Source organism: Lucilia sericata, unplaced genomic scaffold (assembly GCF_015586225.1).
Source record: "Lucilia sericata isolate MDLA Ls3-8-SP2 unplaced genomic scaffold, ASM1558622v1 Contig000159F_arrow, whole genome shotgun sequence".
In the NCBI taxonomy this organism is placed as follows: Eukaryota; Metazoa; Arthropoda; class Insecta; order Diptera; family Calliphoridae; genus Lucilia; species Lucilia sericata.
The window spans coordinates 302,501-418,512 of record NW_023994189.1 but is presented as its reverse complement, the minus strand read 5'-3'; the positions used below and the strand labels follow the sequence as shown (position 1 = coordinate 418,512).

At 30.5% G+C, this 116,012-nt stretch overlaps 11 protein-coding genes across 18 annotated transcripts in view; 6 read left to right on the top strand and 5 right to left on the bottom strand.

The window, feature by feature from the left end:
- The first annotated feature begins 15,598 nt into the window (after positions 1-15,598).
- On the top strand, positions 15,599-51,607 carry LOC119601340 (serine protease filzig). 2 transcript variants are annotated; one of them, XM_037952192.1, is made up of 8 exons: positions 15,599-15,732; positions 16,736-17,557; positions 45,618-49,454; positions 49,879-50,065; positions 50,126-50,310; positions 50,375-50,490; positions 51,130-51,249; positions 51,330-51,607. In XM_037952192.1, exons 2-8 carry the CDS (start codon positions 17,389-17,391, stop codon positions 51,492-51,494), a joined length of 4,779 nt encoding a protein of 1,592 aa, XP_037808120.1. In that variant the 5' UTR covers positions 15,599-15,732; positions 16,736-17,388; the 3' UTR covers positions 51,495-51,607. The 2 variants fall into 2 exon arrangements, with proteins under 2 accessions (XP_037808120.1, XP_037808121.1); XM_037952193.1 differs by lacking the exons at positions 50,126-50,310; positions 50,375-50,490; positions 51,130-51,249; positions 51,330-51,607 and having other exon boundaries at positions 15,599-17,557; positions 49,680-50,004.
- A 3,359-nt stretch (positions 51,608-54,966) lies between these two features.
- Positions 54,967-71,507, bottom strand: LOC119601341 (TGF-beta receptor type-1). Of its 4 annotated transcripts, none has more exons than XM_037952196.1 (9): positions 71,177-71,507; positions 70,327-71,059; positions 70,031-70,261; positions 69,000-69,117; positions 67,815-68,020; positions 58,184-58,411; positions 57,871-58,104; positions 57,284-57,807; positions 54,967-56,016 (listed from the first exon to the last, which is right to left on the bottom strand). In XM_037952196.1, exons 2-9 carry the CDS (start codon positions 70,472-70,474, stop codon positions 55,834-55,836), a joined length of 1,872 nt encoding a protein of 623 aa, XP_037808124.1. In that variant the 5' UTR covers positions 70,475-71,059; positions 71,177-71,507; the 3' UTR covers positions 54,967-55,833. The 4 variants fall into 4 exon arrangements, with proteins under 4 accessions (XP_037808124.1, XP_037808122.1, XP_037808125.1 ...); XM_037952194.1 differs by having other exon boundaries at positions 70,327-70,502; positions 71,426-71,464; XM_037952197.1 differs by lacking the exon at positions 67,815-68,020 and adding an exon at positions 67,076-67,218 and having other exon boundaries at positions 70,327-70,502; positions 71,426-71,464.
- Positions 71,508-72,149: 642 nt separating this feature from the next.
- LOC119601357 (alsin homolog) lies at positions 72,150-77,427 on the top strand. The gene is made up of 8 exons (XM_037952269.1): positions 72,150-73,063; positions 73,122-75,253; positions 75,382-75,512; positions 75,574-76,134; positions 76,192-76,683; positions 76,742-76,893; positions 76,963-77,138; positions 77,203-77,427. Exons 1-8 carry the CDS (start codon positions 72,403-72,405, stop codon positions 77,248-77,250), a joined length of 4,353 nt encoding a protein of 1,450 aa, XP_037808197.1. The 5' UTR covers positions 72,150-72,402; the 3' UTR covers positions 77,251-77,427.
- A 1,738-nt stretch (positions 77,428-79,165) lies between these two features.
- Positions 79,166-79,826, top strand: LOC119601374 (protein JTB). Its single transcript, XM_037952294.1, has one exon. The coding sequence runs from the start codon at positions 79,292-79,294 to the stop codon at positions 79,754-79,756; it is 465 nt and encodes a 154-aa protein (XP_037808222.1). The 5' UTR covers positions 79,166-79,291; the 3' UTR covers positions 79,757-79,826.
- Positions 79,827-79,999: 173 nt separating this feature from the next.
- On the bottom strand, positions 80,000-83,776 carry LOC119601373 (patj homolog). The gene is made up of 2 exons (XM_037952293.1): positions 81,828-83,776; positions 80,000-81,756 (listed from the first exon to the last, which is right to left on the bottom strand). The coding sequence occupies exons 1-2, from the start codon at positions 83,403-83,405 to the stop codon at positions 80,695-80,697; spliced, it is 2,640 nt and encodes an 879-aa protein (XP_037808221.1). The 5' UTR covers positions 83,406-83,776; the 3' UTR covers positions 80,000-80,694.
- A 1,253-nt stretch (positions 83,777-85,029) lies between these two features.
- Positions 85,030-86,518, top strand: LOC119601372 (dnaJ homolog subfamily B member 13). Its single transcript, XM_037952291.1, has 3 exons — positions 85,030-85,417; positions 85,478-86,233; positions 86,287-86,518. The coding sequence occupies exons 1-3, from the start codon at positions 85,186-85,188 to the stop codon at positions 86,397-86,399; spliced, it is 1,101 nt and encodes a 366-aa protein (XP_037808219.1). The 5' UTR covers positions 85,030-85,185; the 3' UTR covers positions 86,400-86,518.
- LOC119601371 (vacuolar protein sorting-associated protein 35) lies at positions 86,505-91,136 on the bottom strand. Of its 2 annotated transcripts, none has more exons than XM_037952289.1 (8): positions 90,690-91,136; positions 89,521-89,710; positions 88,725-89,458; positions 88,578-88,664; positions 88,368-88,516; positions 87,405-88,301; positions 87,150-87,333; positions 86,505-87,060 (listed from the first exon to the last, which is right to left on the bottom strand). In XM_037952289.1, exons 1-8 carry the CDS (start codon positions 90,744-90,746, stop codon positions 86,899-86,901), a joined length of 2,460 nt encoding a protein of 819 aa, XP_037808217.1. In that variant the 5' UTR covers positions 90,747-91,136; the 3' UTR covers positions 86,505-86,898. The 2 variants fall into 2 exon arrangements, with proteins under 2 accessions (XP_037808217.1, XP_037808218.1); XM_037952290.1 differs by having other exon boundaries at positions 90,978-91,136.
- A 593-nt stretch (positions 91,137-91,729) lies between these two features.
- On the top strand, positions 91,730-92,739 carry LOC119601368. Of its 2 annotated transcripts, none has more exons than XM_037952285.1 (2): positions 91,730-91,952; positions 92,021-92,739. In XM_037952285.1, exons 1-2 carry the CDS (start codon positions 91,829-91,831, stop codon positions 92,686-92,688), a joined length of 792 nt encoding a protein of 263 aa, XP_037808213.1. In that variant the 5' UTR covers positions 91,730-91,828; the 3' UTR covers positions 92,689-92,739. The 2 variants fall into 2 exon arrangements, with proteins under 2 accessions (XP_037808213.1, XP_037808212.1); XM_037952284.1 differs by having other exon boundaries at positions 92,018-92,739.
- Positions 92,740-92,809: 70 nt separating this feature from the next.
- On the top strand, positions 92,810-93,698 carry LOC119601369. The gene is made up of 2 exons (XM_037952286.1): positions 92,810-93,041; positions 93,103-93,698. The coding sequence occupies exons 1-2, from the start codon at positions 93,019-93,021 to the stop codon at positions 93,626-93,628; spliced, it is 549 nt and encodes a 182-aa protein (XP_037808214.1). The 5' UTR covers positions 92,810-93,018; the 3' UTR covers positions 93,629-93,698.
- A 1,260-nt stretch (positions 93,699-94,958) lies between these two features.
- Positions 94,959-110,233, bottom strand: LOC119601354. 2 transcript variants are annotated; one of them, XM_037952265.1, is made up of 12 exons: positions 109,840-110,233; positions 107,129-107,403; positions 106,953-107,054; positions 106,725-106,874; positions 106,506-106,628; positions 106,315-106,409; positions 104,111-104,155; positions 100,046-100,137; positions 98,863-99,055; positions 98,651-98,786; positions 98,419-98,580; positions 94,959-98,350 (listed from the first exon to the last, which is right to left on the bottom strand). In XM_037952265.1, exons 1-12 carry the CDS (start codon positions 109,891-109,893, stop codon positions 98,233-98,235), a joined length of 1,545 nt encoding a protein of 514 aa, XP_037808193.1. In that variant the 5' UTR covers positions 109,894-110,233; the 3' UTR covers positions 94,959-98,232. The 2 variants fall into 2 exon arrangements, with proteins under 2 accessions (XP_037808193.1, XP_037808194.1); XM_037952266.1 differs by lacking the exon at positions 104,111-104,155 and having other exon boundaries at positions 109,840-110,230.
- Positions 110,234-110,696: 463 nt separating this feature from the next.
- Positions 110,697-116,012, bottom strand: part of LOC119601363 (mucin-5AC-like) — a 9,033-nt gene continuing 3,717 nt past the window's right edge. The window contains exons 6-7 of the mRNA XM_037952277.1: positions 114,669-116,003; positions 110,697-110,729 (exon numbers count right to left, since the gene is read on the bottom strand). Coding sequence (XP_037808205.1) covers positions 110,697-110,729; positions 114,669-116,003 — 1,368 coding nt within the window. The remainder of the gene's footprint in view (positions 110,730-114,668; positions 116,004-116,012) is intronic.

Genomic DNA, 116,012 nt, shown 5'->3' with positions numbered 1-116,012 from the left:
ATCACAATTACAAATTAAATTTGAACACTTAATGATAGATCTCCCCGATCACAGTTTGAGAGATCGTCAGTGTAAACATGTAGAACTTGACACAATGATCGTGGTTACAGTTTGAGCTTGATCTATTACTAATCTTGATCACACATAGAATTTGATCGTAATCACAAATCGATTAGAAAATGTGTTTGTAAAGAAATAATCATGACACACTGACCAGAATCACCAATCCAGAATCCAAATTTCAGATTAAATAAGATTAATTTTAAAATTGTGCTCGATCAATTACTGAATACGTCCACACGAGATCAGATCGTGATAAAAATTTGAGCTTGATCACTGACTTATAGTGATCACCTAAACTGAATTTGATCTACAGCAATTTCAGCATCAAATAAAAATGGTGATCGGACGTAAATTTTATAAGTTGATGATCGTTATTCGAGATTGATCAACTGGCAATCGTAGTTAGAAAATTATCTTTTATAAATACTGATCACTGTCTCATAGTGATCACTTAAACTGAACCAGATCTACAGAAGTTTTCATTTCAAATCAAATATAGATGGCGATCGTAGATTGAGATTTATTAAGGACTGATCCTAAATTGAACAAGATCTACAGCAATTTCAACTTCAAATCAAATAAAGATGGCGATTGTACGTAAGCTTGATAAATTGATGATCATTATTCGAGATTGAACAGTTAGTGATATGTTTTGATCCAGTGGCGATCGTAGTTAGAAAGTAATCATTAATAATTACTGATCACTGTCTTATAGTGATCACTTATGCCGAAATACGTCTACAGTAATTTTAACTTCAAATCAAATAAATATGGTGATCGTAAATTAAGCTTGATTAACGACTCAAAAATTAAACTTGATAAATTGGTGATCGTTGTTCGAAATTGATCTTGAACAATTAGGGATCGTAGCCATATTTTAGGCTTGATGAAGTGACGAACATAGTTTCAAAATGATATTGAGTAATTACTGATTAAGGTTTCAAAATTTTGGATCAGTAAAATATCAAAATTTTAGCTTGATCACTGACCTATAGTGATCACTTAAACTGAACTAGATCTACAGCGATCGTTAATTGAGCTGAATTTATGGCATATCACAGTTTGAAGTAGATCAATTACTGATTGTATTTATGAATTGGATTAAGTTAATAAGTGGATAATGATTAAAGATTGTGATCAAAAATTAAACTGGATAAATTAGTGATCGTTGTTCGAGCATAATCTTGAACAGTATGTGATCATAGCCATATGTACAGCAATTTTAATTTCACATCAACTAAAGGTAGCGATCGTAGATTGAGCATAATTTATGACAAATCCTTGTCACCGTTTGAAATAGATCAGTTGCTGATCATTTTATTACTGATTGGGTTAAATTAATAAGAGAATAAAGACTAAAGATAAATCGTTGACCATTGTTCGAAATTGATCTTGAACAATTAGTGATCGTAGCCATATTTAGGTTTTGTGCATGTGACGATCATAGTTAAAAAATGATTTTGAATAATTGCTGATCTGTGATCACTTACTTAAAGTGATCACTTAAATTGAACTATAATGATTTGAACTTCAATTCATATAAAGATGGCGATTGAGAGCTTGTTTAACGACTGATCAGTTATTGATCGTAGTCATGAATTGGGTAAAATTAGTTGGCGAATAAAGATTGTGATCAAAAACTAATCTTCATAAATTGCTGATCATTACTCGAGATTGATCTTAAACAATTAGTGATCATACCCATACGCTGGGCTTGATAATTAAATAATATCACAGATCACATACTGATCAAATATGATCATAAATTATATTCATTAAATCTCTTAATAAAATTCATATTTTGTTATATTTATAAATAAACGATCACAGATTGATAATTTTTTTAATAAAGAACATGACTTGATTGTTTCCTATAAAAGCAACAATTCCAACAAAAAGTTATTTATATGTTGTTTTTAGGGGCTTTTACCTTTTAGTTGTTTTACAAAACTGATGACACCAATTAAATAAATTTATTAAGTCAATTAATACAACAACAACTAACTTGCAAATCAATGTCATCATTTGATCTAAAGCCGCCAGAGTAAATTAATGAACGCACCATGAAATTGACTAAACACACCCTGCGTGTTGGACTAAATGAAAGCCGGACAAACAAAAAACTAAACAACAACACTCACTTTCTTTTACATAAAATGATTAACAACAAATGTTAAAATAAACTAAAGAAAATAAAAATAAACAAAATATTAGCAGGTGAGTGATGTCAGTTCTGCTAAATTACTATGAATATTTCTAAAAAAACAAAGTTTCGTTTTCATTAAAGAAATTTTTGTTTCTAACTAGCAAAACAAATTGCCAGTTTCCGAAATTGTTTTGGCATCTACAGCTTCCATCACAAGAGTATGATATAGCTTGGGTAGGTAAATGATGACAAAACACACCTTGGGTTAATAAAGTTTTTTTTTATTATTATTTTTATTATTATTTAGTTTTTTATTAGATAAAATTGAAACATTTCTTTAATGTTTTGTTTTGTTTTTGCCAAATTTAATGATGAAAAAAAAAAGTTTTGTAGAAAATGAAAGTGTTGTCGGTAAAATGACATGACAAATGTAAATAAAAGAAAATTAAAATATTATATGAGAATCATAAAAATAATAATAAATCTATTAAAGATAAATATTATGACATTTGGGGGAAAAAAAAAGTTTATTTATTTTTAACAAAAAATTACATAAATCTTAAAATTTTAAAAGATAAAGATTTTAAAAACTTTAAATTTTAAACATTCTTTGTCAATGAGTCAATATATAAATGATTTAAACATGTACAGAATGATCACTAGTGATCATAATTAGAAATAACCTTAATTAGTTAATGATCGCAGAGTGATTTGGAAACTGATTGAGACTCTTTAGAGATTAACACTTTTGCAGATTAGGTCTGAGCAATTACTGATCATGAGCTCTTGATCCTCTGCATAAATCGAGATCTTTAATTGTACTTGATCAATTGCTGATCATAATCTCAATTTGATACTAAACATTAAAGATTAAACTTGTTTAGTGATCGTGACCATAATTTCATTCTAATTTTGTAATATTTTCAAACTATCTTAAAATAGTTATATTATCAAAGGTCAGTTTTCTCCAAACTATTATAAGAAAACTTAATGAGAAAGTACTACATAAGAATTTCTTTAAAAAAGTTACATAACTTACAGAAACCCTTTCAAAAACCACTCACTAATCACAAGACAACAATAAATTTAAATTTCAATGCAACATTTTTAATTAGATTACCCTAGACTCTACTTAAACATGTGCATTATTACAATAGACTCACTTTTTTATTAAAATGAAAAAATTTCTCAAATCAAAAAGTTCACACCATAAAATGCGTAGCTAAGTAAATTTAATAATAATAAAACAACAAAATTAAAATAAATTAAAAAGTACCAATTATTCAAGTACCTTCTTTGTTTGGGGCCTTCTTACATAAGTCCATTTTAGTCGTGGTATAGTATGTCTAAAGAAAAATCATAATTAAAACTCTCCATTCAGTCATATCTAATATAATGAGATGAAAACTCCTACTTTATCATCAAGTGTTGTTAACGATGATGATAATGATGATCATGTTGTTATTTAAAACAATAAAACAATTTCAATAAAAGAAATTTCTTTTAGGGCCAAGAAGAAAAAAACCGAAAATAATTAATAAAAATCTCATTGAAAAATGAAAAACGAAAGTTATTTTAGTTAAAAAAAAATGTATGATCAATGTAAGTATGCAAAAGAGTGAGTGCAACTACATAAGTATTTTCACAAAAAATTATTTATAAAATTTTAAAAAATATACAGTGGGATAAAACTAATAACTTCTATACAATTGCAGAAAAGACTATACCCTAGACTACAGGCTAACTAAAGACTATATTATAACCTAGACTACAGGGTAACAATAGACTAGACTATAAACTCGACTATAGACTAGACTATAGATAAGACTGATAGATAGACTATACTAACAAGACTAGAGAATAGACTATAGACATAGTCTATAAACTCAGACTATCACTAGACTATAAGACTAGACTTAGACTATACATAGACTAGACTATAGACTAGAGACTAGACTCTAGACTAGACTATAAGACTAGACTATAGCTAGACTATAGACTAACTATAGACTCGACTATAGACATCATAAGACTAGACTAAGACTAGACTTATACGACTAGACTATAGAATAGACTAAAGACTAGACTATAGAACTAGACTATATGACTAGACTATAGACTAGACTATATGACTAGACTATAGACTAGACTATAGACTAGACTATAGACTAGACTATAGATCTAGACTATAGACTAGACTATAGACTAGACTATAGACTAGACTATAGACTAACTTAGCTAACTATGACTAGACTATAGACTATGACTATAGACTAGACTATAGACTAGACTATAGACTAGACTATAGACTAGACTATAGACTAGACTATAGACTAGACTATAGACTAGACTATAGACTAGACTATAGACTAGACTATAGACTAGACTATAGACTAGACTATAGACTAGACTATAGACTAGACTTTAGACTAGACTTTAGACTAGACTTCAGACTAGATTAGAGACTATAGACTAGACTATAGACTAGACTATAGACTAGACTATAGACTAGACTATAGACTAGACTATAGACTAGACTATAGACTAGACTATAGACTAGACTATAGACTAGACTATAGACTAGACTATAGACTAGACTATAGACTAGACTATAGACTAGACTATAGACTAGACTATAGACTAGACTATAGACTAGACTATAGACTAGACTATAGACTAGACTATAGACTAGACTATAGACTAGACTATAGACTAGACTATAGACTAGACTATAGACTAGACTATAGACTAGACTATAGACTAGACTATAGACTAGACTATAGACTAGACTATAGACTAGACTATAGACTAGACTATAGACTAGACTATAGACTAGACTATAGACTAGACTATAGACTAGACTATAGACTAGACTATAGACTATAGACTATAGACTAGACTATAGACTAGACTATAGACTAGACTATAGACTAGACTATAGACTAGACTATAGACCTAGACTATAGACTAGACTATAGACTAGACTATAGACTAGACTATAGACTAGACTATAGACTAGACTTAGACTAGACTCTAGACTAGACTTAGACTAGACTTATAGACTAGACTTCTAGACTAGAATTAGAGACTAGCTAGACTGACTATAGACTAGACTTAGACTAGACTTTGACTATACTATAGACGAGACTATAGACTAGACTATAGACTAGACTAATAGACTAGACTAAGACTAGACATAACTAGACTATAGACTAGACTAATAGACTAGACTATAGACTAGACTCAGAGACTAGACTAATAGACTAGACTATAGACTAGACTATAGACTAGACTATAGACTAGACTAATACTAGACTAGAACTAGACTATAGACTAGACTATAGACTAGACTAGAGACTAGACTATAGCTAGACGTATAGACTAGACTAGTAGACTATTATAGAACTAGACTTAGACTAAGACTAGAGACTAGACTAGACTAGACTATAGACTAGACTATAGACTAGACTATAGACTAGACTATAGACTAGACTATAGACTAGACTATAGACTAGACTATAGACTAGACTATAGACTAGACTATAGACTAGACTAGACTAGACTATAGACTAGACTATAGACTAGACTATACTAGACTATAGACTAGACTATAGACTAGACTATAGACTAGACTATAGACTAGACTATAGACTAGACTATAGACTAGACTATAGACTAGACTATAGACTAGACTATAGACTAGACTATAGACTAGACTATAGACTAGACTATAGACTAGACTATAGACTAGACTATAGACTAGACTATAGACTAGACTATAGACTAGACTATAGACTAGACTATAGACTAGACTATAGACTAGACTATAGACTACATAGACTAGACTATAGACTAGACTATAGACTAGACTATAGACTAAGACTATAGACTAGACTATAGACTAGACTATAGACTAGACTATAGACTAGACTATAGACTAGACTATAGACTAGACTATAGACTAGACTATGAACTAGACTATAGACTAGACTATAGACTAGACTATAGACTGAGACTATAGACTAGACTAGACTATAGACTAGACTATAGACTAGACTATAAGACTAGACTATAGACTATACATAGACTAGACTATAGACTAGACTATAGACTAGACTATAGACTAGACTATAGACTAGACTATAGACTAGACTATAGACTAGACTATAGACTAGACTATAGACTAGACTATAGACTAGACTATAGACTAACTATAGACTAGACTATAGACTAGACTATAGACTAGACTATAGACTAGACTATAGACTAGACTATAGACTAGACTATAGACTAGACTATAGACTAGACTATAGACTAGACTATAGACTAGACTATAGACTAGACTATAGACTAGGACTATAGACTAGACTATAGACTAGACTATAGACTAGACTATAGACTAGACTATAGACTAGACTATAGACTAGACTATAGACTAGACTATAGACTAGACTATAGACTAGACTATAGACTAGACTATAGACTAGACTATAGACTAGACTATAGACTAGACTATAGACTAGACTATAGACTAGACTATAGACTAGACTATAGACTAGACTATAGACTAGACTATAGACTAGACTATAGACTAGACTATAGACTAGACTATAGACTAGACTTAGACTAGACTATCAGACTAGACTTAGACTAGACTATAGACTAGACTATAGACTAGACTATAGACTAGACTATAGACTAGACTATAGCTAGACTATAGACTAGACTATAGACTAGACTATAGACTAGACTATAGACTAGACTATAGACTAGACTATAGACTAGACTAGACTAGACTATAGACTAGACTATAGACTAGACTATAGACTAGACTATAGACTAGACTATAGACTAGACTATAGACTAGACTATAGACTAGACTATAGACTAGACTATAGACTAGACTATAGACTAGACTATAGACTAGACTATAGACTAGACTATAGACTAGACTATAGACTAGACTATAGACTAGAACTATAGACTAGACTATAGGACTAGACTATAGACTAGACTATAGACTAGACTATAGACTAGACTATAGACTAGACTATAGACTAGACTATTAGACTAGACTATAGACTAGACTATAGACTAGACTATAGACTAGACTATAGACTAGACTATAGACTAGACTATAGACTAGACTATAGACTAGACTATAGACTAGACTATAGACTAGACTATAGACTAGACTATAGACTAGACTATAGACTAGACTATAGACTAGACTATAGACTAGACTATAGACTAGACTATAGACTAGACTATAGACTAGACTATAGACTAGACTATAGACTAGACTATAGACTACTAGACTAGACTATAGACTAGACTATAGACTAGACTATAGACTAGACTATAGACTAGACTATAGACTAGACTATAGACTAGACTATAGACTAGACTATAGACTAGACTATAGACTAGACTATAGACTAGACTATAGACTAGACTATAGACTAGACTATAGACTAGACTATAGACTAGACTATAGACTAGACTATAGACTAGACTATAGACTAGACTATAGACTAGATTATAGACTAGACTATAGACTAGACTATAGACTAGACTATAGACTAGACTATAGACTAGACTATAGACTAGACTATAGACTAGACTATAGACTAGACTATAGACTAGACTATAGACTAGACTATAGACTAGACTATAGACTAGACTATAGACTAGACTATAGACTAGACTATAGACTAGACTATAGACTAGACTATAGACTAGACTATAGTCTAGACTAGACTATAGACTAGACTATAGACTAGACTATAGTCTAGACTATAGACTAGACTATAGACTAGACTATAGACTAGACTATAGACTAGACTATAGACTAGACTATAGACTAGACTATAGACTAGACTATAGACTAGACTATAGACTATAGACTATAGATAGACTAGACTATAGACTAGACTATAGACTAGACTATAGACTAGACTATAGACTAGACTATAGACTAGACTATAGACTAGACTATAGACTAGACTATAGACTAGACTATAGACTAGACTATAGACTAGACTATAGACTAGACTATAGACTAGACTATAGACTAGACTATAGACTAGACTATAGACTAGACTATAGACTAGACTATAGACTAGACTATAGACTAGACTATAGACTAGACTATAGACTAGACTATAGACTAGACTATAGACTAGACTATAGACTAGACTATAGACTAGACTATAGACTAGACTATAGACTAGACTATAGACTAGACTATAGACTAGACTATAGACTAGACTATAGACTAGACTATAGACTAGACTATAGACTAGACTATAGACTAGACTATAGACTAGACTATAGACTAGACTATAGACTAGACTATAGACTAGACTATAGACTAGACTATAGACTAGACTATAGACTAGACTATAGACTAGACTATAGACTAGACTATAGACTAGACTATAGACTAGACTATAGACTAGACTATAGACTAGACTATAGACTAGACTATAGACTAGACTATAGACTGGACTATAGACTAGACTATAGACTAGACTATAGACTAGACTATAGACTAGACTATAGACTAGATTATAGACTAGACTATAGACTAGACTATAGACTAGACTATAGACTAGACTATAGACTAGACTATAGACAGACTATAGACTAGACTATAGACTAGACTATAGACTAGACTATAGACTAGACTATAGACTAGACTATAGACTAGACTATAGACTAGCTATAGACTAGACTATAGACTAGACTATAGACTAACTATAGACTAGACTATAGACTAGACTATAGACTAGACTATAGACTAGACTATAGACTAGACTATAACTAGAACTATAGACTAGACTATAGACTAGCCTATAGACTGGACTATAGACTAGCCTATAGACTGGACTATAGACTAGACTATATACTAGACTTTAAAGGACTTTTTGCTATTTTAATATGAAAATTTCTCTTTCTTAGGTGAAGTGTTATTATGTTTGCGAACTTAAAAGTTACAAGGTGTTAACAGGTAACCATTCAAATGATTAATTAAACTTTGTCGTTTTAAAAAAAAATTTACATAAAAATTTATAATAAATCCACAAAATAAACGACTTTGCTAAAAACAGCAAATTAAAGTAAAAACTGTATAATTTAAACAAAAAATTTTCTAGCAGAAAATTAAATATTTATTTATTTAAAAGAGCGTTTCCTTTAATTTGATATGCCTACTGTAGACTCTTGAGGGCATTACAAAATAACAATTTAAAAAATTTAAACAAATGAATCAATGATACGCCGACATGATGCTACAAAAAAGTTTCAGTGGGGTCAGATCTTAAAAATAGTTAGATATTGTTGCTTTTTCTTCTTTCTTTACGAATTATATTATGAAAAGCATTTGAAAAAAAAAAAAGTTTAACAAAAGCTACAAAACAATTTGAAACAAAGATGATTATGAAGATAATACGATTACGTTTGTAAACAGACAAAGACCACTTTAAAGCAAATGATTTGAGAGATGCCTTTCAAATTCCCTTTTAATAGTTTAACACCCATAAAGATGCGGAAGTTTCTTTCCATTCAAGAGCAATAGAGTTGCAACATTTCGAAGAAACAAAAAACGCACAAGAAAGTTAAAAAAAAAAATTAAAAAATCAATAAAAATAAATAAACCGAAAGCCATAACAAACTGATTTTGGTGGTTGGAAGAAATTAAATAAAAAAAAAACAAAATGATAAATAATTTAAACAAATATGTAGCTGATTGGCAGACGAGTAAAAAAAAACTAAATAATGTTTAACAAATGTTTAAATAATTAACAAATTAATTAATCAATAACTTACCTTTTTACTGGGAAGGGAGTAGACAACATTTGTTGTTGATTTGCTGATACCTAAAAATGAACTTAAAACAAAATTTAAATGAATATTTTGTATTGATATATAAGAAATCGGTCAAAACATCAAACAGAGAAAAAAATTACTAATTTTCAATTTGAAAGTTAAATAATACTTGTTCACAATAACAGATACAAATGTACGTTACGAATGGGTATTAAGTTGTTTGCACTGAACAAAACACACATGTTTTTATTTCGAACGAACATAATACTTCATTCCGCTTCCTCTTTTTCTTTGTATTGAAAAAAAAAAGGTATAGAGTTATTGTCGTATTTTAATAATAGCTATCCGAACAAAAGTACCGTTTAAAGTTTTGAAAAAAAAAAATAAAAATGAAAGTGATTTAGTATTTATTTAAAGTATTTTTAGTTTATATTTTTCTCTGTGTTTCTTTTGCCAAAACTATTTTAATTAAAAATAATTTCTTAAAAATTGTGTATTATTTGTCTGTGAAGACAAGACTTTAATTAGTGGCCAACAAAAAAGTCTAACCTAAATTGATGTTTTGAGATAAATACACTCAAAGGTTTGTGTTAGTTTAAGCTTAGCATCCCTTACTTATTCATTTCGGCAGCCGACCATAGACTCGTCTATAGTGTCGACTATAGTCATCTCTATAGAGACAACTAAAGACTCATCTATAGTGTCGACTAAATACTTGTCTATAGAGTCGACTATAGACTTGTCTATAGAGTCGATAATAGACTCGTCTATAGATACGACTATAGACTCGTCTATAGAGTCGACTATAGACTTGTTTATAAAGCCGACTAAATACTTTTCTATAGAGTCGACTATGGACTCGTCTATAGAGTCGACTCGTGTATAGAGTTGACTCTAAACTCGGCTATAATGTCAACTTTGGGCTCGTCTATAGTGTCGACTATGGACTCGTCTATAAAGTCGGCTATAGGCTCGTCTATAGAGTCGACTATAGACTTGGCTATAAAGTCGACTATAGACTTGTCTATAGAATCGACTAAATACTTGTCTATAGAGTCGACTATAGACTTGTCTATAGAGTCGACTATAGACTTGCTATAGAGTCGACAATAGACTTGTCTATAGAGTCGGCTATAGACTTTTCTATCGAGTCGACTATAAACTTGTCTATAGAGTAGACTATAGACTAGTCTATAGCGTCGACTATAGACTCGTCCATGGAGTCGACTATTGGCTAGTCTACAGATTCGACTACAGACTCCTCAATAGAGTCGACCATAGACCCGTCTATAGAGTCGTCTATAGACTCGACTATATAATCGTCTATAGACTTGTCTACAGAGTCGACTATAGACTACAGACGAGTCTATAGTCTACTCTATAGACGTCTATAGACTTGTCTATAGACAGCTCTATAGACGAGTCTATAGTCGACTATAGACTCGTCTATAGAGTCTATAGAGATTGAGAGACTCGTCTATAGTGTCGACTATAGACTAGTCTATAATGTCGACTATAGACTAGTCTATAGTGTCGACTACAGACTAGTCTATAGTGTCGACTATAGACTCGTCAATAGTGTCGACTATAGACTCGTCTATAGACTTGTCTACAGACTACAGACGAGTCTATAGTCGACTCTATAGACGTCTATAGACTTGTCTACAGTGTCGACTATAGACTTGTTTATAGAGTCGACTATAGACTTGTCTATTAAGTCGACTGTAGACTAGTCTATAATGTCGACTATAGACTCGTCAATAGTGTCGACTATAGACTCGTCAATAGTGTCGACTATAGACTCGTCAATAGTGTCGAATATAGACTCGTCTATAGAGTCGACTATAAACTCGTCTATAAAGTCGATAGACTCGTCTATAGAGCTGACTATAGACTCGTCTATGGAGTCGACTATAAACTCGTCTGTAGAGTCAACTATAAATCTATTGAAACGACTATAGACACGTTTAAAGCCGACTATTTAGTAGTCTTGAGTTTTCTAAAAGAACAACTAACATTTGGAATTTGGAATTGTGTGTAATCTTTTGTATTTGTTTTAAGTTTCCTGCAAAATAAATATTTGCAAGAAACAATGAACAAAAACATTGATAAATTTCTATTTAATATTTCACTTTTTTGATGTTTATTTTTTTTGACAATTTCTTAAACATCATTAGCTGCGTATTAAAATAATGTTAAAATGTTTTAAAAATTTTCTTTTTTTCCCTACTACAAGTATTTAGACGCTAATTAAATAGCATTTATGTAGTAATACGACTTTTTTTTAATTAATGCTCAATTGTTGGGGTGTTTCTTTTTTATTATTTATTTAACTAACAATGTATTTTCACAGTATTTTATTCTTTGCCAAAAGACAATATTTAAACTTTAAAGATCCAAGACCGACCGACCATGTACATTGTGCAAGCATGCCATGAACATGTTTATCATTATGAAGATGATGTTGGTGGTGTTAATGATGATGATGATTTTGTTTGTCAAATTTACTTTCATTTTGCACACTTGTTAGGGTTTTGTATGTTTTTTGGTTTATTTCTAGTAATTTTTTCTATTTATTTGAGGTGAGAAAATATTTAAACGAAAAATACATGAAAAAAGTAATAGTAAACACAGCCACAACAAGTTGTTAAAAGTGAAATTGAACTTAACTTAGGTTTTATTAACTATTAACTAAATATCATAATAAAAGTGATCATGAAAGTTAAAGATTTGGAAGCTTTCTTTAGGGTAATACTTGAAAATTGTAATATTTTTTTTAAGAAAACTTTGGTTTATATAACAAATTTTTTAAAAATGTTCCATTTGCTACATTTTATTTAGTAAATCAAACTTGTTTTGAGTTTTTAACTTAGAACTAAATTTCTTTCATTAAAATCTAGCATTAAATCATACATATTAAAAACATTTCATACATAAAACTCTAAAAAATCTTCTTTTCATATAACAAAAACAAAAGACTTAAGCAACATGCATGATGCATTTTTAAATATTTTCACTCATACACACACGTCTGTTAACTACAAAAACTTTATGAACTAAATTTTTAAAATATTTTGTTTTAATTAAAGATCTTTTTTTTCCATAAAAACCATAAAATTTTTTGTAAGATTTATAAAACTATAAAATATTTTTTCTACAAAAAATGCAATCAAACGAAAACAACAAGTGTTTATTCAAAGAAATTCTATTAAAATAAAACCATCAGGTTTTATAAAATAATTATATTTATATGAATAATGCGGCTTATCTAATAAAAATCCAAAATACTGTTAAAAAATAGATAACTTTAAGTTTTTAGTTACAAATAAAGTTACAAACAACGCACACTCTCACTTTTATATACAAGCAAATAAATGTTTCTTGACATTGTTTACTTTTTTTCTCTTAATCTTAAAAACATTTAAATCTCTTGTAATGTCATTGTTGACAAGTAATTACCAACAAAAAATAAAGTACTTCTGCTAACAAGAAGAGTACAAGTGATTTTTCTGTCATTAAAATATTGTTTGTAAATCATTTTGAATTTTAAAGTTTCACAGAAAGTGAAAATAATATTTATTCTTAAGTTTTTATGACAACTGTTAAATTATGAATGCATGAGACAGACCTCAACAAACCGACAAATCATAACAAACACCTTGCAGTATCTTTTGAAAAATATTAACGGTCAGTCACTTACACACTCGGACGCACATGGGAATGCACACATGAAGACATTCACACTCGTTAATGTGAGATGTTTATTTAAAACCCTAAGATCGCTGGACGCTCTTTCCAACTTAGAAATCGACAAAAAAACAAACTGATCAATTATACTTTTCAACAAAAATAGATTTTTATATAAAAAACATAAAATCGGCTGCAGATTAGCTTTAATCGCGAAAATAGCTAAATTATATCATCACTTATATTTTCCATTAAAACTTGACTAAGCCATAGAACTAACTATGTCCAGACTATAGTCCAGACTATAGACATGGCTATAGTCCAGACTACAGCCCAGACTGTAGTCCAGATTATAAACCAGACTATAGTCCAGAATATATACGAATCTATAGTCCAAAATATTGGCGAGACTATAGACCAAACTACAGTCCAGACTCTAGACTAGATTATAGTCCAGACTATAGTCCAGACTATAGTCCAGACTATAGTCCAGACTATAGTCCAGACTATAGTCCAGACTATAGACTACACTATAGTGCAGATTATAGACTAGACTATAGTCCAGACTATAAACTAGACCATAGTCCAGACTATAGTCTAGACTAGACTATAGACTAGACTATATAATAGCCTATAGACTATGGCCCAGACTACAGACTAGACTATAGTCCAGACTATAGACTACTCTATAGTCCAGACTATAGACTACTCTATAGTCCAGACTATAGACTACTCTATAGTCCAGACTATAGACTATTCTATAGTCCAGACTATAGACTACTCTATAGTCCAGACTATAGACTACTCTATAGTCCAGACTACAGACTACTCTATAGTCCAGACTATAGACTACTCTATAGTCCAGACTATAGACTACTCTATAGTCCAGACTATAGACTACTCTATAGTCCAGACTATAGACTACTCTATAGTCCAGACTATAGACTACTCTATAGTCCAGACTATAGACTACTCTATAGTCCAGACTATAGACTACTCTATCGTCCAGACTATAGACTACTCTATAGTACAGACTATAGACTACTCTATCGTCCAGACTATAGACTACTGTATAATCCAGACTATAGACTACTCGATAGTCCAGACTATAACTACTCTATAGTACAGACTATAGACTACTCTATACTCCAGACTATAGACTACTCTAATAGTCCAGACTATAGACTAGACTATAGTCCAGACTTTGGACTATAGTCTCGTCTATTATATATTACAGACTCCATTATAGTCCAAACTATAGACTAGACTATAGACTCAACTATAATCTATACTATAGACAAAACTATAGACGGTTTAGACATGAAATTTATTAAAGAAAATTGGTTATCAAATGAGCTTCCTTTTTCCAATCTTTGATTAATAAATTTATATAAAACAAAGTTTTCCAATAAATAAGGGAATTAAATTAGTTTCTTATTGCAGTTTATAAGTTAACATTATAAGGAATTCTATGGAATACATATGTACAAAAACAAATGTCTAACACATGTTCCAAGGCCATCAAGTGGTGTTGGTAAAAATCCCAACCAGTGGTTATTATATGCAATTACATAAATAAATACATTAACTAAAGCAACTTCATTCACCTGTTTATCACTTTAGAAAATCATAAAAAATCTACAAACTTCATGATCATTTTAATCTTGATGTTAAATTAACACTTCAAGCTGCTGTTAACTTAACAGACAGAGAGCTAAGCTTAACATCAATGTCAGTTTAACAGTTTTTTTATTAACTCTGGTTTAGTTGTTGGGAAAAAAAGACGAAGTAAAAGAAAGAAATTTGTGATGAGCAAGAAGAAAAGTTTTTAACTAAAAATATCGACAACCCAACGAGCAGAGATTCAGTAATCATAATAGCAGCAAAGCAAACGGACGTGTTTTATTTTAAACAACGGAAGACGTATTTTTTCTTTAAGTTTTATTGAGTTTTTTGTTTGGCTTAATGTTTCAAATCAAAAGCAGCTGTAAAATAAAACGTTAACGGTGAAGAAAACTAAAAAAAAAAAATAGCAGAAAATATTGCAACAATTTAAAGATAATTTTATATAAATGTGTTAAATAGCAGTAGTGCATTTTATTAATATAAATATACAAAAAATATAAACAAAATATATAAACACTTAACTGGAAGTTAATATACAAATCGTGCAAGTTGGAGAGTTTTTGGCCAAAATTTCTTTAGCAGCAGCAGCAGTAGCAACAATAACAAAAAACCCGGTTTGCTTTTCTTGGTTTATTTGTTTGCTCAACAAATTTACTCTCTACTACTTTTGCTGGTTGGCTGTCTAACTAACTGACTGACTGGCTGGCTGGCTTGTTTGCGGGCCGAGTGAGTGACTGGTTGGTGTTGCCTACTAAGAGTACTGCTAAGCCATGGTCGTCTTGTGCTCCATGCTAAAGTGAAAGTTGGTGTTAAGCATAAATTCGAAGTCCGTTATCTTTTTGAAGACAAGAATTTTTTACAAACTTGGTCAACACTTAAACATTTCGTATTGTAACGTCCAAGCGAGCGGACGTCTCTCAAAACATATACAGCACCAAAAAACAAACGGTTGTCTAAGACAAACTCACACACACACACACACACCCAAATACACGGGTACACCAGAAATAGACGACAAACGATTTTAACACTTTTTCGTACTTTCTTGGCCACAACAGAAGACGAAGAAGAAAACGTAAAAGACAAAACCCAGTAACAGGTGTATGTAAATTGAAACAGCACGACGATTTCATATTTAAGGTGGTTTTCAGACATTCTACACCACTTTAGTCGTACGCTGAGCCACTTACTCCACTTTGAGTTGAATTGCATCTTTACGAATTGAATTTCGTTGCAAACAACTATTTAACGCTCTACACAATTTTAAATTCTAATTAAAATTGTGCGTGTTTAGTTAAAAAGATAAAAGTTAAATAGATTTTTCTTAAGTGGGCTTTTTATTATTATTTTTTATTTAATTTGAAAACAAATTATTTAATTAAGCAACAACAACAAAAAACAAATAATAGTGTTTTTAAACGCGAGTGTTCTTTTTAAAACCAAAGACTGAAAAAAAGCTGAATTTGTTTGTAAAGTCTAAAAATATAAATTTAAAAAATACAACAACAACGACTTGCAACTACTTTTATAAGAAAATATAAAACAAAATAAAGTGGAAAAATTGTTTGTGTAAGAAAAATAATAGAAAATATAGAAAAAAAATAAAATCAAATCAAATAACTAACAACAAACGATGAAAAGAAAACTAATTATAATTTTTTGTTAAAGAATTTCTCTCTAGCATTAAAATTGCAATGCAACAACCAAGTCAGCAAAGACAACAACAACCACAACAAAACAATAATTGTGCGTAAAGCATAAAAGCGGAATAAATAAAGTTAAAATAAAAAAAATAAAAATAAAATAGAAACATAGAATAAAAAAACACAAATAATAATAAAAATAAAAAAACAAGTTTGTTGCTTAAGTCTTTCGTTTTAACCACCACAACAAAAAACAAACGCAAACAATAAAACAACAGTTTAGAACAAAACGGTTCATTTGCAAATTCATTCATTAATGACAACAACTAAATTTATAAACTATTTATTATCATAAAAAAAAAACAAAGACTTTACATAACATTTTATCACATTATGACTGTAAGCTTAAACAAACGATCGCTGAACCAGCGATCGCCTATCACAACTACAAGCTCAACATCAAGATCATTTGCCATACAATGGGGTCAACTTATTGTAACCACTTTAGTTATAATTGCCGCTTTAATAAATCTAACACATGGATTTAAAACCATTAATGGTGGTAAGTAATTAATACTCTAACTACTTTACTCAGTACTCTGTAATATAATACAGAAACTTGTTGTTGTTTATGTTGAATTTAGGGCGAATATTAAGAAAATAAAAAAGGGAAGGTGAAATTACAAAAAAAAAAAAATAAATAAAAATAATAATAAAGCGTGAGAAAATTTTTATTGGGAAAATTTTTTAAAAAGTGAATTTATATATAAATCAAAGGGTTTACTGTGACTGCAGATCCTTAAATATCCAAATCTGTGATCACTCATATTTTCCTCTAAAAATTAATTTGTATAGGAAAAAACCTAAAATCGTTAGTAAATTCTTTAAAAAAAGTTTCACTCAAAAAATCAGTGAAAAACTGCGATCATCACGAGATGTGACTATATTTTCCATTAAAAATCCCTTTATATGAAACAACTAAAATCGTTTGTAGATCCTGTGATTAACTTGAAATCACTCATATTTCTCGTTAAAAATAGATTTTGAAAATAGTGTGATCATCTTAGGATCACTTATATTTTCCATGAAAATGCATTTTGTATATGAAAAACCTAAAAACTGCTATTGATCATTTAATAACTCTTCAATCAGAAAAATTTTAAAATTCTGTGATCAGTCATATTTTCTATAAATAATCTGCAGATCCTTAAATAACTCTCGAAACGAAATATATTGAAAACTGTGATCATTTGGAGAACTTTCACATTTTCACATAAAAAATCTAAAATCGGCTATAGGTCCTAAAATAGAGAAAACCTGTGATGACTTCTATTTGATCATAAACCTTAATCGTTTGCAGATCCTTAATTAATGCTTCATTTAAGAAAATAGCGAAAAATGATCACCATTTCATTTAAATAAGCAATCACAGCGATCCTCTTTATATTTTAAATATATTTTTGATGGAAAGCCTTGTTCAGTTCTAAATCAGTTCTAGTTCAGTTCTAGTTCTAGTCAGTTCTAGTTCAGTTCTAGTTCAGTTCTAGTTCAGTTCTAGTTCAGTTCTAGTTCAGTTCTAGTTCAGTTCTAGTTCAGTTCTAGTTCAGTTCTAGTTCAGTTCTAGTTCAGTTCTAGTCAGTTCTAGTTCAGTTCTAGTCAGTTTCTAGTTCAGTTTCTAGTTCAGTTCTAGTTCAGTTCTAGTTCAGTTCTAGTTCAGTTCTAGTTCAGTTCTAGTTCAGTTCTAGTTCAGTTCTAGTAGTTCTAGTTCAGTTCTAGTTCAGTTCTAGTTCAGTTCTAGTTCAGTTCTAGTTCAGTTCTAGTTCAGTTCTAGTTCAGTTCTAGTTCTCAGTTTCTAGTTAGTTCAGTTCTAGTTCAGTTCTAGTTCTAGTTCAGTTCTAGTTCAGTTCTAGTTCAGTTCTAGTTCAGTTCTAGTTCAGTTCTAGTTCAGTTCTAGTTCAGTTCTAGTTCAGTTCTAGTTCAGTTCTAGTTCAGTTCTAGTTCAGTTCTAGTTCAGTTCTAGTTCAGTTCTAGTTCAGTTCTAGTTCAGTTCTAGTTCAGTTCTAGTTCAGTTCTAGTTCAGTTCTAGTTCAGTTCTAGTTCAGTTCTAGTTCAGTTCTAGTTCAGTTCTAGTTCAGTTCTAGTTCAGTTCTAGTTCAGTTCTAGTTCAGTTCTAGTTCAGTTCTAGTTCAGTTCTAGTTCAGTTCTAGTTCAGTTCTAGTTCAGTTCTAGTTCAGTTCTAGTTCAGTTCTAGTTCAGTTCTAGTTCAGTTCTAGTTCAGTTCTAGTTCAGTTCTAGTTCAGTTCTAGTTCAGTTCTAGTTCAGTTCTAGTTCAGTTCTAGTTCAGTTCTAGTTCAGTTCTAGTTCAGTTCTAGTTCAGTTCTAGTTCAGTTCTAGTTCAGTTCTAGTTCAGTTCTAGTTCAGTTCTAGTTCAGTTCTAGTTCAGTTCTAGTTCAGTTCTAGTTCAGTTCTAGTTCAGTTCTAGTTCAGTTCTAGTTCAGTTCTAGTTCAGTTCTAGTTCAGTTCTAGTTCAGTTCTAGTTCAGTTCTAGTTCAGTTCTAGTTCAGTTCTAGTTCAGTTCTAGTTCAGTTCTAGTTCAGTTCTAGTTCAGTTCTAGTTCAGTTCTAGTTCAGTTAGTTCTAGTTCAGTTCTAGTTCAGTTCTAGTTCAGTTCTAGTTCAGTTCTAGTTCAGTTCTAGTTCAGTTCTAGTTCAGTTCTAGTTCAGTTCTAGTTCAGTTCTAGTTCAGTTCTAGTTCAGTTCTAGTTCAGTTCTAGTTCAGTTCTAGTTCAGTTCTAGTTCAGTTCTAGTTCAGTTTTAGTTCAGTTCTAATTTAGTTCCAGGAATTATGTTCTTAATTTGAGTTCAAATTCATACTTCATAGATGCTAGCTTAATCAAGTATGTCAAATTTATTAAAGCTTTAGAAAAAAGTTCAAAATCCTGCTTGACCACTGTCTTCCGTTTACAATATTCGGACATTTACGCATGCCCCCAAGCGATCAATCTTAAAGCAAATCAAATCTTATTATTTTTATATATAAAAACATTTATATAAACAACTATCTATATACACTTAAAACTATATAAATAATATGTGTATATAGTGAAAAAAAGCTTTCACTGCTGCTTGTTCACAATTTGCTATCAATTCAATATACACACTAAAGCCATCAATGAGGACAACAATGACAACAACAGTGCCAACAAAAATGAAAAAATAAATATAAACAATTTGCACAATACTTACTTATTTACTACTTACTAACTTACCACTAACAATCTGCTACATGTTGTACAAAGGCATTAAAAGAAAAGTCAAAGCCAAAGTTATAATAAAAATACACGCTCAAACACATACAACTTAATTTGATCGAAAAAAAAAAACAAAAAGAACTCACACTTGTTTGTTTGTAAGTGTGTTTCTTATAACAAACAATTGTTGGCAATTGGTAACAAGTAGGTCTATCTTTTCTATTTCTATTACAATTTTTTTTTCAATTTTTTTATAAAGTTTATTATTTAAAATATGCCATGATACACTTTACTTCTACTTCGTGTTTTTTTCTAAACAAAAACTTGTAAAGTGGAATTCCTTTTGTTGGAAAATGGAATAATAATAATAGAAATAATAGGAAAAAACATAAAAGAAGTTACTAAATCTTTTATAAATACTTACTAGTTTGCTGCTCTTGTTCAAGTTATCTATAGAATAAGTATGTATTTAATGAACCTTAGAAAGTGAGTTTTTTTTTTGTTACGGCCATGGGAAGCAGAGAGGAGTTCAGACAAAGTATGGATTTTATATAAAGTGGAAATGTTGTAGAAATTGCTTTAGTTTTTAGACTTTTAGAAATAAAGTTGCTGGGAAATGAACTTGAGTTTAATTGCAATTTTTAAATGACCTTGGCATATCATTGTTGGGAAAAAATGGAAGATCTATTGATCTAGTCTATTGACAAGACGAAGGACTAGATTATTGGCTGGCTATTGAATAGTCTATTGACTAGGCCATTGACTAGTTCACTGACTTGACTATTGAAAATTCCATTGTCTAGACTATAGACTAGACAATTGACTAATTTATTGACTAGTCTATTGATTAGTCTATTGACTAGACTGTTGACTAGCTTATGGCAAGACTATTGACTATTCTATTGACTAGACTATTGTCTGGACTATTGACTGAACTATTGACTAGTCCAGTCCATTAACTAGACTCTTCCCTACAATATTAACTAGTCTATTCACTAGACTATTGACAGTATATTGACTAGACTATTGACTAGTCTATTGACTGGACTATTGACTAGTCTATTGACTGGACTATTGACAGCCTCTTGACTAGACCAATAACTTCTCCATTGACTAGTCTATTCACTAGACTGTTGACTATACTATTTAGTGGACTATTGCCTAGTCTATTGACTAGACTATTGGACAGACCATTGACATGTCTACGGACTAGTCTGTTGACTAGACTATTGACTAGTGTATTGACCAGTTGACTGATTAATTGACTCGACTATTGACAATTCCATTGCCTAGACTATTGACTAGACAATTAACTAATTTATTGACTAGACAATCGACTAGGCTGTTGACTAGACTATTGTCTAGACTATTGACTAAATTATTGACTAGTCCCGTCCATTAACTAAACTATTGACTATACTATTAACTAGTCTCTTCACTAGACTATTGACTATACTATTGACTACAATATTGACTTAACTATTGGCTAGTATATTCACTAGACTATTGATAGTCTATTGACTAGAATACTGACTAAACTATTGACTAGTCTATTGACTAGAACATTAAATACTCCATTGACTAGTTCATTGACTAGTATATTTACTAGACTATTGGATAGGCTTGTCAATGTCTTCTGACTAGTCTGTTGACTACTACACTATTATCTAGTCTATTCTCTAGACTATTGACAGTCTATTAACTAGACTATTGACTAGAATATTGACTAAACTATTAACTATTCCAATGACTAGACAGTCTATTGATTAGACTGTTGACTAGTCTACTGACTAGACCATTAACTACTCCATTGATTAGTTTATGGACTAGACTATTTACTGCACTATTGAATGGACTATTTAATGGACTCTTAACTGGTCTATTGATTAGACCATTGGATGGACTAGTGACAAGTCTACTGACTAGTCTGTTGATTATACTATCGACTAAACTATTGGCTAGTCTATTGACCAGTTCATTATCTAGACTATTGACTGCACTATTAACTAACCTATTCACTAGACTATTGACAGCCTATTGACTAGACTATTGACTATAATATTGATTAGTCTTGTTAAGTGTAGGGTGCTCAAACATTAATAATTCCTAATAAATATATTATGACAAGTGCAAGTCATGGCAACAGGTATATGCTCATAAAATCCACGACAAATTGATAATAAACAATAACAACAATACATAAATATAAAGAAAATAAAACAAACAACGGATACGGATATGATAGACGAATTAAAAGAAACTGCAAAACACAAATGGACATACCAATTAAGACAAGTAATCAAATTCACTTAACACTACACTCACACTCTCTTAACAAAAAAGCTAAACTAAAATACTACTTGTTTTTTGGTATCTGGACTACTTGTAGCAAAAAAGAACAACTATTCAAATAATAATAAAACCATTTGATGACATTTTGCCACCTTTTTTTGTTTGTTCTGCTTTGTTTTGTACAATTTAGACCATTTAATGCTAGATTAACTTCTTTTTAACGCTTTCAATTAACCACTGAATCAGATACACACATTTTTTTTGCAAACAAAAAAACTTACCTACTACTATTCTAGGTGATTTATAGTAGTGATACTGTTATAATAACAAAAAAAAAACAACAAATGAATGAGAGAAGTACACTTTTTTATATAAAAAGCTGTTTTTACGCACATCTCCCTCCCTGAAAAAAACCATAAACACAGACCCACTAACAACCACTTTAAAATGACACATAAAAATGTTTGAAGAAACTTTGACAAGTGACGGGCTCAATGAGTGAGCGAAAATACATGAATGAATGACTGTGCTCTTATCTATAGAAGATAGGAAAGAATAACAAATGTTATATACCCACCAGCAAAATGACAAAATATTCTTCGATCCGGAATGTCCAGAATCATACCCGTCTAAAGATTGGCCTGGGTTTCTCTAAAACTCAACAGACAGATTGTCCGTCTTAGAATTGTATATGGAACTAAAGTACTTATGCTTTAGGAGGACTGTGACCAATATATCGTTATGTTACAGAATGCATAACAAAATCAATATACCCTGAACTTTCTGGTGTAGGGTATAAAAGCAAAAAATACAAAATCATAACAAATAGTAATAAGCAACAATAAAAAATAATAATAATTCTTAAATGTCTGTATAAATGTATCTGTAAAATGTGAAAATGTAATAATAATAACAAAACAAGTCTTTTGGCATGGTCGTTGTCTTTTATATCTGAACTTGTTTTCATTTATTATAGTGTTAATAGTTTATCATTATCATCATCATGTTTATCATCATCATCATCATCAACATACATATGTAGTTGTCTTTTGTATTGTAATTATAATTGTGTTACAATTAAACAATTTAAACAAACGATGTCTTCTTTTTCTTTAACTTTTTTTTTTGTAATACTCATTCCACCACAACCAAAAGCAATTAAGTTCTATTTCTGTTTGCAATATTGTTAAAGTGAAAATTTTGCTAAATAAATTATAAAAAAAAATAATAATAATAACTTTTAGTTAAAAAAAAAACTCTTACTATGTTTGCTGGTACACACACACAATTAGTTGTTTTGAAAACATTCCAAAACGTTTTTATTCAATTTTATTAAATACAACAAATTTTTAAACAAAATCAATTGTTTAAAATTAACACTTGATATTTGTTGTAAGAAATTTGTTGTTTTTCTTTAAAATGAAAGTATTTTGATTATTTTATTACAGAGAAATTTGTTAGATTTTAAAAGTTTAAATGGTATTTTATAAATTGTGGTATTTTCTAAAATCTATTATATATTATTAGAATTTTGTAGTACAATTTTATATACAAATTTTGCAAATCTTTCATTAAAAATTATATTGCTCATACCACGCGTAGTACCACTTCTATGATCTGTTTAGTATTATGATTATGAAAGGATTTCACTGTCGCTGTCCGCTCGAGGGTCTATTGACAAGTCTATGGACTAGTCGATTGTCTACTCTATAGTCTAGTTTATGGACTAGTCTATGAACTAGTCTATTGACTAGGCTATTGAATAGTCTACTGATTAGTCTATTGTATAGTCTATTGGCTAGAACATTGACTAATCTATTGAATAGTCTATTGTCTAATCTATAGACTGGTCTATGCACTAGTATACTTCTAGTTTACCAACTAGTCTATTGACTAGTCTTGGAACTAATCTATGGACTAGTCTCAGAGGTTTCTTTCACTGATCTATTGATCTTTCATTAAAAATTATATTGCTCATACCACGCGTAGTACCACTTCTATGATCTGTTTAGTATTATGATTATGAAAGGATTTCACTGTCGCTGTCCGCTCGAGGGTCTATTGACAAGTCTATGGACTAGTCGATTGTCTACTCTATAGTCTAGTTTATGGACTAGTCTATGAACTAGTCTATTGACTAGACTATTGAATAGTCTATTGGCTAGAACATTGACTAATCTATTGAATAGTCTATTGTCTAATCTATAGACTGGTCTATGCACTAGTATACTTCTAGTTTACCAACTAGTCTATTGACTAGTCTTGGAACTAATCTATGGACTAGTCTCAGAGGTTTCTTTCACTGATCTATTGATTGACTAGTATATAACTGATTTAAGGACTAATCTACGGCCTAGTCTATTGACTAGTCTATAGTCTAGTCTGTTGACTAGTCTATGAACTAGTATATGGACTATTCTATTGATTAGTTTATTGACAAGTCTATGGACTAGTTGATTGACTAGTCTATAGTCTAGTTTATGGACTAGTCTATGAATTAGTCTACTGACTAGACTACTACTGATTATAGAATAGTCTATTGACTAGTCCATTGATTAATCTATTGACTGGTCTATGGACTAGTCTATTGACTAGTCTATTTCTAGTCCTCCAACTAGTCTATTGACTTGTATAGGAACTAATCTATGGACTAGTCTATGCACTAGTCTAGGAAGTAGTATATGGACTAGTCTGTTGACTTGCCTATGAACTAGACTATTGAATAGTCTATTGATTATAGAATAGTCTATTGACTGGTCTATTGACTGGTCTATTGACTAGTCTGTTTCTAGTCCACCAACTAGTCTATTGACTAGTGTAGGAACTAATCTATGGACTAGACTATGCACTAGTCTAGGAAGTAGTATATGGACTAGTCTATTGACTAGTCTATGAACTACTCTATTGACAAATCTATGGACTAGTCGATTGACTAGTTTATAGTCTAGTCAATAACCTAGTCTAGACTAAGAACCAGTCTATTGACTAGACTATTGAATAGTCTACTGATTAGTCTATAGAATAGTCTATTAACTAGTTCATTGACTAATATATTGTCAAATTTATGAACTGATGTATGGACTAGTCCAGTCTAGGAACTAATCTATGAACTAGTGTATTGACTAATCTGTGGACTAGTTTATTAACTAATCTATGCACTAGTCTATTGACTAATCTATGGACTAATCTATTGGCTAGCCTATGACCTTGTCAATTGACTAATCTAATGATTAGTCTACTCACTAGTCTACTTACTAAACTATGGACTAGTCTTATATATAGTCTACTGACTAGACTATTGACTTGTTTACTGACTAGCCTATTGATAAATCCATAGGCTAGTTCATTGACTAGTCTATGTACTAATCAATTGACTAGTATATTAAATAATCTATGGACTGGTCTAATGATTACTCTACTGTATAGTCTATTAACTAGTGTATTGATTAGTCTATGGGCTAGTCTATTGACTTGTGTATGGACTATTTTATTGACTAGTTTATTTTCTAGTCTATGGACTAGTCAATTGACTAGGTTATTGGCTAGTCTATTGACTAATCTATGGACTAGTCTATTAACTAGTTTATTAATTAGTCTATTGACTAGTCTATGGACTAGTATATGGACTAGTCTATGCACTAGTATATGGACTAGTCTATTGACTAATCTCTGGACTAGTCTATTGACTATTCTATTGATTAGTTTATTGACTAGTCTATTGACTATTGAGAAATTATAACCAATAGTGACATGTCCTTTCGAAATTCTTACTGTTAGAGTTTTATATATAATGTAGGTCATGGAAAAACTAAGCACTTAATTGTTTTAAAACTTTATTGTCGATATCTAAAAATGAAAACTAATAAAATTTCTAATTAATTTTGATTTAAAGATCAAAATCTTGTAAAACTAAATAAGTTTAAATAATTTGTTAAAGAAAAACAACAAACTAGTCTTCTGGTAGTAACCTGAAAAATGGTAATAGTTATTAAGACAACATTTTCAGGTTTTTCTTTTACTTGTTTAATTTAAATCTAAATATTTTTTTAAAAAAATTCAGGCAAGCATGCAAATGTTTTTTTTTATATTTTTTTAAAAGGTAGTTTCACAAATCAGGCTTGATAGTGTTTTTTTTAATATTTTATTTCATATAAAATGTTTTCTTAAATTTTACAACACAATTTTTATATTTGTGTCATACTGACTGACAAACATATAAAAACGCAGCCAAAGAAAGAAATTCTACAACAATAAACTTGAATTTCTGGCAGTAGTTTATTTTATCATATAAACCAAAATAATTTACATATTCACATGCTCTACACACACACACACACAGAGATATTAACACATACAGAGCTATAGAAGAAGATATTTTCATATTGTGTGAATTCATGGTTGTTACCATTTTTCTGGCATTTAGTCAACTATTTCAAGTTTAGAGCAGAAGCAGCAGCAACAACAATAATGGCAAAAGCTATAACTACCAGCAACGGAAAATCTTTAATTTACATAAATAATTTGTTTGAAACTGTTTGCTATAAATATTTTTTGAAAATTAATCAGTTATTAACATTTACCACTACCCGGTATTGGGTATCATTATTACAGTGTGGTTTAAATGTTTTAAGACAGCACCAACCTTAAATACAAATGTGAGAAATTGTTGTATGTGAGTGTGTGTGCTTAGTGACCTAATAATTTGTGCAAATATTGATTTTGAATAAATTATTCAACACTTTCTTTTCTATTGACATTTTGAAATTCATTTCAATTTGTTTTTTTATATTTCTTATTAATAGATAATTATAATCTCCTCCTAAATTTGGTAACGATTACATAATTTTTATATGTCTCTCAATTCAAAATTATGCGACAGTTTTTAACTTAATGTGTGTGATTTAATGTAAATAATATTGAAGAAAAAGGTTTGTGGTTAAACAAACAAAATTAAAAAACGAAAGTAAAAGTTATTTAATTTTCACAAAAAAATGGTTCTATTTATGGTTTGCACACGCATTTCACAATACTTACCTCAAAAGGTAATACAAAAGGGGTCAAAACGTGATTAACCTTTTTCTTTTCATAAAAATTTAATTGAAGTGTTAAAATTTTAAAATAAACAAAGAGTAAGATAGAAAGGTGAAAGAGAAGAACTAGCTGGAGAGTTAACTCAAAACACAAGGGACTAAAAATTGGAGGCCTATAGGAAAATGATTCTACAAATTGACAAAGAGAAAGGTCGTAAAAACTCAGACGCTATATATACTATACACCAGATTATATACTATACTATAAACTAGACTAAAGATCTGACTAAAGACTAGACTATATGCAGGACTAAAGCCTAGACTATACACTAGACTATAGATTATACTATAGGCTAGACTATAGAGTAGACTATAGCCTAGACTATAAACTAGACTATAGCCTAGACTATAAACTAGACTATAGACTAGACTATAGACTAGACTGTAGATTAGACTATAGACTAGACTGTAAACTAGACTATAGAGTAGACTATAATGTGGACTATAGACTGGACTATAGACTAGAGTATAGACTAGACTAAAGACTGGACTATAAACTAGACTATAATCTGGACTATATACTAGACTATATACTGGACTATAGACTAGGCAAGACTATAGACTATACTATAGAGTAGACTATAGACTAGACTATATTCTAGACTATAAACTATAATCTTGACTTTAGACCAGACTATAGACTAGACAATAGACTGGACTATAGACCGGCCTATAGACTAGTCTATAGAATAGGCTACAGACTAGTCTATAGACTAGACTGTAGACTGAGCTATAGACTGGACTATATAGTAGACTATAAAGAAGACTATAATCTAACCTTAAGACTGGACTATAGACTAGACTACAGACTAGACTATATACCAGACTATAGACTAGGCTATAGACTAGGCTATAGACTAGACTATAGACTAGGCTATAGACTAGACTATAGACTAGGCTATAGACTAAGCTATAGACTAGGCTATAGACTAGGCTATAGACTACGTTATAGACTAGACTATAGACTAGGCTATAGACTAGGCTATAGACTACGTTATAGACTTGACTACGGAGGAGACTAAAGAATAGACTAGACTTTGGACTATAGACTGGATTATAGAGTAGACTGTAGACTAGACTATAGACTCGACTATAGCGTAGACTATAAACTTGACAATAAACTCGAATATAGACTACACTACAGAGTAGACTATAGAGTAGACTACAGACTAGATTATAGAGTAGACTATAGACTAGACTATAGACCAGTCAATAGAGTGTACTATAGACTGGACTATAGACTAGACTATAATCTGGACTATAGACTGGACTATAGACTGGTAATATAGACTAGACCATAGACTAGACTATAGACCAGACAATAGACTAGACTATAGACTAGACTGTATACTGGACTATAGACTGGACTAGATATTGGACTATAGACTGGACTACGGATTAGACTATAGCCTGAACTATTATAGACTGGACGTAAGACTGGACTTTAAACAGGACTTTGGAAGGGACTATAAACTAAACTATAGACTGGACTATAGACTAGACTTTAAACTGGAATATAGGCTAGACTATAGGCTAGAAATTTCAAGTTTCGGAGAAGCTATATGACTAATTAGAAAAAGTCAGTTAGAAAACAATGAAAGTCGTATGTAAACCTATTAGAAAAATCTGTTATATTCAAAATTCATTGCGATTTGTGAAAATTCACCAGAAATCAATATATTATGAATGAATGTAAATAACTCCCAAAATTATTTAAAACATTTAAGATAAACATTATTTTGATTTTATCTCTAAACGCCACTCTATTTACAATACAACAAATTTATTCCAAAATTTTTACATACAAGTATCTAGTACTTTCAGCCACTGCTGCGGCTGCTATTGTTTTTTGTTTATGTCAAGCACGTTTCTGTTAAGAGTATAAGTGAGTGTAACTGAGTATCTGTAGAATACACCCAAGTACTTGTTGGTGATTTTTTTTTTTTTGTTTTATTTATTTTTTGTTAATATTATTTGTTGCCTTTTCATTTTTTAAAGTATTGTTTTTATAGTTTTTTTGTTTGTATTCTTCTTGTACAATTTACTTTCACTGTTTTACAAATAAACTACAAAATGAAAAAATACTCAAGATATTTGTCTGGCATTGTCGAGAGAGAGAGAGAGGTCGTTAACGTTAAATATTTTGTGGTTTTACTTTTTTTTGGTGGCACCACTTACTTATACAAATTATAAAGAATTACAATTATTTTTGAATAAATGTTTTTGTCATACATTTTAAGGGGTTATAAGTTCTGCTTATTAGATACAATATTTTCCATTTCAAGTGATTTGCAGTGTTTACTTTTCATTATTTGAATTGGTTTAATGCAAGTGTTAATAGAACATAGATTGTTTTCCAATTTACACAGTTGCATTTCCGTTTCAATTTCTTTTTCAATAATCGATCATGTGTGAAAGTTTGATACATGATCATATAGAAATAAGACAACAACATGAGTTGTTTTTTTTAAGAAAATCACTTTTCTTGAGATGACAAACAAGCAGGCAAACAGAGAAAATGTGACAAGTGTTTATGGAAATTAAAATTCAATTATTTCACTTTTTATTTAATAATCTGTATTTAAGATATTTTCTTAGATATTAAAATTAATCAGGAAAATGAACTGTAACCAATGCAAGAATAGACTATAGACTAGACTATAGACTAGACTATAGACTAGACTATAGATTAGACTATAGACTAGGCTATAGACTAGACTAGACTAGACTATAGACTAGACTATAGACTAGACTATAGACTAGACTATAGACTAGACTATAGACTAGACTATAGACTAGACTATAGACTAGACTATAGACTAGACTATAGACTAGACTATAGACTAGACTATAGACTAGACTATAGACTAGACTATAGACTAGACTATAGACTAGACTATAGACTAGACTATAGACTAGACTATAGACTAGACTATAGACTAGACTATAGACTAGACTATAGACTAGACTATAGACTAGACTATAGACTAGACTATAGACTAGACTATAGACTAGACTATAGACTAGACTATAGACTAGACTATAGACTAGACCAACGGTTCCCAAAAGGGGGTCCGCGGACCCCTAGTGGTCCGTAGCAAAATCCTAGGGGGTCCGCGAAGACGAACGAAAAAAATCATGAATAAAAAATATTCTCTATATGTTAGAAAATATTAAAAATATCTCCAAATTTTTCATAAATACTAAAATACACAATTTTTATTCAATAATCCCAGATTTGTTGGTGACTCTTTGAATTTTATTGTTTCGGTCGTTTATCAGGATGAAGCTAGGCCCTACAAATTTATTGTTTCACTTTTATAAAGTAAAGTATTATGTGATTTGTAATTTTTATAAATGTATATGTATCGAAATAAGTGTTTTTATAGCAGACGGATAATGATTTGCCTTAGAATTAAATACTGATACTGGTATCCCGGAATATGAAGTTAGGTCACATTTCATATTTTTTTTTAAATTGTAAGCAAAAGTGTTAATCTAGTTAATTTTAAATATAAATATTCCATTCCGACGTGATACACAGATTTTAACTTAATTTTGTTGTTCAATATTATTAAATCAACATCAGAAAATTCATAGCGTTATGCGTAAATAGTCAAAACCACGCAGTAAAATAATTCGTAGGTATTTTAAAATTCAAATTTAAGATCCAAATTCACAGTACATTCGCAAAGAGTTCAGGTCATATTTTATGTGGGTAACGCATTCCGCAACAACATCGAAGAAGTCTAACTTTCACATATTTTCCCGAAAACTTAGCTTACATACTCAGCTCACTCCTATGCAATCGCAAAAAAAATTTTGAAACATGACTCTTTAAGCACATGTCGACAATACTTGATAAAGAAACCTTTTCGCTACCTTGACGAGAAATGAACATGAAAGCTCTCACGATCATAAAATTAAACATCATGTTAGAAGTCATTCTATATTTAAAACCATGCAATTGAAAACATCTCCGAAATACTAAATATTCTCAATGTACGGGAATATTTTATAGGGTTTATGAACCAGGACTAAGACAATTTTCGGACGAACAATTACACAGTGATACAGCAAAAAAATGCAGGGGTTCTCATATACCAATTCCATTTCGTTATAGTCCATAGAGTAGGAATATATTTTTAATTTCTCCCGATCACTTCGTTTAGTTCCTCTTTAAGAGCAAAAGATGTGAAAAAGAGCTATTTTTGAAGTTTTAACTTTAAAACAATATATGTTTGGTAGTTTGCAACCGATTTTCAAATTGGATATTTTGTTTTAAAGATACAAGTGTTGTCTTTCAACCCAAAAAAATAAATCCAAAATTTATGATTAATGTCTTGGTTACGGCCATTTAAGTAAAAAAACTCACACTTTTTCAACAATTTTTAATTTTCATACTGCTCTACGTTGGCCATGAAGCAGTAACTTTAGCTTTTATTACATTTGAAAAAAGGCACATTAAGTTGGGTTTCCAATGATGGTCAATTTATGATAATCGATGAAAAAGGTTATAAGTTGTGCTCAGTTTTATAAAAATATAGCATATTTCTTCCATACAAAAATGTTCATGTTTCTGGTTTTCTTTGTAACAAGTTTAAAAAATGTTTATAAACATTTTTATGCAAAAATTAATTTGTATGGAGAAAACCAAAAATTCGAGGAACATGCTATTAGAAAAATTGGCATAAATCATCCAGTTTTTCATAGATTTTTATGAAATAACAAGTTTTAGAAACCTTTCTTTATGTGATTCTTCAGGAAAGTAATAAAAGATGAACTCACTGCCTCATGGCCAAAGTAGAGCATGATGAAAATGAAAATTTTTTAAAAAAGTGTGAGTTTTTTACTTAAACGACCGTAACTCAGACATTTGACCATAAATTTTGGATTTCTTTTTTTGGATTAAAAGGCAACACTTGTATCATTAAAAAAAAATATCGGATTTGAAAATCGGATGAAAACTACTAAACTTATGATTTTTCAAATTTAAAATTTCAAAAATGGCTCTTTTTCGCATCTTTTGCTCTTAAAAAGTAAGTTAACGAAGTGATAGGGAAAAACTAAAAATATATTCGTACTCTATGGACCATAACGAAATAGAATTGGTATATGAGAACGACTGCATTTTATTTTTCTTCACTTTTGTATCACAGTGTTATTTATAACAATAAGATATCAAAATATGTATGGGGGTCCGTGAAATTAAATAAATTCCTCAAGGGGTCCGCGAAGTAAAAAACGGTGGGAACCGCTGGACTAGACTATAGACTAGACTATAGACTAGACTATAGACTAGACTATAGACTAGACTATAGACTAGACTATAGACTAGACTATAGACTAGACTATGACTAGACTATGACTAGACTATGACTAGACTATGACTAGACTATGACTAGACTATGACTAGACTATGACTAGACTATGACTAGACTATGACTAGACTATGACTAGACTATGACTAGACTATGACTAGACTATGACTAGACTATGACTAGACTATGACTAGACTATGACTAGACTATGACTAGACTATGACTACTAGACTATGACTAGACTATGACTAGACTATGACTAGACTATGACTAGTCTATGACTAGACTATGACTAGACTATGACTAGACTATGACTAGACTATGACTAGACTATGACTAGACTATGACTAGACTATGACTAGACTATGACTAGACTATGACTAGACTATGACTAGACTATGACTAGACTATGACTAGACTATGACTAGACTATGACTAGACTATGACTAGACTATGACTAGACTATGACTAGACTATGACTAGACTATGACTAGACTATGACTAGACTATGACTAGACTATGACTATGAACTAGACTATGACTAGACTATGACTAGACTATGACTAGACTATGACTAGACTATGACTAGACTATGACTAGACTATGACTAGACTATGACTAGACTATGACTAGACTATGACTAGACTATGACTAGACTATGACTAGACTATGACTAGACTATGACTAGACTATGACTAGACTATGACTAGACTATGACTAGACTATGACTAGACTATGACTAGACTATGACTAGACTATGACTAGACTATGACTAGACTATGACTAGACTATGACTAGACTATGACTAGACTATGACTAGACTATGACTAGACTATGACTAGACTATGACTAGACTATGACTAGACTATGACTAGACTATGACTAGACTATGACTAGACTATGACTAGACTATGACTAGACTATGACTAGACTATGACTAGACTATGACTAGACTATGAGACTAGACTATGACTAGACTATGACTAGACTATGACTAGACTATGACTAGACTATGACTAGACTATGACTAGACTATGACTAGACTATGACTAGACTACGACTAGACTATGACCAGACTATGACCAGACTATGACTAGACTATGACTAGGACTAGACTATGACTAGACTTTGACTAGACTAACAAATACATATTAAACAAAAATTTATTTTCCCCTTTTTAAACTTTTGTCCCACTGTTATTTCTTGAAACAAATATTTTTGTGTTTTAAAAATTGATTTATTTTAATGATGTTTATGAACACTAACGACTTTTATAATGGTAAAAATTTAAAAAAAGTTCATTTACCATTTAAATATTTAAAATAAAAAGTAGGAAAGAAATATTTTGACCATTTTCATTTTTTACGATGATTATAAATAATTGTACGTGCATTATTATTGGCTAAACAAAATACTATATACAGACAGACATACATACATACACAAATAGAAACATATAATTTTGTTAACAATTTAAGGTTTATTACAAATAATTTCTCTGGTCATTTTTTTTAACATGATTATGATGGGAATATGAGTTTATAGCATTTTTTATATTACAAATATACACCACGTACTAAAACTTAAATTTAATACACACTCCTAAAAAAAGTACTAACTTACAAGTACTATCTAATAATTTAAGTACATAGAAGAAAAAAATAACTTAAATGCAAACATTGTTATGAGCAGTAAGTAGTAACTTTCGTTGGCTGGAGTTTTTCATGACGTCATTAAGATATTTGGCAAAAATGTATAAGCAAACAACTGAAATTAAATTAAATTTACTGAAAAAAAACTTTCACTGAATGAATACCACAAAATTTAAATTTCTTTTGGCCGACACTTCTACTTTTGCTAGAGCTGCCTCCCGCCTCCCTGCCTTTATTAAGACAATGCAAGTCAAGTTATTAAGACTAGATGAGTGGCTTTAAGCCAAAAGTAGATATTCTTTCTTGAGGCTAGACTATCGACTAAACATACGCATCTTTCGTTTTTAAACATCCGCATTAGCCAATGGTGGAGTGTTTATAATGTTTGTTGATTTTACAATTTTAGTACTGAAACTTTATTACATTATTTCAAGTATTAACTGATTGAAAACCATATAATTATTTTATTAAATCTTAGATAAATAATGAAATTTGTTTATTATTACCGGGAAAGTACTTTTTAATAATGTTTGAAAAACAGAAAATAAAAACAAAAAATAATACCTTTTAGGGAAATTAATTAAAAATTGTTATTAAGTTTTGGAAAAAACTAAAACCTAATTGTTTCAAAATTCAATGAACCCTGATTAAAAATTCAATTTAAAGTCATTAAAGACTTTTAAAAATTAAATAGATGAAGAAAGTGATGACCACTTTTTTAAAAAAGTGAAAATATAATTTTTTAATTCAATATTTTATTATCTAGTTCAGTTCTAGTTCAGTTCTAATTCAATTCTAGTTCAGTTCTAGTTCAGTTCTAGTTCAGTTCTAGTTCAGTTCTAGTTCAGTTCTAGTTCAGTTCTAGTTCAGTTCTAGTTCAGTTCTAGTTCAGTTCTAGTTCAGTTCTAGTTCAGTTCTAGTTCAGTTCTAGTTCAGTTCTAGTTCAGTTCTAGTTCAGTTCTAGTTCAGTTCTAGTTCAGTTCTAGTTCAGTTCTAGTTCTAGTTCAGTTCTAGTTCAGTTCTAGTTCAGTTCTAGTTCAGTTCTAGTTCAGTTCTAGTTCAGTTCTAGTTCAGTTCTAGTTCAGTTCTAGTTCAGTTCTAGTTCAGTTCTAGTTCAGTTTCTAGTTCAGTTCTATTCAGTTCTAGTTCAGTTCTAGTTCAGTTCTAGTTCAGTTCTAGTTCAGTTCTAGTTCAGTTCTAGTTCAGTTCTAGTTCAGTTCAGTCTAGTCAGTTCTAGTTCAGTTCTAGTTCAGTTCTAGTTCAGTTCTAGTTCAGTTCTAGTTCAGTTCTAGTTCAGTTCTAGTTCAGTTCTAGTTCAGTTCTAGTTCAGTTCTAGTTCAGTTCTAGTTCAGTTCTAGTTCAGTTCTAGTTCAGTTCTAGTTCAGTTCTAGTTCAGTTCTAGTTCAGTTCTAGTTCAGTTCTAGTTCAGTTCTACTTCAGTTCTACTTCAGTTCTAGTTCAGTTCTAGTTCAGTTCTAGTTCAGTTCTAGTTCAGTTCTAGTTCAGTTCTAGTTCAGTTCTAGTTCAGTTCTAGTTCAGTTCTAGTTCAGTTCTAGTTCAGTTCTAGTTCAGTTCTAGTTCAGTTCTAGTTCAGTTCTAGTTCAGTTCTAGTTCAGTTCTAGTTCAGTTCTAGTTCAGTTCTAGTTCAGTTCTAGTTCAGTTCTAGTTCAGTTCTAGTTCAGTTCTAGTTCAGTTCTAGTTCAGTTCTAGTTCAGTTCTAGTTCAGTTCTAGTTCAGTTCTAGTTCAGTTCTAGTTCAGTTCTAGTTCAGTTCTAGTTCAGTTCTAGTTCAGTTCTAGTTCAGTTCTAGTTCAGTTCTAGTTCAGTTCTAGTTCAGTTCTAGTTCAGTTCTAGTTCAGTTCTAGTTCAGTTCTAGTTCAGTTCTAGTTCAGTTCTAGTTCAGTTCTAGTTCAGTTCTAGTTCAGTTCTAGTTCAGTTCTAGATCAGTACTGGGCCTGGACGAACTTTGTATTCCATGTATAAAAATATGGACAGACAGACGGACAGCGCAAAATCCACTGGGATGTCCATAAGGATTTATGATTTATAGGAACGCGAGAAGGAAAATTTCGAACAAAAATTATTATTAAAAATACTAGTTCCAGTAGCATTCTGTAAAACGATTATCAAAACTATATGATTTCAAAAAACAATTTCAAGTTGACAAAATTTAAAAAAACAGCTGGGCACAAGGGGACACAGGAGGAAGTATTATTGCCAGAAAACATTAAAAAGTTTACAGTTAAAACTAAAAAATCCTAAAGGAAGGAAATATGTTAAAACAAATCCAAGCACTCTAACCTATGCGCATGTCAAAATTTCGACAGTTAATATATAGTTAAATTCAAAGTTTAAAGAAGGAAGTAATTAATTTTCATTAACATTGTAATTCATACATAATTATCAGCAAATTAAATTAAAAACACAATAAAGAAATTTTAACCTTGTTTACACTTTAAAAAGCTGTTTTTTAGTTAAAAATTTATTGATTTTTTACTTTTATTTGAAAAGAAAGACTATAGGCACACACGCACTCATACAAATGAATGATGTTAGATAGACATTAGTAAGTAGCAAGATCGTTGCGGTAGTTAAAAATGTAACAGTAACCCAAATAAAGAGAATTTCTTGGACGATCGCTGTTGAAGATTTTTTAACAAAAAAGACCGGTATAACAACAAACAGTTAACTAAAGATTACAACAATATTTAAACATAATGTTTAAGCTAGCTGATAATGATGTAGCTAGTTGGTTGCTGGTTACCCGGTTTATAGTTACAGCCCACCATACAACAAAAACAATCAATCAAGCACTGCTGTGTATTTTTATTTAACTTTAAGTTTTGTATTGATTTATGAATTAAATGTTTGTTTGAGCTTTAATGTTCAGCTTTAAATTGTATTTCCTTTACAATTTCTTTATGTAATAGTTAAGAGTTTGGGATTTAGATCAGTTTACTAAGAAGCAAGTAGTTGGACAAATTGGGCCATCAATTCTGGGAAATTTTTTGATTAATTTGCTTTAGATTAAAAACAAAATACGCAAAGCATTAAAATCAAAACATATTCAAACATACGTTTTTATCCAATTAGCAATGTTGTTGTTGCTTTTATATCAAAGCATGCAAAAAATGTTCTTTTTTTGATGAAATTTTTAGTGGTTGGGTCGAACTTTTGCTCACATCTTCGTTATTTATGGACGGAATTTGCTGATTTTAAAAAGGAAACTTCTCGAAAGCATCTCTGACAGAATTATTGAAGATTTGGACCCCGATAATATCTGGGGTCATCATTAAATTGATTTAAACAGACACACAGACGGACAGACAGACGGACATGGCTTAATCAACTCCGCTATCTATAAGGATCCAGAATATATACTTTGTAGGGTCGGAAAATTATATTGTAGAAATTACAAATGGAATGACAAACTTATATATTCCCTTCCCACGAAGGTTAAGGGTATAAAAATGTTAATTTTAAATGTTCGATAAGATTGATCTTGTAATCAAATTATGGGCCGACATTTTCAAGATAATTCGATTTGGTATACGTGTGACCTTTGACCTTTTGATTTTAGTTGATATCGATCCCCTTACAATGGGACCTCTGAATTACGCACATAATTTCATCCTATATACTAGTATCTCAAAAAAATCGGGTCAACTACACTAGGTATTGTGTGCACCCATTCTATCTCGAGTTCTAAAAAGAAAATCCCAATAGGCCCTGAAATTTCTAACTACAAAGTTGCAAAATCTATATAATTTCTAAGACCTTTATTTAAACAAATTTTCTTATTATATCAATTACTTATCCATTAACAAATATTTATTTAGTTAAATATTTACTCTTAGAAAAGGTTGTGGCAATTTAATGTTTGCAATCATATAGTTGTTAAACAAATAGTTTTTATATTTTTTCTATTGTTCCAATTATTTACCTTTTTCTTTATTTGTTATTATTACTTGAATCTTTTTTATTTTGGTTTAACCCAATTGGCATTGGGTTTATAAGTATTAAAAACAAAAAATGCAGTAAAAAGTGTTAGGCAGAATAAAATATCTAACTAATTTAATAAATATTGATGCATATAAAAGTAAACTAAATATGTTGTTGCCAGTTGTTGCATGCAACTAACAAAGTACACTACAATCATGGCAATGATGATGCATTTACGTTTAAATGAACTGGAAATTAGTTAAAGTAACAATAAAGTTTATTCTTTTTTCCATTGTATTGCTATTTTTTTTGAGTCAGTAGTTAGTTGTTTTCTTTCTTTTCCCTTCTTCTGTCTGAAATTCTAATGTATGCAAAAGTTAAGAGAAGCGAAACAGAAAAATTTAGCTTTCCAAAGAATCAAAGAAGAAGAGAAGTATGAATAAGAAACAAGTGGGAATTTATAAAGGGGCTTGTTATTTACCATAAAATAGATTTTCGAAAATTGTTCCTATATGGGGGCTTAGGTCAATTAACCGATATTTGCTCTTTACATTTATGCTAAATTTTACTTTTCTATCATGATTAAATTGAATTGTCCAAAAAGGTCCTTTTATTTTATTTTGGGCTAATATAGGGCTAAATCCTCTTAGAATCTAGTATGGATCATGTTGAGTCCTTATTAGACCTTTTAAATTCTTAGCTTTAGAGCTACTTCCATTGGAATGTTATAAGAGTCGAGATTGCTAACATAGTACTTATTTCATGTTTTTGTTCAGAAATATTATAATCGGAACTAGTTCTAGGGAATCAGTAAAGAACAACCACAACTTTTTAGGAAAAGAACTAGTTCATTTCTTTCATAGAATAGATCGAGTTCTTGATTAAGATAGAATTGTGAAAAAGTGGAAGAATTATATAGGGAATCTGTAAAGAACAACCACAACTTATTACGAAAAATCTCAAGAACTTGTTGGTTCCACAAATAGGTCTAGAACGTAAACATTGGCATTCGTAACATACAACGCATCTGGAACTAGTTCTCTAATCGGTGTTTATTAATCGATAGCGATACACTCAAAACTTCAAAAAAGCTTTCTACAGAAACTTTAAATAATAAGCCCAACTTCTAAGGAACCGTTCAAGAACTAGTTCTTTATTATAATGGTTTTTGTTTGAAATTTCAAAAATTTAAAACAGTTTTGAGAAAAACTTAATATGGTTTTAATATGGTTCTACAAATTAAATCACATCTTTTCTATTCAAGAATCTAAAGTGATTCTGTTTGTACTCGTTTCGTGAACGAGTTATTTGGGAACAAATTCTATAATCTTTTCAGGGGAATTATATTGAACATTTCATTAAGTAAATTTATTTGACTTTGTCAATTCTTTGATTCTGAACTAGTATGTATGACTTAAAATGGAACCGATATATAACTAGTACCAAAAATTTGATTCGCAGAAAACTCTTTAGTAGATACTTTAGGATTAAAACAACATTAGAACGGTTTAAAAAGTTGCTATTGAATTATCTGAAGAGGTTCAGTTTCGATTCTTTCTAGAACAAGTTATCCAAGAACAAATTGTTGCAAAGAATTATAATACATTTTTAACAAAGTCCGATCAATAAGAATTTGAATTTTTCAAAAAAAAAATCTAATTTTCACCAAAAAAAATTTAACAAATTTGATTTTTCTTAGAAATTTGATATTTTAATTTGATTTTACACTAAAAATTCACTTTTTCACTAAAAATTTACATTTTTACTTCGAATTTTCAATAAAAATTTGATTTTTCACTAAAAATTAAATTAAATTTTTCACTAAAAATCAACTTTTTCACCAAAAATCAACTATTTTCACTATAAATTCATTTATTTCATGATTTTCACTATAAATTGAATTTTTCGCTAAAAATTCACTTTTTCACTAAAAAATCAACTATTTTCACTATAAATTCACTTTTTCACTAAAAATTCACTTTTTTACTAAAAATTTACTTTTTCACTAAAAATTCACTTTTTCACTAAAAATTTATTTATTTCATGATTTTCACTATAAATTTAATTTTTCACTAAAAATACACTTTTACACTAAAAATTCACTTTTACAACAAAAATTAAATTTTTCATTTAAAATTCAAATTTTGACTAAAAATTCACTTTTTTACTAAGAAAACTAAAAAAATTTTAACAATAAATTCTAATTTTCATTAAAAATTAAATTTTTCACTAAAAATTAAATTAATTTTTTTTCACTAAAATTCACTTTTTCACTAAAAATTCACTTTTTCACTTAAAATACGATTTTTCACAAAAAAATACGAATTTTCACAAAAAAATACGAATTTCACCAAAAATCATATTTTCACTAAAATTCAATCTCTTACTAAAACTTAGATTTTTTACTAAAAATTCGTTTTACAGATAAAAGTTTGATCTTTCTTTAAAAAATAAATTTTTTCACTAAAAATTCAAATTCAAAAATCAAATTTTCTTGATTAAAATTTTCATCAAAAATTAGATTTTTTACTAAAATTCGACTAAAATTTCGAAAAATTTGGATTTTTACCAAAAATTTTATATGAATTTTACTTAAAATTAATAAATATTATTCAGTCACTTAACAGATTTTCGATTCAATTTTTAGTGAAATCTTGAATATTATTGAGTTTGATCCCTTTTAATGAAGAAAGGACACATTATGAAAAAAAAGAGAGTTACTCTTTTTTTTACAAATCTATTGGCCATAATTATTTAGATCCCAGCCAAAACGTTTTCACTATTTAGAGAAATCTTATAAAAAATGCGAAAAAAAAGTATTAAACTATTTGTAATTGGAATTGTTTTCTAAAGCATGACAAACACCTGCCAAAAAGCCTGAACTCTCGAATATAAAAATTGACTTGAAACAATTAGTTTTCACCCCAAATTGAAAAATTCAAAATATTAGACAATTAGGAATTCCATGTAACAAACAGAATAACAAATTTAAGAAATCTCTGCTTAAACTCAATTCTTTTAACAATCCCAAAGGTTTTAAAAATTCACTAAAAGTATTTTAGAATATAAATAATGTTAGTAACGTAAATAACATAAAAATTAAATAAATACTTTCGATTTTCAATAAACACAAAACTATAACGAAAATTCGATCGAAAAAAGAGTTCCAAACTTAATTTCGAAAACAAAACATGTGCGTTAAGGGACATAACGTACCCGTGCGCTTGATTTCAAGCGATAAGAAATGAATGACAAATGTTTACAATTAGTTTGCGGTAAAAAAAAATCATATAAATTTTAACGAAAAAAAATGAAAACAAAAATAAAAAAAAGAATTTTTAAAAGAGTAATACCTTAACCAACAAAATAGTTGGCATCATCAACATGACTAACAGCAGCAACATATTACCAACTGGACAACAATAACACCAGCTACACCAACACTAGCAACAATAAAAAAGTCATTAACATGACATTGCCATCATTAACATCATCTTTTTTTCTTTTCTTTAACCAGTGTCACCCATGGATGAAAAACCGCAAATGTTTTTTTTTTTATATTATTTTTTCCAATTCAAGTACAATAAATAAATAAAAAAAAATATTTTAAAGAAAGTGAAACCATTCGGAAAACAAATGAGAAATTATGTAAATGAGAACTTTCATTTTTTGTTGTTGTTGCTGGTTGATTGAAAAAATACAAGAAAAAAAAAACAAAATTCCATAAAACAAAAACGAAACACAACATGACAGTTTTGGAATTTCAAATAAGGCAGTTTTTAATGCGATTGTATTAAAATTTTTTTCTTCTTTATCATCATTATAATTTTTTTTTTTTTTTTGATAAGCAAGTCCATAAAAAAAAATTATTTAAATTTTTTTTTCAACTTACACAATCTGGTTTTGTTTAATAATCAATAAATAACAAATATTACTAAATTTTATGTTTTTGCAAAGAAGAAGCATAGGTTTAATTATGACATTTCATTTTAAAGATTCATTTAAATCTAAATTTTGAATAAAAAGTTGTTCCAGTTGAAGCTAATAAATCATTTATAGCTTTTTTACAAGTTCATAAAAACTAGAATAACTTTATGAAGTGCTAATGACTTAATTAACAGCAAATTCTTAGTTTTGTTTTAATTTTTGAATGTTTGAATTGAATTTTAATTAATGATCTTAAAGAACAATATAGGTTTTGGAATAACAGTTGTTTTCAAATTTGAAAAGATTTAACTATAACCCAGCAAAAACTTGGTGAAGACTTATACAATATACAATTTACAGAATCCGTATACAAATAAGCGGTGGTGTTGGGAGTATGACAACGACTAACGATCACGACACCAGGTTCGTTTTCTGTGTCGGCATAAAACAAAACAACTTCTTGACTACTTATTTGTAATGACTTATTTAATTACTTATTTGTAAGTGTGAGTGCTCTTGCCTCCATTGTCATCGCCGTGTTAAAATGCTAATGAATAAGTAGTGAAGTTGCTTTAATGGCTAAGTTTCCTTAATTATTTCAGAATCGTAGTCAGTTGACTAGTCTATAAACATGTCTACAGTGGAGAATAGCATAAAAACTAGTCTATAGGGTAGTCCATAGAATAGTCAATAGTCAGGAACATACACCTATAGAGAAGTCATAAACATATATTAGACTAATTCATAGATGAAGCAACAAACTAACTAGACTAATTCATAGATTAGTTAACAAACTAGTCCATAGTATAGACAAATTATAGACAAATCCATAGACTTGTAGACTAGTCTATAAACTAGCCCATGGAATAGTCAATCGACATAGGGCAGTCTATAGGATAGTCCAGAGACTAGTTTATAGTGTAGTCCATAGACAAGTCTATAGGGTAGTTCATAGAGTAGTCAACAAACTAGTCCATAGAACACTTCATACACTAGTGCACAGAGTAGTCATTGAACTGGTCAATAGACTTGTCAATAACATAGTCCTAGACCAGTGAATAGATTAGTCAATAGACAAGTACTTGTACTAGCCAAATGACTAGGCAATATATTAGTCTATTGGAGAATCAATATACTAGTCCATACACTCCATAGATTGGTCAGTAAACTTGTCAATAAATAAAAAAAGTAATACATAGACTAGTCAACAAACTAGTCCATAGTAGTTATAATAGTTCATACACTAGTGCAGAGTAGTTAATAAACTAGTCAGTAGACTTGTCAATAGCCTAGTCCTAGACTAGTGCATAGATTAGTCAATAGACAAGTCCTTGGATTAGCCAAAAGACTAGGAAAAATACTAGTCCATTGTTGAATCAATATACTTATCCATAGACTCCATAGATTGATCCGTAAACTCATCAATAAATAACAAAAGGTTGAAAAGAAATTTAGTACTTAATCCATAAAAAGTACTCTTTTTGAAAAAAGTCTACAAAGAGAGGCGAAAGTTATTAATTTCTAAAAGAACCTCTGGCATATCTGTCTAACACCCAATGTACAGTTATTTGAGCCAGGAACCTGGAAGATACTACTTTTAATAAACCTCAACGCAGTAGCTTATGAAACAGAGTGGGAGGTCCCGTTCTGGATATTCCATTATTTTCATAGTAGTCTCTATGCGCACATACCGAAACTAATCTCAGACAGACTACTCAGCCTTATCATATCATTATTACATTGTCTGATCAATAGGGTTGTGGTAGTGAAAGATATGCCACCTGGCTATGAACAAAAAGTCCAATATTGCCAGTAATATTGAGGTCATATAGTACCCCACATGCAGTCATAGTTATTCGGAAGAACTAACACCAGCACTAATAGTTCTTTTTATAATCATCCTGTAATTATATATTCGTTCAGCAAGTCGCCCCTATGCCATTAATTCGGAAAGAAACTCTGACTCTGAACACTTTACCAAAGTCCATATGTGGGGTAATATCGTCGGATGATTGGCTTAAAATCCTTACGTATTCATATCATCTTGATTTCCAACATCCGGATGCGTTAAGCCTCCATTATATGAAATTCGATAGTGTTCGTAGCTGCTGAAGGACAAGTTCTCAGTTATTTTCTATATATGTATCTCTAGATGGTATCCAATAACTTTGTTCAGTCAGTTGTAAAGTCCTCTTTACCATCGTTGACCATGAATTTAATGTTTTCCTTCTTTCCCTTTTCCGTGATAGTTTAGAGTCTAGGATAATTCTTAAATATTTAGCATAATTTGATGAGGCATTTTCAACCTGGCAGGTTGAAGTAAACAACTATTTCAAGGAGTTTATTAAACAAATAAATTACGAATTCAAGTTTCGCAAGCAGTCTCATTGATGTTTTTAACAAGCTGTATATAAGTACAAAATGTTCAAGATCATTTTTCAAAATTTGTAATGAAAACATGACCCATTTTTTTACACTTAAACTAAAATCATAAACATACTACCATCAGTCAGACTGGTCTAATCTGAATCTATTAATATGTCGGTCCATGCGTCTGTGTGTCTGCTAAATGAAGTGAAATACAGCACTTTCGTGTTGATCTTTAAATATTCCAAACACATTACATGAAATTGTTACAGCAAAAAAAAAACCAGATCAGTTGAGAGTTTTAAAATGTTGCATGAATTTTTGATTTAGTACTAAATATTTTAAACATTTTCGATTTTAACAACAAATTCAACTTATATAGATGTTCTAATTTTGTTATTTATTTTGGTTAAATTACTACAACCAATAATGAAAAAAACTGGCACACTTGTTTATTAAACGTGTTAATAAAGGGGGCCAAATAAAGTGTGTTTAACATAAATGGGAAATAAACTCTCAAAAGCACATTGAAAGTAAAATGTCACTAAAACAAACATTACTCTTTTTTTTAACCAGTTCATCGAAAAACTGGTTAGTAATTTAAAGCAATAACTAAAACCATGGGAAACAACTAACAAGACCCACATATTTATTATGATTTCCTACAGGTGTGAGAAAACTTTTCGTGGCCATGACATTTTCAGTTAAACTTAACAAAATTTTCATCCCTTTTTTTAAAAAACATCGTTAATTTGCTTTTGTTTTTTCTTTGATTCTTTACAGAAAGTCGCAAATTATTTGGTGGTTATCGCATAACACCCAAACATTGTCGAGCCACCAAAACTCTGCCTAGTTCAGATCCTAGAGCCAATGGTCCCACGATATGTATGTTTAATCATGAGTGTGCTCAGCGTAATGGTGAGGTAGTAGGTGCCTGTATGGATGGTTTCCTTTTCGGAGCCTGTTGCCAAGTGCCCAATAATCAGCAGCCGGAAAATACTCTCATAAATGATGCCCAAAATTCCTATTATCATCAATATCAAAATCAGAAATTACAACAACAGGAAACCGAAACTAATAAAATTGTTTCGCAGGCCTATGAAACATTTGCGGAGAACTCGGCCCAACAACAATCGTTGGAGAATAGTCAGTCTCAAGATTCTGGTTATGGTGGTATGTTAAGTAATCTCTATAATGTGGATCGTGTTGATCCACAACCTCAAGATACTTCCGAACAGATTAATACCAGCAGCAGTACCTATGGTTCTACGGAAAGTGTTGTTTCTAGTTCGAGTGTGGAATATGATGCTATTACTCAAGCCAGTACTGAATCACAAACAAATTCACCACGTGAACCTCCTAAAACTAATACAAATAAACCCAAGGATTCCGTTAAGGTAACACCAACCGCCCAATCACCTCAAAATGATGATTTTGTTTTACAACTTTTGAATACTCCGCCACCAAATGAGGATGAAAATGTTATGAGTTTTACTACTGAAATACCCACCAGGATTAATAGTGTTCTAAATGAACAAAGCAGTTCTGAATCCAATTCCTTTGAGGAAGAGCCAGCGGCTGCTACAAATAAACCTTTAGTTAAAAAACCCGAAAATCAACAACATCAAACACAATCAGCCCAACAGACCTCTGTTAAACAACAGCAGCAACATCATAGCGCATCGGTTCAAAATCATCTTGCAGATTCCGATGTACAACAGGCAGAATCTGTTATACATTCCCACCATACAGAAGCTATACAGCATGATCACGACCAACTGTTTGGTGGTGTTACCTTTACACACAGTGACATCACTCACCCCGGAGCAGATGCTGATCTTATAGAAGATGATTTACAATTTTCTACCGGTTATGGTCCTCAACCAGTATTTGTGCCAGCTCCTCCTAAACCCATTCAAGCATATGATCAAGAAGCTGATAAACATACTTCCAATTTATTCGATGCCACTACATCCTCCTCATCCATAACCACACATGTAGATTCCATAGAAACTATTATACAGCAATTGAATAATAACAACAACAACAATCCCGGACCCACCTACAATGTCATCAATCATGATGAACAGCAGCAACATCATCATCAGTCTTCTTCATACGATAATGGTCTAGTGACTGCTACCAAGAGGCCTGTTTCATCATATGATGAACAGGACAATACCAAACAGACCTCTTTACCTTCATTATCTTACAATGAAATAGAGCATAATGATAAGCAAACACCGGCCAATCTCTATGATCAAATCTCTTCTTCCACTTCGCTCTCCACATCATCATCATCGGCAGGCGAATCCACAACCTCGAATGCTGGTTATGCTGATGAGTTTGTTTTGGAAGATCATACCATGCCCGAAGTTAACTACAATGATTATCAAGCTTCCAAGCATCCCACATCCGATTTCAATAAAATGCCCGCTATAGGTATTGCTTATCCAGTAGATATGTCTTACATGGAGGAGGGAGGCAATTTTGAAACTGACGAAGCTTCCTATACCAATAATGGTAATAAACACAAGCATCCGGTACAACAGGATACCCAAACTTCTTATGTGGATACTAAACAACAGCAACAACAACAGCAAAATACTCAAACTTCATACTTAAATACTGTGCAACATAATAAACCTCAAAAGCAACAACAACAGCAGCAAAATGTTCAGAATTCATATTTGAATCAGCAACATCAACAACAACCAAATATCCAAGCTTCATATTCCTCTCAAAATGATGCCGAAAAACTTAACGAACCTCAAACTGTACAAAATTATGTTGCTGAAACTCATCAAAGACCTATTGCTACTTATGTAGGTGTTGTAACTTCTCAAAGTTATAGTCCCGATCCATTACCTCATGAAGTAGTCGTATCTTCTTACACCACCAAAGTAGAGGAAAATGCTGAAGTTTCCACAGAATATAAACCCATTATTACAACCAATCAGATAACCACTACTTCTTATAAAACTACCACTAAACCCGTAAAACACACCGCCAGTTCTACATCTTACACCAATCGACCAACTCTAGTAACCAAGAGACCAACGAACAAAAAACCCACTAAGGCCAGCAGTCAGCGTCCCACAACTCATTCTCATGCCACCACAAACAGTATTATAACTCAACAACATTTCTCCACTACTCCTTTGGAAACTAAGACTCCTTCGCCCATTGAACCTTTGTACTCTAAGCCTACCGTGTCCTATAATCAGGGCATACAACAAGATTATATTATTAGCTCTGCTTCCACACCCAAACCTATTGTTACACGTAAACCTACCAAAAAGCAAACTTCGAAACCTGCCTCGACTAGTTATATAACGGCACCTACCACTCCCAGACCAGTAGTTACTCCACAGTTCCAATACGATCAGGAAGTACCTGTCATACAAGCCGATGATAAATTGGACTCTTTTGTCCACAGTACTGCCGAAAGTTTGGCTTCAGCCACTCCTACACAAGAGACTTTGTCCTATGATCCACCCATATTTGTTAGTGCCGGTTCGCAAGTTCATAGTCAAAGACCTCAATACAACACACACAAAAAACCCACTTTTGTCAAGGTACAACCCACTCAAAGACCAACTACGGTGCTTATAACTGGTAAACCTTCCAGTTTGCAAACTACTGCCAGCACTTTTACCACAGGACAGCATACAACTCCTTTGACTGGTTATGGCAGCACTTCCTTTGTCTACAACTCTTTGGTAACCAGAAGACCAGATTTTGCTGATAGCACTGCTGCTGGTGATTATATGGGCATTAGTACGGTTAATTCCAATGACTTCGATGACCCAGGTTACTATGGTTCTGTCGCCCATCCTAAGCCTGCTAATCAAGCTTACCCCACCGGTACCACAGAAGCTGTTTATCCTGCGCCCACAGACGATAAGCCAGCCTTCCCTGGTTACTATGGACCCACTCCTACTTATCCTGCTTTCCCAGTGCCTGGAGAAAAATTAGACTCTCCCATTGAAGAAGAAATCTTTACTGCTCCCAGCAACGATTTCATTAACTTCCCGCCAGTGCGTAATCCCAATCTTAATATGTCGGCCACTTCAAGCGCAGTCACCAGTGATTTGGAACTTTCGACACCGGCCTTTGTGGAAGACAGTGTATTGAAAAATAAAATGAACACTTTAGTACACAAAATAGTGGAATCTTTACAAGGCAACTTTGAGGCTTTGGCAGATATGATAGATGATAATAACACCTTGGCTGTACAAACCTATCAAGCGGCTCCCGTAGGCTCCACAGTAGTAACCAAGAAACCTACACGTAAGCCGGTAACAAGAATCACTACAGTTAAACCTAAAGTCACCACTAAAAAGCCCATAACTAGAGTTTCGACTAAGGCTCCCACCAAGAAACCCCTTACCACCAGAAAACCCGAAATAACCACCAAACGTCCAGTGGTAAGACGTACCACCACCACCACCCGAAGACCAGCTACCAAGAAACCAACACGCAAAGCAACTACTACCACTAAAGCCCCTCTAGAGGATGAAATTGTCGATGAAGAAGACGAGGAAGATGTTAATCCCAGTGACAACGAAATCGTGGAAGAAGAGGGCTATGGCGCTAGTGCTAGCGGTCGTAAAATACGTAAGTTTTTAATGTGAAATTTATTGAAAAAATAAGAGTGAACAAGATGGTTAGATTGGCATATTGGAAATTTCTTTTCTTCTTAAATCATTCAATTCAAAACTAACACTAAATCAAAACACTTTTAACGCACTGTTTTTCCCTCACTTCTATCGCTATCACTTCATGTCTGTCATTTTCACTTGATCTACTCCTTTAACTTTGTATAATTTCAACTACTAATAGTACAACTGCTTAGTCATCTAGTTGCCATACTGTAGTTTAAAACTCTCCCTCTCCCCCCTCCAAATGTCCTAACTCTAGTCCTCTGTTCTACCCTATCACTTTCCACTTCCCTTCCTTTACACTTTTAAAATCACATCTTTGTTCTTACTGTACTACTTTCCCTTTCTCCTAACCTAAACATTTCACTCCACATCAACAGAATGCGGTATGAGACCTCACGTCAAGTCGGGACGTATAGTTGGTGGCAAGGGAGCCACTTTCGGCGCTTATCCCTGGCAAGTATTAGTACGAGAATCCACCTGGTTGGGTCTATTTACAAAGAACAAATGTGGTGGTGTTCTAATAACAAGTCGTTATGTCATAACAGCGGCTCATTGTCAACCAGGGTAAGTTTGAAGTTCGAAAAATTTGGGAAATTATTAATCGTCTATTTTGTATTTATTAAGATTTTTGGCTTCTTTGGTTGCGGTTATGGGTGAATTTGACATATCGGGCGATTTGGAAAGTAAACGTGCTGTCACCAAAAATGTTAAACGTGTAATTGTTCATCGTCAATATGATCCAGCTACTTTTGAAAATGATATTGCTTTATTGGAACTCGAAAGTCCGGTTACATTTGATACACATATTGGTAAGTTGATTTTATTTTAATTTTTATTTTGATTTTTTAATAGTAAATTATTTGTTCGTTTTAGTACCCATTTGTATGCCTTCGGATGTTGCTGACTTTACTGGACGCATGGCCACAGTTACTGGTTGGGGTCGTTTGAAATATGGTGGTGGTGTACCATCTGTATTGCAAGAAGTACAGGTATGTAGAAGGAGATTATGGGGGAAGTATATTAGATCAGTCTATATTTTAGTCTATTAATCAGTCTATAGAGCAGTGTATTGATCAATCTATAGACCAACCTATTAATCAGTCTATAGAAAGCATAAATATCAGTCTTCAGACCAGTTAATAGACCAGTCTATTGACTGTTACGTAAAAACCGACCTATAGAATGATCTAGAGACTACTCTATTAACAGATCTGAAGACTAATTTCAAGACTGGTCTATAAACTGATTAATAGACAGATTATTAGACAGATCAATAGACTGGTCTACAGACTGATCATATATGTCTGGTTTATAGACTTATCTGTGGACTAGTCTATTGATTGGTCTATAAACTGATCAATAGACTGTTCTATAAACTGATCTACAGAGTCTATAGATTGATCTTTAGACTGATCTTTAGACTGATCAATAGAATGGTTTATAGACTGATCAACAGATTAGTCTATAGACTGATCTATTGGCTGGTCTATTGACTGATTTAAAGATCTATAGATTGATCAATGGAGTTGTCTATAGACTGATCTATTGACTGGTCTATTAACTGGTTTATTGACTGGCTTATAAGCTGATTTATAGTCAATACTAAGTATTCCTTTTCTTTTTTGTAGGTTCCCGTCATCGAAAATAGTGTGTGCCAAGAGATGTTCCATACAGCAGGACATAATAAGAAAATTTTGAATTCCTTCCTGTGTGCTGGCTATGCCAACGGTCAAAAGGATTCATGTGAAGTAAATATATATAGAATTTCAAATATTCTTAACCTCAAACAATAACTTAAACATACAAAACTTTTTAATTCTTCTAACAGGGTGACAGTGGTGGTCCTTTGGTCTTGCAGCGTGCCGATGGTCGCTATGAATTAGCCGGTACTGTATCGCATGGTATCAAGTGTGCTGCTCCCTACTTACCCGGTGTCTATATGCGTACTACGTACTATAAACCCTGGTTAAGAAGTATAACAGGAGTGAAATAATTTAAACAAATCTGAAAACCCATCCTCCCCCATAAACCAGCTTTCAACGAAAGAAATTAATTTATTACAACCACAACCTACACACAACGAATTAACGATTACATACACAAAAACGAAGAAATATTTAAAAAAAAAAACTTAAATAAATTAAGGTGTTTGGTTTAGGAAATTAATTTTTAAAAAATATATAAAAAATATTTTAAAAATGGGGCCTCTACTACATAAATATAACACACACACAAACATATTTATGAAATTTAGTTAATTAGTTTTTATAAGTAGTTTAAATATTTCTTGGAAATTTTTTTTTTGCTTATAAGCAAAACTATTTATTTATTTATTGAATTTAATTTATTTATTATTTATTAAATTATTATTAAAATATTTATTTATTTATTTATTATATTTTAGTTAATTCTTATTATTGTTTATATTTAGTTAATTTATTAAGCATTTAGTAAAATTATTATTGAACAAAAATTAATTGCCTTTTTAAAGAAAGAATGAAAGTAAAAAAACCTTACCTGACAATCTTTTTAAAAATCTGTCAAATATTAACGAATTGATTGTAGTATTTGTTTCTAATTAAGAAATTGTTGCTGCAAAAGAAAATAATAAAAAATAAATAAAAACGAATTGTAAATTAAAGAAAAATATATTTTAATTTTATGGAAAATATTATTGGTGAGTTTAAAAAAAATCTAAGAATAAACGTTTGTTAACAAAATAAATTTTCTAGTCTAGTATTAGATTAATACTAAACTAGTCTATTGGCTGATCTACAGTTTAGTAGATCAGCCTGACTGATCTATACACTATTTAGTCTACAGACTGATTAATTGACAGATTTATATACTGACTATAGATAGACTAATCAAAAGAATGGTCTATAGACTAGTATATAGATCAGTCTATAGACCATTCTTTTAATTAGCTATTGATCTATAGACTGGTCTGTAGACTGATCTATAGCCTGGTCTATAGACTGATCTACAGCCTGGTCTATAGACTGATCTATAGACTGATCTATAGACTGATCTATAGACTGATCTATAGACTGGTCTATAGACTGGTCTATAGACTGATTTATAGGCTGGTCTATAGACTGATCTATAGGCTGGTCTATAGACTGATCTATAGACTGGTCTATAGACTGATCTATAGACTGGTCTATAGACTGGTCTATAGACTGATCTATAGACTGATCTATAGACTGATCTATATACTGATCTATAGACTGATCTATAGACTGATCTATAGACTGATCTATAGACTAGTCTATAGACTAGTCTATAAACTGATTTATAGACTGGTCTATAGACTGATCCATAGGCTGGTCTATAGACTGATCTATAGACTGGTCTATAGACTGATCTATAGACTGGTCTATAGACTGATCTATAGACTGGTCTATAGACTGGTCTATAGACTGATCTATTGACTGGTCTATAGACTGATCTATAGGCTGGTCTATAGACTGATCTATAGAATGATCTATTGACTGATCTATAGACTGTACTATAGACTGATCTATAGAATGATCTGTAGACTGGACTATAGACTGATCTGTAGAATGATCTATAGACTGATCTATAGGCTGGTCTATAGACTGATCTATAGACTGATCTATAGACTGATCTATAGACTGATCTATAGACTGATCTATAGACTGATCTATAGACTGATCTATAGACTGATCTATAGACTAGTCTATAGACTAGTCTATAAACTGATTTATAGGCTGGTCTATAGACTGATCTATAGACTGGTCTATAGACTGATCTATAGACTGGTATATTGGCAGGTCTATAGACTGGTATATAGGCAGGTCTATAGACTGGTCTATAGGCAGATCTATAGACTGGTCTATAGAATGATCTATTGACTGATCTATAGACTGTACTATAGACTATAGAATGATCAATAGAATGGACTATAGACTGATCTCGTATTCCCCGCGGACCAAAATTGCCAACGGTCAATGCGCCAGTGTACAGCAATCCATAGGCAAATATGTAAAGGTGAAATAGAATGATGTAGTCGAGGGGAGCTCTAAGCAACTCCACTCGCACCTAATCCCAACAAGAATAAAGTGGAGGTGGTCGTCAGCTTAGCTATAACACAGGCTTTCTGGGCACAGAGAAGAAAATTGACGAAGATTTCCCAAAAGATCATATTGGATTCTCTGTCAATTGCATTTTTTATTAAAAATTGCATTTTATATCAAAAATTGCATTTTTTTATTAAAAATTGCATTTTTTTATTAAAAATTTAATTTTTCACTAAAAAATGCATTTTTCACTAAAATTTGCATATTTCACTAAAATCTGCATTTTCTACTAAAGTTAGCATTTTCGACTAAAAATTACATTTTTCACTAAAAATTTCCTTTTCACTAAAAAATGCATTTTTCACTAAAAATTGCCTTTTCACTAAAAATTTCGTTTTTTTTACCAAAAATTGCATTTTTCCCAAAAATTGCACTTTTCTACTAAAAGTTGCATTTTTCACTAAAAATTGCATTTTTCACTAAAAATTGCACTTTTCACTAAAAAATTCATTTTTTATTAAAAATTTAATTTTTTATTAAAAATTACATTTTTCACTAAAAATTTCACATTTACCTGTCAAATAAAACAACAATTTTTCAGAACTTTTTGTTTAAATGTACAAATTAAAAATTTTATTTCTTCACTAAACAAAACAATACAGGTTTTTCTATTTTGCTTGCAAATATAATAATTAATATAAAAATATTTAATAAACACAAGAGTAATTAAAACAAATAGAAAAAATTTCAAAAGACATATTGATTGTGATATTATAAAGATGATTTCTTTTATATTTATTGTTGTAGGTTTTTGTATACTTTTGGTTAAATGTCAAACAGAAAAGTAAAATCTAAATGAAAACTTAGTTTATGGCAGTCTTGTATGTTTCCAAACTGTAAAAATTAAAAGAAAACGAGTTAACAAAATAAAAACATTAGAATAAAGGAATTAAAAAAATTCTTGTATTTTTTGTTTTTTTGTAAAATGCATAAAGAAAAAAATGTTGTTAATATAAAAACTATAATTATATTTAGAAAATGTATACAATATGTATGTTGTTTTGTGTTTTGTTTGTGGTAGGAAGGTGTATATAATATACAGATTTTCTTTGTTTTTTTTACAGGCAAAAAAATTAAAAATAAAAAAACAAAAACTGAAAATAAATTTGCCACTTAAAAGGAAAGAGTCTTAAATGGTAAACTTATACTAAATACATACGTATAATAATAATAGTAAAGTATATAGTAAATCTTGGTTTTTGTTACATATTTAATTTGTATTATAAATATTATAAAATTTATGTATATACAACAGGGGGAGGATTTACACAATCAGGTGTTTGGTTTAATTTCAGTTGGTTTTTAATTTTTCACAATGGTAAGATTCAAAGAAAAATTTTTGGTTCACAGATTTAAAAGCTGTTGTGTATATTTGTTTTTGTTTTGTATTTTTATTTTATAATAAATCCAAAAATTGTTCTGATATGAAACTTTCCATATACTTATATTTAGTATTTTTATACTTTCAAATCTTATATACAATTAGCAACTTATTTTATGTTATATTTCAAAAAAATATTATTTCTAATAATAAATTTAGTTTACTAATTAGTTACACCTACAAAATAAGTTAAAACTTAAGTTTATAATTTCTTGAATTTTTACTTTGTTATTTTGTAGGTTTACTTAACTGTTTAATTTTAATGCCTTTTATAATCTTAAAGATTTCTTTTGTTTGTTTTTCATTAATATTTGTAAAATTTTTTACATAAAATCTTAAATTTAGCTGCCTTATTAAATAGTATAGTACACACATACATATATATTAGTATATAAATTAAACATTTAAATTCTTATACATACTAAACAAATAAAACAAAAAAAGTAACTTATGTAAAAGGAAACATTTTCTTTATACAAGGATTGTTACATTTGTATGTAACTAAAATACATTACATGTTAAATCTAATGGAATTAATCAATAATTATTTTAAAGCTCAACAGAAAGAAAAATAAAACAAAATAAAATAAAAACAAATTTCTTTATATGTATACATACACACAAATATATAAAATATTCAGTTGGTTGGTATGGTGCAGGTGAGTAAGTGATTAAGTGAGTGAGATGAGGAGTGATTAATGTTATGAGGAAAGGAATGCTGATGTTTGCTATTGTTGTAATGATAATTATAATAAGCTAATAGGATGATGATGTGTTTGTACGGGAAATGTTGTGGGTGAAATAATCGGTTTTAGTGAATTTATGGTCACTAGATTGTGGATTGACAATCAGTTTTTAACTTTATCTTCTACACTTATATTAGATAATGTCTTTTTTATTCTAAGAGCAGTCAAACGTGCCACTGGATTTGGATACCAGCATTCTTTCATCACTTTTGCCATACTGTGTAGTACTTCAGAAGCATGCCAACGATTAGGAATGTTCGGGCGCATTTTATCTATGCAGACGACCTGTAAATATTACAACATATTAGTTGTTTAAATTTATTAAAAAAACGAATTCTAGTTCTAGTTCAGTTCTAGTTCAGTTTTAGTTCAGTTCTAGTTCAGTTCTAGTTCAGTTCTAGTTCAGTTCTAGTTCAGTTCTAGTTCAGTTCTAGTTCAGTTCTAGTTCAGTTCTAGTTCAGTTCTAGTTCAGTTCTAGTTCAGTTCTAGTCAGTTCTAGTTCAGTTCTAGTTCAGTTCTAGTTCAGTTCTAGTTCAGTTCTAGTTCAGTTCTAGTTCAGTTCTAGTTCAGTTCTAGTTCAGTTCTAGTTCAGTTCTAGTTCAGTTCTAGTTCAGTTCTAGTTCAGTTCAGTTCTAGTTCAGTTCTAGTTCAGTTCTAGTTCAGTTCTAGTTCAGTTCTAGTTCAGTTCTAGTTCAGTTCTAGTTCAGTTCTAGTTCAGTTCTAGTTCAGTTCTAGTTCAGTTCTAGTTCAGTTCTAGTTCAGTTTCTAGTTCAGTTCTAGTTCAGTTCTAGTTCAGTTCTCTAGTTCAGTTCTAGTTCAGTTCTAGTTCAGTTCTAGTTCAGTTCTAGTTCAGTTCTAGTTCAGTTCTAGTTCAGTTCTAGTTCAGTTCTAGTTCAGTTCTAGTTCAGTTCTAGTTCAGTTCTAGTTCAGTTCTAGTTCAGTTCTAGTTCAGTTCTAGTTCAGTTCTAGTTCAGTTCTAGTTCAGTTCTAGTTCAGTTCTAGTTCAGTTCTAGTTCAGTTCTAGTTCAGTTCTAGTTCAGTTCTAGTTCAGTTCTAGTTCAGTTCTAGTTCAGTTCTAGTTCAGTTCTAGTTCAGTTCTAGTTCAGTTCTTCAGTTCTTGTTCAGTTCTAGTTCAGTTCTAGTTCAGTTCTAGTTCAGTTCTAGTTCACTTCTAGTTCAGTTCTAGTTCAGTTCTAGTTCAGTTCTAGTTCAGTTCTAGTTCAGCTCTAGTTCAGTTCTAGTTCAGTTCAGTTCTCTAGTTCAGTTCTAGTTCAGTTCTAGTTCAGTTCTAGTTCAGTTCTAGTTCAGTTCTAGTTCAGTTCTAGTTCAGTTCTAGTTCAGTTCTAGTTCAGTTCTAGTTCAGTTCTAGTTCAGATCTAGTTCAGTTCTAGTTCATTTCTAGTTCAGTTCTAGTTCAGTTCTAGTTCAGTTCTAGTTCAGTTCTAGTTCAGTTCTAGTTCAGTTCTAGTTCCGTTCTAGTTCCGTTCTAGTTCAGTTCTAGTTCAGTTCTAGTACAGAGTGATACAAACTATTAAAAACATTCCCTACATACCTTTTTCATTTCCTCTATGCTAGGGTCCGGCTGCACTACATCATAGTATGGCAATTGATATTCATCATATATCATGCCCATATTACAGCGTCTCGCTATCTCCCACAAAATCAAACCGAATGCATAAACATCGGCTCTCTTGTAAGCATCAAAATGTTGGGCATTCATGGTTTCATCCAAAACTTCAGGAGCCATGTAGCGTTTTGTGCCCACCCTATGTGTGGAGGGTATATCTACGGAATCATTTTTCTCCACATGCCTCACGGCTAAACCCAAATCACCAATGGCACAGGTGAGATTGGTTTTAACCAAGATATTCTTAGATTTTAAATCACGATGTGCAATCGCAGGTTTACCACGAGTACCCACAATATCCATGTGCAGATGAGCCAAACCAGTGGCTATGGATAGAGCCATGCTAAGCATGGTTTTGGTATCAACCGTATGGGAGGTTAAATAATCAAATAGAGAACCATTTTCATGGTAATCGGTAACCAGCCAGAGTTGAGTCCAAGTGCCATTATCTGCAGAGAATGAGATAGAAGTTCTTGTTTTTTTTTTTAATAGAAGATTAAGCAACAACATACCCTTATTATCGGCTGCTATAAAACCTAAAATATTTTCATGTCTCAACATGACAGTCTGATAAATTTCGGCCTCTCGAAACCAAGAGCACTCTTCACGACTGGAAAATATTTTCACAGCCACATTTTCGCCACGCCAGCGACCGCGCCAGACTTCGCCAAAACGTCCTTTGCCTATAACATGACACAATTGTATCTGTCTGGCGATAGAGCGCTGTACGAGTAAAGGCAGACCCGCTAAAAAGTAAAGCAAAGTGATAATAACAAAATTCTTGTTTAATATTAAAACAGATATGTATATCTTCTTTTAGCAAACCTGATCCAGAACCCGATGTGGTCATTTCTATAATATCCTGTAAAGTGTTGCCATTCAGTATGGGATCATATACCGAATCTTCAGGAGCAAATGGTCGAGCTCGACTGCCCTGTTTGCGTTTTTGCCAGTAGCACCATGATAAGAACACCGAAAGACAGGCAGCTAATGTTACTCCAAATATAATGGCGACCAGCACCCAAGTATTTATACTCTCCTCCGGTAAATAATCTATATATTTTGATTTTATTTTAATAACTTTTTTTTTCATTTGCTTTGCATTTTTTTCAAGAATTTTGATGTTTTTTTTTAAGCCACCACAATACTTTTTTTAAGGCCATAAACACATGCAATAACTTTAACTTTATAAATGAATATTGTAAAACAATAAAATGCGAATAAATTATAAGCCAAAACAAAACGAAAAGATATAAATTAACGTGCCCATGTGCAATTGAATGGTTAGTAACAGTGGAGATTTGGTTATTTTCATTTTGGGAAAACATGAATATAATTAAATAAAGCCAAAACAAGTTTATTAAAAAGCCAATATTAAATAAAGATTAAACAATGAATAAATGCATTTATGTGATATTTTTTCTTAAATAAAAATAAATAGAAAAGTTATACATAAGAAAATATAATGCAAACATTAAAATATGTATGTTTTTGTTTAATATATAGACAACAAAAATATGTATATACATTAACGCTCACTCTCACAATATATTGCTACACGCAATCTCATTCATACTTTTCACATACTACAACAGTACGTTTTAAAAAAAATTGTATCTAATTCTTATTGTCTTTAGAGTCATTTATTTAATTTTTTTTATTTAAAAACCTAAAACTGAATAAAAAATTTGCAATAATATCTCCTTAATAACTTCTTAATACCAAAGATGTAAAAGTTTTCATTATATGAAAATTTCGTCTAATGGAAAAACTTTTGTTAAATATAAAATGGTTTGACTTATTGTTTAAAAATACTTTTTATAATTCAAAACTTAAATTCGTATTGAAATGCAAATTTTCAAACATAAGTTCGAATTTAGAAATCGAAATATATTCGAAATCGAAATATATTCGAAAATATAAGAAATTGTTTTAAAAAAAGTTAAAATTATGTTTTTATTTGGAGATAATTTTTATAGCCTAACAAATTTTTCAGACGTATGTTCGAAATTTAGAATTTTCGGAATTATCTTCAGATAATAGTCTAGTCTAGTCTATAGTCTAGTCTATAGTCTAGTCTATAGTCTAGTCTATAGTCTAGTCTATAGTCTAGTCTATAGTCTAGTCTATAGTCTAGTCTATAGTCTAGTCTATAGTCTAGTCTATAGTCTAGTCTATAGTCTAGTCTATAGTCTAGTCTATAGTCTAGTCTATAGTCTAGTCTATAGTCTAGTCTATAGTCTAGTCTATAGTCTAGTCTATAGTCTAGTCTATCTATAGTCTAGTCTATAGTCTAGTCTATAGTCTAGTCTATAGTCTAGTCTATAGTCTAGTCTATAGTCTAGTCTATAGTCTAGTCTATAGTCTAGTCTATAGTCTAGTCTATAGTCTAGTCTATAGTCTAGTCTATAGTCTAGTCTATAGTCTAGTCTATAGTCTAGTCTATAGTCTAGTCTATAGTCTAGTCTATAGTCTAGTCTATAGTCTAGTCTATAGTCTAGTCTATAGTCTAGTCTATAGTCTAGTCTATAGTCTAGTCTATAGTCTAGTCTATAGTCTAGTCTATAGTCTAGTCTATAGTCTAGTCTATAGTCTAGTCTATAGTCTAGTCTATAGTCAGTCTAGTCTAGTCTATAGTCTAGTCTATAGTCTAGTCTATAGTCTAGTCTATAGTCTAGTCTATAGTCTAGTCTATAGTCTAGTCTATAGTCTAGTCTATAGTCTAGTCTATAGTCTAGTCTATAGTCTAGTCTATAGTCTAGTCTATAGTCTAGTCTATAGTCTAGTCTATAGTCTAGTCTATAGTCTAGTCTATAGTCTAGTCTATAGTCTAGTCTATAGTCTAGTCTATAGTCTAGTCTATAGTCTAGTCTATAGTCTAGTCTATAGTCTAGTCTATAGTCTAGTCTATAGTCTAGTCTATAGTCTAGTCTATAGTCTAGTCTATAGTCTAGTCTATAGTCTAGTCTATAGTCTAGTCTATAGTCTAGTCTATAGTCTAGTCTATAGTCTAGTCTATAGTCTAGTCTATAGTCTAGTCTATAGTCTAGTCTATAGTCTAGTCTATAGTCTAGTCTATAGTCTAGTCTATAGTCTAGTCTATAGTCTAGTCTATAGTCTAGTCTATAGTCTAGTCTATAGTCTAGTCTATAGTCTAGTCTATAGTCTAGTCTATAGTCTAGTCTATAGTCTAGTCTATAGTCTAGTCTATAGTCTAGTCTATAGTCTAGTCTATAGTCTAGTCTATAGTCTAGTCTATAGTCTAGTCTATAGTCTAGTCTATAGTCTAGTCTATAGTCTAGTCTATAGTCTAGTCTATAGTCTAGTCTATAGTCTCTATAGTCTAGTCTATAGTCTAGTCTAGTCTATAGTCTAGTCTATAGTCTAGTCTATAGTCTAGTCTAGTCTATAGTCTAGTCTATAGTCTAGTCTATAGTCTAGTCTATAGTCTAGTCTATAGTCTAGTCTATAGTCTAGTCTAGTCTATAGTCTAGTCTATAGTCTAGTCTATAGTCTAGTCTATAGTCTAGTCTATAGTCTAGTCTATAGTCTAGTCTAGTCTATAGTCTAGTCTATAGTCTAGTCTATAGTCTAGTCTATAGTCTAGTCTATAGTCTAGTCTATAGTCTAGTCTATAGTCTAGTCTATAGTCTAGTCTATAGTCTAGTCTATAGTCTAGTCTATAGTCTAGTCTATAGTCCAGTCTATAGTCTAGTCTATAGTCTAGTCTATAGTCCAGTCTATAGTCTAGTCTATAGTCTAGTCTATAGTCCAGTCTATAGTCTAGTCTATAGTCTAGTCTATAGTCTAGTCTATAGTCTAGTCTATAGTCTAGTCTATAGTCTAGTCTATAGTCTAGTCTATAGTCTAGTCTATAGTCTAGTCTATAGTCTAGTCTATAGTCTAGTCTATAGTCTAGTCTATAGTCTAGTCTATAGTCTACATAATGATCTATAAGTAAACAGATCATTATGTGGGCATCCCGTGGGATAGTGGTTAATTTTGTAGTCTGTTGGACCGGAGGGCGTAGGTTCGATTCCCACCAAAGCCACTGGTATAAGAGCGCACAACAGGACCGATGGAGGCCTAGTTGTATTTCATCGGATTTGATGTCATTCATTTTTAAAAATTTTTCGAATATAAGTTCAAAATTTCAAATTTCATTTTTTGATATTAACTTAAAACTCTCATACTCCTAATCTGCATTGAAAATATGTACTGAAAAATTTATAAAAATGTTTCAATTATTTTCAAAATTTTGAAGTTGGAAAATCTTAAAATTTGACCTTAAATTAAAATAAAACAGATTTAATAACATATCGAACATAATTGTAAAGTTTCTCTATGGGAACTGGTTCAAAACCATTAATTTAGAGTTTCTAAGAAAAGTAATAAAAGTTCTAGTATTTTGAAAACTTGAACTTTTTAACATTCAAAAGATTAATTTTGAAGTAAAAACCTTCTTGAAACTTATTTGATAATGTTAAAAAAGTATTATTTTCTGGGAAATGATTGATATTTTTCGATTTCGTTGAAATTTTTCATTAATTATTACGTTTTAACTTACATACTACTTATAGCCTATTTAAAACGTACTGCTTCTTTTTTTCATATACTTTCATATTTACAAATAAATATCATAATTTTTAAAGAAGTTTTTCATATAAATTTAACTCTATAACCATAAATTTCCAGCTCTGAATTTCCCCCTTAAATAAAAGACAATAACAAAACTATTATACTTAATTCTTAATAATAATTCCTAAATAAAATATAAAAAAAACTTTGCAAAATACATACTTGCATTAAATATATTTTTGTAAATATTCCCCATTCAAATTAACTCTTAACATCTGTGATTTATATTCCATAAACAAACAATGATTACAATTCCATAAAACATAAACGTCGCAAAACATTAAAAATATTCAAGCCAATTTTGGGTGAAAGAAACCTTTAATAAAAACAATTAACAAATAAACGAAGTTGTACAAAAAAAAGGGGAAGAAGTACGGCGACGATACACTTCCCAGCCCATTCCTTTAAAAAAAAAACATTCATGATAATAAATGAAATATAAAAAATAAAAAAAAAAACAACATAAGACATCTTTAAAACAAATATATAATTATATAAAACCTGCCGACACTTTACGTTCCAAAAATAGTAAAAAAGAAAACTACAAAAATAATTTTGAAAATGAATAATATTCAAGCGGTTTCCATATAATCTTTACCCCGTAGTATTTGCCAATGAGTTTTAAAATATAGTAGTGAAACTTATGATAAACAAATGATAAACAAATTTTTGAGGCGATTTATTTTTTGTTTGGGTTTAAATTTCTTTCGATAATTGATAATAATGGACAACAAAATTTGTTTGATATATTTATTTATTTATATATAAAATGTGAATTTGAGATGAGTGCTAACAGCTAAACTTTGAATTCCTTATATCATTGATGTTTTGAATTTAGTTTTTGATTTTGAATTTAAATTTGTAGTAGCATTTTGTTTAAAAAGGAGGTTTTTTTTGTTGTTTGTTAGTCTCACCTGGCAGTGTACCCGCATAATTATCTCTTGTATTACAAAAATCTTCTTGGCAACATTGTACAGAGGATTCTGAGGTACTTTCGTGACACCAGGCAGGATCATCTGGTGGTATGTGGTTTTCTACAGACATGCATCTAATTAAAGTTGCAAATACACATAAATAACGTAATACACATATTTTAAAGTTTCGAGTAAAAAAGATTTTATGCAAAAAAAATACAGCCCATTAAAGAAAATAGTATAAATAGTTAATAAACATTAGGAAAAAAAATTTAACACTAGCGCAATAGTAGATAAAAAAATACCAGAAACCAATTAATGTTATAGCTTAATTGTTAAATAATTAAGTAATTTTTTTTTTTTTTTTAAACAAAAGAAAACAGCCCTATAAAAAATAGCTATTTTTAAAAAATTAATTAAATTTCCTTATAGTTACAAACCAGCAGTTATTGTTAGAGATTTATTATTACTCTGGATTTTCCCAGTTGCTTGTATCGCATTAAAAGTAATTTTATTACTTTTTTTAGCCATTAAAAAAAGAAGCCTTGTATGTATTACAAGATCTAAAACTATGTTTTATATTCAAATTTTGTTTGATATTATATTTTTTTGTCCAAAACTTTAAGTCCTCATTTTGTAAAAAGAAATAAATTTGTATTTTCCAGTCTGTTTAAAAAAGTTACATTTTACAAAATGAGGCCCATTATTCCCCTACCCATCTTATTCCCTTAATTTGATCATTACCACTACCGAAAAAATTAAAACAAATACTAACTTTCCCGAATACTTAGGTCAATGAAAAAGTTTTCTAAAAAGATCAGATTTTCTTGACAAAATGATTAAAAGTTTCCAAATTATTTTTAAAATTTTCAAGCTCGAAAGTTTAAATATTTAAAAAATTGTCCTTAAATAAATGTATTTTATATTTTCAAGAATCCTCATGATTTATATACCATTTTGACAGCTTTAACATTTTTTCGAACATAATGTCGATTTTTCGAACTTTTTTAAAAATCATTTCATAGAAAATCATTAGAAAATGTAAAAAAATGCTTTTAAATAAAACTAAAATCACTTAACATTCTCTAACTACATTAAAAGTAATTTGAAATTTATGAAAATTTTGAAATTATTTGCAAAATTATCAAGTTCCAAAGAGCAAAAACATTTAAGAAATTTTGCTTAAATAACATTAATATCATATTTTTATGGATCCTCAAGATTTATAGATCGTTATAACAGCTTTAAAAATTTTTCGAACATAAGTTCGAAATTTCGAAAATATTTTATGAAGAAGATCGATAGTGCAAAAATTTAAGAAATTTCTCTTAAATGAAACTAAAATTATATTTTTATGAATTCTGATGATTTAGAGATCATTGTAACATCTTTAAAAATGTTTCGAACATAAGTTCGAATGTTCGAATTTAATTTCGAATTTTCGAAAATATCTTAAAAAGCTCATAATCTCAATCATCAATTAAAATATTTTAAAATCTATAAAAATTTGGAAATTAATTTCGAAATTTGAAGTTCGAAAGTGCAAAAATTTAAGAAATTGCTCTTAAATGAAACTCAAATTTTAATTTTATGAATCCTCATGATTTAGAGTTTATTTTAACAGCTTTAAACATTTTTCTAACATATGTTCGAATTTTCGAATTTAATTTCGAATTTTCGAAAATGCCTTAAAAAGTTTATATTCTCAAACTACTTGAAAAATATTTTAAAATTCGTGAAAATTTTTAAATTATTTTCAAAATTTAAAGTTCGAAAGTGCAAAAATATAAGAATTTGCCATTAAATAACGTTAAAATTACATTTTTATGAATCCTTATGATTTAGAGATCACTTTGAAAATTCGAAAATAAGTTCGAATGTTCGAAAATATAAATATTTTTAGAGATCACTTTGAAATTTAAAAAAAATTCGAACATAAGTTCGAATTTTTAAAATCTTAAATTCTGAAACAACATGGTCCATTGTTATTACCTACTATAAGAAGATATAGAATAAGTAAAAATAAGAAATTAGATAGAGGATAGAAGAACAGATAAAGAAAGAAAAGACTACATCATTGTAGTCTCCAACCGAAAGAACAACTAATTCCATTGATAAAACCCAATTCTTCGTGAAATCTATTTCCTAGCCATTTCTTCCAGAAACCCTGTATTCTACAACAATAGCACATTATATGTTCAATCGTCTCTAGATCCTCCGGAACTTCGCATAGCCCACAAAATACCAGTACAGTCATGTCCCATTTGCTAACAAAGGCCCTAATAGAACAATACCCCATAAAACCCCTATCAGAATCCTTTGACTACACCTATCCAGTACAATAAGTACTTTGGTTGCCTTTGCATCAAGCTTTGGCCATAAATCCTTTGATATCCTATAATAGTAATCCGTCGTGGAATCTATTTCCTATCCGAATCTTCGCATAGAAGTCCGGTATACTCACGTCCCATTTGCTACAAAGGCCTTAATAGAACAATGCCCTATAAAAACCCCTATCAGAATCCTTGGACTTTACATATCCAGTCCAATAAATACTTTAGTTGCCTTCACATTGGCCATAAGTTTTTTGATACCCTACAATCCAATTAAGTACTCCAGACTCTTAGTTCTTTTTTAAAACATTTCAACCATTTGATAAAAGCTTTTAATGCTCAATGTGACTGATAACTCAGTCACAAAATTTGCTGCATAAAATCGAATTATGTATTTATCTATTAAACAAATTTTAACCAATTAAGCTAAAAAGTAAAAGTAAGTTTTAAATTAATTATGATAAAAATCATAAAAATTTTTTTAACTCATAAAAATTTATCACAAATTTAAATATGAACCATACATATCGATAAGGTTTTAAAAAGAAAACTTTCAGGGTAATCATAAAACTGTGAGTACCATAAAAAATCAAAAAAATGACAAAAAATAACAAATAATTTATAATTTAACTAATTTATAAAAATAAAGAAAATTTAAATTATAGTTATAGACCAATTAAAAAACTTAAAATTATAGTTCCTTAAATACTGTTTTTTTAACAAAATATCCTATTAAAATCTTTTACAACATCCTGAAAACAATCATTCACACTTTAACACTGCTAGTGAGTATTAATGTTTGTGATTTATTATTTCTTACTTTGTTTGTTTGCATGCATCAGATAATTCATTTTAGCTAATTAAGTTAATTAAAACAGAGTAATATTAAGTAAATATACTACAATATAAAAAGTAATTTGTTTACTAAAATATTAAATATTTCAAGTTTTCAAAACTAGAGCAGTGCAAATGTTTAAAAAAAGCAAAAAAAAAAACAAAAAATATAAAGTAGATAGTAGTCAAACTGAAGGAATAATGATGGCGCTTTGGATAAAGGGGGATATAATAAATAGTAACTATAATAACAAACATTTCCAAACAAATTAGTCAATTGAGTTAGAAATTAGCAGAGGCTTGTTTGTCAGAAACCAATGTGCAAGTATACAAAAGTGTGTAAAAAAGTGTAGGTGTGTGTAATTATAATAATAATCATAATCATAATCATAAGACAGAAAGATTGTAAACAAATTGTTCGATAATTAGGAAAAAACCGAAAAAAAATTATTGTATTATAAAAAAAATGAAGCATCAGTAAAAACAATGCTGTATTATTGATAAGAATTTCTTGAAAATAATTATAACAGGATTAATAGACGTAAATGTTAAACAATAGCATAGCAAATACCCTTTTAAAAGCTTGGAAGAAACTCATTTTTGTTTTTTGAATATTTAATAGACAAAGACTTGTCATAAAAGTTGTAATAAAATTTGGCTCCAAATTTTGTAAAATTGATAATTTAAACCCAAAATTTTGTTAATTTTTTTTTATAAAACAGTTAGACAGACAGACCCTAGTATATGGTATTTTACTTTACTTTACTTTAACTTAATTAAATTTTGCTTTTTAAACCTGTTATAAATATTTCAATTTATTTTCTTTAAAATACAACGAGTAATAAAAACAAATTATGTATTTAATAAAAACTAAACTAATTAATGCTTTGTTTGTTGTCTAAATAGCAGTAGTAGGTTTGATTAAAAAGAATATTGTGTTTGATATTTGTTAATTGGTTTGAATTGAATTGTTGTTTTTTTTTTATAACGCAAAATACCTTCGGAAAAACTGAGTTTTAAAAGTTCATTTTTATTGCAGAAGTCCTCATGACAACATTGAACATTATAAATATTCTGTTTTTGTTTGGTCGTCAAACATTCAAGCGGCTCTCGTTGGAGATCGTACTTTTTATCAAGGCACCTAACAAAACAAAATATGGAGCATTCAAGAAATTAAGTGGGTATTGGGTGATTTGATTAGATAGTTAACAAACATGTTAGAATAAACAAAAAAAAAATTATGTATATTTAAAAAAGAACATTTTAAAGCTCTTCTAACGAAGAGGCCAAGGAAAATATTATTTATTAAGGTTAGTATTTTGAGGTAAATTAAAAAAAAAATAATTTGAAAAAAAAACTAAAAAAATATATACAAAATGTTTTGTTTTTTAAATTTTAAAATAACAATTTATCCTTTTTAAATTACATTCAACTTGGTCCATACAAAACGCAAAAGCTGTTGGTTAGTTTATTGAAATGTTTTTTGGTTTTTTGTTTTGTTGCTGTTTAGTTTTTTTGCTTTATTATCATTATCATCATCATTATATTGTTATTCTTATTGTTATTATTGTAACGAACGTACTCAATATGAAAAATTAAATGTTTTAACATTTCCAGGACATACTTGCATTGTCCCTTTTTAAGGAAAATAACAAGAGGGAGCAGTGAATAAGAAAAACAAAAAAAAAATAGAATAAAACAAACGTTAAAGCGGTGGCTTTTGTATTAGCAGCCCACCTTTTGTTGAGTCATTTAGTTGTAGCCCATTATGGGAATCGTAATAACGTATAATAGGTTTTAAATTTAAATTGCATAAATCATAGTTTTTGCAACAAGCATGACCACCATGTTTAGCAGCTGGTCTGGCTGTTGGACCACCATTACGACCGTCGTTGCACCATATAAAACGACCGGGTGGAAAACTTTGTGACATATTTAGACATCTAATTTTGCGATATATAAGAAGAATTTTTATTATTAATATCAATTACTCTCAATCATGAATCATGTTGTTTTATTTTGCGGTGGTTCATTGGTTGGTTGTTTGCAGAGAAATGTTGTTTTGTTCGGTATAAAGGTAATTTTAGTTTATTTTTAAATAAATTTTAATAAAAAAAATATAAAATCAAATTGAATAAAAATTAATTTTATACGAATCAAAAAAGAATTTAACTGTTGTTGTTTATATATATCCCAATAAGCAAAAACCTTTGAAATGATGTAAATATGTATTTGAAAACCTATTCAAATTTCATACATAGCCTTTGAGAACAAATTTGAAAATTTTTGTTTTCAAATGGAAAATTATGGCCTTCTCAAACAAAAAGGCAGTTAGAAATCAAACGTATTTTTCAAATGTATTTCAAATTTAAAAAAAGGCTAGAGGTAAGCTTGAAACTAAAAAAAATTTCAAACTTATTTCAAGTATTCTTTATTATTATTTTCATACATATTTCTAACCCTAATTATAATGCTAACTATTGCAAAATTCATATATTTTTTTACATCACCTGAAAATAAAACATTCATACATTTATTTTAGCATATTTTTCTTTTATATCTCCGATTATTTCTCCTATATTTAACGTTTTTTCGCTCCCTTGCTTTAGAAAAAATGTTCTGTTTTTATTTTTCTAAAATAATTTATTTTTTGAAAGAAACTTTTCTAAGTTCAATTAAAACAAAACTTTGAAAATTTTATAAATATCACACATTATATTTTTTTAAACGTTTTTTGAAATTATCATGTTTATTTCAAAGGCTAAACATTAAAATTTGAAAACAATTTGGAAAATACATTATTTAGTTAAGAAAATTTTCAAAAATATTCACAGGTTTGGATCGATGTTTATTGGGATTGTTATTAAATTCTCAAGTATGTAGTTGTAATTGAAAGAAAATTGTTAAAACTTTACAACTTACCTGTAACTAAATATTAATGCTCCTGATGTTTCCTTTTGTACTGAGGTGAAACAGTAGCCATCTGTTTCACAAATATAATTGTTGTCTTTACAAATGTCACAATGACATTTTAAAGGACCTAAAGGGGGGTGAGTGAAGATGAGTTAGTAATATTTAAGAATTTAAAAAAATGCAAATATTTATAAAACTAGTATAAAGTGAAGAAAGCTCAATCCTAGATTAAGTTTGTAAGGGTTGTAACTTCACTCGGATACCGCTTTATTCTATTCTCTTCATTAAGATTACAAGAGAGATGTATAAGAGGAAGCCTTGTTTAAGAAAAACGTTATTTTCAGATCTTGAAGTAGTAGAAATGAAAAAGGAGATATAATACTATAGTCTCTCCAATAGAAAGAAAAACGGTAGAACAATTCTAACAATAACACAACTCCAACTAAGCCTTAATAAAGGATAGAGCTCTACTGTATTCGAATCTACCCTTAGAACTTTTCCATAACATTAAATTTCGATATTTACTGTCCCAAAGTTAAAAAACTGGCTTTTTTGGCCATGTTTGAGAAGTTATAAATAGAGCTTATAAACCTTAATTAAAAATCTGTTATTTGGAAGTCTAATATGTCGACTTTTAAATAAAGTCTTCACTTTGTTATATATTCTTCCTTTTTCAAGATATCCCAACCTAAAACTTGAACCAACTATAAATTGACAAAAGCTGAAGTTTTTATTACATTTGGACTTTATTTTACAACGAACTTAAGTTGTTATAATTTTCCCATAAATATACTTTTTAAACATTTCAAAAAACTAAAAAACAGAAACTATTTGGGATATTTTTCAAAACTGTTTCAAAGGTATACCTATGTAATTATAACAACAGTATCTAGATACTTAGTTAATGAACAAGAACAACAAAATTCTTTTTAGAATTCTTAAAAACTTTCACTTCCTAAGTGCCCTAAAACTAAAAAATTAACTAAAATGTTGTAAAACAACAATCAATAAAATAGATGTACAAAATTTAACCGACTTACGATCACGAATCTTAGTTTTTGGTTTATTTTGTATGGTGACTGGTGTAACCTGGGAGACCAGCATCATAGGTAAAGAATCATTTAAAATACCATACGGTTTTGTAGTTGTAGTAGTTGTTGCTGATGCTGTAGAACTATCTCTATATGTGTGATCATATTCTGATGACATGCTGTTATAATTAGCAACAGTTGTATTATCCCGCAATGAATTATTTGTGGTTAAAGGTACAGCTGTATAATAATAAAGATTTTTTTTAATTATTAAAATTTTCCCTAATTTATTACAATTCACTTACCCTGTACTAAGCTTACTCCTTCCATACAAAGTGTAAGATAAAGTAACACTGATATTTGAAGAATAAACAATGATTTAGCAAAAGTTCGCATATTTTGAAAAATGTAAACATTTTTAATAAACAAATTATTTTTCAATAGAGTATACATGTTTTTGTTGTTAATGTTGTTTTGTTTACTGCAAATTAATATTTGTAATTTAACTTTAATAATTTATAGTAAATTTAAATGTAAACATTTATAAAAGCAGGCATTTTAACATCATCAGAAGGATAATCTTTTAAACATGATAAGCAGAAGTAACCACCAATAGAAAAAGAAACATCGCGCCACCATAACAAATTTAAAAATAGTATTTTTTCCTATTATAGGTAATTGTTGTTGTTCTCAGTTTGTTGTATTTTAATGTTGTTTATTAATAAAATTATTATATTTATAGGTAACAAAATATCTTTGTCGTAAATGATTGAATGATGATTACGAAGTTGTTATTATTTTTGATATTGTTAGGAGGCAGCCGTAGCAATTGCTCTTGTTTTTGTTTTTGTTGTACCGTTTTTATTGACGATATCTTTGCTGTCGTTGTAGCTGCTGCTGCTTTTGTTGTTCGTTTAATAATAGTAGTTGTTGTAGTTGTGGTAGTAGTTAAGGGTGAAGGGTCGGTTGGATTACATTCAACCATTGTTGTTACTTTATCATTATCATTAATTTTTCCATACACAAATCAATTTAGTTCTGAAAGAACAAAAAAAGCACACACACACTACACAAACATCTACTTGCATTTCTTGTTATTTTTAAGCATATTTAATTAATTTCTTTGTAAATATTTCTTCTTTTTTATTTTTATACTTTTTTTATAAGTTTTTTTCATGCTCCACCATTTTTTTCCGATTTTAAGTTTTTTTAACTTGTGGTGGGTCCAAAAATTTCTTCCACCGTCTTTTTTTGCAAATTTTTCATCAATTTTATCACGTGATTTTAGGCTTGAAATCCTATTAAACTCTTGAAATTTTTATAAATTTATTGAATACACATATTTAACTAATAGTTTTTGTAAAAATATAAAATTTTTGTATTGTTAATTTATAAGAAAAATACCAAAGTTTTAATACACTATCGCGAAACATTGGAGCAAGAGGTCGTGAAAAAAATCGCCATTTTTTGCTTTTGACGTTTTGCCAATGTTGCCAGTTGTTATTTATTTATGCTGTCATATTAGAAATTGACACTTATACATCCCCAACAATAATTATCGAGTTAAATACAATTATGTATTTATCTACAAAGACAGAATAAAAATTATATATTAACTTTAAAGTCACAAAATACACATTAAATAGTAACTTGAAATGATGTCTACAACTTTTTCAATATTGCATCGAAATGCGTACCTTTATATTGATGAATTTTTGAAATAACAAAACTTTTGTTGACAAAAGTTAATATGTATTACGTTGTATATGTATAAATGAAACAATATTATGCAACGTTGTATATATTCCAAAGCACTTTACTATGATATTTATATTGTACGGAAGCACTTTCATACGATATTTTTTTATATTGATCGGTTCATGAATAAAGAAGATATTCTATATACATATATTAATTTATAAAATCTATAACTTCAAAACTAAAGAAATTATTTGGCTATTGTTTAAGGTAAATATATAGAATATCTGCGAGATCCGAATCGTCATCAGTCATCATTCTGCAAAATTGATTTTATAATACTTTTAAAATACTCCTTAGTCACCCTGTTGAATATCCAAAACATTCTGTTAATAAAAAACAACTCTGCTACAATTGTTTATGTTTTTTATCAGATGTTTTCTTTTTGTTTGTTGAAAAAAATTCATTGTTGTGAATGCGTTTTGTGTTTTTGAGTAATTAAACAAATATTACAAATGTAAATCAGTCTGTAAATGTTAACAAAAATTACATTATAACTCTGTACGAAAACAAAACTCTTGATAATTCTGTGTATATAAATAATTGTATTTTATCAATAAAATGTGATAGACCTTTGAAGGGAGATAACGATTTGACCTGTGTAATTTATCATCTACAAAAAAATGAACAGCGACCACCAAACAATAAGCTCAGCCACCAATAATAGTAATAATAATGATGAAGCGTTTTTTATATTTTTTAACGGATCACGAGTTACGGTTGCCTGGCAAAATGAGACACCACCATTTTCGCCCATACTGCGGTTGTGTTCCATAAGCCCAACAATTTTCTTATTGTTAAATCAAGACAAATATCTGTATGAAGCTAAATTTGACCATGAAAATTTAGTCATAGAAATGAAATGCATACAACGAAATGTTATCGATGTACAATATTGTCGTATCGCGAAAGAAGTGTTTTTAGTGTTGGGGGAGGGATCTGTTGTAAAACAACGTATTTCAGACTACGCGAAACCTTTGGAAGATCATTTGTGGTTGCCAGTGATATTTGATCCATTGGAACTTTCCGAAGATGGTGTACGCATTAAACGTATTTGCAGTTCTTCGGAGGCCACTATTTTTCTCTCCAATATGGGTGATATTTATGCCCTGGGCAATTGTGGTGTACATTTTTCTGTGGAGTGTGAGCAGCCTAAACTTTTGCGTTTATTTAAAAAGGGTCTGGATATAATAGATATTGCAGCAGGCGAACAATTCTTTATTTTTCTAACAAGGAAACAATGGCAGCTTGAGGTAAATCAACCAATAGCTGTACAGAATTATGGTAAGTAAAGATAATTTAAAAAGTGAAGGTTCATTTTCCAAAAGAACGATCTTTTTAGGTGAATTACCCGATCTTTTACGTTCAGAGCAGTGTAATAAAAACACCTCAAATTCAATGCATTCCTCTACAATTTCTACCGTCCTTGATATGGAGACTAGTATACAAAATCTTCTACAACAAGGATACTCTCTTCTGCATACGCAAATCTTTAGCATGGGCTCCAACAATAAGGGTTTACTTGGCACCGGAGATCACATTAAACGAGATTCTTTGTATAATGTGCAAAAACTTAAAGAAGTGGGAGTTTGCAGTTTGGCAACTGGCAAAACTCACACTGTTGTGCGTACCATAGACGGACGTCTGTATCATTGGGGTTTTAATGATCAAAAACAACTAACAAATAATGAACAAATCTTCGAAATCAGTAGTCCAACAGAGTTAAGTTTTGATTCCTCCGATTTGGATGTGCCGCGTGTACATATATTGGAGGCCTGTTGTGGTGATTATCGCACAGTTCTGTTGAATACTCAGGGTGAGATCTTTGAAAAAAATAAGCAGACTTACAGTCAAGAGAAAGATTTTCTAACCATGCAAATGAAAGACATCAGCCAACAATCATATCCCCTACTTTTGGCCAGCCATCAGCTAACCCTTTATAATCGTCGTTATTTTAAGCGACAATACCACACTTTGCATCATCATATTCAAAATCAATTAAAACTAATGATGAGTTTTCGTAAGAAATTTCTGCAACTCAATCAAATAGTGGAAAAAGTACTAAAAGATCTGCATGAAGTTTGTCATCATTGGGAAAATGTTTTGTATTTAGTCATAACTATATTGCATTCATTGGAACAGTTCTATCGCGGGGATTATGATCAGTCGACGGAGCTGGTTGTTATTAAGTATTATCGTGAATGTATACAAATCTTTGAATTGTATACGAAAGCCTACTGTGATACATATTCCGTAGATGGATTCAATGAAGCCTATCAACTGTTTAATCACTCGTATCCGCCCACCACATCAGCGGGCTACAAAAATCAAGATCTTTTAAAAATGTTTCAACAACCATTTTTGATATTTCCATATGTTATACAATTATTAGAGCATATCCAGAAACACGAGAACATTTGCAGGGAGGAACTTCTAGCATGGAATGAATTTTCTCGTCGCAATCGCATTGATTTGGAACTGGCAGATAACACGCGCGATTTTTGGCGCTCTAACTTAAAAAATACCAAAGTGTTACAATTTAAAACCAAGGAGAGAAGAGTTATTCTAAGCTCGACTGCAGTACCTATAAAACTTTCACACGTGGGCTTTGGCGCAAACGTATTTATATTATTCTCTGATTTCCTATGTCAGCATAGTAGTCAGATAACGGCTTTGCCTCTGAATGCCATGTGGCTGAGAAAAGAAGAGGCTGGCATACGCATTATAACTCCTGAAAAGAATTTTGTACTGACCTCAAAAAATAAACACGACATAGAATTGTGGTATGATCAACTAGAGATCACCATCAAAACTGTACTTATGCTAAGCGAAAAATCAAAAATTCCCGAAGTTCGTATGATTGACTACAACTTTGCGCCGAATCATGCAATCTACGGAGGTGTATATGTCAAGGGTAACTTTTCTAATGGTGTCATGCATGGCAAATGCCGCTTGGAATATCCAAATGGGAAAATGTATTCAGGCGATGTCATACACGGTGTCATAGAAGGTTACGGTAGAATGTTCATACCAAAAGTTGGCCTTTATAAGGGCAATTTAAAAAATGGTAAATTCTGGGGCCACGGCACTTTGATCATCAACGAAAAAGAGTTGTACGAAGGTAATTTTCGCAATGGACTCTTTAACGGACACGGTCATAAGCAACATAGTGATTACGTTTATATTGGTGAATTTGTGGACAATCAGAGGTGTGGCTATGGAGTACTCGATCGCATTGCGGCGGGTGAAAAGTATTTGGGTTTATTTGCTGATAACAAACGTGTAGGCAGTGGTGTTTGCATCTCGTCAACTGGCGATTACTTTGAAGGTTCATTCGCCAATGATGAATTGACGGGACGTTGTATTGCGATATTTCCCAATGGTTTTTATTATGAAGGCGAATCTACTTTAAATGGTCCCAGTGGTTTGGGAAAATACTATATGCCTGTTGGCTACAATAAACAGGATGAAGATGTAAGTTATTTTTTTTAAATAAATAATTTCTAGAGAAATATTTAAAATAGATAAGATTTGAAAAGAAAATTTGCAAAATGTTGGTACATTTTCGTTGGAAAACTAATTTTATCACATTAACATATTAGAACATTGATATGACACTAAATTCCGAAATGATGGGCAACATATTGAGTGGTCAATTAACTGGAACCTGGGAAAATGTACGCATTAACGCTGGAACTATGGAAATCAATCGTAAATTTACAAAATATCCCAGGTGGGTTATTTATAATCTAAACAAATATTTACCATATAGTGAACTATTATATTTTCTTTAGCGCCTTTGGTTCGAATATTATTGATAATTCCCGAAAATGGTGTTCTCTGTTTGATGATTTCGAAAATGAACTTTTTGGAGATTTAGCAAATGCTACACCCAACACCAAACCTTTAATATTTGCTTTGTGGAATCGAGTTATCGCTTTCATAAGCAAACAACAAGAACTCGAAAATGAAAAGCTAATACCCCGCGAACTAGACATAACCAATATTTCGACTGCAAATGTTAGCAGTCACAACAACAATAAAAAAGGTTTTCTACCTTTGCAGAATATTACAAAAGATTTCGATAAGTTGAGCTTAAATTCGTCATTGTTAAATTTCGATAAACTTGAATTGAGTCGCACTCATTCACATTCCGAAGACACACTAAACGGTTTGGATTTCTCCAGTTTTGATCTGCTTAGTACATTCAATAAATTGACAAACCTAAGCTCGGATGATAGTGGCGGTAGTCATACTTATTCTACATTAATGGATGTAATGGAAAATTGTAATAACATAACATTGGATTCATTCAACGACAGTGCTTTAAGTAACAGTGTACCAAATGAGGATTGGTAAGTATTTTTAAAATTCAATCTAATATATTTTGTAAATCTAAAAATGTTTTGTAGCATATCCTTACAAACGGAAATGGATTTAATACCACAATTTGGTATGAGTGATTTAAATGATCAGGAATTGATTGCCATTAAAGAGTACCTGCGTGATGCTTTTCGTTATCGTTATCATCCCTTTAAACACTTGAATGAGCGCATAACACACTGCTTCTATCGTTCTTATGGTTGTTGGAAAATTAAACCAACTCCCTTATTGGCTCAACAGGCCATGCGTGAGTGGGAGTCTATTTCTCAAAGAGTTTATAAATTCATACGCCGTCTATTTCCCGCTTTGCCAGAGGAATACTCTGTAGTGGGAGAAAATCGTGAAGTTGTCTCTCACATAACTCTGCTCTATCCCATATTATTATCGGAAGGCATATATTCCACACTATTTGTGCTGTATGCCAACAAATACAGTCATAAGGATGAAATTTATCGTCAGAATCTATTGCAGGCGGAAAAACTAAATGATAATGACTTAATGCAATATTTAGAGTTCGATAGGTATGTTGGCATTCGCTCTCTAAAAGGACAATTAATTTATATTATCTTTTTTCTTTAGTAACATCCTGTTGGTGGTAAATACAGATACGTTTTTAGAAGCCATTAAAATGCTAAAGGAACTGAAAGAAAAATACACACCAATGGCCATGTTGACCGTGATAGAAAACTGCATGGAAAAAATAACTCTAGCATATCAAACTATATCCAGTGGTAATAAGTGAAATATTTAAAACAAAATTTTTAAACATATAATTCTATTAAAATTTTTATTTATTACAGCGACTAAAATCAGTTTAAATGCTGATCTGATAATGCCTTTATCTTTAATATTATTGCTGCGTGCAGCAATACCACATCTTGGTGCTGAGCTGGCTTTATTAGATGACTTGACCGATTGTAAAAATTTTCAATTTGAAATGAACGGTATTCGTGGTTATTGTTATACCACCTTAAAAGTATGTTATTACTATTGCTACCTTAAATTTTCCTTAATTAAATGTTTTTTATCCATTTTTCTAGGCTTCATATGAACACATTGCTACCAAAACCCTATTCGAAAAGAAGTAGAACATTATTTGCTCAATTTTTAAGTTTTAGTTAATGATCAAGTGTAAAGTGTGCGGATAGTGCGAAAGTATTTCGAAAGTTATGTATGTGTATATCTGTATTTATCTATAAGTAATTATTATTGTAATTTATTATAATAAAAATCTGTATTACAGTTGATGTTGTTATTCCAAAGAATTTGTTTGCAATACTTTTTTGATGCTAATTTTGTATGATCAGGGAAACCAAAAATATGCTCTTCAAAACTGTTTTATGTGCATTATATAAGTATTAAAAATACATTTACTTACTTACTTACTTACTTACTTACTTACTTACTTACTTACTTACTTACTTACTTACTTACTTACTTACTTACTTACTTACTTACTTACTTACTTACTTACTTACTTACTTACTTACTTACTTACTTACTTACTTACTTACTTACTTACTTACTTACTTACTTACTTACTTACTTACTTACTTACTTACTTACTTACTTACTTACTTACTTACTTACTTACTTACTTACTTACTTACTTACTTACTTACTTACTTACTTACTTACTTACTTACTTACTTACTTACTTACTTACTTACTTACTTACTTACTTACTTACTTACTTACTTACTTACTTACTTACTTACTTACTTACTTACTTACTTACTTACTTACTTACTTACTTACTTACTTACTTACTTACTTACTTACTTACTTACTTACTTACTTACTTACTTACTTACTTACTTACTTACTTACTTACTTACTTACTTACTTACTTACTTACTTACTTACTTACTTACTTACTTACTTACTTACTTACTTACTTACTTACTTACTTACTTACTTACTTACTTACTTACTTACTTACTTACTTACTTACTTACTTACTTACTTACTTACTTACTTACTTACTTACTTACTTACTTACTTACTTACTTACTTACTTACTTACTTACTTACTTACTTACTTACTTACTTACTTACTTACTTACTTACTTACTTACTTACTTACTTACTTACTTACTTACTTACTTACTTACTTACTTACTTACTTACTTACTTACTTACTTACTTACTTACTTACTTACTTACTTACTTACTTACTTACTTACTTACTTACTTACTTACTTACTTACTTACTTACTTACTTACTTACTTACTTACTTACTTACTTACTTACTTACTTACTTACTTACTTACTTACTTACTTACTTACTTACTTACTTACTTACTTACTTACTTACTTACTTACTTACTTACTTACTTACTTACTTACTTACTTACTTACTTACTTACTTACTTACTTACTTACTTACTTACTTACTTACTTACTTACTTACTTACCTTACTTACTTACTTACTTACTTACTTACTTACTTACTTACTTACTACTTACTTACTTACTTACTTACTTACTTACTTACTTACTTACTTACTTACTACTTACTTACTTACTTACTTTTACTTACTTACTTACTTACTTACTTACTTACTTACTTACTTACTTACTTACTTACTTACTTACTTACTTACTTACTTACTTACTACTTACTTACTTACTTACTTACTTACTTACTTACTTACTTACTTACTTACTTACTTACTTACTTACTTACTTACTTACTTACTTACTTACTTACTTACTTACTTACTTACTTACTTACTTACTTACTTACTTACTTACTTACTTACTTACTTACTTACTTACTTACTTACTTACTTACTTACTTACTTACTTACTTACTTACTTACTTACTTACTTACTTACTTCCTTACTTGCTTACTTACTTACATACTTAATTATTGCAAAATTATCCTGCTAATGTTATCAATAATAAGTTCACTCCAAATTCTTTTCGCTTCGGTCTTACTTTAAACAAAATGAATTGCGTTGCCAACTTATACATTCATAAACAATTAGTTGTTGTAAGTGATTGTATAACTCACACACATTTGTTATTGTTGATTTTTTTTGTGATGACATCAAATTAAAAAAAATTATTTATTTTTTAAATTAATTTAATTACATCGGAAAAAAACAAAAAACTTTAAAAAATGTTAGAGTTCTGCCAGAAAAAACACATGTTACTCGGCCTTGGCCTATTAGTTACCACAACAATTGTAGTGTTAATACTGGAATCCCGGTTGGCCACCACCGGACCAATGCGTCGCGGAAAGTCACAACAGTTTGTTATCGAAAACAATTCAACCTGCTGGAAACGTGAGGAATATACGGTGATACAGGAATGTCATAAATGTTCAGACTTTGATATTGTCAGCCGAAGCTTAGGTGTTTGCATACATACAAAATACAAGGAGGTACTGAGATGCAAAAGCGGTGAAATTGTTACCAAAAGTTGTGACCGAGTGGCCTTGATCGATCAACGACATTTCATACAATTCGAGGTGTGGTGCTTTGTTATTGGCATTATAAGTTATTTAATATCATATGCCCGTGATCGTGTATTATCGAGGAGGACCCATCAAAAGCTCGAACGACAATTAAATCGTGTAACGTAGATGACGACTCATTATTTAAGACGATATTTAAATTAGTTTTAAAATAAACTTAATTTTAATCAAATACTGATTTATATTGTAGTTTTAATATTTAGGAATATAATGAGAGTCCAATGCAGCTTCAGATTGTAAACAAAATAAGTTCAAGTGTGAAACTTTAAAAAAAGTTTCAATTTCACTTTAAATAGTAAATTAATTTAATGAAATTTTCCTACTAAATTGCTAATGAAAACAAGTCCACAATTGTATTTTATTTAAATAAACATTTTATTCGATATGAACTATAATAATTAAGAGATTCACTGTTTATATTGCCATTTAATATTACTAAAAATACAATTACAAAATTTCATTGCTACTAAACTTGATATTGCTTCATAAATAAACATAATTTGTATTTTAAGTAAAACACTCTTTTATATTTAATGCAATCAATAAACAAATGAAATCTCTTAACGATAATATTGTAATATTAGTATAATTTATAATAAACTTCAATAATAATAAAAATTAATAATCATAATAATTGGTTAAAAACTACAAACTACTTGGAATAGGTTGTGATTAAAATTGGCAAAATTGAACCAAAAAGAATTTTTTAAAGAACTAAAGGCACTTCTCTATTATTTAATGTTTGTTGTTTTGTAATGATGTTCCTTGACACCATAGTCAAGTAAAACACATACAATTACGGTTTTCACATTAATCCCTCAAAAAATTTTGTAATAATACTCTAGAATTGTATAATGCAAAAAATGAACACATAAAAATTGACAATATTCTTTTTGATTCGTAATTTTTAACCTATTTTTATTACTTTTTTGTAAAGGATATGGAATGTTTGGTAGTTTTGGGTTTTCTTGTTGTTAATTAAGTACTCCAGCTTAAGTATTTCTTGCTATGTGTCTATATACAACTTGATATTCATTCGATTTAATTTACTTTCTCCAATTGGAAATCAAATCTGGTTCAGAGCTATCCATTGTGTTAGTTGAAGGGGGTAAACTTTTAAATTCACCTACTTTGCCTGCTGTGTTTGTAGTGGTGTTGTCTTCATGATCAAGTTCGCTATCAATTTGACTGGTATTTGCAGAGTTGGTTTTAAGTGATGTATCCGTCATTGGCAGGGGTTTGGCTACCCCTATGCGCACCACGCCCTTGGCAGCACCCTTCAAAGCCTGTACCGCCTGATCCAAGGTGGCATTTTCCAAGTTAATATTATTAACAAATAACAAACGATCTCCTGGTATTAAACGTCCATCTAATTGTGCTACTCCGCCCGGCACTAAAGAACGTATAACAATTAAACAGTCATTTGAATCCATGGGATCTTGATAGTCCAAAATGGAAAAGCCCAAACCACGATCACCCTTAATTAGCTCAATTATTTGAGGCTCTGATGACCACATGGCCAAACCGGTGAGAGGTTCTAACGATCTAGATTTAAGTTTAAACGAATCCTCATTTGTTGGCGATGTAGTTGCTAAATTGCCATCCGATTTAGCTTTAACTAAACGATCTGAGGCCGGCACTAGATTTTCGAAATTGTTGCTCAATTTCTGCAGAGTATCGTCAGAGAAGGACATCAATTCAGTTTTGCTGCGACCACAAACCATGCGTACATCCTGTGGTAATTCTTTCAAAATAGCAACAACTTCTAAATGATTCATGCCGAATAGACGTTGTCCATTAACTTCCAGTAGTTCATCACCAGCTCTTAATTTTCCATTAACTCCCACAGGGCCATCAGCCAATATCGAACGTATATAATGATGAGGTCTTACTTCACGTCCGCCTTCTACATCAACAGTGCCCTCTAGTGATATACCTAAACCACCAACTGGGAACTTTTTAATTTGAGCCACTATAACATCAACATCCGGGCCTACATTTTTCTTCCATTTGCGTATAATTTCTTGTTCAACATCGGCTGTAAGTTCGGGATCTGTGTAATACTTTTGGCGTGTAAGGAGAATATTATTTTTGGCATGCAAGGGTTCCTAAAAGAAGTAGTATAAGAGTAAGACAATGGAATAGGATTGTTTATTTAAAAATTTTCATTTCCACTTACCATTAAGTCGTGTTGTTCAGATTCTGGTGCAGACAAAATATCGGATGTAATAATTTTAGTTGGCTGTTCATCGTGCAACGAAATAATGTTTTTATCAACTCCAAAGGTAGACAAATTTGTAGTAGTTGTAATGGTGCTACTAGTATTACCCGAAGTCAAAGTAAAGCTCTCCGGTTCAGTGGCAAAAATATTTACTTCATTCGAAGGTAATGTTTCACGTCCCGATAGGAATGACAAATCTGTAGTGGCTGTGGATGAGCGCATAGGTGTTATAGAACTGGAGGGTAAATGTGCTGTAGTACTGCGTGAGGGTGTAGAGGGGACAGATGGAATCTTATCGTTAGCTGCTATAGCTTGTTGTAACTGCTCATATTTGGGTCCTCGAAGATAACGCTCTAAGCGTAAATTTACCACCTGACCTGATTGTTTAAGAAGTTCAACTGCTTGATGATTGGAAAAACCTTGCAGTGACTGACCATCTACCTCAATAATACGATCGTTGACGCGTATACGTCCATTAAGATCAGCAGCTGAACCGGGAGAAACACTTTTCACAAAAATTCCGGACAGTTCTTCTTTTTCACAGACATAGCCAGCAATGGTTATACCCAAACCATTGGCATCTTTGGTCAATTCAACCTGTAATTTTTCGGTTTCTGGCAATTCCAGCAAATCGATGATGGGTTGTTTGCCACGATAAACAAAACGCTCATCTTCGGTTGTCGTCTGCGGAGTGGAAGCATTTGAGCTTTCACCAAATATTTCCGGGTAACCAGTTGATATTAAATAACGCTCAAGTTCTGCTCTATCTACCAACACACGGGCTGGAACAACTGCACTACCAGGATCTAAGCTAAGGCCAATAGGTGATGGATGTTCAATAGCACGTCCCACCACCAAGCGCACATGGGTACCAGATTGTCTTAGAACTGTAGCTACTTGCTCGGACACCATTTCTTGTAGATTAACATCACCAATTTGTAAGATATGATCTCCAGAACGCAAACGACCATCTCTGTCAGCAACTCCACCAGGCAGTATTGTTTTAACTATTACACCCGAAGTCCTAGCACCAATAATACCAAATCCCAAGCCAGTGCCATCATTAACCAATTCTATAGCCTGTATTTGAACATAATCCGTGGGAAATAGTTCAACTCCAGATAAAGAAGGCATTTTGGTATGCTGTACCAACGAGGGATCAACAGCATCGGCAGCTGCTTTGCTGCTACCCGGACTGTTAGGTCCCGAGGCACTGTTCAAAGGCGTAGAAAGACGCTCATCAAACTCATACATAACATCGCCTCCATTAACACTCAAAACCAAGTTACCAGCCATATCAATGTCGAAATCATTAGGCAGCATCGATGGGTGCTGTGTCAATTGAGCATTTAGTTCTGATAACGAATCTTGAACATGAACTATTGTTCTAAACACTGGATCCTGCAGCAGATCCAATATAGTCTTAAGACTATCTCCCGTTTGCGACTGCAACTTTGGATCGTCAATTTCATCAATGCCCCTTTTGACAGCCTCAATTTGCTGTAAAGCACTAGATATATCGGCACTTAGATGCATCTCGGCTTTTGTTTTTTTTTTTTTCTTTCGAAATTATTCAGGCGTGACACAAATAATTTTCACTTTTATTAATTGGATTATCGAATACCAAAAAAATCTTTTCTTTCGACGACACCACCCACTTTTTTCTTTTGTTTACCAAAATTCCTCGTGAAATAATTACATTTACTTGCAATAGTTTTTGTTTGATTGGTAAGAATTTAACATTTTTCTTTTACTTGCGTTAGGAATATTATCCTGTTTTTGTTTTCTAATGTTATGGAATGTCTAATGTATTTTTTATTGCTAATTAATGACTTTTTGCAATGGAATATTTGTGTCAAGTAAATATTTTTAATATACCTGTATTCACTGTTGCCAACTTTTTTCCTAAAAAAAACGTTAAAGTCCCCTGAAAAATACCTTGCCCTGCAGTTACACGTTCATGTTATTCACTCACAGTGCTTATAGAAGTTTTTGATGCTACAATCGTGTGACCACAAAATAATGTACAGGATGAAAATTTTGACATATAAAATGGCCTAAAATTAAGATTTGTTTTTGAAATGGTTTTGGTTGAATAGATTTATGTATATACGTTACATGGGAAGGATTTGTCATTCTGTTAATCTGTATGGCCACTCGTCAAAATGTTGATAAACATTTTTTTATGAGCTAGTAATATGTATCTGCAATCATTGATGTAGAAGAAACATAAACAACACATACACAAATTTTGACGTGTGGCCATTCAGCTTTAAAATTGTTTCCAATTCAGTGTAGATGTACGCTATTTTTGTTTACCAAGCATAACATTATTAATCGCTAATTTGACAACTGTATTGAAAAATCAACATTAAATGCTACCAAGTTTTTGTTTTTTGTAAAGTGCCTTGTCTGCAGTGTAGCCAGATTAGGGAAGTTTTTATAGTAATTGGGGATATATGTATTAGGGTTCTATAAATCGACTTTGTCGAAAAAAGTCGAAAAGTCGAAGTCGACTATTTTGTTCCAAAAAAGTCGATAACTCGACTATCGTCTATGAAAAAGTCGACTTTGTAAATAAAAGTCGAAAAGTCGGAAAGTCGAAAAAAGTCGAAAAAAGTCGATAAGTCGAAAAAAGTCGAAGAAAGTCGAAAAAAGTCGAAAAGTCGGAAAAAGTCGAAAAAAGTCGAAAAGTCGACAATACTCTAAAATAGTCGGAAAAACTCGAAAAAAGTAAAAAAATAGTCGAAAAAAGTCAAAAAGTCGAAAAAAGTCGGAAAAAGTCGAAAAAAGTCGGAAAAATTCGAAAAGTCGGAAAAAGTCGACCATTTATAAAATACTAAAAGTCGACTTTTAAATAAATGAAAAAGGTCGAAAAGTCGAAAAATCGACTTTTCATAAAATGGAAAAAGTCGAAAGGTCGAAAAGTCGACTTTTCGTATTTGTATTAGAAACATATTATCCGTTAAATAAACATGGCAAAAACGATTTTCACAGTTTTTAAAATTTTTCAATACACTTCTCAATATAAATTTTCGAGATCATATCGCATATGGTATAGCTTGCCTCGGGATTTCCAAGAGTTTTGTACAAACTAGTTTTTGAAAAGAATTTTTGAACGGAAGATATTTCCAAAAACAAATCTTTTGTAATTAAAATTTTGACGTGTTTTGACACTTACATGCTTAGGACCAAAGTATTTAAAGTGTTTTAAGAAAACTGAATTTTTAAATTAATATTCGTTCTCAAGACTGGTTTTATTTACATATTTATCAATTTTTTTTATTTCATATACATATTTGAAAAAATTTTTAACATGAATATTTCCGAATTGGATTATTATGCTATTTTAAATGTGCCGAGAGATGCCAGTAAAGAAGAAATTACTCTGGCATATAGAAAATTGGCAGTTCGTCTTTGTCCATTTCGTGACAAGAATCATCAAAGAGATTTTGTGCCATTATCACAAGAATCCCAAGTTACTCATATGTCTCCACTATCTCTAAATCGTCAATGGAACTATATTAATATGGCCTTTGATGTTCTAGGTAAATTCAATGGTAGATTTAATTTAATTTCTCATAAAAAATTTCTTTTCTCTTTGCTAGGTAATGATCTTTATCGTACTATATATGATCGCTACGGTGAGGCTGGTCTATTTCAAGGTATTCTCTTGCCCAATGGATATTTTCCACCCTACCAATACCACGGCAATCATATGAAGGTTTATCATACCGTTTTTGGTTCCTATTCTCCTTATGCCAATATCATTGATGCATTAACCACACCACCACCTTTGTGTTCGAATAAGGAGACCGGAGGAATTGGTGTGCGAACCAAAGACAAAGCTGTTGAAAAGCTGGTGGAATTGACTTTGGAGGAGGTGTACAATGGATGTGTGAAAATAATGCAAGTATGGCGTCAGGAATTTGTCGATAGAGAAGAAACACGCACGGAGAAAAGAAAAAAGTTATTGAAACTTAACATAGAACCAGGTGTAACGGCCGGTACACGGTATTGCTTTAAAGAAGAAGGAGATCGCTCGCCCACTACCATACCGGCTGATATAATATTTATAGTAGCCGACAAGCCTCACAACACATTTAGAAGGGAGAATTTACACGATCTTGTCTATACCCTAGAAATAGATTTATGTCAAGCTCTTATAGGATTTCAATTCGTTGTTAATAGCTTAGATAAGCGACAACTAAAAGTATGTATTAATGATGTAGTAAAGCCTGGATATGTTAAAGTATTGCCTTGTGAGGGTTTACCTAAATGTAAAAGCAAAGATGCGGCACTGGCCTTAAAACCTCAAGGATTTCAAAACAAAGAATTCGGCAATCTTATCATAGAATTTAAAAGTATTTATAGTTACATATTTCTTAACAAATTATAATAATTATTTTATTTAAAGCTAAATTCCCGGACTATTTAAATAAGGAAATGAAAAAATGCGCAAGGAACTTCTTTACTGAGTTGCAAGATCTACAAAAGGAAGAGACAGAAAAGAAATCACGGCCAAATTAAGATAAATATTGTGTAAATTTATTGAGTACAAAAATTTATTGGCATTTTAAACGGAATTCATTTATTCAATGAACTTCGTATAAATATATAAATTTCACGCTGAAATTAAGAGTTATTGATTAAAATAATTGTTATTTACTTCTTGCGATTTTGAATACTTCTTAACTTAATATACAGTAAATAATCCATCAGTTTAAACCATGTAACGTTATACATTTAAATATCGAAGAAGTTATTTGTTTTTGTGTTTTGTTTAACATGACACTTAATGTATATGTGTATATAAGTTACTGTAATAGGGAGGGACCACTACGCTTGTTTTTATATTAACCAAAAATTAATAATAATAATAATGTGAATGTTAGTGTTTTTTGAATTTGTCTACGGAATAATGTATAATAATGTGTAAAAAATAATAACCATAGTTTTTTGTCAATTTTCAATTTCATTGAAAATGCAACGGTATTAAAAAAAGAAACTGAACTTATTGATAATTCAACTAATGTATCGATATACCCGCAAATGAAACCTCTAAGCCCACATCATTCGATTCCATGCGACTTTTTATATGGGCCAAAGTGTTTTTATAATGCATTTCAATTTGTTTAGTTTCTTCGCTGGTTTCCAAATTAGGAAGTTCCTCATTGATTTTAGCAATTAGCTAAAAGTCATAATTGTTCACCATAACAAGAAAAATTCAATATAAATGATAGATTTTAGTTTAAAAAAAAACCGGAAAAATAAACTTACCTGGTTGAGCATGGCAACTGTTATTAAAGAATTACCACGTTCAAAATAGAACAAATAATGATTAAGTAGCTCTACATATAGTTGCACTTGAACACCTATGTCTAAGCACTGTGAAGCAATACGTGCTCCCTTCTTTAAACAATCCAAAGTCTTCTTTTCATCACGCATTTCTTCGCCATTTTTTCTATTAAATATAAACAGAATTTAAAAATAATAAGAAAAATTTTTAAAATTAATTTTATTGGTGCCACATACTTGCCACTCCAGAAGAGGGCAGCACAAGCCACTACACCTCTACATTGATCGGGTTTTTTAAGCAATTTTGAAGCAGCTAAAGCACAGTTAGTTCTTAAAGGATCGGCGTTTTCCTCGCCAAAGCAGGACATTTGTTCGAAAGTAGACATTATTAAAGTAATAGCCGCCAATTGGGCTTTAGAATCTGAGATTTCATCTTCGTAGAGGGAAAATGCTTGTGTCATAAACTCATAGGCTACGGTCTCATGATTTGTATAACCGATTTCACCAATGACCAAAGCGCCTTGAAGATATAGCCTTAAAGCTAACTCCGCTAAATCGGCCTTAGCCAAAGCCGATACAGTGCTGTGACAATATTGTATAATCTTTTGACACTTCTTATCCCAGTTCTCATCTTCCTCAGCCTTGGCCTTATATTTATAAGCCAGTTGGTAGGCTGAGAACACTAGAGGTGGTAGAACATGTTTAATACGTTGTGCTCCGCCAGCACCCAAGTGTTTGCGAGCTGATTGCAATATCTTATACTGCATATCGGGATCCTCGGATCTGAGCAGGTGTATAAAACGTGCCACTATACCTTGTTCTTCAGCAAATTCATCGGGATCTACCGATGGTTCCTGTCCATTTTTAGTCACAACAGTTTCATCATCTTTAATTAGAGGAGTTATTATATTTAAAACTGCATCAGCCTGTTCCGCTGTGGGTATTAATGTTTCATATTCCAAAACATTCATGAGTAAATATAAAGCCAATGTTTTACGAGAAGTGTAATCAAATTTCTCCAGTAAAGGACAGAAATTGTTCAATTGTATAACAGTCAAAACATTGTTGTAAAAGTCAATGCAAATGCGCAAGAGGCGGGAGAGCTCCTGATTAACCGATAACAAGTGAGAAATACTGCAAGAAGAGCGAGAAAGTTATAATATAACAAATTTGATTGATCAATTAAAGGGAAAATCGTACTTGTTCATTTCGAGACATTCCAAAATCTTAGTTGTTGTGCCTAATACTTTATCCACATAATCAACACGATCTGGATAAACTTTTTGAGCAAGGCTTAATAAAGCAACTTGCAATGATATGGTGTCTTCCAAAGGCATGTCGGAGCGAGTCTAGGGAAATTAATTTAACGGATGTTAAGGTTAAGTTTGTGTAGTTAAAGTAACAGCTTACCTGTACAATATTGGCCACTTGAACGCTAAATACTTCAAAGAGTTCTACTTCTGGCGGTATAATAGATTCAATATCAGTGCCATTGTTCTGAAGTTAAAGAGGGAGGATAAACTATATATAAAATAAAATATTTATTGTTTACATTACCTTTCCACTTCTTTGATTGTAGGTGGCCAAGCGATCAATTAAACATATTATTATGTTCTTAACATTTACACCGGTCTGCAGTTGGGCACAAGACTTTAGGAAAGGATCCAAAGTTTGCAAATGAAATTCATCCGGAAATACTTGTATAATACATTCCATCAAGTATTCCTGGGCTATGGCATCACGACAGCTCACTACTTGTTCTAGAATGCCGGGTAATATTAAACGTTGATAGATCTCCAGAGAGGCAGATTCCAATTGCGATAAACGCACCAAATTGGTACCAACCAAAATTTTCAATTCTTCACGTTCTTTTTCACGACGAGTCTTTTCACTGGAATGACCCTGATGTTGCATGCGTACCCATAGTTTATTCATTTCGGCAAAATTGGTCAATACAAAGTCGATGGCATCATAAACATTGCCCTCGTGTTCATTGTCGGCCACTAAAACATCGGGTAAAATATTACGAGTACATTGCAACAGATAATTGCGTAAAAATAAGCCGCGCAAAGGATGTTGTACACCACGACACATTTCCACCAGATCCTTCAGAATGCTGCGCTTCAGGGAACGATCATTCTTAATGTACACAATACCGACAGTAATAAGCAAATACAAACGGGGCACTATAGTGTGCGAATACTGAACCAGCTCGTAAAGATCCGTTTCCTTTGAAGCCTTCTCACTCAAGTACAACTCCAAATGACATAATTCATCGGTGATCACCATATCTGCAAGAGATTTACATAGGAATTAATCATTTTAAACATGATTTCATAATGATCGTACTTACACAATTCATAATAACTTTTGGGCGACAACATGGATGTACGTAATTCACTTAACATAGCGCTGGCACATTTCAATGCATCCAGCATACGTTCCTTGTCCAAAAAATGATTCATTTGAAATGCCTGCTTGCGAGCAGAACTAATGGCCTCGGCCAATAGTTTCTCCTGATCGTCAATGCTATTCGGCATGGTCTGCAAAAAAGAAAACAAAAGTTAATGTTTACTATGCAAAATATATTTATTAAACCATACGTATGATAGAATGTTTGTTGTTGATGATGATGATGTATAATATCAATAACGTTTGTTGATATGTTTGTATATATTATATTTAATTTAATACTAATATTTAGCAAAAGTGCTTATGTGTGTTTTTAATGCTTGTAGTGGCTATTATCGAAACCAGCACTAGTATGAGATATGAGTGTACACATAAGAAAAGGAAAACTAGTATGAAAGTATATTCGGACATGTTCGACCATATGATACCCTACACCAGCTAGGAGTGAGATTTTAAGTTGAGTGCTCAGTAGTATTATTTCCTCATTTTTTAAATCTTATTTATATCGATTTTATTACAATATTAATATGTAATCTACAACTGTTGGATTCAATATGGACTGAACTCTATAAAGTTTAATAGAGAAATATCAAAGAATAATTATTAAAAGAATACCCATCTCGACGAGCGGGTTGTTTCGATTTACCCCCATTTTTTTTATGTATCACGACCCGCTATTGAAAATTGATCTTGTATAATACGCACATTCTATGCATTAAAAATTCTTTGGTAATATGTACATGACTTATTTTAATAACATATTTAAGTATAAGTTCTGAGATAATCTTTTAAAGATGCGTAATCTTTAAAAAGACTCAGAAAGTGATTTTTATCTGAGGGTTATACATAGATTAGCAGATTAGCACAAACGCATAATACAATAGTGGTGTAGGGTATAATAAGTGCTTTATGATATGTGTGTATGATTGTAAATGATGTCAATGGGTGGTGTATGAAATGCATTTGCCATTTGCTGCCTTACAAAAGAGTGAAAATAGACTTAAGATTGTAGTGTATATTGACCAAAACCGCAGTATTATTATAGTTGAAAATAAGCTTTAGGAGTTAATGAGTAAAACAAAGCCTAAAGTTCTAAATAGAAAGAATTACCATTGTACCAACACCACCTGCTACCGGTGAATAATTTGCGGAACTCCAAGGATACATTTTGCCGCTAAGTTAATAGTACCTAAAGATTTTTCGTTCTCACTATTAATATACGGCTAAAATATTGCAGTAAATTCCTTTTCAAAGTGGCTGCTGTGTTCCAAATTCTTTTTTTTTTTTCTTTGGATGTTAAACAACAAATGTCGGTATGTTTGTTTCGGGCGAGTTTTTCTTTTTTTTTCTATTGAATCTTGTGATTATTTTAATTTCCTTGAGTTATTTTAAACTTACCATAGTAGGAATGAATTTGTTTTATAAGATTTATTTAAATATTGCAAGTCAATTCCAATTTATTTTTAATAAAAAATTAAGGCGTTAATTGGGAATTTTTTCTCTCTGCTTATCGGTTTTACAAATTCTTTTGTGATGCTTCTTCGTTTTGTCAAACTGTTTGTCAAAATGATGACATGTACTATTTAGGGTTTCTATAGATGAAAAAACTGCTGTTAGACTTTCTTGAATTTTTGAAAAGTTGACCTTACGATTTTATGAAAATTTTACTTTTCAACTTTTAACAGTTTCTAAAATGTCGACTCTTCGAACTTTTTAATATCAACTTTTCGACCTTTTTTGCAACGGTCTCAGTTTCCTACCAGCGATTGAAAATCAAAATGTTTTGGAATTTGATTTGGTCGATTACAGAATATATTAGATTATTATAGAATTTATATGCACTAAAAGTCGTTTTGTGGATGTGAAATATGAAATTTGTATTTTTCCCCCGAAATAAGTTCAAAATTACCAAATTTTTGGAAACATTTCGAAAAGATTGTATAATTTTTTTTCAATTTGGTCTAGCTTTACGGAATCAGGGTTGCATTTGTTAAAAAGGGAATTATTAGAGAAATAAAAAACGCTTTGACGTTTTCTCTGCTAAAATAGTAAATAATTCTGACATCCCTAGTCAAATATTATTCCACTGTAAATGGGAGTAAATTTTTGATATGGCAGCATTAATTTATTGTTTACATTTGAACGACAAATATTTTTAATACGGCAATATTTTATTGTTTACATATAAAAAAAAAATAAATAAAAATCTATTATATTTAATTTATACGAATATTATAATTAATAAAACCATGGATTTAAATACAAAAATTATTGAAGGTGTTAGACAATTTCCCACGTTATATGATGACAAAGGGAATTTGGATGAAAGGAATCAAGCATGGATGCAATTGGCCGAGAAATTAAAAATGCACGGTAGGATAAGAAAATTGTATACATAAAAAACAAAATGCATTTTCCTTGTTTTATTTCATACTTAGAAGTATATTTAAAAATTCGTTGGCATAGTCTGATGCAAGCATATCAACGTAATATGAATTTCAAATATGCTAACAACATGGATTTCGTACCACGCATTAAGGAGACACATAATAAAGGAGAAAACTGGCCGGAATTCATAATAACAGAAGAAGATTTAAAGGAAGACCGAAGCGGCCAAGAACAAGAAGAATTTGTATTCTTGGAAATAGATGAAGAAGACTCCAAAGTTAAAGAAATGCCAAAGGCAGCTGTTAAGGAAAAGGCAGCAGAAAATTCAAAACAATTGGAGGAGACACCGAATGTTGAGTTAAAAAACAATGACTTGGAACAAAATGTTTATAGAATACAAAATATTGAAAATTTAAATGAGGAAAAAGCAACAAAAAATGTTGAAGTTAAAGAAAATGTAGCAGTTAAACCAAAGGAGTGTGACAATGGCACAACCACAACTACCAAAGTGGAAGAAAAAATGGCAGCAGTTAATGTTAATAAAGAAAATGATCAAGTTAGTAAGGAAACTAAAGAAGTGGCCATAGATAAATCTCACATAAAAAATGAACGCTGTGAAGATGCCATCTTTGGAGAACTTGTATCAGCCACATTAAAGCGTATGGATGAAGATAAGAAACGGAATATTAAAAAAGAAATAATGAATCTTTTATTTTCCTAAGCAAAAGGTTTTCAAGAATAAATGCGCACATACATACATATTTTAACAAAATTTTTGACTATTATTTACAAAATCTATAATTTGCAAGGTTGTTCGGTCAACTTTCTCAAAAAGTCGATTGATGATTGTTCGAAAGTCTATTTAAAGGTGTTATAGTTGTGCATCACTGCAGAAATAAGTACAAAATTGCATCACTTGGCAGCACTGAATTTTTTTACAAAGCAAATGGCAGTACTGCCGCAAATTTTTGCAAACGACGACATTTTAGTTTTCGATGCAATTTTGTAGAACAAATAAGCTAAAATAGATGACAATAAATTATACATTGAAATGTATGATGTTAAAATGGAGAGGTAGTGGCCATTAAACAATAATTGTTAGACATTAAATTAAAATAAATATTTACATTTTTAGTTCCGACGAAGATGTTGCATTTAGCACGACTCTAGAATTAATAATAAGAACCCGGCTGGACATGGAACCAGAGTTCCAGGAAGGAAGAAAAAAGAAAACCATCTTATGGGAAAGGGTACTGTCAAAAATTAAAGAAACTCAACCGGATTTTAAAATGACAAAGGATCAAATAAACCGTAAATTTTTAAATTTAATGACAACTTATAGACGAATAAAAGATCGTGGTAGTAAGACAGGTCGAAATGCTACTTCCTGGGAATATTTCAAAATGTTTGATGAAGTTTATGGTAAAGGATACTGTGGAAAACCACCACCCTTAAGAAATTTGCGGAAAATTTATGATCCCTACATTAAGGAAACTAAAGAAGTGGCCGTTGAAAAACCTCAGCCAAACATACTACCAACGCCTAGTGAGCGCTGTGAAGATGTTATCTTTGGTGAACTTGTATCAGCAATGTTAAAGCGTATGAATGAGGATAAGAAAAAGCATGCGAAAAAAGAAATAATGAATCTTTTATGTTCATAAGTATTAAAATATTATAAATTTTAACAGATTTTTTCTTAATAAAATGAATTTATTTTAAAGTTCTTTTTTTTTTGTATTTTGAAGTGTTTTAAACCGAATTGATATATAATCGATAATTTTTAAACATATCCAAATAATGAGGATTCTAAATATGGGGTTAAATTTTTAAATTTATTTCTTTATTTTTTTATTTAATCAAAAATTTTAAAATGTTTGTTCTAAAAAATTTTTAATAGTTTTAAAATTTTAATTTCAATTCGAAAATTTTAAAGAAAAAAAGGGAAATTTTCTCTTTTTTTATAGAAAATTTCCAAAAAATTTCTCTTTTTGATGAAAATTTCTATTTTTATAAAAAATTTTCGAAAAATTTTATTTTTTTAAGAAAATTACTCTTTCTCATAGAAAGTTTTACTAAAACATCTCTTTTTTATAGAAAATTTTCGTTAAATTTAAAAATTTTCTCTTTTATATAGAAAATGTTCGCACATTTTCACATTTTTATAGAAAATTTATCTTTTTTTAGATATTTATCGGAAAAATTCTCTTTTACAAAAATTTTTTTATTTTTTTATAGAAAATTTCTATAAAATAATTTAAAATCTATTCTTCAAAATCTTACCTTTTGCCCAAGTTAAATTAAAAATCATTTTTTAATTTAAATATGTAAATAAATTTTTGTGTATATTTATGACTACAAGTATCCAAAAAATGTTTCTTTTTTTAACGATAATTACATTTATAATAAATATAATAATAATAATTAATAATCATGAAAATACTGGACTCTAATTAAGGAAAAAACATTTTAATCCTACGAAAAATTCTTTTAATTGCAATTATTTTATTATTTATACTTAAAAAACATGGAAAAAAATAACAATTTGTTTATATGCTTCATTTTGTTGTTGTTTTGTTTAACTATAATTATATTTAATTCGGATTTTTTTTTAAATTTGCATAATATGCTTTCATACTAAAGGTATTACAAATATTTTTAGGTTTAACATTATTATTATTATTATTTTTTTTAAATAATGTTTTAAGGTGTTAATTAAATATTTTATTTAATTTTGTTTTATTATTAAATATGAAATTCCATTGTGCAGCATGTTGTATTTAAATTGTGTTATTATTTAAATATGTATAAATTTAAAACGACATTTACACGTAAAGTTTTCCTTTAATTTAAACACATGAAAGGTATTTTCACGTTTTTATTTTTTTTAATATAAATATTTATGCTGAAAAATACATGAAAAATTTGCCTTTTAAATGTTGTTTTGCTTATAAATCCGTTTCATTTATTTTAAAATTAAGTAATAATGGCTTTTGGTATATATTTTATTTATTTAATAATAAAATTATCTATATATTTTATATACGTTACGAATTTTATTTGTATAAAAAAATTAACAAATTAAAAACTTGAAATAAAAAACATCTAGTCAAACTCTATTGACCTTTATTATATCTCAAACTTCTACTTTATGTTCATCTATCTATAACAAACTTGAACTAAGTATTATAAACTTGTTTTGTAATACAATATGTTCTTTAATTGTTACTATCTAATAACTGGACCAACAAAGTACTACTATGTGTTGGTTTTATCAGTTTATGTTTAAATTTTTGGTGTTAAACATTTTTAACTTTTGATCATTAGTGTCAATTATTATTATTAATGTTTTTAATGGTCCCTTCATCTAAGAATTCTTTTTTATGTTTTTTTTGCTTTGAAAATGTAAAAAAAAGTTTAACAATAAATAATTAACCAATTGCCAATTTTTTTTGTATAAAAAAGCTTTTCTATGAGTTAAATTCAAAATAAATATAAAGTTTAGATTATAAACATCACTTTTAAATACTCGTCTTATTCTATTATAAAAACTTTAGTAACAGACATACAGTGTCTAACATTTATATGTATTTCTTTTACAAAAATTAACAAATAATTAAAATAAATTGTAGTTTTGAAAGTGTTGTATTTTTTTCAATACCTTTAAGTACAAAATTGATAAATGTTTGAAATTGGAAACGTATGGAGTCAATGATTTTCTTTCGAATTTGTCATTTGTTATGGCACAACAGAGTTTCCGAATAGGGACGATTGTCTGTGATCTGACAAACCCTTTAAGGGTTAAACAGTTTTTATTGACGGATCTAATATGAACACAAGCACTGGTGTCGTTGTGTATACTGATGACATGTACATATAAAGGTGTTTCATTCTACCCAAGGAATGTGTAGCGGAGCAATCTGAAAATCAACGGAACTGTTACGGTCTAAAGTCTTTTAGTGGCATTCTATAGAAGGGCACAGTATTGATATGTCATATGGGATATTTGTGTCTGGTTGTAGAATGTACAAATGTTCTAAGTGTTATCATGATACTGTTTGCAATATGGTTGTTTTGGGTACCAGAATACTACATGGAAATGAGTTAGGGAACGAACTTGACCTAAATAGAAGTGAAAGGACAGTAAATCCAACCTTCTGTGACTATTATAGAATGGTCTTCGAAAGATTCTGTTATATTTTCAACCAATACTGGAATAGTAAAATAGATTGCAATTGTACTGGGTAGATGTAGTCTAAGGGTTACGAAAGGAGTATTAACAAGGCATTGCTCAATAGGGACTTTTATGGGACAATACCATACGAAACATCTGCAGGTTATGCGATGCTATTGAGGAGCCAGAAACAATTGAGCAAATAATTTGGTATTGTTCTAAAACACAGATAAAAATAATAATAGATTCAAAGAAGAACTGGGAAATATTGTTATATGAAAGCCATGCCATCTATTAGCTTTCTGTCAATTGAAGGTTATATCTGAATCTAAATAATTTCGTGAACCAGATAAAGTCCCTCAGTCTAGCTCCAAACTTTTCTATTCGCATTGTTTTCATACTAAGGTTAAACATATATTCTTATGGGAAGAAGGGAACACAATGGACTACAATTGTTTCCGAGTTGAGTTGCATCTATTTGCTGTTTAGCCTTTCCTAACTTGTTCAAGGGATGCTTTAGAGAACATACTTATACACCTTCTTTAGAACAGTTCTAGAACTGGTTCTTTTTTTCTGTGATTTATGTTTGTAACTGTTAAGATAGAGAGAAAGCGCTGAGAAATTATCATTCTTGTTTCAGAGAGAGGGTTCCAGAAGTAATAAAAACATCACTAGTTTTAAGGTTGCTGTTCGAGAATCTGGAGTGGTTATGTTTAAACTTGATCTGGAAGTAGTTAATTCAGAAACTGAAGAAGATTAAACAATATCGATTCAAATTGGAATCATTCCAATCGGAATATGTAACAGCAGGTCTTATACACTTAAATCAAAAGGTTCAATATTGCATCCAAGATCATATTTAGGGTCAATTTCCGAATGTATCATATGGCCACAGACGTCTATGTTTTCATAATTTTTTAATAAATCGAAGTTAGACGAAGTTAGAACTAAAAAGCTTCTTCACTAATTTTTAAATAAATTAAAAATAAAACATAAATATTTTATAAATTTTAAACTGCACTGTATGTATGGAATGTGTGTGCATTTAAGGTTAACCATTTTATTAAAAGCACACTTTTCTAGGAAGAATTTTGACAACTTTTATATATGTATATATAAATATATATATAAAACAGATTTTACACTATACTTTAAATGAGCAATAATTTAAAATAATAAAAAACAACATAATTATTAAATATTAAATGCATATTTAATGTGCGATATTTTATTAAATAAAAAATAAACTTACAAATAAATTATTAATAAATAAATTTATAATTTATAGGTATTTAATAGTGTAATTTCTGTTAAATATACAATTAATCATAAATAAAAAACAATTGTTGTTCCTTAAGTTTTGTGTGTAATAATTACTTTTTTGTTTACAACAATTAAATTGGAATAAATTTATTTTAAATATTGCTTATTTTGCCATTTTTTTAAATACACGCGTTTTAGAACTCGTGACTTTTTTTTTTGCTTATTTTTATAAAATTCTTATATTTATTAAATAGCAAATATTTTGTAAATATTTGCTTAATTATGTCTTTTATATAATTTAATATATATTTACTTTTCATTCAAAAGGAGGGAAAATGGAGGGGAATTTTAAAAATTTTCACATTGACAACATTTAGATATTTTGAAAATACATTTAAAAAAAGAAATAATACATTCATATGTATGTTAGTTAGTTGTGTTTTCTTTAAATGGAATTTTTCTGATTTTTAACAAACATTTTTTTAAACATTTAATTATTATAAAAAATGTACTGTATATACGAGAGTTTTAATTATACAATATTTTAGCCTATTCATTCTAAAGTGGACCCATTTTCAACAAAATGTATGTATCTAGCTGTTTTAGTTGTTTTTTAGTTGCAAACCATAATTAATAGTTCAAATTTTACTCTAGTAAAACTTGCTATTAGCTTAACTTAAAGATAAAATAATTAAGTTAATCCTTTAGAATAAATTATAGACTAGAACATTCTTTTTTTCTTTGTAAAAATTAATGTTGTAAATAATACTTATTATCTTTGGGTTAAATTTTCCGCTAAAAATAAAGAATAAATAAATTTATAACGCTCATTTACAAAACATGTAAATTTTCACAGCTTTTTGATTTTGAATCTCGAGCCCAGACACGACCCAATAAACCTTTGACTTTTAGACTGGTAGATGTACGGGAACCACGATATTTACGGGGACTGAAAGTATATAGATATAAAAAGATAAATTTTGTTTTTTTTTTACCCTACAGCTGGATAACACTTACCTGCTGTGAGCACTGCCAGGTGGTGTGTTGACATCGGATATTATATTATTGGTGGGACCCATAGGTGTATTTGGGTTAGTGCCACCGGTTAAACAAGCTCCACTTAAAGGTGAACAAGCTCTTCTCTTGGATTTTCTAATAGAACGTTTTCTAAACATATCCCTAGTTTATTTTAAAAAAATAAAATTCTTTTGTATTGTTGTTATAATTTTAAACATTTTTATATAATTACCTAGATTTTTCGGGATTTTCCAATTTTAAACGTATTTGTGATAATAAACCCACCAATAATTCATCTACATTATGATTAATACCCACTGAAGTTTCTATAAATTTACAATCATATGCGGTCGCCATAGCTTTGCCCTCTGTAAAGAGAAATATATATATATTTTTAATTAGTAAAGTACATATATAGTCATTTAGTAGTTTAGGGATACTAACCTTCTGCACTCACTAGACGACTGCGTGCCAAATCGGCCTTATTTGCCACTAAAATTACCGCCTTTTGGGCAATATTTTGATTAGTCCATAATACTTGTAAAATATGTTCGGCCACACTGAAACTACTACGATCGGAGGCAGAATAGATAACACAATAACCATGTGGATCATAACTACTTAGGCAATCATCGGGCTAAGAGGAAAAAAGAAAAAAAGTTTAAATTTATCTTCCACTTCAGTCCTAGCTCAATTACAATTTTATTCTAGTTCAGTTCTAGTTTAGTTCTAGTTCAGTTCTAGTTCAGTTCTAGTTTAGTTCCAGTTCAGTTCTAGTTCATTTCTAGTTCAGTTCTAGTTCAGTTCTAGTTCAGTTCTAGTTTAGTTCTAGTTCAGTTCTAGTTCTAGTTCAGTCTAGTTAGTTCGTTCAGTTCTAGTTCTAGTTCAGTCATTCTAGTTCTAGTTCAGTTCTAGTTCAGTTCTAGTTCAGTTCTAGGTCAGTTCTAGTCAGTTCTAGTTCAGTTCTAGTTCAGTTTCAGTTCTAGTTCAGTTCTAGTTCAGTTCTAGTTCAGTTCTAGTTCAGTTCTAGTTCAGTTCTAGTTCAGATTCTAGTTCAGTTCTAGTTCAGTTCTAGTTCAGTCAGTTCTAGTTCAGTTCTAGTTCAGTTCTAGTTCAGTTCTAGTTCAGTTCTAGTTCAGTTCTAGTTCAGTTCTAGTTCAGTTCTAGTTCAGTTCTAGTTCAGTTCTAGTTCAGTTCTAGTTCAGTTCTAGTTCAGTTCTAGTTCAGTTCTAGTTCAGTTCTAGTTCAGTTCTAGTTCAGTTCTAGTTCAGTTCTAGTTCAGTTCTAGTTCAGTTCTAGTTCAGTTCTAGTTCAGTTCTAGTTCAGTTCTAGTTCAGTTCTAGTTCAGTTCTAGTTCAGTTCTAGTTCAGTTCTAGTTCAGTTCTAGTTCAGTTCTAGTTCAGTTCTAGTTCAGTTCTAGTTCAGTTCTAGTTCAGTTCTAGTTCAGTTCTAGTTCAGTTCTAGTTCAGTTCTAGTTCAGTTCTAGTTCAGTTCTAGTTCAGTTCTAGTTCAGTTCTAGTTCAGTTCTAGTTCAGTTCTAGTTCAGTTCTAGTTCAGTTCTAATTCAGTTCTAGTTCTTATCAGGTTATGTTCTATTTCTGTTCTAAATCACAAATAATTAACTCACCGTCATTTCGGCATATGGATGATCAATAAATATTAATTCCGATTCTTCGCCACTCAACAATACTGAAACAGATTTTTCACCCGAGTCATCATCTAAACATTAAATTCCAAAAGAAAACAAAATAAATACAATTAACTTAAATTTGAAATAAGCAAAAACATGAACATAGTAAAAACTTTATCAAGTGGAAAATTTGAAAAAAAATCAAATGAGAGAGAACAAAATAAAATAAACTGAGTGAATGTACGTGCAGTAACAAATTTCGAATTAATCGTTTAATAATAAAAATCTCTAAAGGAATATTTTATTATATAAATAAAGAAAATTGTGTTTATTAGTAGTATGTGTGTATTTAAATATATAATTTTATATAACATAAGGGTATGTATGTATGTGTGTATGCAATGGAAAAATTATATAAATGTGTGCGTTTGAATATCTGTCTGTCTGATTGATTAATAGATTGACTGATATATTTATATTTTTATTATGGATTGTATGTATGTATGTTTATGTTTATTTGTGTACGTTTGTATGTATTTGATTTTTATTATAAACAAAGGATATTATTAAATTTGTTCATATTACTTTTTTATTTATTCATAAATAACGATGCCAGACATAAATATCACATACATTTTGTTGCTGTTGTTTTGATTTTATTCGTTTTCAAAATTTAACGGTTGGAATAAAACCAAAATATGTACTTTTATTTGAACACAACAAAATATTAATGGGTAATAATGATGATGATGGTGATGTTTGTGGTGAGAAGGATGTTAACATGAAGAAGCTGTGAAAAGTGTGAGAGGCAAGTGTTTTGAAAAATGTAAAATGTATTTTAAGTTTTAGGATTTCAACTAGAACTTTTCAAAATTACAAACTGTTTCATTATTTCGGAAGTACTTATGTATTTATTACAAACAAGTAGATAGGATTATCTTTGAGGATTTATGTAAAAATTTTTATTTACAAGAATTCAGCAGAATCCAAAAAAGTTTAAATACTAGACTTCTGTCACTGAATTCCATTCTGATCGAAAGTTAAATTAATTCGGTCTTCAGAGTAAGTAAACAAACAACTTGTTCGGAATGTAATTTCAGTACTGTACCAGTTGATTTCTAATTCAGTTCTAGTTCTGTTCTACTTCGGTTCTAATTCAGTGCTAGTTCAGGCCTAGTTCAAGTTCAGTTCCAGTACAGTTCTTTCAGTTCTAGTTCGGTTCAGTTCTAGTTCAGTTTAGTTCAGTTCAGTTCTAGTTCAGTTCTAGTTCAGTTCTAGTTCTAGTTCATTCAGTTCAGTTCTAGTTCAGTTCTAGTTCAGTTCTAGTTCAGTTCTGTTCAGTTCTAGTTTCACTTCTAGTTCAGTTCCAGTTCGTTCAGTTCCGTTCTAGTTCAGTTCTAGTTCAGTTCTAGTTCAGTTCTTAGTTCAGTGTCTAGTTTCAGTTCTAGTTCAGTTCTAGTTTCAGTTCTAGTTCAGTTCTAGCTCTCAGTTCTAGTTCAGTTCTAGTTCAGTTCTAGTTCAGTTCTAGTTCTAGTTCAGTTCTAGTTCAGTTCTAGTTCAGTTCTAGTTCAGTTCTAGTTCAGTTCTAGTTCAGTTCTAGTTCAGTTCTAGTTCAGTTCTAGTTCAGTTCTAGTTCAGTTCTAGTTCAGTTCTAGTTCAGTTCTAGTTCAGTTCTAGTTCAGTTCTAGTTCAGTTCTAGTTCAGTTCTAGTTCAGTTCTAGTTCAGTTCTAGTTCAGTTCTAGTTCAGTTCTAGTTCAGTTCTAGTTCAGTTCTAGTTCAGTTCTAGTTCAGTTCTAGTTCAGTTCTAGTTCAGTTCTAGTTCAGTTCTAGTTCAGTTCTAGTTCAGTTCTAGTTCAGTTCTAGTTCAGTTCTAGTTCAGTTCTAGTTCAGTTCTAGTTCAGTTCTAGTTCAGTTCTAGTTCAGTTCTAGTTCAGTTCTAGTTCAGTTCTAGTTCAGTTCTAGTTCAGTTCTAGTTCAGTTCTAGTTCAGTTCTAGTTCAGTTCTAGTTCAGTTCTAGTTCAGTTCTAGTTTCAGTTCTAGTTCAGTTCTAGTAGTCAGTTCTAGTTCAGTTCTAGTTCAGTTCTAGTTCAGTTCTAGTTCAGTTCTAGTTCAGTTCTAGTTCAGTTCTAGTTCAGTTCTAGTTCAGTTCTAGTTCAGTTCTAGTTCAGTTCTAGTCAGTTCTAGTTCAGTTCTTAGTTCAGTTCTAGTTCAGTTCTAGTTCAGTTCTAGTTCAGTTCATAGTTCAGTTCTAGTTCGTTCTAGTTCAGTTCAGTTCAGTTCTAGTCAGTTCTCGTTAGTCTAGTTAGTTCTAGTTCAGTTCTAGTTCAGTCTCTAGTTCAGTTCTAGTTCAGTTCTAGTTCAGTTCTAGTTCAGTTCTAGTTCAGTTCTAGTTCAGTTTAGTCAGTTCTAGTTCAGTTCTAGTTCAGTTTTAGTTCAGTCAACGGAGCGTTCTACCAAGATTTTCTATTAAAGTCGAATTATAATTTAAATGATCACTGAAAATTCTGTAAAAATCAAATTGTCACCAAAGACTCTAAAAATTTAAATTTTTTACAAAAAAAAAAAAAAAAAAAAAAATCACCGAAAATACAAAATTTCACCAAGAAATCCGAAAAATTACAATTTTCATTAGAATTCTTGAAAGGGAGTACATATTGTGAATTACAAATCCTCGGAATTCTATATACAAAATAAAATATTCAAAATTTAATTTCGGTTCTGAAATCACTAAATTTGTGCATTGGAAAAACACGGGGAGTGTGTTTCTATTAGAAATAAAAGATATAAAAATTATAATCATGGCGAATTACTACAATTTATCCCTCTAAGGTTTAAACAAATATTGAAGATACCTGTTTCACAGTATTGTGCACATTTCTGCTGGCACAACCTTGGTGAAAGTTTATAGGATTTCTGAGATTGTTTCGGATATTTAACACTTAATTTTGAAATAAATGATGACTTTTTTTGCAAGTGTCCTAAGCAAAAGAAATACATTTTGTTAACACTAATTGTTATTAAATTTTTTTAAAGGTTAAAAAGAAGGCAATTTGAAATTAAAACAAAAATGGGTTTTAACTGCATGCATTTGTAACCTTTAAGGAAAAAAAAAAAAATAACTCAACTAAAATTGAGGGACAGACAGATAATCAGAGAAATGAGAAAAAATACTAAATAAAAGACCTGAATATGGACGTGAATCAAACCAATTAAAAATGTGTCAAGTTCATTGCGTTTTTCCCATTTTTTTTTTCGTTCTGAAATAAATGGATGTGTTTTCCTTTTTTCTTTAGATTTTTTCCCTGAATCATTATTGTTGGTTGTAACATTGTAATTGTGTTTGGTCGATTGGGTCAAGTCTATTATGAAAGTGAAAAAATTTTCGATATAATGTAAATGCCAATGGGTGTATGTATGTGTGTGTATGACGGTATGATGGGGGTATGTGTGGGGGTTTGATAAATGAACCAAATATCAAATTATATTCAAAAAGTTGAAAGGATTTGTTTTGTATTTGTAAGGTGTGGGTTCCTTTTTTTTTTATACTGCAAGAACTGAACAGTATTGAATATTGTATGCGTGTTATAAGTATGTTGGTTGTATGTTGGCTTGATGAGTTCCATAAATGATCGATATATGATGGGTTTGTAATGAATATGTGCATTTTAAGCTGTAATATTTTTTATTATTTGCTATTTATACTCTTATTGTTGTGAATTGACGTATTCTATAGTTTGCAATTATGAAAATATAAAAGTAATATATTTATGTATTTGCGTTTATTACTAGAAATGTATTAGTTCTTTTTTTTTTTGGTTGATTTGATTTAATAAGTAACAAAAAGCTATTTTCAATATTATTTAAATACATATGTATAGTAAACGTGATTAAAAACAGAGCAACAAGAAAGCAAAGTAGAAACTATATAAAACCAAATGAATTTGAATTTAAAAATATTGAACATTTTAGAACAGTTTGTTTGGTTTATAAACTAATGGTTTAATTTGATTATTTATGCAATATTTATTATTTATTTGTGTTATTTTTTTTTGTTTGTTTACCGTCAGCGGGTTTTTCGATATGTATACGAATGTTACAATTATTGCCTGCAAGTCCATCGTATTAAATAAATTGTTTGTTTGTATTAAATTGGATTAAAATAGATTGCAGGTTATTATTAAACAATTTTAAAACAAAATTTTTGTATTTCAGAAGAATTTGTTAAAAATATTTTTACAGTTTAAATGAAATAATAATAAAAAATTAAATAAAACAGAAGATTTCATAATAAAATTAACTAAACTAAATTTATTAAAAGTGCAAAGTAAATAGCAAAAAATAAGCTGTAAGTATGTTATAGTTCCTTTAAATCAATATTTTAAACTTTTTAAATTTGCTTTAATTTCTGTTAAAAGCAAATATTATGTTTATGACTGTTGATTTGATTTTACTTATTTTAACTGTTTGTTTGTTGTTAGTTTTTAAACTAGATTAGTAACATTTTTAATGGATTCGTATTGATGCCATACAAAGAAAATGTAATTAAAAGATAGATAGAACAAAGTGAAATAAAAAAAAAGTACAAGGATAAATAACTATTATTGCGTGCAAAGGACATGTGAGCTCATGGCTGTTTTACTGCGAAAACTTTTCAGTTTTATAATATACACATGAACATTTTTAGATTTAGCCGAATGCTATTGAATATTTAGATTTTTACAGATTGATATATATGAAAGTAGAAATTACAAAGTATAAAAATTTTATTAAAAACGTTTTCAATTTAATTAAGCTGAAAGAATTTTAGTATTTGTATTGAAATAACTAGTTCTAGATCGCGTGCAAATAGAAATATTTCAGACTAGATGAAATATTCTAAAGATTATTACATAGACTAATCCATAGACTCATAAAATCAGATAGACTTGGCGATAAACTATTTCATATCAATCGACTAGTGAATAGTCTAGTCAAAAGTCATAAACTAGTGAATAGATAAGACCATATACGGATCCGTACACTAGTTCATAAACTAGTCAATAGACAAGTGAATAGGACTAATCAATAGACTAGTCCATAGCCCAGTTCATAGATTAGTCGACAGACTAACCAATATACTAGTGAATAAGCTCATCCATAGACTAGTCAACGGACTAGTAAATAGACTAATCCATACACTGGCCTAAAGACTAGTCAACAGACCACTCAGACTTGTCAGACTGATTCATATAATAGTCGTTAACCTATTTCATAGACTATTCACTAGACTTATCCATGAACTAATCCATAGACTCGTCCATTGACTAGCCAATATTCTAGTGAATAGACTAGTGCATAGATGGATCCGTTGACTAGTTTAAGATTATTCAATAGTCTAGTCCATTGCCTAGTCTATAGTCCATAGGTTAGTCGATAGACTAGCCATAGACATAGACTCATAAGACTAGTCAACAGACCACTCAATAAACTAATCAGTAGACTGCATCATTTACTAGTACACAGACTAGTAAATATAATAGTCAATAGACTAGTAAATGTTGTTCATAGACTACTCCATAGATTAGTCAATAGACTTGTTAATAGACTATCCATAGAACAGGTAATATACTAGTCAATGGATCAATGGATTAGTCAATATACTAGTAAATAGAATAGTCATTAAACTAGTCAATAGATAGGTCCACAGATTAGTCAATAGACTGTCCATATAACAAGTAATAGATAGTTCCATAGACCAGTTAATAGACTAGTCAGTCCACAAATCAATAGAATAGTCAATAGACTTGTTCATATACTAGTTCAAATACTGATCCATATACTAGAACAAAAGCTAGTCCGTAGACTAGTCAGTCGACTTTTCCATAACTAACTGCAACAAAAATTAGTTAATAGACTAGTCAAAATAGGTAAGTATTAGTCGATAAATCAGTTAATAGACTATTTCAAAGAGAGAAGAGCTTATAATTTGCTTAATCTGAATAGCTCACAAATGCTCTAAAAACTAACATAAATAACTAGCAATTTTGAAAAAATGTTTTAAAGATTTATAAAGAAAATTTTCACTAAAACACAAACAGCTAAAATTATAATAAAATATTTAAGATTTTTCTAGTTTAGAGATAGATTACTTAACAAAAAAAAAAGTTTTAAAGCTTTTAAGCGGAAATGATTTAAAATCAAATAATAATCTACTTATAATAAAATGGTTTGGATGAATATATAATTTTGAAAGATTTTTAAAATCAAAATCTTAACAAAAACTTACCAATACTAGTATCGTAAGCATGTAAATATTCAGAGGTCATAAACTGAGAGACCAAAGAACTTTTACCCACAGCGGTAGCGCCCAGCATAAGGACTCTAAAATGAAATACGAAAAAGAAAACATAAATTTAATATTAACAAAAAATATAAATGCTTCAGATATTATTTGTTATATGAAGAAGTCATAATTACCTGTAAGGACCACTGCCTGGATTTGAAGTACTGCTTTCACGACTTGAAGCTAAACTGCAAGTGGCTGAGTTACGAGCAGAGTGGACTTGGGTAGGTTGTAATTGGGTAGTTAAATGTTCATTGCTATTGATGGAATAAATAAATAATATCAAATTTATGGTTTATATTAAATAAGAGTTCGTTAAAATTAAGGACCTTGAGATAAAATGAATTGCTTACCTTGAATTTGAACTTGCCACACTGTTATTTGATTTACTGCGTCTACTTTTTAAGGAATCACCACGATTTATCACTCCCTTGCCGGTTATGGAGAAATGTCTTAATCTATAATACTCTTCTTCCACACCAGTATTAGGCATAGAGGCCACTCTGTTTATTAACAAAAATAAAATAAAAAGAAATGTTTGATTAAAAACAACAAACTTATTTCAACAATAAAACCATTACCTTGATCTTTGCTGTGGCAAACACAATTGATTGGGACGACCCGATGCTCTGCTACCCGGTGTTTTAACTGACTGCGAACGACTGTGATGTGGTGAACCATAACTATAAAAATTTAGTTTTGTTTTCTCTATTATTTAGAGTTCATTTGAACTTTATATTTATCAGTTAGCACTTACCGCATTTCAAAATCTCTTAATTCCTCAAATGTCAAAGTATTTGTTACATCCAATAATTGTCGCATATTTTCATCACGTTTTTGTTGCTGCTGCTGTTGATAACTTTGATGTTGAGTTCCTGCTGTATTGGGTGCTTGATGGAATTGCTGCGAATGACGTTTACGTGCAGATAATGTTATTATATTCTGTGGATCCTTGTCCTGTTCAACACTTATGAAATCATTTTCATTTTTAATTAACAATGTTTCAATGGTATTATCTAAACTAAGGGACGGCTGAAATGGCAAATGGATACAAATCATTTATAAAATGCAATAAAAAAGGATACAGAAAAATATGTTAATGTAAGATTACTTTTAAATTTATATAAGAAGAGAGTTTATATAGACTAGGCTATTATGTAGACTTTAGAAAAGATTATAGAATAGGCTATAGACTAGACTATAGACTACGTTACAGACTATAGACTAGACTATAGACAAGACTGTAGACAAGACTGTAGACTGGACTATAGACTAGAATATAGACTAGACTACAGACTAGACTATAGACTAGACTATAGACTACGTTACAGACTATATACTAGGCTATAGACTAGACTATAGACTAGACTATAGACTAGACTATAGACTAGTCTATAGACTAGACTATAGAGACTATAGACTAGACTATAGACTAGACTATAGACTAGACTATAGACTAGACTATAGACTAGACTATAGACTAGACTACTATATACTAGACTATAGACTAGACTATAGACTAGACTATAGACTAGACTATAGACTAGACTATAGACTAGACTATAGACTAGACTATAGACTAGACTATAGACTAGACTATAGACTAGACTATAGACTAGACTATAGACTAGACTATAGACTAGACTATAGACTAGACTATAGACTAGACTATAGACTAGACTATAGACTAGACTATAGACTAGACTATAGACTAGACTATAGACTAGACTATAGACTAGACTATAGACTAGACTATAGACTAGATACTAGACTATAGACTAGACTATAGACTAGACTATAGACTAGACTATAGACTAGACTATAGACTAGACTATAGACTAGACTATAGACTAGACTATAGACTAGACTATAGACTAGACTATAGACTAGACTATAGACTAGACTATAGACTAGACTATAGACTAGACTATAGACTAGACTATAGACTAGACTATAGACTAGACTATAGACTAGACTATAGACTAGACTATAGACTAGACTATAGACTAGACTATAGACTAGACTATAGACTAGACTATAGACTAGACTATAGACTAGACTATAGACTAGACTATAGACTAGACTATAGACTAGACTATAGACTAGACTAGACTAGACTATAGACTAGACTATAGACTAGACTATAGACTAGACTATAGACTAGACTATAGACTAGACTATAGACTAGACTATAGACTAGACATACTAGACTATAGACTAGACTATAGACTAGACTATAGACTAGACTATAGACTAGACTATAGACTAGACTATAGATTAGACTACAGACTAGACTATAGACTAGACTACAGACTAGACTACAGACTAGACTATAGACTAGACTATAGACTAGACTATAGACTAGACTATAGACTAGACTATAGACTAGACTATAGACTAGACTATAGACTAGACTATAGACTAGACTATAGACTAGACTATAGACTAGACTATAGACTAGACTATAGACTAGACTATAGACTAGACTATAGACTAGACTATAGACTAGACTATAGACTAGACTATAGACTAGACTATAGACTAGACTATAGACTAGACTATAGACTAGACTATAGACTAGACTATAGACTAGACTATAGACTAGACTATAGACTAGACTATAGACTAGACTATAGACTAGACTATAGACTAGACTATAGACTAGACTATAGACTAGACTATAGACTAGACTATAGTCTAGTCTATAGACTAGACTATAGACTAGACTAATAATATCAATAATATAATATCAAACAAATATACAAGTTATAAGAAAAATTCAAAATATTGAAATTTGTATAATAGACTTTTGTTTGAAAAATTCGTCGTAGTCGAATATTGTGTAGGAAAAGAGTCAAATATGTAATTGATTTTGTAAATAAATGTCGTAAAGTTGATAATAAAAGAAGTTCGAAAAGCCGACAATTTCAAACTTAAAAAAATCCAAAAGCCATTTTTTCATACATTGAAAAAAGTCACAATGTCGACTTTTCACAAATTGCAAAAAGTCGACTTTTTTATTTCAACTATAAATAGAATCCTAGTTAAAGCATGCATTCTAGAAATTATGGTGAAACGAGTTCAATTTCTCCTGAACACTTTCTTTTATAAATTTTCGTTAAACATTTTATAAGATTTTCAAATTAAAATTTATTAAAATGTCATAATAATTAATAATTTGACTCATGTATAACATGACATTTAACAGATAATTTAAAGCCTTATTAAATATGAAAATATTAAAAAAATATGAATGACAGTTTGAAGTATGTAATTTAAATTACTGTAATGTACGAAACCATAAAAACAAATAAAAATTTACTGTCAAAATATAACGAAACTGTCAAAATTAGTAACACAATTTTGAAACATATAGGCTGAAGTTTTTTAAGTTATGTCCGAAAATTTAAATTAGAATTGAAGTTGGTTGGAAGCTTTAAGAGTTTGTTATTATAAAAATAAACTTACCCTAATACCCTTTTTTGAAAATCTTCTACAAATCCGTTTATATAAAGGATCCATAATTTTGAATTTAATTCAAATATTTGTGTTATTATAGTTTTCAATGCGAAGCACTAAATTTCTCTTTTTAATATTTGTTTATTACACTTTAATGTTTAAGCGTTTTGCCACTTAAATAAATAATAGTTGTTTTGTTTATATATTTATTATTATAAATTTTGTTAATTACACATATATTGTTTGGTTTTATTGTTTTCAAAGCGCTCAGAGTCCATTAATTTAAAAAAAAAAGTGTTTTTAAATAAAACAAACGTAAAAGAAAATCTTTCTTTTACTATATATTTTTTTTATCAATTTTAATTATAATATTGTTTTCAATTTTTTTAATTTTCAATTTTATATTGTGCACTGAAAGGCGTATCGTAAACAAATAATAAGTGATCTTAACAATACAATGGTTTTTATAAACTAAATCAGACAAGAAAATCTCAAGAAGAAGAAAAAGAAAATTGTGTGAAAACTGTTCACACGTAGAGATGCGAAGAGATTTTCTTAGCGGCTTGACAAGACAAGAGACATACACCACAACTCACGCTGGAGAGAAAGAAAATTCTGAAAACAAAAAATTTAACATACAATATTTTTTCGTGGAAAACATGAGATGTTCACCAAAAATAATCTCTATGTTTGCGAAATGTACAGAAATTATTATGAAGGGGCATTTTGTAGAAACATTTAAAACGAGATCACGTCAATTGTTTATTTGCACCTGTTATTATAAAGGGGCCCAGCAGGAGGCCGGGGATTTATGAATGTAAATAAAAAGAAAAAAAGTATTTGATCATATAGCGATCGCGTTGAATTTAAGTGTATAGTATTGTGTTTTGGGCATTGAACTAAACGTAATTGAATATCAAAAATATATTTAATATTTTGATCTTAAAAATCAATGTTGACTTTGACATAGAAATCATAGATATTGAAACGTTTAAAAGTGTATGTGGTCGACTTCATGTTACACTAACATTCATATTATATTTTCTAATGTCAACACCATTTTCAGTATAAATATAAATTTTTGGAAATGGTGTAGTAATCATTTTCAAAGAAAAATTATTTTTTATGAAAATGTTAAAATTATTCTAAATAATTTAGATAGAAAAATAATGTGACCCCATTTTACATAGTTCTGGTCTTGGATAAAGATGATTCAGAGAAGTTTAAACAATTTTTATTAGAAACACATAGAAATTGAAAAAAATTAAATTAATATTTGCATCTTATCTTTGATCTGTCATATAATTACAAAAATTTAAATATTCGTCACTGGCTATTAGCTATTACCAACTCTAGGGTCTATAGTTTAGTCTAAAGACTATAATCTAGTGTATTCTATAGTTTAATCTATAGTATAGTCTATAGTCTAGTCTATAGTGTAGTCTATAGTCTAGTCTATAGTCTAGTCTATAGTCTAGTCTATAGTCTAGTCTATAGTCTAGTCTATAGTCTAGTCTATAGTCTAGTCTATAGTCTAGTCTATAGTCTAGTCTATAGTCTAGTCTATAGTCTAGTCTATAGTCTAGTCTATAGTCTAGTCTATAGTCTAGTCTATAGTCTAGTCTATAGTCTAGTCTATAGTCTAGTCTATAGTCTAGTCTATAGTCTAGTCTATAGTCTAGTCTATAGTCTAGTCTATAGTCTAGTCTATAGTCTAGTCTATAGTCTAGTCTATAATCTAGTCTATAGTCTAGTCTATAGTCTAGTCTATAGTCTAGTCTATAGTCTAGTCTATAGTCTAGTCTATAGTCTAGTCTATAGTCTAGTCTATAGTCTAGTCTATAGTCTAGTCTATAGTCTAGTCTATAGTCTAGTCTATAGTCTAGTCTATAGTCTAGTCTATAGTCTAGTCTATAGTCTAGTCTATAGTCTAGTCTATAGTCTAGTCTATAGTCTAGTCTATAGTCTAGTCTATAGTCTAGTCTATAGTCTAGTCTATAGTCTAGTCTATAGTCTAGTCTATAGTCTAGTCTATAGTCTAGTCTATAGTCTAGTCTATAGTCTAGTCTATAGTCTAGTCTATAGTCTAGTCTATAGTCTAGTCTATAGTCTAGTCTATAGTCTAGTCTATAGTCTAGTCTATAGTCTAGTCTATAGTCTAGTCTATAGTCTAGTCTATAGTCTAGTCTATAGTCTAGTCTATAGTCTAGTCTATAGTCTAGTCTATAGTCTAGTCTATAGTCTAGTCTATAGTCTAGTCTATAGTCTAGTCTATAGTCTAGTCTATAGTCTAGTCTATAGTCTAGTCTATAGTCTAGTCTATAGTCTAGTCTATAGTCTAGTCTATAGTCTAGTCTATAGTCTAGTCTATAGTCTAGTCTATAGTCTAGTCTATAGTCTAGTCTATAGTCTAGTCTATAGTCTAGTCTATAGTCTAGTCTATAGTCTAGTCTATAGTCTAGTCTATAGTCTAGTCTATAGTCTAGTCTATAGTCTAGTCTATAGTCTAGTCTATAGTCTAGTCTATAGTCTAGTCTATAGTCTAGTCTATAGTCTAGTCTATAGTCTAGTCTATAGTCTAGTCTAGACTAGTCTATAGTCTAGTCGAGTATAGTCTAGTGAATAGTATAACGTTTAGTATACAGTCTGTTGATATTAATATTTTAATATCGGAAATTATGAGGATTGTTTATTAAAGCTGGTATACAGGGCAACCATCTAAAATAAAGGCCATTTGATAATTTAATCTTATATACCCATATTTAGGAAGTAGGGTATCAACAAGTAAAATGATTTGGTTGAAAGTTAAATTTTAAATATTGCACATACAAATATACAAATCTTTATGGTTATCTCCCGGAAAAAGGTAAAATACTGCAGATGACCATTAACGAAACAACAACAACAAGAACAATAAACACTAACATTAACATTTTACATTAAAAACAAAAACAATCAAATGCAGAAATAAGTCAAGAGATGAGCAAAATTGACAAGTGAATACATATTCAACCACTGACATTAATTGACAAGCAAATTAAAAGAGGAAATAAACAAACAAATTTGTTGATAAACTCATCAGAATCCTTTTTATTAAATTGTAAGCAGTAAATATTTATGTGAATACATATGTATGTATGTAACATTGGGAGAAATTATTTAATGCATTTTTATTTATAAATTTAAATTTTTTGTTATAAATTTTCATTAAAATGTTTGTTTGTTTAATGCTTTATAAAATTTTTAATTTTGCCTTAAAATCTAGGAAGTGTGGCAGTGACATTTTGCTTTGAATTGTCATGTTATGCCTCTTTTTATTCAAAATTGTTGACTCATGTTCAAAATAAAAAAGGCGAATATTATATCATATTTAAGTATAAAAAAAAATTATTCATATATTTCGTTGTTTTTGTGATTCTTGGCAAATTTTTTTTTTAAATGATAATGTATGATGTATTAAGGTGAAAAAAATCAATACTGATTTTTTAGCATTTTTATTGCCAAGATTTGTATAAATTTAGATAATAGGCGTATTGCTTTGGAAATATTACATTTAATTATGATTATAGTCATTATTTAAAATTAAATTTTAAATTTCGATATTATATTATAGAGCAAATTTATCATGATAGGTTGAGACATTAGTTAAATCGGGAAACTCTGTATTTTTTTAACCCATTTGCAAACATATTTCTTTATCGAGTAAAATGTCTTTAAACATATTTTATAATGAGGATCGGTAATTTGCGTTTATATTTTTTTTTAATCCAATCAAAATCGTATTTATCAAAATTTAATAATTTTGTATGAGGCTGGTGGTGTCAGTGCCCTCTTAAATCATCCAAATCTTATTTTGCACACTTATGCATTAAGTTCCCTTTTGGATCGTATAAAGTTTGTATATAGTGCCGAAGAAATTGTTTTTGTATTAAAGAAAAAAATATATTGGTACCTTTTTGGAAAAACGCTCTCAAAAATACGACCCTTCTTAAATGCGTCTAAGTTCCCTTTTGGATCGTATAAAGTTTGTATATAGTCCCTAAGAAATTGTTTTTGTATAAAAGAAAAAAAATATTGGGACCTTTATGGAAAAACACTCTCAAAAATAAGACCCTTCTTAAATGAGTCTAACTTTTTATAGCGACCGAGAACTTTGAGGGGTAACCCAATGACCCCTTTCCTCATACAATCACCTGCAAGAGGCATACGACCACCTACAACCGTTAATCATCTTGAAAACACCTCAATCCCGATCAAGTAATATTCCGTAACGATTTCAATAGTTAGAAAAAATACTTCTAAACCACTGCGCAGTGGTTCCATGTGATAAATATTAAAATTTAAACGGTTCATTTCTTTGCAAATTTCCCTTCGATATACAATTCCGGTGATAAAGGTTTTATAAATAAACAAAAAAACATAATTATTTATATTTACGTTGATATTTCGGGGAAACGAAATTGCACCTCTGAAAACAATAAGTTTATTGTTCTAGTAACCCCTTCCTGGGGTCGAATGTAGTGCATTTCCCTACAGCAATATGCGTGAGGCCATCTACTCGCCCACGTAATTTACAATCAATTAAAGTCATTTCAATTCAAATGTGTTTTTTGTCTGTTTATTGTTGTCTTTTAGGTGTAAATATTAATGATCTTTAATTGACTCACTTTTGTTAACGTTTTAAAAGCCCTGCTTTTTTCTTAATAAATAGAGCGAATTAATCTGATGATGATGATGCCAGAGATATTTATTATATTTAAACATTAATAAATTCTTCCGTATAATGACTTTACAGTTTCCACTGCATTAAAAAGTGTAATTGAGAGAGTTAAACTTACTTGTTGGACGACAATTGTTGCTCTCGGTTGCGTACAGACAGCGGCTACCTCCATTGGATTGGCTGTTACGTTAATAGGGCCACCTGAATTAATGACAACATTAGCCGCTGCTGAAACATTGCTACTACCTACTACATATTGGCAGTCACCCAAAAAGTCGTGTGCTGTATTTGCTGTTGTGATCGTATCCACTTCCTCGATGGCTGAGGCTGTTTTTGGTTTATTTTTAAATGATTTTTTGCGCGATTGCGTTGACTTTTCCATGAAAAAGTCAACGCGTAGATTGGGCAGCGGTGGTGTGGTGCTACGTGAGTTACTAGGACTACTAGCATTTGATGATATGCTCTCAATATTGTTGTTGCTCATGTAATTGTTGTTGTTGTTTTTCAAATTCGATATTTGACCGCAGCTGGACAGAGGGCTAGTGGTTTTTGTGGCTAGATTGACAATCGAACCATGTTTTGGTGGCATTTGATCAAATTTCGAGGCGATATCCTCGAATTTATTTAATTCTATTTGCGAGTTGGGCGAATGATGGGCATTGTGGGTGGGAGAGCTGGTTTTTGATTTAGGACTAAATGCATCCGATTTGGGTATATACTTTTGTGCTAAAGAATCGGAACGTAAGCGTTTAGAATTTTTACGAGATGATGTTTGTGAATGTTGTTGCTGCTGCTGTTCCTTTTGCGAGAGTAAGCTGTATTGTTTATAGAATTCAGTGGGTTTGGGTGAAATTGTAGCCTTCGATCTTTCATAAACCGAACAGGGTTCCGGTTCATCTGAATCGCTGGTAGTGGTTGAGGAACTAGAGTGTTCCTTTAATGCAAAACATTCACGCTGTATGCGTTCATAGTCGATAGCCTCACGATCGAAGGGAAATAGTATGCCGTCTTTATAGCGCTCACTGCCACCGGATGAAGAACTGGAGGAATATTTACGTTGACCTGAGCTCTGCGAGGTAGGCGAGAGTTGTTTGTTATTGAGTCTGGTCGGTGAAGAGTTGCTACCGAAAAAGTTGCTATCCTTCATTGTGGGCGGAGCTGAATTGACTTTGGACGTTGATGATGAAGGTGAACGTCGTCGCTCACGTTTCGGACTAGTTTTGTGTGTTGCAGTGGCTGCCATTGAATAACGATTGCGTTCAGCTGTTTCGTTTCGTGACTTTTTACTGCTATTAAAAAGTGTTACATCAGCGTTAGTAACTCCAGTTGTATTGTTGCTCTTTTGCGAGGGATAGGTACGTGTTGGTAATCTTTCATTCGAGGAATTACATTTGTCATATGTTTGTCCTTCATCCATATATTTCGACAAACGTTGTTGTTGCTGCTGCTGTTGCTGTTTCTG

What these genes read in the sequence shown, in the direction of transcription:
- LOC119601369 (XM_037952286.1), top strand. Translation starts at nt 93,019, where the DNA reads ATGTATGATGTTAAAATGGAGAG. An exon ending in TATGATGTTAAAATGGAGAG is followed by an intron (nt 93,042 to 93,102) that starts GTAGTGGCCATT and finishes TTACATTTTTAG; the next exon opens with TTCCGACGAAGATGTTGCAT.
- LOC119601372 (XM_037952291.1), top strand. Translation starts at nt 85,186, where the DNA reads ATGAATATTTCCGAATTGGATTATTATGCTATTTTAAATGTGCCGAGA. An exon ending in TATGGCCTTTGATGTTCTAG is followed by an intron (nt 85,418 to 85,477) that starts GTAAATTCAATG and finishes TCTCTTTGCTAG; the next exon opens with GTAATGATCTTTATCGTACT. An exon ending in TCTTATCATAGAATTTAAAA is followed by an intron (nt 86,234 to 86,286) that starts GTATTTATAGTT and finishes TTTTATTTAAAG; the next exon opens with CTAAATTCCCGGACTATTTA.
- LOC119601341 (XM_037952194.1), bottom strand. Translation starts at nt 71,454, where the DNA reads ATGTTTCGCGATAGTGTATTAAAACTTTG. An exon ending in GATAGTGTATTAAAACTTTG is followed by an intron (nt 70,503 to 71,425) that starts GTATTTTTCTTA and finishes ATTAATTTGCAG; the next exon opens with TAAACAAAACAACATTAACA. An exon ending in ACTAAATGACTCAACAAAAG is followed by an intron (nt 58,412 to 67,814) that starts GTGGGCTGCTAA and finishes CAAAATATATAG; the next exon opens with ATTATTTACCGGAGGAGAGT.
- LOC119601373 (XM_037952293.1), bottom strand. Translation starts at nt 83,405, where the DNA reads ATGCATCTAAGTGCCGATATATCTAGTGCTTTACAGCAAATTGAGGCT. An exon ending in CTGAACAACACGACTTAATG is followed by an intron (nt 81,757 to 81,827) that starts GTAAGTGGAAAT and finishes TACTTCTTTTAG; the next exon opens with GAACCCTTGCATGCCAAAAA.
- LOC119601374 (XM_037952294.1), top strand. Translation starts at nt 79,292, where the DNA reads ATGTTAGAGTTCTGCCAGAAAAAACACATGTTACTCGGCCTTGGCCTA.
- LOC119601354 (XM_037952265.1), bottom strand. Translation starts at nt 109,893, where the DNA reads ATGGATCCTTTATATAAACGGATTTGTAGAAGATTTTCAAAAAAGGGT. An exon ending in TTGCCACAGCAAAGATCAAG is followed by an intron (nt 106,875 to 106,952) that starts GTAATGGTTTTA and finishes GTTAATAAACAG; the next exon opens with AGTGGCCTCTATGCCTAATA. An exon ending in CCAGGCAGTGGTCCTTACAG is followed by an intron (nt 106,410 to 106,505) that starts GTAATTATGACT and finishes ATTTCATTTTAG; the next exon opens with AGTCCTTATGCTGGGCGCTA.
- LOC119601371 (XM_037952289.1), bottom strand. Translation starts at nt 90,746, where the DNA reads ATGTATCCTTGGAGTTCCGCAAATTATTCACCGGTAGCAGGTGGTGTT. An exon ending in AAGTGGCCAATATTGTACAG is followed by an intron (nt 88,517 to 88,577) that starts GTAAGCTGTTAC and finishes TAATTTCCCTAG; the next exon opens with ACTCGCTCCGACATGCCTTT. An exon ending in GAATGTCTCGAAATGAACAA is followed by an intron (nt 88,302 to 88,367) that starts GTACGATTTTCC and finishes CTCTTCTTGCAG; the next exon opens with TATTTCTCACTTGTTATCGG.
- LOC119601357 (XM_037952269.1), top strand. Translation starts at nt 72,403, where the DNA reads ATGAACAGCGACCACCAAACAATAAGCTCAGCCACCAATAATAGTAAT. An exon ending in ACAATAAACAGGATGAAGAT is followed by an intron (nt 75,254 to 75,381) that starts GTAAGTTATTTT and finishes TTAACATATTAG; the next exon opens with AACATTGATATGACACTAAA. An exon ending in AGTGTACCAAATGAGGATTG is followed by an intron (nt 76,135 to 76,191) that starts GTAAGTATTTTT and finishes AATGTTTTGTAG; the next exon opens with CATATCCTTACAAACGGAAA.
- LOC119601340 (XM_037952192.1), top strand. Translation starts at nt 17,389, where the DNA reads ATGACTGTAAGCTTAAACAAACGATCGCTGAACCAGCGATCGCCTATC. An exon ending in GCGGCTCATTGTCAACCAGG is followed by an intron (nt 50,066 to 50,125) that starts GTAAGTTTGAAG and finishes GTATTTATTAAG; the next exon opens with ATTTTTGGCTTCTTTGGTTG. An exon ending in GTCAAAAGGATTCATGTGAA is followed by an intron (nt 51,250 to 51,329) that starts GTAAATATATAT and finishes TTCTTCTAACAG; the next exon opens with GGTGACAGTGGTGGTCCTTT.
- LOC119601368 (XM_037952284.1), top strand. Translation starts at nt 91,829, where the DNA reads ATGGATTTAAATACAAAAATTATTGAAGGTGTTAGACAATTTCCCACG. An exon ending in CGAGAAATTAAAAATGCACG is followed by an intron (nt 91,953 to 92,017) that starts GTAGGATAAGAA and finishes TTTCATACTTAG; the next exon opens with AAGTATATTTAAAAATTCGT.